The 144179-nt window shown below is 33.0% G+C and overlaps 11 protein-coding genes, 1 long non-coding RNA gene and 4 pseudogenes across 17 annotated transcripts in view; 10 read left to right on the forward strand and 6 right to left on the reverse strand.

The window, feature by feature from the left end:
- Window positions 1–5962: 5962 nt before the first annotated feature.
- LOC108460702 (calcineurin B-like protein 10) lies at window positions 5963–8837 on the reverse strand. 3 transcript variants are annotated; one of them, XM_017760416.2, is made up of 9 exons: window positions 8537–8837; window positions 8178–8352; window positions 7712–7794; window positions 7470–7529; window positions 7126–7234; window positions 6983–7035; window positions 6793–6873; window positions 6562–6698; window positions 5963–6461 (listed from the first exon to the last, which is right to left on the reverse strand). In XM_017760416.2, the coding sequence occupies exons 1-9, from the start codon at window positions 8564–8566 to the stop codon at window positions 6404–6406; spliced, it is 786 nt and encodes a 261-aa protein (XP_017615905.1). In that variant the 5' UTR covers window positions 8567–8837; the 3' UTR covers window positions 5963–6403. The 3 variants fall into 3 exon arrangements, 2 of the variants coding, with proteins under 2 accessions (XP_017615905.1, XP_017615980.1); XM_017760491.2 differs by having other exon boundaries at window positions 6586–6698; window positions 8537–8836; XR_008283372.1 differs by lacking the exon at window positions 5963–6461 and having other exon boundaries at window positions 6670–6698; window positions 6979–7035.
- A 6031-nt stretch (window positions 8838–14868) lies between these two features.
- On the forward strand, window positions 14869–15693 carry LOC108486738 (abscisic acid receptor PYL2-like). The gene has a single exon (XM_017790946.2). The coding sequence runs from the start codon at window positions 14947–14949 to the stop codon at window positions 15526–15528; it is 582 nt and encodes a 193-aa protein (XP_017646435.1). The 5' UTR covers window positions 14869–14946; the 3' UTR covers window positions 15529–15693.
- A 2615-nt stretch (window positions 15694–18308) lies between these two features.
- LOC108466112 (protein NDL2-like) lies at window positions 18309–22727 on the reverse strand. Its single transcript, XM_017766476.2, has 11 exons — window positions 22519–22727; window positions 21647–21746; window positions 21172–21269; window positions 20967–21055; window positions 20613–20673; window positions 20405–20491; window positions 20228–20305; window positions 20083–20139; window positions 19910–19965; window positions 19587–19722; window positions 18309–18887 (listed from the first exon to the last, which is right to left on the reverse strand). Exons 1-11 carry the CDS (start codon window positions 22576–22578, stop codon window positions 18669–18671), a joined length of 1041 nt encoding a protein of 346 aa, XP_017621965.1. The 5' UTR covers window positions 22579–22727; the 3' UTR covers window positions 18309–18668.
- A 3968-nt stretch (window positions 22728–26695) lies between these two features.
- LOC108461207 (uncharacterized) lies at window positions 26696–31331 on the reverse strand. Its single transcript, XM_017760997.2, has 5 exons — window positions 30361–31331; window positions 29453–29505; window positions 28162–28328; window positions 27913–28064; window positions 26696–27634 (listed from the first exon to the last, which is right to left on the reverse strand). Exons 1-5 carry the CDS (start codon window positions 31127–31129, stop codon window positions 27174–27176), a joined length of 1602 nt encoding a protein of 533 aa, XP_017616486.1. The 5' UTR covers window positions 31130–31331; the 3' UTR covers window positions 26696–27173.
- A 5873-nt stretch (window positions 31332–37204) lies between these two features.
- LOC128293050 (uncharacterized) lies at window positions 37205–38767 on the forward strand. Its single transcript, XR_008283076.1, has 3 exons — window positions 37205–37317; window positions 37919–38004; window positions 38741–38767. It is a non-coding gene; the product is annotated as an uncharacterized LOC128293050 (long non-coding RNA).
- An 11685-nt stretch (window positions 38768–50452) lies between these two features.
- Window positions 50453–56088, forward strand: LOC108457470 (serine/threonine protein phosphatase 2A 55 kDa regulatory subunit B beta isoform-like). 2 transcript variants are annotated; one of them, XM_017756551.2, is made up of 14 exons: window positions 50453–51058; window positions 52022–52125; window positions 52251–52349; window positions 52446–52565; window positions 52754–52939; window positions 53093–53184; window positions 53405–53523; window positions 53921–54044; window positions 54170–54293; window positions 54450–54518; window positions 54619–54710; window positions 54819–54896; window positions 55114–55181; window positions 55431–56088. In XM_017756551.2, exons 1-14 carry the CDS (start codon window positions 50944–50946, stop codon window positions 55571–55573), a joined length of 1533 nt encoding a protein of 510 aa, XP_017612040.1. In that variant the 5' UTR covers window positions 50453–50943; the 3' UTR covers window positions 55574–56088. The 2 variants fall into 2 exon arrangements, with proteins under 2 accessions (XP_017612040.1, XP_052884605.1); XM_053028645.1 differs by having other exon boundaries at window positions 50938–51058; window positions 52053–52125.
- Window positions 56089–60095: 4007 nt separating this feature from the next.
- Window positions 60096–65161, forward strand: LOC108456689 (uncharacterized). The gene is made up of 6 exons (XM_017755283.2): window positions 60096–60476; window positions 60688–60971; window positions 61066–61155; window positions 61237–61308; window positions 61520–61636; window positions 63876–65161. The coding sequence occupies exons 1-6, from the start codon at window positions 60164–60166 to the stop codon at window positions 64995–64997; spliced, it is 1998 nt and encodes a 665-aa protein (XP_017610772.1). The 5' UTR covers window positions 60096–60163; the 3' UTR covers window positions 64998–65161.
- Window positions 65162–65272: 111 nt separating this feature from the next.
- On the forward strand, window positions 65273–67565 carry LOC108456690 (uncharacterized). 2 transcript variants are annotated; one of them, XM_017755284.2, is made up of 3 exons: window positions 65273–66012; window positions 66537–66727; window positions 67249–67565. In XM_017755284.2, exons 1-3 carry the CDS (start codon window positions 65962–65964, stop codon window positions 67433–67435), a joined length of 429 nt encoding a protein of 142 aa, XP_017610773.1. In that variant the 5' UTR covers window positions 65273–65961; the 3' UTR covers window positions 67436–67565. The 2 variants fall into 2 exon arrangements, with proteins under 2 accessions (XP_017610773.1, XP_017610774.1); XM_017755285.2 differs by having other exon boundaries at window positions 65987–66101.
- A 2-nt stretch (window positions 67566–67567) lies between these two features.
- On the reverse strand, window positions 67568–88364 carry LOC108455390 (ferrochelatase-2, chloroplastic-like; annotated as a pseudogene).
- Window positions 88365–92161: 3797 nt separating this feature from the next.
- On the reverse strand, window positions 92162–96046 carry LOC108455901 (serine hydroxymethyltransferase 3, chloroplastic-like; annotated as a pseudogene).
- A 1085-nt stretch (window positions 96047–97131) lies between these two features.
- On the forward strand, window positions 97132–98841 carry LOC108454533 (uncharacterized). Its single transcript, XM_017753026.2, has 3 exons — window positions 97132–97708; window positions 97845–98006; window positions 98294–98841. The coding sequence occupies exons 1-3, from the start codon at window positions 97409–97411 to the stop codon at window positions 98648–98650; spliced, it is 819 nt and encodes a 272-aa protein (XP_017608515.1). The 5' UTR covers window positions 97132–97408; the 3' UTR covers window positions 98651–98841.
- Window positions 98842–103082: 4241 nt separating this feature from the next.
- LOC108457448 (probable protein phosphatase 2C 72) lies at window positions 103083–104936 on the forward strand. The gene is made up of 5 exons (XM_017756518.2): window positions 103083–103468; window positions 103613–103942; window positions 104051–104165; window positions 104253–104476; window positions 104574–104936. Exons 1-5 carry the CDS (start codon window positions 103292–103294, stop codon window positions 104757–104759), a joined length of 1032 nt encoding a protein of 343 aa, XP_017612007.1. The 5' UTR covers window positions 103083–103291; the 3' UTR covers window positions 104760–104936.
- On the reverse strand, window positions 104686–107630 carry LOC108457449 (uncharacterized). 2 transcript variants are annotated; one of them, XM_017756519.2, is made up of 5 exons: window positions 107228–107630; window positions 107002–107107; window positions 106557–106628; window positions 105919–106062; window positions 104686–105479 (listed from the first exon to the last, which is right to left on the reverse strand). In XM_017756519.2, the coding sequence occupies exons 1-5, from the start codon at window positions 107476–107478 to the stop codon at window positions 105243–105245; spliced, it is 810 nt and encodes a 269-aa protein (XP_017612008.1). In that variant the 5' UTR covers window positions 107479–107630; the 3' UTR covers window positions 104686–105242. The 2 variants fall into 2 exon arrangements, with proteins under 2 accessions (XP_017612008.1, XP_017612009.1); XM_017756520.2 differs by lacking the exon at window positions 106557–106628.
- A 22194-nt stretch (window positions 107631–129824) lies between these two features.
- LOC108456212 (vacuolar-processing enzyme-like) lies at window positions 129825–132316 on the forward strand (annotated as a pseudogene).
- Window positions 132317–136579: 4263 nt separating this feature from the next.
- On the forward strand, window positions 136580–139243 carry LOC108455389 (vacuolar-processing enzyme-like; annotated as a pseudogene).
- Window positions 139244–141826: 2583 nt separating this feature from the next.
- LOC108457158 (uncharacterized) overlaps window positions 141827–144179 on the forward strand; it is a 5551-nt gene continuing 3198 nt past the window's right edge. The window contains exons 1-2 of the mRNA XM_053028101.1: window positions 141827–141915; window positions 142430–142807. Of these exons, the coding sequence (XP_052884061.1) occupies window positions 142440–142807 (368 nt within the window). The 5' untranslated portion in view covers window positions 141827–141915; window positions 142430–142439. The remainder of the gene's footprint in view (window positions 141916–142429; window positions 142808–144179) is intronic.

Raw genomic sequence — 144179 nt, forward strand, 5'->3', positions numbered from 1 at the left:
AGCTAGGACTAAAGTGGAATTATCTAGATTTCTCTTTATTTTTCTGCATTCTCATCAGCAAAAACACCATGGAAGAGTTCCCTTAATCTGGTTTTTTCATATTTTTACTGCAAGTAAGTTCAATTCTTGATTATTTCTTGAAATTTTTGTGTTTTTGTGACTTTTACAACTAGGTCCATTTGTTGAATTCATTAGTTCTTAATTCTATGAAAGAAATTCAAAGTTTCTATGAATATGTGCTGGAAGTATATGATGATTTGATATAGAATTAGAGCTTTAAATTGTTTATATGTTGATTTTATTGAAAGAATTGAATAGAAAGTGAATGTTTGGGACCTAAATTGTAAAAGAGTTTGAAGTTAGAGTTTTATGTGGAAATTCTGAATTTCAATAGTTATGAAATAACTTATAATGTCTAGGAAAAGTATTAATTGAGAAAATTAGTTTAGTTGAGGGGTTAATTAAGTAAGGACTGAATTGTATGAACTGTGAGATTTGGGGCAAAATGAAAATCAACATTTTGCACTAAAACATTTTTGGACAGCAGCAATAGTCTAGCTTTGAAAAATATCCAAAAATTGTAGAAATCTAATTAGAAGATGAATAAAACATGAAATTAAAGCTTATTGAGTCTAGTTTCTTATAGAAGAAATGGTGTAAGCAATGGAATTCTAAATCATGAGATATAATAAGTTTTGTGAGACAATGTCAGAATGATTTCAGGTTCCCCTGTTCTGACTTTGGAAAATCATAAAAAATTGAAGAAAAATAATTAAGGGATTAAATTTATATGTTTAAAATCCTTAAAGAGTCTATTTTCAATAGAAATAAGCAGGAACATCATCCGAATCTCGTACGATGAGATAATTAATTCTTAGTGAAGAAGGGTTGGAACTGTCAGACAGCAGAATAGGGGCAACTTTAAAGAATAAACTGTACTTATTGGCTAAACCAAAAATTCTGAAAATTTTATGGTAATAAGATAAGTAAGTATAGTTTCAGGGAAAATTAGCGGATCTTAATTTCGAGTTCTGTAGCTTAAGAAATAAATAATTTAGTGACTATGATGCAAATAGACAGTTTTGAATATACATAAGTAAATAGTGAAATTATTGATAATGTTACTTGTTGCATGTTATATAAATTAAGGATGTGGAATGGAGAGGAGGAGGAGGAAAATATGTATGAATATTCAGCTAGCATGGCTGATTTGTATGTTTTAGGCTCATGTACTAAATTGAATAAAAGTAAAAATTTTATGGGCAATTTTGTAAAAAAAGTTAAAATGACCAATTTGCATGAAATGGATTATTTTATTATTTAAATTACAAAATTGAATGAAATTATTAATTTAGCTCAAGATCAGGGAAAACATGTTTTAAGGATTAAATTGAAAAGTGTTGAAATTATGGAAAATTCTGACATTTTATAGAATTCATAGGTTGTTATCAATTTGTGTGAGAATAACGGCTGGAAATAAGGATTAAATTGCAATAATTTTATTTTATTTTAACCTAAGGATGAAATCGTCATTAATTAAAAGTTTAGGGGTAAAATGATAATTTTGTTTAGAGCATTAGTTGAATGTGTTATAACATGAAATAAATGAAAATGACGATCAAATTTCTTTATAAAGATCCGGATGACTTGAATACGAGACTTGAACGTGGAAAAGAAAAGATATCAGATTAATGAAATATCTGATAAATGAATCGGTAACTCCGGTAATGCTCCGTAACTCTATTTCGATGACGGATTCGGGTTAGGGGCGTTACAGCGGGAGTGTGCTCTCTGATATGAAATGTGTAAGACCATGGTTGAAAGATACCATGGCAACCTGATATGAAATGTGTAAGACCATAGTTGAAAGATACCATGGCAACGTGATATGAAATGAATAAGACCATGGTTGAAAGATACCATGGCAACATGACGAGAAATGAATAAGACCATGGTTGAAAGATACCATGGCAACGTGATATGAAATGAATAAGACCATGGTTGAAAGATACCATGGCAACATGACAGAAAATGAGTAAGACCATAGTTGAAAGACACTATGGCATCATGTCAAAGATAAATAAGACCGTGGATGGGAGACGCGATGACATTGTAACGTCCTCCTACCCAAGACCGTCGCCGGAGTCGAGCACGAGACATTACAAAACTTATCTTAGCACTTAAACAGTTTTCGTAGTAAACTATCCATCTGCGTCACGGTCGCTAAAAAAATCATATCTCGAGTTACAAAACTCGAAATACAATTTCGTAAATTTTCCCTAAAAATAGACTCATATATCTACTTACTAATTTTTTTCTAGAATTTTTGGTCAGGCCAATTAGTACAGTTTATTAGAAAAAGTCTCCCCTGTTTCAGGGTTTGGCTACTCTGACCCTTGTGCACTACGAATCAAATTTCTTCCTGTACAGAAATCCAATGACTAAGCCATTTGTTTCAATTAAAAATGGACTCAATAAGTAATCCATACATATAAAGTGTGAGTCCTAATTCTTAATACACAATTTATGGTGAATTTCTAAATTCAGAATAGGGAATCCAGAAATTGTTCTAACCCTGTTTCACCAAAACGTAAATATCTCATAAAATACAACTCTTTTACCTATTTTATTTCTTCCATATTAAAATAGATTCATTAATATTCAATTACAAATTTTATTCATTATCTAATTCACTTTATACTATTTTTGGTATATTTTCAAAGTTGGACTATTGCTACTGTTCAAATCTGTTTTAGTATAAAATGTTGATAACTAAGTTTATAACATCTTCATTTCTTCTCTCTACAATATTTACCAACACTTCCTCTTATTACTCTTCACTAACATATCAAAACATACCATACTTAAGGTTTTGGTAACATTTACAAAACATACCCAAAATATCACTTAACAACTTAGATACTTTCAAAATGATCAAAAGACATCCTAGGTACAATGCCATTTTCCAAAAAGATAGAAACTTCACCAATTTAAGTTTGGGGATCGGCTTGTATGTCTTTGAGTCCTTATACTTTCAGACCTAGCCTCATGACGGAAACAAACCGTGACGCTGAGAATACTCTCAGTGGTATTTCTATAAACAATAGCTTAATCAACTTTAAAACATGGTAATTCAAACACATTATTGCTATTATTCAATATCAATCAAGACTTTAATAATCTTTACTTTATTTACCCTTATTAACATAACTTGGACACCGACGGATACACGGATCCAACCCACACTCGGGATAAGCACATAGTGCTTCATCGAACAAATCCGAACTTTAACATTATAGTACACAAAGTACTTCATTGGAACAAATCCGAACTTTAACAAAGAGTCGACACATAGTGTCTCATCGACTCAATGTCGGAATATCCCAATACTTCCAATTCCTATGACATGTCAACTATATCCGACTAGCCCGACAATCGTTAATAGGGTATTCAAAATCACATTCATTTCAATATGGTAAAAATACTTACCTCATTCACATTTTCATACAATATAAATATCAAATATAGCAATAACGATTAAGCTCGGTTTATAGAAATACAAACCACTATTTATCGAATTTAATCGATATCTTCGTTCACTTTCTATTTTCCCTTCTTTGATGATGTATCCGGTGCTACGTTTGCTACTAACAATCATACAATTAAAAATCATCAATATATTAATTCATAAAACACATTTTCACTTTCTACCAAACTTTTACAAAAATTCCAATTTCGTCCTTTTTCCATTACTAATCTTTTTTTCTTTAACTTAAGCTTCATATTCTCTTTTAATCAACTCATTAACAATTTCTAACTCATAAAATTCATTATAAAACATAAATTTTGAGCTCTATTCAACTTAGTCCCTATTTAAACCTAACTTAGAAATTCCTTTAACTAATCACTTCTAACTTCAATTTCTATCAATTTAACCCATAAAACCTCAATTTATTCAACTAAATCAATATCTAAAAATTCTCTATTTTTCTTCATTTTAACCTCATACATGTAGAACTTTGAATTAGGCATCCATAAACATAAAAATCATAGGAAAATGAGCTAAAACAACTTACCAATCAAACTTTAGGGCCTTAATCCTAAATTTCCCTTTTTTATTTCTTTCTTTCTTTCCTTCTTTCTTTCTCACGTTTGCTCTCTGTTAGTCTTTCTATATTTCTTTCTTTCTTTCTTTCTCACGTTTGCTCTCTTTCTATTCTTTACTCATTATTCTTTATTCATTATACTATATTATATTATTATTAACCTATAATAAATATAAAATTAACATGTGTAATAGCTATAACATAAAATATCTTATAGCTATTACACATATATACCAACTATTACACATGTTATATCATACATTCACACACATGGCACTTAGGGTCTAATTGCTAGATTAGTCCCTTTTACTTCTTTAATCTATAATTAAACTTTTATTCCTTATGCAATTTAGCCCTTCAAACTAAATTCAAGCTACTTCACTTAATTAAACACTAAATAACCATTCAACTATAATTCATAAATATTTCTAATAAATATTCATGAATAAATTTCATCAAATAAAGACTCAAGACTCAATTTTCGATACCGTAACTTTCGGTTCATTACGACATCTATTGAACAATTGATATTCGTGTAATATGCATCAGATGACGAATGGTTATATAAAATGGTTGTGTGAAATGTTTACAAGAACTGGTCATATGGAAATATATATACAAAATAGTTGTATGAAATAATTATGAAGATAGATAAACGAAATAAGAATAAGTACATGGAATATAATTTATGTTAAGTTTGATATAAACTTTACCGAATAAATATACATAAAATATATGGAAATGATGGAGCATGAAATATTGATATAATGAAATGATTGATATATACTTATGAAGAAACAGAAGAGAATGATATGTTTCATGACATGTACATATATGATTATCTTTGATATGTTGATACAAGGAAATTATGTAAGTAAAGACAAATATTAAACTCAAGTGTGACATGTCGAGAAAATAAGTATATCAATGTTGAATTTATATGAAATATGTGCAAGTATACTAACAATGATGTGGCTTAACGCTTAGACAAGTGTCAAGCTATTGATTGAATGGTAACATGTTTAATTATAAGAAGCATTGAAATAGTAAGTACTTGATGAAAATAAAATTTAAGATTTTACGAAATTTTTTTTATGATCCCGATTTAATTCCGGTTGATTTTAATGTATGTTTGGGGCTTCGAGGGCCCAATAAAGAGACGTTATGATTATTTTCAAAATATGAATAATAAATGACTCGTAATTATCTGAAAATATTCAAGAACTCAGAATGCCTCGTACCTATTCCGCAATAGATACGGGTAGGGGTGTTACAGAGGGGAAAGGAGAGGGTCAGGTGTGGGGTGTTGGGGGGATTTTATTTTATTTAATATTAAATTTAAATTATATATTTTAAAAATATTTATGTATTTTTATATTTTTTGAATTTTTAGATTTAGAATCAAATTAAGAGTATTTGTAAATTTTGAAAGTTATTTTTAAAACTTATGACTAAATTGATATATTATATAAAAGGTGAAGGTTAAATTTGTTATTATACTGATTTTAACAAAATGACCAAAATAACTTAATTGTGAATGCTTAAATTGCAGACATTTTATTTTTAGTACCTAAAATAAAAAAATAATTTATAGTAAGGTGACTGTTTGTATAATTTACCTTATTTTTGAAAAATTTCTATAAATTTCTTACATTTTTATATTTCAGAATTTTTAATAAGTTTTAAAATATATACGGTTTTATTTTTTAATTTTTATAAATTTTATATTATATACCGATAAATAATATCATGTCAACATAAAATATATTTGGATTGCTACACTATTTAATTTTTTTAAATGATAACGATTAAATTTTCCTTAAAAAAATTAGGCTATAAAAATTGAGAGATGAAAGTTTATAATTAACAAAATCACAAAATCAAGCATAAATAAATTCCGAAAATTCTACAATACGCTAAAGCGCACACTAAAATTTTTAACTTTTACTAAAGTTGAGTAAACCCTAGTCGAGATAACAGTAGTGAATGCACTCAATTTCAAATATTTGTACTGTACTTCAAAATTATAATATGATTATGGGATATAAGCCTTCAAAATTAGCTCCGGATAACATAGACACATATACAGTTGGAGAGCTTAATCAAAATGATTTGGTTGCTGTCACTGTCAAGCAGTGTTCGCACGGACCGGACACACTATATTCACTTCATCGCCCGCAATGGGACCTGAATCAAAGCACCCTTGAAACCAGGATGATCTACCCTTGAAATCATTGACTTTTACCCTTGAATCGCATCGTATCTTTGTGGCATTTTTAGCCTAACATCACTTGGGGTTAGAAGTCTTCAACTCCAGTGTTGTAAACGAAACTGGGAAAGAAGGTAGTAATGCACCTGAAGATCGATAATAACATAAACCAGAGAGACGATAAATTACCGGAGATAGGAAAGGGCCAAGGGGTCAATCAAAAAGACTAGATTGGGAGTGCAATACTGGAAATAGTAGTTCATCACGGACTTTAAATGCGGAAGAGTCATGTTCCTCAAGAGGTTGGGATTACGAAGCACAAATGCTTTCCATTCTTCTTTGTTTATTTTACCATCCTTGTCCGCGTCTGCATCATCAAATGTCTGCAGAAATATGAAAATCCTGTAAGCCATTGAACGCTTTACAAAAAGAAATTACAACAGTAAAAGCAAAGAATTTAAACGTCAGGGAGCTCACTTTGTCAATGATTTCCTCGAGAAGGTCATCGGACAAATTCATTTCAGATTCCATCAAAATGGCAATCACCATTTGCTTAACCTGGCATTCAACCAAAAAGTTAATTAGCTAAAATGTGAAAACTGCAGGAAGGCCATTGTCTCAGAGCCATTTATAGGACACTGAACTCAGGTTAGAACTGCTTACTCACTTCTTCTCGCTCAATAAAACCTGTTTGTCTCAGGTCATACAATCTAAATGCAACTGCAAGACATTAACAAGGATGCAGATGAGACAAAGCTATAAATCAACACTTAAATGGTACAAAGCAAATGATTTCCTAAGAACCCTTACAATCAACTTTATCTTCTAAAGGGGCACATGGATGAAACACGTTCAGTGCATGGACAAATTCCTCAAATTCGATGACACCATTTCTCTTTTCATCAAAAAGATCAAAAACCTGCAATAGAAAGGATTAACAAAGGTAGGAAATTCTAGGTAATTGATCAGTCATTAATTACATCACACATCAAGACAAAAAACGAACTCAACTTAGTAAATTACAACAATAACAATTCCCCAAATTCTAGCTGAACAATTCATCTTGTTTTCAAACTTGGTTCCAATATCAATCATGGTATATAGAAGAAACTGGTATTTTTCAAGGAAAAGAAAAAAGAGAGAGAAACTCTTACCCTGTCAAGAAAGAGATTGCTGCCTATGGGTGTCTGGAACAAGGCTAACTGAAGCTCTTCCTATAACACAAAGAAAGAAATTGGAACTTCATTAATATTTTTGACATTTAATTTATGGCATTGCAAACAAATTCTGCTGAAACCTCAACTTGAAGCAATGCATTCATATAAAATTAAGCTATGAAAAAGGAAAAATCATAACAAAGTTTATGACACCAAATTGCCTCTGAATCTCTATTTACCTTGTGAATTAATCCATCATCGATTATTGAGCTACTCAGCTTCTTGAAGAGTTCGTACAATGCCTCTATTTCATTCACCGAAACTGAATCACGAATTCAAAGGAACCAATCAACTATGTTAATTTTCTGGGAAAAAAAAAGCTGGGGAAAAAATGTAAAAGTAAGAATATACTCTCCAGGTTTTAATTTAACAATAGATAAAACCTATGTTACAAAAGTTTGAGTTGAATATTGGATCTGGGTATGCATGATGCATCCAGTGTAAAGTATACTCAATTGTTCAAAAAGATTTTTTATATATTTGTAGAATCAGAATCGTATAAGGCATAAAATTTGATCCAATACCCGTCAAATATACAATTTTACCCCCACTGTTGGAGCAATAAAGACATCGTAACTAAACCTCAATAATGAAAATCAAAAAAATTTTGAAGGAAAAAAAAAGAGGAAGGAAAATCAGAAATACATCGGGATTCATGAGCGAGCCGGGTAAGATCAGTGAACTCATAGATGCATTTCTTGGGTCGGGGCCGGTATCCAAAGCAATTAGACGTTGCATAAATCAAGAAATCGATCACTATAAGGACCGGTAAGAAAGCAGATGCACAGATCCGTTGTCCCGCCGTTAGGGAACTCGACCGCTGCTCATCATAATTAAAATGCAAAGACGAAAGGCACTAAATCAACCACTTGTCACAACTCATTCCAGCAAAAGAAAAAAAAAATCCATAATCTCTTATAACAACGAACAAAATAAAAACTCTGCAATTTAGGAAATTATTTAAATGGATAAACAAAGAAGAAAGATGGGTGATAAAGAAGTACAAAGAATTGGGTTTTGCTAGTTGAATCCATAGCTTCAAACAATCACACATCAGAGACGAAGATCCTTATGTCCTTGGACTCTCCTTTCCCAGTATTGTTGCTTCAACGTTAATATTTTGCTTAATCAACAGCTTGAGAACTCTTTATATCTCTCTCAACGAGATATTCTGATAGGCTTCATTAACTAAAAATTAGAAATAATGAGAAGACGAAACGCTTAAAGACTTGCTTTTCTTTTCTGGCTGACATTGATAAGCATTGACACGTGGCTTTCCAATCATATAATTTATAACATTTAAAAATGTTAAAAAAGTTTCGTTACGTTTTCGTTTTAAGGTATATCACCACAAGAATTGATGTTTGAATTTTCTTTTTTCGATGAAAGATATGACAAGTAATCCTTGTTGGGTTTTTTTTTCAGTTAATTAGATGAATATATTATTTTATTTTTTAACAATTTTATTATAGATTTTGATTATATATTTTAAATAATATTTAAAATTATTCATAATCTCTCACTAACTTATAAATAAGAGAATAATAAATAATGTAACGGAGCCAAAAATTATTTAGAGCGAAATTAAATTATATATTTTAATGTTAGTAAAATATAATTTTACTATTTTAATAATATATATATCTTTATAATTTTTAAAAGATTAAGTAAACAATTTATGATTGACATAAACCTTCTCAACCAATCATATTCCCTTTGCAAAGTTGAAAAGGGAATCAAAATAAACAAATTGTCTAAATACATATTTTATTAGCAATAATGCAACCATTCAATAATTACGTGGATTAGATTTAAAAAGTAAAAAGGTATAAAGCAATGTATGCATTGATTATTCGATCTCGTGGCTAATAATAATCTAGTATTTGTTTAATACTATCATTTGAACAATCTCACAACAGAATTAATAATATTGTAAATTTGTGGATCTACGAACTGGAAATGCATTTTCTATGCAATAACCTCAATGGCCCGACCGTCATTGGGCCAAAGCAGCCAAAAGTGTTGATAAATGACAATTATTAATAATATTCTCCTCATAAAATAAAATAAAAAGTTAGGTCCTTCTCTCAAATTGATTTCATAATTTAACTTTCCCTGTCAAACAAATCATATTCGAAAAAAACCTGATAATTGAGTCATCGGCCGGTCGAGACTTGGAAACTCGGCCCGCAGCAATTTTTTTAAAATTTCTTTTTTGAAAGAAAATCGTTGACTGTTTTCCACCCTTCTTTGGGTCGAGTGAGTAGTAAAATTTGATTTATTTTTGTATTTATATTTTATATAAGGGCTGGACTTAGTTATAAATATTTAAATGTATATCATTTATATTTTTTTATCCATTTTTATAATTTTAAAAAATTGAATTCATAAATTAATAAGCTGAAAGTTGTTAATTCCCATTTTCTTGTAAGGCATGATCAGCGGCGGAACAACGTTAAGGCACAGGGGGCCACTTAGTCCTTTGTAAATTTATAATACGACACTTCCAATAATATAAGTAGCCATTTTTTCCTTTATATATATATTTTAGCTTTCCTAAAAATATAAGTAGGTCCCTCCAAGATTTTTATAATATTAAAAAATTATTCTTGATAAAAATAAAGAGAAATTTTTTGAAGAAGCTAAATTGCTCATGATGATGTTTGAATGATATTTTTGTTAAATAATAATAAATTAATGTTTATTTAATAGTTTACTTAACATAATAATATTTTATAAGTAATATAGTAATATATAAAAAAGAAAATATGAAGAGACTTTTATCATCTTTCTTCTTCATATTGGAGCTTAGCAAGAAAATAAGAAGAAAAATTATCATTTTCCTCCAAATTTGAAGTATAAGGTATGTTTTTCTTCAAACTTTTCATAGATTTTGAATATTTGAAACTTGTTTTACATATATGTGCCATTAATTTTTGTTTTATCAAGTATATTAAAAGATGTCATTAAAGGATATTGATGGAACTTGGAAGCTTATAAAATTAAGTGGAAAGTGTATGTTTTTTATGGTAAATGATTAGGAGACAATTTCTAACTTATTAAAAGTATAAAATAAAACAAAAATAGTTAGATAATGTTATAGTAAGTTTCGGCCAAATTGAAGGGAAGAAAGAAAACCTTTGTCACTTTATTTAAAATTATGTCAAATGATAGTTTATGAAGTAATGAACATTCCTGTGAAAACGGAATAAAAAAATAGTTAATCGAGTCAAAAGATAGCTATATCGTCTTAATTGTTAGAATACTGCTTCTTTTGAATATATTTTTTTATATGTTTAAATCGATCGTCATGTTGGAATACTGTTTTTTTTAAACCGATTGCTTATATGTTTAAATAGACTGTTACATAGCACTTCTAATTTTAGTTAGGCCCCCCCAGGATTAATATCCTAGCTCCGCCACTGGGCATGATTACGTCTCAAAATCTCATTCCAAAGCTTCACTACAAATTTTATTATATGAGTGGAAATTATAAATTTAAAATATAAATATGGGTTTAAAATTAATTAATAATAAAATGAAAAAATTAAATTACAATTATGATACAAACTCAATCAAATACATTAATATATATACATACATAATTGATGGAGGTGATAAAGTATGCATAATAAATATTGAAATGTATAAAATATCAAAATAAAGCTTTAGTTGAGTTGAGTGATAAAGTAAAAAGCTTTGGTAATGCAATTGGTTCTGGTTTAAATCTCACTATATGAAAATTTTTATTGATTTTTCAAATAAAAATCAAATTATCCTCGAATAATATAATTTATTTTAATTACGGAAAAGTATCTAGGTAATTGTCTAACCGAGTTAATGTCTTGATTGAGAGTGACTCAAACTCAATAAATACTTAATAAACAATATAGATATAATATATAATATTTGTACCAAATATGAAAGGTCTAAGATCAGTGACTGAGTCGAAAAAAAAATTTGGAGAGAGTCGAATTAAATTATATATTTTTACGATAGTGAAAATATAATTTTACCATTTTAATAGTCTATATCTTTATAATTTTTAAAAGATTAAATCAAAATTTTATCATTTTAAGGGACTAAAATATAATTTTATTATAATTAATTTAAAATTTTATAAATTATAAAAAGTCTAAAAAAAAATCCATTTTAAAAGAATTGGAGACCTTTCAGCCACTTAGCTCCGCGAATGTCTAAGATAAAAAATTGAATACCTTGTAATATATATTTTACTCTCTGGATGTTTCTGTATATGTACACAACTATAGTAAATCAACATCAGGAAAGGTTACAACTTGGGGTTGTTTCAAATCTACAATTATTTTTACCTTGAATTCCGTTCATCATATTTCTTTCTTTGCTTCAATTTACTGTACCCTACAGCGACAAAGAAAAAAAAAAGCTTGAAGTAATCAAGAATTCCCTGGTACAAGGGGAAAACCGAAAAAGGTCACATGATCACATGCTTACCAAATAATTGGTTTCTCTTATGACCAAACTGATTAGAGAAGTAATTAAGTACACTATACATAATCCAAATCTATACATGTTTATTAGCATTAGATTTCATCGTTATTTGTTTTATCATGTGGGCAAGTGAATGCTTCAGCTTCGCTGCCTACAGCCTTGGCAGCTACCATTTGCTAGCCTTTACGGTACCCTCTACTTGTCCTTTTTTAATATATATATATATATATATATATATATATATTAATCACCTATTCGTTTTCAGTTTGTTACATTACATGCATGCATGCATATGAAATTGTTACGGCTCCATGCCGAGCATATGAAATTGTTACGGCTCCATGCCGAACCCATAAATGGCCCCTACAATTTTATCATAAAGATTGTTGCATATATAGGGTATTAATTTCAAAGTCACCATATGCCCTATTTCTGGGTAAAAATTTATAGAAGCCTTTATATTAAGAGTTAATTTACATCTTATCCATTCTTTTAAAAAAATAGATATATTAATTTATATATATTAGATTAAAGAGTAAAGTAGTTTTTTCTTTTCAAAATTTCATTTATTTGTACTGTTAAAAACTAGCGTACTTGATGGAATAACCAAACTATGACATGTGGTGTGCCACGTATACATCATGTTGGCGTAAAGGGACTGATTTGTAATAGTAGAAATGGATAGAATTCTTAACAAAATAGTTTCTAATTTAACGTATAGGTATTGTCCATTTTTTGAATAAAAGGAACAAAATACAATCTGAATCCTACTTCTAAACCTTCATGGTACTTTCAGACCCGACCCTGGGGGTAGTTTGGGAAGGGCCCAAAAATACTTTTTCTTGAACTTTTAATGTGGGGGAAAAATCTTCAGCCTTTTATGTTTTTTGATCGACGCTTCACTGCAAGCATGAAAAAGAAAAGGACAAAAAAGAAAATGAGCCTTTAATTCTAGTTCCCAAATTCCAACTCTTGCCATTAAAACTAATGGAGAATTTCAATTTTCCCCAAAAAAATCACGAGTTACTAACATTCAACTTTCTCTATTTTCCCATAACCATGGCAACGGGAGAAATTTTCGAGAAATTAAATAGGACCAAATTTCATTTGAGTAATACATTATTCATCAGTAATTATTAGTATCAATCAATTGAAGTTATTAATTTTTATTTTATATATGATAGATTGAGAGTTTGAAATTCTAAAATAATTTTACTGGCAGTAGATGGTGGCTTTGACGTAATAGTTCTTCTCTCTTGAGTTTGTCAAATCAGCAGGTTACTATCTGAATGTTATAATCGCTTATAATTTTTTTTAACGATCCCTATGACTATGGTATCATCTGAAAGAATTTTTTCAAAGCTAAAGTTAATCAAAACCTACTTGAGATTATCAATGTCACAAGAACAGTTGAATGGTCTAGCAATTTTATCAATTAAGAATGATTTTTTTAGAAAATATTGAAGTTGATGTTACCATTAATGATTTTGCATATCGGAATGCTCGTAGAATCTATTTTTATAAATTTTTTAGTTTTTTAGTTTATGACATAGGAGTAGATTGAATGAAAATTATATATTTTTAATTTTATTAGAAATATATTACTTGTTTAATGTAAAAAAGGTATTATTTCAATAAAATTATTAATATATATTTGTTTTATTATATTACCTTTTATAAATTTTTTTAATGGAATCCAATTTATTATTTCTTCCCCTGAGTGCTTTTACTCCTAACTCTAGATACAGCATGCATGCGGTAGGAGCTAGCTGTCGTCCCTAATGGATCTGCTTCTTTCTCAAACGAAGTTTGTGATGAAACTAAAACAATATAATATAATATAAGACGTGACAAATTAATCACGAGCTTTGCTTATTTCAACCATTATCAGCAAAAGAACGATTACACAGCTTAAAGAGAAGGGAAAAAAAAAAAAAAGGTGGCGATGGGGGGGGGGTCCAGCAAACTGCAAAGTGGAGTTATAGATCACACGAGACCGGTTTGTTAGAATTGTCACATGATGCTCGAATCTCCTGCTTTCTTTTTCTTTAACTCCCTTACCTCAGAGATGCTTCAAGAACAATCTCATCTTGTGTTTTGTGTGTTTATGTTTTTTTTAAGGGCAATGAGCTAAAATTTGTTGTTCCCAATCCCAATCCTAATCCCAACTTTGTCTTTGTTTTTGTCAACTTGTTGCTTAGTAACGTTGTGTTTATATAAAGAGTTCAAATTATGATTATTTTAAATTCGTCTCTAAATTATTAACCACGGCTTATTTTGCCTCTTTCCTTTTTTTTTTTTTTCAAAAGTAATACAAAGGGATCCATGCATTAAAATGGAAATAAAATTATTAATAATCATTATAGTTGATACAAATAGACTAAGCCAATGGAAACCTTAAATAAAATATATTAATCATAAAAAACACCAAAATTCAATCTGAATGTGAACAACTTTCCAACATTTTATATGAATTGTTCATGAAAATAGACTTCACTTCAAAGCAAGAAAATGTTAATGTTTTAGATATGATTGCCAAACTAAGTTTTAGCTGACTAAAAAATGTAGAGTAGCACGCATAATAATAAGTTATAATATAGTTTCCATGCAAATGTCGCTTCAATACACATTTCATCATAGGAAGCAAATATAAAAGTAAAGCTAAAGACAAAGTACATTCCCAAAATAGCCATTTTATAATGGTCCCTAACTCCAACCAATAAATCTCTTAATTTAGAAGTAAACACACTTTTAGAGAAAAGACAAACAAACACAAACCAAAGTGCACTGCCAAAGGGCATATATGTCTAATAACAACAACGACCAACGATTTTATTATAAACCCGGTCTTTTTGCCTTTAATGAACTCAAAACTCAAAAGCCTTGATTTTTCTTTATTAGCTTCGTCTTGCTCCGATCCGAGCAACCGTGACAGGTGCTGCCCATGGATAACTCAAGCGAGCAACCGCCCCCTCATTTGGGTCTGACCCGAGAAGAGTATGCTGAGCTGAAGCCTCTCATTGACGCATACCATAATTTTGAGCCGACGCCGAACACATGCACATCGCTGGTAACTCAGCGCATCGATGCTCCAGCTGAAGTCGTTTGGCCTTTCGTTCGAAGCTTTGAAAATCCACAAAAATACAAACACTTCATCAAGGGTTGTAACATAAGGAGCGGCGACGGTAGCGTTGGGAGCGTTAGAGAAGTCACCGTGGTTTCGGGCTTGCCAGCTTCGACAAGTACGGAGAGGCTGGAGTTTTTGGATGATGAAAAGCAAGTGTTAAGCTTTAGGGTGGTGGGAGGTGAGCATAGGCTGAGAAACTACAGGTCGGTGACATCGGTGAATGAGTTTCATAAGGAAGGGAAAGTTTACACCATTGTTTTAGAGTCTTATATAGTGGATATACCAGAGGGGAACTCTGGGGAAGATACAAAGATGTTTGTGGATACAGTCGTGAAGTTGAATCTACAAAAGCTCGGGATTGTGGCAATGGGTTCTCTTCATGAACCGAGACATGATTGACTACAACAAGATTGAAATAAGTTTGCTTAGGGTAAGATTCTCTCTGAATGAAAGTCTAGTTTATTAGTGGGGATTTGACAGTTTGCGAATTGGTTTGTATATCTTAGATTTTGTTGGGTGATAAACTCAGTTATATTATTTTAATCTAGGATTAAATATTTATGATTTTCTGATTCTCTTAAATAAATGATTAAAATTAAGCATTCATTTTCATGATAAATTGTAATTAATATTTACAAGAATAAAATATAAGTTTAAATCGATATTGTGAAAAAAAAAAAAGCAATCATAAGCTTCGACCATGGAATGAAGATGAAGGATAAGAAAATTGTTATATTTATTATTATGGCGTAGCCTTCAGTATTAAACATCAAAACAGTTTTATATATCTATTCCTTTTAACTCTCTCCTTTCACAGATTAAACAGACGTGAAATTTTCTCCTATAATGTTCAGACAGCTTCCTCTCTATTTGAGTTATTTCTGATGATGGATTTGATCATGAAAATTAAAGTGCCAAGTTGCTATAGATATATTTATATATATTAGTCTGATAGTTTGATATTTGATGCTAGAAAGGGTTTTTTCCTGATATTGTTGTTCAAAGATGCTGGAAAGAGTTGACCAATGAATTTTTCTGAGGGATTACGAAGCTTCAACTACATTGGTGATAGAATTGTTAAGAGGGAAATTGGGAACTGTAAGATTTACGTATGTGCCTATACATATATATATATATAAAAGTATCCCGCTGAGTTAGCGTAACCAGTTAGTGACGAAATTGGCAGGGGCGAAAACGACCAGGGGGGCGGCGGCGGCCCAAAATTGGAAACATTTTTATTTGGGTCCTTTGAAATTTTTAAAATTTTAAATTAGTAAAGATAAAATTGTATTTTAACCTCTAAAATGATAAAAATTTAATTTAATTCTTTAAAAATTATAAAGACAGAGACTATTAAAATGGTGAAATTGTACTTTTACTATTATAAAAGTTATAATTTAATTTCGGCCTCCTGACTTCGCCCTTGGAAATTGGTGATTAAAATTTGAGAGAGTTTGTTTAAAATTTCAAAAATTTAGAAGTCTAATAAGAAGTTTTAAAAATTTTGGGAGTATAATTATTTTTTTAATTTTTGAAAGGATTAATCAGTATTTTATTAAAAAATTATAGGATCAAATTAAAATTTTTAAAAATAAAAGTTATAATGATAATTTTCAAAAATTTGCCGTCTCTGAACAATGTTTCACTCCTGCACGAGTCAATTTAAAGGAAATATCAGAAAAGCCAAATTAGATATACGATATCAAATGCAATTATGGATAGTTATGTCATTTATTATAAAATATTATCCACTAAATTATTTTTATTTTATCTAAACTAATAAATAGCTACCCAAACAATAACAAAATATTTTAAATTTTAATTAATGTTTTATTTTGAAATATATTGATTAAAGGATAGCAAAAATACTAATAATTCAAACATAAAAAGATAATAGTAACCACAAACCTCGAATATGTATCATAAATAAATATTAAAGATATAAAAGAAAAAGAAAAAGAATAAGGCAAATCATCAATTAAAGGATTATCTGCCACCATATTGGCGGTATGGCCGCAAAGCTTCGATGGATGGCTAAAGACAAATAGTATTAGGGGCCAGTCACATATTTTCGATTCAGTACATAAAAAGGAGATACCAGGGAAGCCTTGGCCCTTGCAAGAAGATTTAAGAGGTCACATTGAGATGAAGCCACACCTTGAAACTGTAATAAAGCATGGCAGCTGCAAGCAGATTAATATGGTTCCAAAGGCATTGTTTTTCAAGGAAGTGTAGAATAAATTTAGAGGCAATCCAAGTGAGAAGGGAATTTTAGATCTATTTTGTAAGTATTTAGCTTTCAGGATTTCTGGGTAAAGGGAGTTTTGATAATGAATAAGTCTCCAATAACGAAAAGGAATCAAGGCACGTAGGGTTAAACAAGGCTCGCAAACAGAGACAGACAACATGAAAATGACCATATCAAGTTAAAAGGAAAACTACCAGAGGAGCGAAATTTTATTAACAAGCCACAATTTCTAGTATGACAGCACGTAATGGATGGTTGCTTGTTCAAAAGAGCACCAGTTATTAGTTTGAATCAAGCTCCCCTTAAATGCGAATATTCATCGTAACTCTCAAGTAGGAACCCAAGTCAGAACTTGCACCAAAACATCCTTAAGTTACAGACCAGCAGGAGCGGAGGGGGCACACGGCTGCCGACAAAAAGGTCAGCCAGCCACACAACGGGGAGACAAGGCAAACCATTAAAGTTTTGGGCTTCCATTCGATGAATGTCCGGTCCTCTCATCTTTGGTTTAGTGACATGATCTATATATATAGTAGGAGAAATCAAAACTAGTTTCCTTACATCGTTTCAGGTATGATTTGATTGTGGATATCAGATAGGTTTTTTTTTTTTTTTGGCTGTGGTTAGCTTGATGATTTTTTTAAAAGTTTAATTTAAGGTCATTATGATTTTTCTTCCACATCAAATTGAGTGTTTAATTTAGTTGACTTAGACCACACTTCAAAGTCGACATCAATTTTTTCAATACCTTGATACTTCATATTATATAAAATTTGTAATTTGTAGGCATATAGTGTTTCTAAAACTATGAAGCTTAAATTACAATGGTAGGGTAATTTTAGAAATACTTAATCAATGGGAATCAACTAATTTTGACGAACCAATAGTCCAAAATAGATCTATGTCCTCTGCACTTGTTTCAGCTATCTAATTTAATAAAAATGGGGATGTCATCATCATAAGCTCAAATACTAAATATTACAAATAGAAAATGGAAAGCTTAAATTCACTACGCACCCTTTGTTTATCATTATATTATTGGCGGTTTCTCTAGTAAATAATTATTCAATGATTTACATAACTTCACCTTAGCTAAACGTCTTATGATTATAAATAAAAGAATTGGCAATATCTCTTCTTCTTCTTTTCTGTCTCTATTGCTTCTCTATCTACAACCCTAATGCCTTTCTCTTTTCCTTCACCAACATGTCAAAACATGTTACAAAATCACCTTATATAGATTACAAAATGCTGTTGATTTGCCCCCTTTTTTTCCCGTTTCATCTTCCTATCAAACTTCCAAAGAAATCCGGGTTTTAATCGGTTTCAACTTCAACCCCATGCTTTCCGGTGAAAGAAGCTCCGGAGAGATGCAAGATGGACTCAATGGGCTTCTAGGACTAACACTTAGGGTCGCTCTGTATAAACCGTATCCCGTAAGAAAGTACTCTATTGGTATCAACATGGCATGGGGTTGCTCCTCCGTCACCATTGACCCACATGCCTGTACCTGCAGGTTCCACCATTTCCAGGTTGTCAGGTTGTGCTAGCTCAATTTTGATTTAAAAAATTAAATTCTTTTTCGAATTTTAAATTAAACAAATTTAATTATTTGATTTTTTTTAAATTCAACTCAAATAAATAATTCGAGTTCGAGTTGTTTTATAAATTGAATAACTAGAATAAATACTTCTTTGGTCCTTGTAAATTTTAAAAATAAACAAATTGACTTCTTAACAATAATTCAAAATAATTTTAAAATTCAAATATTTCTAAAAATTCCATAATTTATATTTTTAAAATATATATAAAATTAAATATTCTAAAAAAATCTAATGAATATATAAAAAGTTAAAAATTTTAAAAGAAATTCTAAAGTAATAATAATAGAACCTAAATAAGATAACCATTCAAGTTTCAAGCGAATATGCATTAACATGAAATTAATTATATTGTAATAAGATTTTAATTTGACATATATTTAAATCAAACAATTTCACTCAATTCGAATCGAATTTCATTTCACCCGACTCGATTCGAAAAATTTCCAAAGAAATCTAAAATGATAAAATGGAACTCTCAACTTGATTAATTTAAACTCTTTCATTCGATTCAATCGAACACTCACCCCTATCACCATATATGTGTTTGCAAGCTATATAAATGAAAGATATTATAACATGGTTAGGCAATAAACTGTTTTGCGTACCTCCACTAAGGCACTATATCTTCTATCTAGTTTCGATGTCATGTGAAGAGCCTCGGAATGGAAAGGAGAGTTTTCGCCAACAAATATTAATGAACGGCAATGCAGTTTCCTTAACCCTTCGCTAAGGTCAGGTCTCCTGAAAGACAGTGAATAAATGTTTCATGTTGGACCAAAAGTGGTAACGACATTTATGAATCGAAAAAATTCTTTCCATTTCCCCTGGTAAAGGAGAAAAGATGATCAAACAAGCCATGTGAAACCCGTTTGAAAAGCACTTTCAGAAAGGAACATGGTTCTACTATTTATGATGGGGACAGGCTTACCCGTTCATTGCTTCTAGGAATTGCCAAATATTTATACTCTGCCTTTCATCTAGCAACTGTGGAAAACGAAAAAAATTCCGATTAGTCAGAAAAATGCCATGAGCAAAACAACCTTACTTCATTGTCAATCGAAAAGTAAATAAGAGACAAACACGAGAAGTTCAAGAACTAACTCTTCTGCATGCCTGAACTATATCTGATTCTGGTACTTGAACATTACCACGAACTTCCTGCCATAGTCATTCAGAACCTCATCACTCAACTAGTCTGATTCTAGAACAAAGCAAAACGGCATATGTTTTTGGAGCTGAAAACTACCTTACTAAAGTACCGCTTAAGCAACAACTCCTTCACCACTCCACACATGCCATAGAAATATAGTAAATTTGACATCACCTGAAATAATATGACAATCCATCTAAGCACTAAACTATTTAACCCCTCTCCCCCCAAAAAAAAAAAAGAGAAAAAAATTAAAAAGCCCGGAAGAGGAACCTTATTTAACAACCACTCTGTCCATGAGGGTGCTCTGCATAGGGGCGAAATAAGTATTAACCCAAGGACACGTTGCCGGTATTTCATCTATTAAGCCAATGCAGAATAATCATTTCCAAGAATACAACAGAATATTTAGTTATTTATCTGGAAAATGGGGAAAGGGAAAAAAGGAAAAATTTTACATATGCCTAGCTACTTGACTTACAGCAAATAGGGTAAGAATATATGCTCCAGCTGTAACCCCCATACACATTACAGCACCAAGCCTGGAGTAAAGAGAAGAAAAAAAAGAGTTAAATAATTAAATAAAGCTTGCTTGCCTTCATTCTTTTCCATGTAAATATTTTAATGATAATAACGTATTGATGAAAACGACAGCTTAAGAACCTATAAGTGGGTAGTAGGTGCATCAATTTACATCATTTTCAGACAACTACTGCAATAATTACCCCCCAACATAATAAACTATGGAGCAGAAGGGATTACAGTAAAGTAAAATTCTAACCAGCTGACGCTTAGAAAGAGAGAAAATAAAGTAACTATGAAACTATATAATTACCCAAAAAAGTTGAGAACCTCAACAATTTGATCTGCCAAGTCATCAACGGAAGGCATAAAACCATCGGGACAGATTGGTGGAGCTCCGAACTGCAATATTTCTTGAACAAAGTCCCGGATAAGAAAGGTGTGAATTATGAGATAAAACCACCAAAAGAAATTGATTAGAACAGCAAATAAATGATTAAAACATGAGCAGAACTGACCTCATGCCCTGGAGGACTTATATGATATATGCAAAAGTTGTGGAGGAGTAACGAACTAGCTTCCGGACAAAAGAACAAGCCTTGAAAACAGGATATATCTGCAAGATCTCACACGATCAAAGGTTTAGGTAAGAAACATGAAGAATCATTGGATAAATGGTTTTGCTCATCGTGGAAATCCAACAAATTATGATGTTATGAACTTCAAACATATTATATTGACATTGAAAACTTTAGCTCAAAGCATTCAAGCCTCAAAGTCTCGTGTGTTATGATGAAAACACAAAAGATCTCACTTTTAAAATAATGTCTATGTTTAGGGAGAAAATTCATAATTCCAAAAAAAAAAAAAAAAAGAGCAACCCTTTTTAACCAAAACTGTTGGCAAACTTATACACACACGTATCAATTATCATAGGCGAGACACACAGATAAGGAAACAAAGCAGTACAATGAAGTTTCTTGCATTACTTACGATTTAGAGCTAAATCGGGATAGGTAATAAGAGCCGGCTTATCTTGGTCTCCAAACACAGCAACTGAAACTGTACCATGGTGAGTTTTTACTAGGTACTCCTGCATATAGATTTTACAATGAATTGTTATTCATTTAACAAACCTTCTGGAAAGCAACCAAAGTAATCAAATCAAATTACCATCTACGGAACAGCCTGAGAGAGACTTTCAACAAATAATCAATGCGGAGAACCTATAACATATGATCTTGCCAGGCAATAAGAGTCTAACCAACTTGGGTTTCATTTACTTTGAAATGAGAAGTATTCCAAGCATAGCCCAAGCTAAGTATATTCTAGCTAGAGAGAGTTAGCATGTGCAACAGAACTTTTTAAAGAGACCTAACTGTTTTGCACATTTAGGCATATTCTGCATCATCCAAACTCCTAAATTGACAAGCCATTGACATAACACTAATGAAAATTAACAGTCTAAGATTATTTTTTCTTTCCCAGCACAGAAAGCAAATAAGTGAAAATAAATAAAGAAACATGTACTATAAGTTTCAAAATCATTGAATTAAAATGAGAAATAATTAAAGCTCAGAAGTCATTAATTGAATGGACCATGAAGAACAAAATATGTTATCATTCAAAACTAATTATAACATAAACGTAAATAAACTAGACTGTTACAAGAAGAAGAATGAAAGAATAATTTCAATATATGCTTTAAGCTGTACTAGAAATAAACCAAAAAAAAAAAATCCAGCCTATCTAAGCATAAGACAGATAGGTGCATTGTATAGCATTTTTTTCCCATTTCTTTTCCTCCTCCATTCTCTCATTTTTCCGGTAACCAAACAAGAAGATAAATGGAAAATGCAGGTTACCTTGCCGCCAAGAGAGATCGATTCCATATCAATGGAAACCGAATCGCTAGAATCTGCCATTTCCCCCCCTCTTTCTCTCTCGAAATGAAGACGTATTTTAAGAGTTGGCTTCCATGCCTTATATACCAAATCTTCCACTCTGTCCCTCCTTTTAGAATTTAGATTTTCTCTCTTTTTTAAATTAAATTAAAAAATATTCAAAATCTTTTTTATATAAATATTTTAAAAATTCATTATCTTTTAAACTGAAAGTTTTAACTCGGACCGAGTCACCGACGCTTCACAAGGGTCCCGTACCAGGGGACCTTAACCTGGGACTCGGGTTTACTTAACCCCAGTTAAGAGACCGACAGTTTCTTTAAAGTTACAACATTACCCCCTTTCTCTTTCTCAAATCACTTATTTACCATAGGGATTTATGACAGTTCGTGTATATTTCGTGTCCCGAGCGTGATCAATAATTTCTTTTATAAAATGTATTTTATATTATTATTTGTTATTTTCTAAATATAATAATTTATTGATTTTTAATTGAGTTTTATATTTAATTGAGCTATGATATTAATTTAATTAAATAATAATTTTAATGAAATTTATATGTATATTCATATATATATATATATATATATATATATATATTCAGGAGAAAAAAAAGAAATATTATTATTATTATTATTATTATTATTATTAGAAGGAGGCTAAAAAACAATGGGGCCATAACTAAATTGCATCTAATGTCCTTTGTCTGTCATGCAGATACAAAATCGCCATCGCATTTAAATTTGCTAAAGATATTTATATTTATTTTGCTATTGAAGTAATGAGTGAGCTAAAGAACATTGTCACCAAGAGTATGACATTTTCTTCTTTGTCTTCCAAGCCATGTAATAGTTAGTATTATTTATATGTATAAAGCTTAAATTTTATTATCATTTTACTTGGCACCAATATAAAAATAAAACAGCCTGCATTTTTACATTACATATATATATATATATCGTTAATGATCATCACATTAATTATTCTAATTTTTTTATATTAAAAGTTCAAAATTGAGATCTTCTTTATTTAACCTCACCTATAAACATATTCCTGGTAATAATGATGTTAAGGAAAATAATTTATGAGCTCAGATCTCGAAAGCTACTGTATATTAAATTCAACCCAAACATTAATATCATGATTTTAAATATAACTCAAATAAAATTAGCAATTTTTTTATTTGACATGTATAAGTCTGTTTCATGCAGGTTATTATAAAATTATATCCATTTAATGTCAATGAATAGAGAAACTCGACGTACATAACTTAATGAAAACTTTATTTTTATTTATCAAATAAATTCATTTATGAAAAATGATTTTCTTAGGAGTTTAAAAGGTGTATTCTCTTTTTTACGATGAATAATAAAAAGTTTTATTTTTTTTAGTAATAAAAGTGTTTTGTTGAGAAGAAATCAAGTAAATTATGTTGGTTTTTAACATGTACATTTGAATTGAACAATAAATTTGGTGTCTTGTTAAGTAATTCAAAATCAGTCCACATGCTAAATTTATAAGAGCTAAAAATTAATGAAGGAAATGATCTATTTTTTTAAATATGGTGACCATTTATCATCTTACAAGCGAGACTTTTTTAGGAAAACAACTTATAAATCACAAGTTGATCGATTTTTTATTTGTTTTCGTCTTTAATCGAGAGAATTGACTTGGAGAAGATGATATCATGCTAAATATTTAATAATTATCATTTTTCCCAAATTAATTTTTATAACAGAATAATATTTAAAAATATATATCCGTAATTTGAAAACAAATTCCACACGTTAACTTTCTCATAATATATATAAAATTCGCAGGTTGTATGAGAAAATCAAATTAGGTGAAGGGTATATTTCAGCCATAATATTGTTGGTTGATGATAGAACTTAATCTCGAATCTTTGACTAAAAAAACGGCAAAGCAGATACCTGTAAGTTCTAATGTCCTTTTATCTTTTTAACCCAACAACCTCGTTTGTTTAATTTTACAAAACATACTCAAATTATATCTTATTTCAAAATTATTCCAAAATATTAGACAGTAGTGTTTTTCTTTGATACGATTAATGTTGTTGGGTTTCTAATTTTCGTGGCCTTTCAATTTCATGCTTTGTTGTGTGGTTTCTTCAATTTGGTATTGCTTCAAGGCATGGGTATTGTAGTTTTAATTAAGCTTTAAAAAAATAAAGCAAATGTTTTTTCAAGGGTGTTTAAGTAATTTCATCAAAATGCTTCAATTTCTCAATCAAATCTAGAAGCTTAATAGATATTTCTTTTATATATAAAATAAATATTAGGAAGAACATAGAGTTAAATAATTTTAAAAATCTGAATTTAGATATGCTTTTTATCTTTCACTTCTTATTTAATTTGTTTTCCACCTAACATTGATATAAATTTAAATTTAACAATTTATCTAAATATAACTTACCAAAATAATTATCTAAATACAAAATTAAATGTTAAAATTCATATCTAAGTGTGTTAAAAGTTTAATTAAAATTTCCAAATTCATTTTTTATTATTTTAATCGAAATGAAATATGCAAGTTGTTTTTCTTTTCTTTTAATTTGTTTTGTTGCAAAATGTGATTACTTTTTACACGAGATGAAAGTCATGAAAATCTATGAATTACCCTTTTACTTTCTTTGTTTTTGAAATGTAAAGTGAAAGAAATTATTAATTTATTTATAGTAATTAATATGGTAAATTATACCCAAAGATATCAAATTGTTAGTAAGTTTATATTTCAATCATTTAAATTTAAAAGTTACAAAATAGTCACTAAACTATTCAAAAAATTTTATTTAAGTCGTTAGATTGTTAATTTTTTTTTTAAAAGTTCGACTAATGAACTCCAAATGACGATTCAACAATCAGTATGGTAGATTAGTACCTATCGTTAAGTAGAAGAATATACCTTAGATCTAAATCAATCTGATGGTTAGTGTCAAATATTAAAGAAGAATGCTATTTGAATTTTGGTTCATAAAATCATGACATTCAATGGCATTTCATGGAGAAAAAAATGAATTGTAAATGAAAAAGGGAAATAAAGCTTTTGTTTGGGGCAAAATGCAAACAATGATGATTATACATCATTTATTTTAATAGTTCAATGATTTAAATAAAATTTTTAAATAATTTAATAATTTTTGAAGTTTAATAATAAAAATAAATTTATTAATAATTTAATGACAGCCATGATTAATTTTAAGTAAGATAATATTTAAAAACTTTATATAAGTAATAAAATTTTGTTAGTTGAATACGTAATATTTCTCTCTAGGTAAAATTATCAAAAGTAAATAATAACAAATTAGCCATGAGATTTTGTCGGCCAAATGATAAGCGGAATGACATTGTAAGCAGTATTAGGATGTTGACCGGAGCAAAAGTTTACAAAAAAGTATAAGAGTTTTCATACTACGTGGCACCTTCCTAATGAAAAAGAGTTAGGTGATAATTGTTACTTTTTTTTTCTTTTCCTTTTTATGGTTTAAAGTTCTAGAGCCCTCACCGTTAAGAACAGATCGCATCACGGGTTGGTAAGCCACGTGTTAACTTCTCAAGACATATAGATTTTTTTTTCCTTGTATTGCGTTACACGCTATTGAAACACGATGAAATTGAGTGAGATGTTTCATGTGCTGCTTTTACTTCTTCTTCCTTTTTTCCTTCATGTACTGTTTTTACACTAGACAATAATCTGCATAGATCGATTTTTCTCAATAATTTATTTCATAATTTTCACAAAAATATTAGAAGGAATTGGGCCTTGTTTTTGTAGAATACATATATTTTCATGGATGGAGAACGTTTTTGGGTTGGGACCTACAATGAATTACACGTGATGAATTAAAATAAGTCTTCTTTTATGGCCCCCCATGCCCTACCCTACCAAATTTATGAATAATTCAGCGTCGGTGAGATTTGGTTTTAGAGGTCATAAGCTAAATGCCTAGTCTTACCGAGCTATATGGTTTTTCAGTTCATGGCTATTACCAATTAGTCTCAAGATTAGTAGGCTATTGGCAGGCCCAGCCCAAAAGCCCCAAAACAAGGGACTTGCGTCCTGTTTCCAGTGGCCGAACCCGGCACTCAAAATTCAAAACTCAACAGCTTGCACTCCATGCTTTATCTAATTGTGTAATACTAATATAAGAGGAAATATATATTTATATATATATTGGCTGTTCACTTTAATTACTACATGATTACTATGTATAGATCATACTACAAAGAAATCAGATAATTCTTCTACAGTGCCAATAATATGAAGAATTCAAGTGATAAGTTAGGGAGCCAATGCTGAAATGAGAAGCCATCATCCAATGGTAAAATACTTACTTCTTCAGCCACAAAAGCCTTCCAATATACATAAAACTAACACAAACATCATCTGTGTGATTAGGCTGAAATAGTAAACTATGTCCGCAAATTGAAAGGCAGGCCACAAGGCACTTCTCTATGACCATCCGCATGCTACCTACTTCAAAATATGTTATGCATTAGTCAAATGCAGTTGCATAGTCTTCTCATCCACCCTTCAGTCGAAATTGATGAGACAGCAGTCAACATAAACTGTGATGAAGTTGCTGGTCTAGTAAAAAATTATTGTTCCATCTCTCTCATATATTCATCCAAAATCGGACTGTTAACGTCATTCCCACAACTCAAACCATCATCATTAGCCAAAGACAAAAGCTTATCCGTTACCGAGTTTTCACATAAGTGATACTTGATAAACTTAACAGGTATTTCCTCTTCGATGTTGCTCCCTTCTTTGCGTTTTCTTACACCATCAGCTGCTGCTGTTGATTTCATCAAGCAAGGAGCAGACAAGCGAACCGTATCCATTGAATCAATCATCTCTAGATCATTATCAGCTGTTTTGTCTTCTTTCCTCTCATGAACCATGCAAGCAGGATTCTCAGCTGAATATTTGCCACTTATCTTATCAACTGGGATTTCATATTCAACTCTTGACTTGCAAAGTACAGCCTTGGCATAAACCTTGGAGATGTCACATTCAAATATTCTCACCCCTTGATCCTCAACGATGAGTAGCCACTCTGAAAATGAGACCACTTAATCAGACATTTAAGAAAAGAAAGCCAAAAATAGTATCAGAAAGAGGGAAGAATTACAAATCATGAGCGACACATCCAATGCAGTGGTTGCCGGTCTAGTGATTACATATGCTCCACTTTGGACAATGGTAAGAACTAAATATCTTCATATCATCACATAGCATGTTGACATTCTTAACTGGACCATCCATTGAAACAAGTGCTCAAGTCCCGACAAGTGAGAACAAATGACAAGCGCATAGAGATAGCAAGCAACTCACTGATAAGAGCTACAGGAGTAGAAACATTCGGGCTCGTTGCTTTGTCCACCATCCCAGTCTGACTGGTAACCCACTTGATCAACTGAGAGAGTAGCCAAGATTCGGAGAAAGCATTTATGTAAGAGATAGCTTTGGTCTGGTTACCATTCTCCCTGTGGCATTAGATCATGGCTCGTGAAAATTGCTGGATGGGATATTCTAATATAAAACAATTGCATCGAGCCACGATCTCCACATTCATAATCATACCTCACTGACCGTATGGCATTGTCAGCAACAAAGGACCATGTCAATGCGAGATCTTTTACTTGTCTGCCAGGTAGCAGAATTCCTCCCTCTGGACCAAGGAATGCATGGTCCATCTTTATAACCGCATCATACAAAGTCTCTCTTAAAATAACTTCATTTCCATGGCCCTACAATAAAATGAAGATTTACTAATGTATATTAGGGGCTATCACAATCAAACATTCTTCAAGCATACTAGGTAACCGGAAAAGTTCAGGGTGCAAATAGATAGTTTGAACATTTCAAATGTCTAAGGATTTAAAGCCACAGAGAAAGATAAGTTGCTAGGAAGGTTTTGTTTGGTATTAAAACTAATCTTGAGGGAACTTTTTTAAAGAAAATTATGTTCAAAACAATATATTTTCGGTATTAAATAAAATTCTATTCTAAAGAACCACTCATAGGCACAAATAATGCTGGGTCATGATGTCAACAGATATTTAATGCCCACAAATGATTATCAGTTCATCACTGGTGCTTACCAGCATGTCTACTGGTGGTCACATTGCCAAAGTCAATGCCTTGCTGGTTCTCAGCATCCACAGCCAGTCACCAAGTGGCGGTGGTCATGAAAATAGGCAAATATTTTTGGCTTGAGCCTCTTACATAAAATATGCATCTCGTTCCATTAAATCGAAGCTCATGTATAAAACATGGATTTAGCAAAGTAACCAGAAGTGAAGATCACAATGGTAATTAATGATAAATGCAGCGCAAATAACTATCATATTGTCAAGAAGTTGTTCCTTGAGTGATGACAAATAGCTATAGATCTTTCCAGATTTATTTCAACATTTTGCCAGTGGAGTTTCGATAGTTTAATCTTCTACTATTTTATCTTCATTCAAAAATGAGAATATTTCCTATTTCATGATTTGAGACCAAGAAGCTGCCTTGTTGAGTAACCACAGCTCTGTCTGAAGCTAAATTTTGAATGGTAATTAGTGACAAGAGCAGACCAAATACTTATCATATTGACAAGAAGTTGTTCCTCGAGTGATGACAAATAGCTATAGATCTTTCCAGTTTTATTTCAACATTTTGCCAGTGGAGTTTCTATAGTTTAATCTTCTACTATTTTATCTTCATTCAAAAAGGACATTATTGCCTATTTCTATGATTTGAGACCAAGAAGCTGCCTTGTTGAGTAACCACAGCTCTGTCCGAAGCTAAATTTTGAATAGTAAGCATGGATTCATTAAAATGTAAATAAATAAAAAATAAATAAAAGAGGGGGTGGGGGGAAGCTGACCAGTGGAGAAGTGACAGGTAAAACCGGTTCCAATAGCATCCTGAGAAAGATATCTGTTACACAACAACAATGAATTAGAACTACTAGCATCGGCAAACCGAAGGATAAACAAGGAAACTTATCACAAAAAGGAATACCATGCCATTGCTGGCACTAAGCTAGGAATAAAAGCCTTGCCAAACAGAAGAAGAAATCAGATTCCCAGTAGTGGCTTTATATAAACATGTCAATCAAATGTTTGTCCACGATGGAACAGGAAAAAAATGGATGACACCCATTCTTGATTACAATGTTCTTTAAGGATAATTCGACAAACAACAGGAAAAAATGATTGACACCCATTCTTGATTGCAATGTTCTTTTAAGGATAATTCGACAAACAAGGAGGAAATTGATTGATTTGAACTACACTAGCTTTGGAGCCTAACTTTTTGTGCACGTGAGCCCTCACTTATTACTAGCTCTTACAAGCCAATAACTCATTATGGCTTACAAAAAAGTTAAAAAGCTTATTTAAGTGATGTGAAATTTGAAATACCCTTTATTTCCAACTGTTATGCTAATTAGACGAGCATATATCCACCATGTTTGGGTCACTGTTATTTATCTGCTTAATTACTCAAAGGTTTAATTAAATGAGATTTTGTTATTTACTTTATAAAGAAACAAGGAAAGAGAAAAAGTAAGTAATATCACGATAATGATACAAGTTGATATCAAAGTCAAAATCGGTGACTCGACAAATTATACGAGAAAAACAAGCCAATTCATCCCTATCAAACTTAGCATTAATAGAAGTAAATGAAGTTTAAACAATTTCAGAACAATTAAGAAGGAAAAGCTTCAACGATACAAATTTTTAAATAAAACTTTTCCACAGAAAATGTTTAGAGAGAAGGGGAAAATACCCAGAAAGTGAAAACTCCGAAACCCAGTTATCATTTGAACGGCGCAATCATGCAAATCGTTTTCCAACTCCAATTTCGGAATCCCATATCCAAATTTCAAGCACAATCTCAGCAGAAAAGCCTGACACATGACAACACCAGCCAAATACCGAACCCTGCATCCTCCTCTGATCACTCTTCGAGATTCTTCACTAACAAGTGGGAAAAACACCTTCAAGTCATCTCTTTTTTCACCTTCCATCCCAACTCTATCTACCATCCAAACGCGCAATAAATCACCAAAACGCGAACTCAAGTCGTCGTTTCCGTCGTCTTCCATACCGCAACATATGCTAATGTAACTCATAATCCCGTCTAACAAACTCTCAACTTCCCTTTTTAACTCTTTTCGGTAGAAAACTAAAGGGTACAGGTCGTAAATTACGGGAGCGAGTACGGATATTCTTTTACCGGCGTTGCAGGAAGTGGAGCAAGAAACCAGGAGCTGGAAAAGGTCTTTGGAACTGGAGACTGGATTTGGGGAGTTAAATTTATTAGTGGAGTGGAACGTTACTGCGGAGTAAAACCAAACGAATTCGAGTGGTGGATCGGGTAGATTCTGTAGCAAGCGAGAGAAAATGGAGGTAAAATGGGAGAAATCGGTTGAACCGCTGCGGTATTCGGTGAAAAACCGGTGGATAGATTCTGATAGCATGAGCTGAAAGGTGTCCGCTGGTTTAGAGTGGTGGATGGTGGTGGCGGAATTTGAATTCAAATCGAATTGCACCATTATTTTTGGAGGGGTGAGACTGAGAAAGAACTGTGGAGGGAAAATGAAGGGAGTTAGAAAATGGTGAAATTGCAGGGTAAGATTGAAGAAACCCTAGTTATTCGGGGGGGACGAATGCTGTTGTCAGTGGAAATGGCGAGGGATGTTGTGGATATTTTCGTAAAGTTACCCGTTTGAATTGGAGCCAATAGCATTTCAAATAGATAACCAAGTTGGAATTTTGAAATTAAAGGTTTAAATCTCATTGTCTATATTCTATAAACTTGACGGTTTGGCTCGAATTATTTATTTAAATTAATCTATAAATTTAATCTGGATTGACTCGAATTATTTACTTAAACTAATCTATAAACTTAATTCAGTTTGACTCGAATTATTTATTTAAATTAACCGTTGAGTCAAACTAAATCAATTGTAATTCCATAAAAATATAAATATACTTTAAATATATTGAATAGAAATATGATAGATGTTTTGATGTGATATTTTTATTCATATTTATTTTTAATTTATATTCAATAGTCATGATTCTGTTTTAATAATAGGATTTTTAAGATATGATAATTTTGTATTATGTGGCATCTAATGTGGAATAAATACAAAAAGAATATTCCAATTTCAATGTTTTGGGTTTATTGTGTTTTTTATTTTTCAATATAAATATGTTTTAAAATTATTTTAAATATATGTTTTAATGACTTTAAAATTCACACATGTTAACTTCTATGTGGACTTTTTTTTTTAACTCTAACATTAATTATTAATATTTTAGGAATTTTATTCACATCATTAAAACGTGATGATATATTATTTTAACTTTAAATTTATAGGTGTCGAGATCTTTTTCAAAGACTTTTTATAAAATATTGTACAAACTAACTTTAATCTATAAATACATTCATAACTCAAACCCTTTTTCAAAACTACACTAACTCTAAACCAACAATACTTAATCTTAACCTACATCCCTAAACTTTCAACAGTGGATTGAAATGTTTGACAATCACTGTCATCATCCAACTTATTCAAGCTACAATCTTAGTTAATCATAATTGTTCTATTTCATATGCTTTTTTGTGAGCGGCCTTTTGCAAGTGTTTATATTTTTTTATAGGGAAATTTATTCTAGCTAGCCGTAAATAAAGTTTTATCATAAATCCTAAGTTGTATGTAGGATTAGTCAAAAGGATATTCTTATGTTTGAACAATGCTTAAATACTTGTGAAAAGTAATACTTGCTAACAACATTTAACTCGAGAGAGTTAAGGTTGGCACAAAATTTTAGACCTAACAACGTTAAAAGTTAATGCTCAATGGGTCAAGTAAGTTTTAAAGTTTATGATTTGAAGGAATGAACGATTACCTTTTTATTTTTACAAAAGTTGAAAATGTGAGTTTTTTTTTTTTTTATCGCGACACATGCAAGTTTCTTAGTTTTTATGCATGCTACCTGGAACAATAAAAGTTGCTCAAGCTCATGTTTAAGGTAGGCCAAGAAACATGGTTAGTCCATGCAAGACCCAGAGTGATGTTGTTGACGAATTTGAGACACTCATACGACATGGTTGAAGAGAATTGGTGGAGCATGTTTATTTGTGCCATTCTCAGTGGGAATACAAACTTGAGTGAATAATTGATTCAGTATAGACCTTATTAGTTAGTAAAACTATGAAAATAAAATAAAATAAAATAATAAAAATAAAGAACACGCAGATTTTACGTAGAAACCCTTCCGGGAAAAAATCACGGGTAAAGGAGAAGAAAATTCACTATGTCGAATTCGAATGATTATAAGAGAAATAGACTATGTCTATTTATAGGCTTGTAAAGCCATATTCTAATAGGAGTGTAGTAAGATTGAAACACCTTATTCTAATTAATATAAAATAGATGAAATTTAATAAGGTTTAAAAACTTTATCTTAAAAGAAAATAAAAAGAAGTATAGTTATATATGGATTTTACTTTTATTTTATTTTACCTATATTTTATTTAAATAAGTATTCGGTCACTTAATTCTAACAATAACGATGTATAATGTATTACAAATGTTACGTAAGTAATTTTTCTAATGTTAAAATTTGTTTTCTATAAAATGTAAAACGATATTATGATTTGCTATATGCAAAATGGAATGTGACTTAAACTAAATGTTTGTTATTTTTATATAATTTCTTACAATGTTCACAGTTTAGGAAACAATAAAATAGAAGTAGTAAAGTGGTATTATGTCAAACAAGTGATAAGAAATTTACCTCATCTCGACATCTGTAAACATTTGTAAATATTGAGGTCAGTAATAATTTATACAAGATTATTGATAGTAAATCTTAACCCAATCTTCCAACATTATAAAAACTCTTAAACCCTTAACATCTTCAATTAAACCTTAATCATGTTTAATATTATCTAAAATATTGCAAATGTAAGCACTTGTTTACATTTATCTATTGTATACTAGATGCTTTAGTTTTTTAGTTTTTCTTTTTTTACATGTATAGGCTAATTAAGACAAATTGTAATAGGTATTTGATGGTGCGATATTAGTATTAGGATCCCTTGTTGTCAATGACATGCTGACAACGAACATCCTATGGTGCCAAAGGTTAACTCATTTACATTGAATACTTGGGTGTTCTGCCATAAATATTGGATTAATGAATTTAGTTTGATCTTAATATTCATCTGTGTCAAAGTTAAACTAAACACATTAATTTAAATAATTTACAGAAATTAAATCATGTGAGAATATCAGTGGCACCCATGACAATAAAACTTTTAAACTTTTTATATCTTAAAGAGCTTGAAATTCATGAGAAATTAAATGCCAAAAGGATCTTAACATGGATGCCAAGGTCGATAAAAAACATATTTCGGTATAAAAATTTTAAAATTTTATATTTAAATAAAATTGTTGCTTTTCATTTTCAATAGGAAGAATTACCAACGACTTTAGTGTATTATAGCATCAAAATAATATAGTCTCTCTCAACATAAATTGAGCAATTTACTATTTATAGAATTTGAATAATGAGACAATTGATGTTGATGTCAACTATTTCCGTTAATAAACTATAGAAGGAAAGTAATTTAGTTCCTATCAAAACAAATGAAGTATTTTAGTCTCTATATTTAGGGGTGTTTAAAATTCGGTTAAAATCGAATTATTCGATTGAATTGATCTAATTCTGTTAACTGATCTAATTCGGTCGAGGGTTGATTAATGATTTTTTAGAAGTTCAGTTAATTCAGTTCAAAATCAATTAATTTACCGACTTAATTGAACTTATGTAGTGTTTCAAGACTTATAATTTGGTTGATTCGGTTAATTTGGATAATTCGGTCAAATGTATATTATCAATTTGTTTTTTTATATGTTTTATACTTATTTTAATCAAAAAATAAAAACATATAAATTTCAGTTAATTCAGTTAACCGGTCGAATAAATGGGAATATTTCGGTTCGGTTAATTTAAAAAATAATTAATTCGGTTAACGGTTAAAAGATTAAATAGTTTGGTTAATTCAATTAATACTAATTGATTTGATTAATCATTTAAATACCACTATTTTTATTATTTAAAATTGAGCAAATAAGAACAATTAAAGCAGCGATAATCATTTTTATTAATAAAAGTTAATTTAGACAAAAAAAAATACAGTTATAAATAAATTATAGTCAGTTGTAAATACAATGTTGATTTGAGTTTAAAATAACATTGAAATTTATAAATTAAAATTGTATATAAATATTATAATAAAAATTCAAAATTTTGAAAATAGAGGACGTATATATTGAAATACTTTCACAATTGCATTTATCTGTTTATAATCCAATCTCTAATTATAAAAACTCAACAATGATACAAATCTAAATTAACTCGAAAAGATCTAAATTTGAGATTTAAAATTTAATTTATCAATTGAAATAACAAGAGTTTGACTCAAAATTAAAATTATTCAAATTCAAAATAATTTAAAAAATTTATAATTCGTATTAACTCGACTCAACTAACTCGGTTTGTTCAAAATCGTAAAAACCTAAAATTTATATCACATTTGACTTGTAAACTTAAAAAACTTTTGAACCCAAAATGACTCGATTTTGATAAAAAATCAATTTGGGTGTCATTTAAATTATAGGAATTCAAAATAACCCCAAAAGATCTAGATCCATCATTTGACTTGCAGGAACTACTCAAATGATTTAAATTCAAAGTAGCACAAGCTTGAAACGATACTAACTCAAAATAATTCAAACCCAAAATGACCTTTAACTCGAATATAAAATTATTCAAATTCGAAATGACCCATATATTTTAAAATTCATTGACTCAATTAACCCAAAATCAAAAGAACCTAAATTCAACATAAATCGACTAAAAAATTCAAATAATTTAGAATAACTTGAGCCTAAAATAAATCGAAATCTAAATCATCTAAAACCGAAAAATCAAACCACAGCAATTATATATACTTAAAAAAGAGACCAAACTAAAATTGCTTCACTTCAAAGCAGTGGAACATCATTCATAGAGTGGAGATAAAACAGAGCTATTCATCAAAGTCTAAGCAAGTTATATTTTCTTCTTTTAAATTTTAAATTTTTAAAAAAATAAAAAGATCAAATTCTTAAAAATAAAAATACAGTAATTAAATTTTAAATTCACAAAATAATATAATAGCGTATTATCACTTTTTTTTTTTTTCCTTTTTGCTCCCATTCTACTTTCTTACTTATAAGTTTTAACACTGGTAATAACCAATAACCAATCCTCTTAATACCTTTTTGGAATCTTAATTTCTGTTTTTAATTACGCAACACTAGTATATTAAAAGTTGGTGGGGCTAACATTGCAACAACTCCTCCCCAGTAAACCCTAGATAAGTGCTTGTACACATTATTATATCATAATTTAAGTTTCTTAGATAAACAAATTAACAAACTTTGGTATAAGTCGTAAAAAATTCCTTATTTTAATTTTTATTTGGAATGTTGCGTGCCATTTTTTAAATAAAATCTTCGACAATAAAAAGAAAAGTGGGATTATTTTGTATGTACTTAAATATTTCATAGGATTATATTTTAATTTTTTTAATTTTTTAATTTTTATCTAACCAATAATTGAAATTTTTCATAAATTTCATATTAAAAAACGCAAAAGAAATATAGTCAAAGCTTATACATCATCCAATAATATGAAAAGTTAAACTGATACATAAATTCAATGTTTGTTACCATAAAACTCAATGTTTGGTTTTACTTTTTAAATGCTGCTCTTTTAATAAAAAGAATGAGTCATTTTATTTTTATTTATTGAAATGAGGTAAATTTTAAAAGAAAAATAAAAGTGGAATAAATAATAACATGGTAATCTGTGCCAAACATGGCCTTAACATCATTTCACGATAAAGTTGAGAAGGGTTGTGCATTAAAATTGAGATCACTTACATTCAACCTCATTAAACTATTATCTTTTATTGCGCACTTCAAAAAATTATAAAATAATCATTAAATCATTTGAAATTTTTTATTTAGGCCATTAAAGTATTTAATAGTTTTAATTTAAGTAACTAAATTGTTAAGTTTTTAAATTTTCGATAGTTCTACTAGTGAGTTCTAAGCTACGATTTGACGATCAATAAGGCGGAGTAGTATCCATATACGAGTAGAATAACATACTTTATGTGACAGTCCTAATTCGACCCTAGTCGGAATGTGGTTTCGAGGCCACAAGACCGAGTCCCAAAATTTATTTAAAAATTTGGTTGCATATCCTCTATGAGTATTAGTGCATGTGTGAAAATTTGATGTTTTAATTTAGACTTATGAATGTGAATTTCAAGTGATTGACTTAGTTGAGAACTTAAGAAAATATGATAGGGGGATATGTAAGGACCAAATAATGACAAAGTGAGGAAACTTGGGTTTGCATGTCAAATTGCCCAAAAACCCAAGTAGTGGCCGGCCAAGCCATGATGCCCATCCACTAAGTTGAATTTCAATGCAATTCTTTATTAGTTAGCAATTAAAATAAATTAAAGAAAGGAATTAAAAAGAAAAGATGAATAAAATAAGGAAGGAAGAGAGAGTATTCATTTCTTTCTTTTCTTGCAATTGCCGTGAGTTAAGAGAAGGAAAGAAGAAATGCTCTAGACATTCGGCCAACTCAAAAGGGGTTGATTAAGGTAGGATTTATGTTACTTTTACTAAATTCTTGTGAAAATCTAGTTAGTAGCCAATGTCTTATTACAACCCATATGTTAATTTTCTACCTAAAAGGGGTACTTAGATGGCATATGGTTAGGAAGAGGTAAATGCTAAGTGTATGGTGCTTTTGATGTTGTAAATGGAAGTAGTGGAAAAGTAAAAGAAAATTTATGTAGAAATGTGGTATATGTGGATTTATAGGATGTTACAAATAGATGTGAAGCCATGCTAGATTAGGAAAAATTCGGTCAAGTGTTCATGAGATGAAATTTTGTGTTTAGGTGAATTAAAGATGATAGTATAGTTGATATCATATATATATGTATGCATATTCGGCCATCAAATTAAGAGCATTGGTGATGTTGAGTCTAAGCTTTGCACATTCGGCCATATATATATATATGCATGTGTGATTGGATTATTGATAGTAGGGTGATAGCATATGGTTATTAGCGAATAGCTCAAAAACATATGGTAGGAAGATAAGAATTAGTCATGTATCTCCTACGATATGAAATCATTAATATTTTGATATAAATATTTAGCAAGACGGTTAAACTAGTTAATTTATTGATTAAGCTCAAGAAGTTAAAGGAGGAGAATCAAGCAAAGGCAAAGGAAAGAACATCGAGTAGCCGAGTTGGAACCGTTTTACCCAACACAAGGTAAGTTATTAAGCATATATTTTGTATTGATTTAAATAATCATAATACTTATGTACTTATGCGAATGGGATGATATATAAATGCATGTAGTGACAAAATTATCGATTGTAAAAAGAAGTGAGATGTATTGAGTTGTTGATTTCGGCACTAAGTGTGCGGGTATAAACATTTACGATAATGAGATTGGCACTAAGTGTGCGAGTTTAATTGTATAGCACTAAGTGTGCGAGTTGACTATTAAGCACTAAGTGTGCGGACTTACTATATATTTTCGAATAATTATTAACGTTAAGTGTGCGACTTCATCGAGTAAATCATGGACAGCGGAATGAGTAGATATTTGAGTTCATAAGGAATAGATGATATGTTTATACTTGGAACTGAGCTTGGTAAGTCTCGAACCTATGTGGTGATTATATTTGAAGTTAGGAACATGAGATTATTGTGGAGTAGATGAAATGCTATTATTAGTATAATCTAAATGAAAATAAAATGATGTGTTGAGATGCATCAAATATCATATCGAATATCATACGAGATGTCAATGGAGGCTTGGCTAGTTGAGAGCATGTAATGCTAAATGTACGTGAAGTTATAGCATAGTCGGTATGGATGGAGTACCTAATCTTGCATTATTTGTCTTCTTTTATGATATTTTATAAATGGACAGCAGTGTAATGCTTATGACTTACTGAGTTATATACTCATTCGGTGTGTTTATTTGTCACTTATTTAGGTTCCTTTGATCCATTTTTGTGTGCTCGGGACCATCGTCGAAGTCATCACACCAGCTTGCAACTTTTGGTATCTTCTTCTTAGGTGGTCTAAGAGAACATTTCGGCATGTATAGGCTATTATGTTTTGTTTGAACTTTGGTATGTAAAACTTTGGATAGCCATGCGAAAATGGCTTATATACGTTTTGAGCATAATGTTATAGTCATCTTGAATGTATATGTTCATTAAGAGGCATGGAAATGTTTGGCAACGATTAGCCATTAGAATGGTTCATCATGATCATATTTTGTGCTATATATGCTAAAGGGCTAGTTGAATCATAGAAACTATGTAATAGGTAAAGTCTACCTTAAAAATAGATGCTGATAGCAGCAGTGACGTGAATGTGAAAAATCACTAAAAATAGTAGGAATGGAATTAAATAGTGAATAAATTATGTAATCGAACCTTGATGAATCTATTTTCATAGGAAAGTAACGAAATGATCATATGAACAGTATATTATGAGATATTTAAGTTTTAAAAACAGGGCCAGGACGGTTTCTGGATTCCCTGTTCCGACTTTGGAAATTCATTATAAATAAACCAGAGATAATTAGAAGTTATTCCATATATGTACAGATTCCTTTTCGAGTCTAGTTTCTATAGAAATAAACGGCATCAGTATTGAAGCCTTGTACAGGGAGATATCCAAGTTGTAATGCCTGAAGGTCAGTGTAGTCGAACCCTGAAACAGGGGAGACTTTAACTAATAAACTGTACTAATTGGCTCGACCAAAATTCTAGAAAAAATTTGTAGATGGATATATGAGTCTAGTTGCAGGAAAAATTTACGGAACTGGTTTTCGAGTTTTGGAACTCGAGATATGATTTTTAAGGTGACAGTGACGCAGTTAGCCAGCTCGTCTGGAAATTTAAAATGGACTGTACAATAAGTGATTTAAGTCTGCGAACCCCTCGTGTCTGACTCCGGCAACGGTCTCGGGTACGGGGTGTTACAATTTTATTGGTATCAGAGTTATGGTTTAGTCGGTTCTATGACTACCATAGCGTATGAGTCTAGCTATACATGCCTTAATGTTAGTGTTTAATAGTGTGATGACTTCTGACGGCTAAAATTTTTGTTTTGATTAGTAAATGGATCCCGGCTTAGAGAGAACCTTAGCGGATGACGTTGAAAGTGTAGCGGCTGCTCCTGCGCAAGGGACACCGCCTGTTGAACCTCAGTCATCTGCGAATAATCAAGATGAGGGGGCAAAACAAGCCTTCTTTACTATGATGAATGAGTGGGTCGCACAATATGCCCGCACTAATCCGGCTGCCCAACCATTCTCGAATTTCAATAATCCACCCCAGGAGCCTATAATGCCATCGACTACTGATCCTGTAAGGCCAATTAAACCACCTGTAGACTTGATTAGGAAGCGAGGCCGAGGAATTGAGCCGTGAATTCTTGATGATCTTTGAAAGGCCGAGTTCGCTTGATAACACCATCCGAATTTTTGATGAACTCCCCACACACGATGAGTGTTTAAAGTGTGCTATATCTTTGTTGCGAGACTCAGCCTACTATTGGTGGAGGACCTTGATTTCCATATTCCCGAAGGAACGAGTTACTTGGGATTTCTTTCAAACAGAGTTTCAAAAAAAAAAATATTAGCCAACGGTTCATCGATCAAAAGTGTAAGGAATTCTTGGAACTTAAGCAAGGCCGCATGACAAGATCTCTGAATCTGACGTGAGTTCGTAAGACTCGATCGATATGCTCGGGAGTGTGTAGCCGATGAAATTGCTATGTGCAAAAGATTTGAGGAAGGATTGAATGAAGATTTAAAGCTACTAGTGGGTATTTTAGAGATAAAAGAATTTGTAACACTAGTTGAACGAGCTTGCAAGGCGGAAGAACTTGGAAAGGAGAAAAAAGGCGAATCTGAAGCTAGAGACTTTCGTAAAAGATCAACGAGTAGAACTCCGTTCTCACTATAAAGAAGTTCGGGAGGACACTCACAAACCAAGACGCATCAAGGAATTTCTATTAGGACACAACCATTAATGACTCATGAGCTACTTCGGTTGCTAGTGTGGGTAACAATCACCAAGAAAAACCTGAATGCCCACAATGTGGAAGACGACACATAGGTGAATGTTGGGGTAAGTCCACTAACAGGGCCTGTTACAGATGCGGTTCGAAGGATCACTTCATTAGAGATTGCACGAATTCGATGAGAGAAATAAGATGCAAGGTGCAAGACCTAGTGGAACAACGGTTAGGGGTAGACCACCGAGAATTTCAGGAGGCAGGGGTGGTGGTCAGAGAGGGACTTTTGATACTGGCTGTTCGATCCGAGACCAGTACTCTGCTAAGGCATATGCCATCCGTGCACGAGAGGAAGCATACTCCCGATGTTATCAACGGTACTTTCACTCTTTTGATACTAATGTAATTGCATTAATCGACCCTGGCTCTACTCATTCTTATGTATATGAGACTTTAGCATCCAGTAAGACTCTGCCTATTGAGTCTATTGAGTTCGTAATTCGAGTGTCAAATCCCTTGGGTCAATATGCGCTTGTCGACAAAGTGTGTAAGAGATGCCCTCTAATGATCCGAGAATCCTGTTTTCCGGTCGATTTGATGCTTTTACCATTTGATGAATTTGATGTTATTCTTGGTATGGTCTGGTTGACCCTATATGACGCAGTGGTGAGTTGCAAAAGAAAAACCATTGATTTAAGGTGCACAAATAACGAGATAATCCGAGTTGAGTCTACGGACTTAAAGGGGTTGCCAGTTGTAATATCATCAATGTTGGCTCAGAAATATGTAAGAAAGGGGTGCGAAGCATACCTTGCGTATGTACTTGATGACAAAGAGTTAGAAAAGAAACCCGAATCTGTGCCAGTGGTTTGTGAATACCCGAACGTTTTTCCCGAAGAATTACCGAGTTTACCACCTGTTCGGGAGGTAGAGTTTGGTATTGAGCTTGTACCTGGGACTACGCCGATTTCGATAGCTCCGTATCTTATGGCACCAACCGAGTTAAAAGAGTTGAAAGCTCAGTTGCAAGAATTGACGGATAGAGGTTTCGCTCGACCAAGTTTCTCACCTTGGGGTGCACCAATATTGTTTGTGAAAAAGAATGACGGAACCATGAGGTTGTGCATCGACTATCGTCAGCTGAATAAAGTGACAATAAAGAATAAATATCCGTTACAGCGTATTGATGATTTGTTTGATCAACTAAAGGAGCCTCGGTGTTTTCAAAGATAGATTTGAGATCGAGCTATTATCGATTCTTGGATTCGAGATTCGGATATACCCAAAGCGCTTTCGAGCGAGATACGGCCACTCTGAGTTCTTAGTGATGCCGTTTGGGCTCACTAATGCCCTGCGGTATTTATGGATTTGATGAATCGGATCTTGAGACGATGATTTGGACCGGTTCGTAGTTGTGTTCATTGATGACATCTTGGTCTATTCAAGAGATGAGACCGAACATCTTGAGCACACGAGATTAGTGTTGCAAATTTTACGGGATAAGCGGTTATATACTAAGTTCGATGAAGTGTGAGTTACGGTTAAGAGGTTAGCTTCTTGGGTCATGTGGTATCCGCGACGGGTATTCGAGTTGACCGAGCAAAATTTCAGCCATACTTAACTAGAAGCCTCAGAAATATTCTTGAGGTTCGGAGCTTTTGGGACTTACCGGTTACTACCGACGGTTTGTAAAAGGTTTCTCGATGATAGCCACACCAATGACGAAGCTACTTCAAAAAGATGTTAAGTTCGAATGGACGGAAAAATGTCAGAAAAGTTTTGATCAACTGAAAACTTATTTGACTGAAGCTCTAATTCTAGTGCAGCCCGAATCAGGCAAGGAATTTGTCATTTATAGTGATGCCTCCCTACTTGGGTTGGGTTGCGTATTGATGCAAGAAGGTCGAGTTGTGGCCTATGCGTCGAGACAATTAAAGCCACATGAGAAAAATTATCCGACCCATGATCTCGAATTAGCTGCCATCGTATTCGCTTTGAAAATATGGCGACATTACTTATTTGGTGAGAAGTGCCATGTATTTTCGGATCACAAAAGTCTCAAATATTTGATGACTCAAAGAGACTTAAATCTGCGACAAAGACGTTGGCTCGAGTTGTTCAAAGATTATGAGCTTGTCATTGACTATCACCCGGAAAGGCTAATGTGGTTGCGGATGCCTTAAGTCGTAAATCACTTTGTTTGCTTTACTGACGATGAATGTACACTTGTGCATTCTATCCGACAATGTGTTAGTGGCGGAATTAAAGGCCAAACCATTGTTGATTCATCAAATTCGTGAAGCTCGAAAAGTCGATGATGAATTGGTTGCAAAGCGGGTGAATGTGTTCGAATATGGAATCGAGTTTCAAATTGATGGTGACGATTGTTTGAGGTTCAAAAGTCGGTTGTGTGTTCCAAGAAATTCGAACTCATTTCGATGATTACGAGCGAAGCTCATTGTAGCCGAATGTCAATTCACCCGGGGAGTACGAAAATGTACAACGATCTGAGATGTCAGTTTTGGTGGCATGGTATGAAAAGAGACATTTCCGATTTTGTTTATAAGTGTTTAATATGTCAGCAAGTAAAGGCGGAACATCAAGTGCCTACGAGTTTACTTGATAGATCATGATACTTGAATGGAAATGGGACCGAGTCACGATGGATTTTGTGTGCAGGTTGCCATTGTCGACAAGTAAGAAAGATGCGATTTGGGTTGTTGTTGATAGATGACTAAGTCGGCTCATTTTATCCCGTCGTCACGGATTTTTCATTGGATAAACTAAATGAATTGTATGTTTTCATATTGTGAGATTACACGGGGTACCGATTTCTATTGTGTCGGATAGAGATCCGAGATTCACCTCACGATTTTGGAAGAAATTTCAAGAAGCCTTGGGTACCAAGTTGCATTTTAGCACCGCTTTTCACCCCCAAACCGATGGTCAATCCGAGCGGATAATTCAGATACTTGAGGATATGTTGAGATGTTGCATCCTCGAGTTTAGTGGTTCATGGGAACGGTATTTACCTTTGATTGAATTCGCTTACAACAATAGTTTTCAGTCAAGCATTAAGATGGCGCCTTACGAGGCTTTGTACGGTCGAAAATATCGTACACCATTGTTTTGGACCGAGCTCGGTGAAAGTAAAATTTTCGGAGTGGATTTGATTAAAGATCTTGAACGAAAGTAAAAATAATTCGTGAAAGTCTGAAGCGACCCATGAATCGCCGTCGAAATCGTATGCGGATTTAAAACGAAAAGATATTGAGTATCAGGTGGGAGACAAAGTGTTTCTTAAGGTCTCACCTTGGAAAAAGATACTCAGATTTGGCCGTAAGGGCAAACTAAGTCCGAGGTTCATTGGGCGTCATTGAAATCTCCGAACGAATTGGTCCATTCGTATAGATTGATTTTACCCCGAACTTGAAAAGATTCATAACGTTTTCATGTCTCGATGCTTGACGATATAGGTCCGATCCATCACACATAATTACCCCATCCGAGATCGAAATTCAATCGGATTTGAGTTACGAGGAAAAAGCGGTTTGCATTCTAACACGTGAAGTAAAAGAATTGCGAAATAAGAAGATCCCATTAGTGAAGGTCTTGTGGCATAAACATGGGGTCGAAGAAGCTACTTGGGAGCTCGAGGATTCGGTGAAAGAACGTTATCCAAATTTATTCATTGGTAAGATTTTCGGGACGAAAATTTTTGAGTGAGGGAGAGTTGTGACAGTCCTAATTTGACCCTAGTCGGAATGTGGTTTTGAGGCCACAAGACCGAGTCCCAAAATTTATTTAAAAATTTGGTTGCATATCCTCTATGAGTATTAGTGCATGTGTGAAAATTTGATGTTTTAATTTAGACTTATGAATGTGAATTTCAAGTGATTGACTTAGTTGAGAACTTAAGAAAATATGATAGGGGGATATGTAAGGACCAAATAATAACAAAGTGAGGAAACTTGGGTTTGCATGTCAAATTGCCCAAAAACCCAAGTAGTGGCCGGCCAAGCCATGATGCCCATCCACTAGGTTGAATTTCAATGCAATTCTTTATTAGTTAGCAATTAAAATAAATTAAATAAAGGAATTAAAAAGAAAAGATGAATAAAATAAGGAAGGAAGAGGGAGTATTCATCTTCTTTCTTTTCTTACAATTGTCGTGAGTTAGGAGAAGGAAAGAAGAAATGCTCTAGACATTCGCCAACTCAAAAGGGTTGATTAAGGTAGGATTTATGTTACTTTTACTAAATTCTTGTGAAAATCTAGTTAGTAGCCAATGTCTTATTACAACCCATATGTTAATTTTCTACCTAAAAGGGTACTTAGATGGCATATGGTTAGGAAGAGGTAAATGCTAAGTGTATGGTGCTTTTGATGTTGTAAATAGAAGTAGTGGAAAAGTAAAAGAAAATTTATGTAGAAATGTGGTATATGTGGATTTATAGGATGTTACAAATAGATGTGAAGCCATGCTAGATTAGGAAAAATTCGGTCAAGTGTTCATGAGATGAAATTTTGTGTTTAGGTGAATTAAAGATGATAGTATAGTTGATATCATATATATATGTATGCATATTCGGCCATTAAATTAAGAGCATAAGTGATGTTGAGTCTAAGCTTTGCACATTCAGCCATATATATATATATGCATGTGTGATTGGATTATTGATAGTAGGGTGATAGCATATGGTTATTAGCCGAATAGCTCAAAAACATATGGTAGGAAGATAAGAATTAGTCATGTATCTCCTATGATATGAAATCATTAATATTTTGATATAAATATTTAGCAAGACGGTTAAACTAGTTAATTTATTGATTAAGCTCAAGAAGTTAAAGGAGGAGAATCAAGCAAAGGCAAAGGAAATAACATCGAGTAGCCGAGTTGGAACCGTTTTACCCAACACAAGGTAAGTTATTAAGCATATATTTTGTATTGATTTAAATAATCATAATACTTATGTACTTATGTCGAATGGGATGATATATAAATGCATGTAGTGACAAAATTATCGATTGTAAAAAGAAGTGAGATGTATTGAGTTGTTGATTTCGGCACTAAGTGTGCGGGTATAAACATTTACGATAATGAGATTGGCACTAAGTGTGCGAGTTTAATTGTATAGCACTAAGTGTGCGAGTTGACTATTAAGCACTAAGTGTGCGGACTTACTATATATTTTCGAATAATTATTAACGTTAAGTGTGCGACTTCATCGAGTAAATCATGGACAATGGAATGAGTAGATATTTGAGTTCATAAGGAATAGATGTTATGTTTATACTTGGAACTGAGCTTGGTAAGTCTCGAACCTATGTGGTGATTATATTTGAAGTTAGGAACATGAGATTATTGTGGAGTAGATGAAATGCTATTATTAGTATAATCTAAATGAAAATAAAATAATGTGTGGAGATGCATCAAATATCATATCGAATATCATACGAGATGTCAATGGAGGCTTGGCTAGTTGAGAGCATGTAATGCTAAATGTACGTGAAGTTATAGCATAGTCGGTATGGATGGAGTACCTAATCTTGCATTATTTGTCTTCTTTTATGATATTTTATAAATGGACAGCAGTGTAATGCTTATGACTTACTGAGTTATATACTCATTCGGTGTGTTTATTTGTCACTTATTTAGGTTCCTTTGATCCATTTTTGTGTGCTCGAGACCATCGTCGAAGTCATCACACCAGCTTGCAACTTTTGGTATCTTCTTCTTAGGTGGTCTAAGAGAACATTTCGGCATGTATAGGCTAGTATGTTTTGTTTGAACTTTGGTATGTAAAACTTTGGATAGCCATGCGAAAATGGCTTATATACGTTTTGAGCATAATGTTATAGTCATCTTGAATGTATATGTTCATTAAGAGGCATGGAAATGTTTGGCAACGATTAGCCATTAGAATGGTTCATCATGATCATATTTTGTGCTATATATGCTAAAGGGCTAGTTGAATCATAGAAACTATGTAATAAGTAAAGTCTACCTTAAAAATAGATGCTGATAGCAGCAGTGACGTGAATGTGAAAAATCACTAAAAATAGTAGGAATGGAATTAAATAGTGAATAAATTATGTAATCGAACCTTGATGACTCTATTTTCATAGGAAAGTAACGAAATGATCATATGAACAGTATATTATGAGATATTTAAGTTTTCGCAAAACAGGGCCAGGACGGTTTTTGGATTCCCTGTTCCGACTTTGGAAATTCATTATAAATAAACCAGAGATAATTAGAAGTTATGCCATATATGTACAGATTCCTTTTCGAGTCTAGTTTCTATAGAAACAAACGGCATCAGTATTGAAGCCCTGTACAGGGAGATATCCAAGTCGTAATGCCTGAAGGTCAGTTTAGTCGAACCCTGAAACAGGGGAGACTTTAACTAATAAACTGTACTAATTGGCTCGACCAAAAATTCTAGAAAAAAATTGTAGATGGATATATGAGTCTAGTTGCAGGAAAAATTTACGGAACTGGTTTTCGAGTTTTGGAACTCGAGATATGATTTTAAGGTGACAAGGACGCAGTTAGCCACTTCGTCTGAAATTTAAAATGGACTGTACAATAAGTGATTTAAGTCTGCGAACCCCTCGTGTCTGACTCCGGCAACGGTCTCGGGTACGGGGTGTTACACTTTAGATCCAAGTTGATTTGATGGTCAGTGTCAAAAATCAAAAAAGAAAGTTGTTTAGATTTTGGTTCGCAAAGATTTAACATTCAAAGTTATTTTATAAAAAAAAAATCAATTGTAGAATAGAATAGGAAGAGAGCTTTTAATTGGTATGTTCGATTTATACTATTAATGATTAATTTCAACCAATATAATCATACAATACAATATAAAGTCGTTTTTGGGTTTTATACAAGTTTACGAATGCTCCAAAGCTAAGCTAAGGTCAACTTGGGATCAATTTGTAAAGTTTTCAAAGCACCGGGTTGACGCTAGTGCCATGACGTCGAGAGTCCTCGTCACGACGTAACATATTTAGTAGGTTTTGTCATGACCTTAAGCACACGTTGTCACAGTGTGATTTCTAAGTTGCTCCTCGTCACAACATTGGGGTACATTGTCATAACGTGACCACTGAATTCCAACAATGTCCAATTGGTACCTATTCAAACATCCCAAGCATACAACTTATACAAAATTATTGGTCTTAAGATCTCGGTTCAACCATTTACACACACAACATGGTCAACATAAGGATCGTATGCCATTAACAACTCTTATATGCATAAACATTAACCATTTTATTAAATTTACAACATTATAGCCTAACATAGCCATGTGTACACTTGAACAACTAATTTCTAAGTACATGCCTTTTAACAAAGAGAAGAGAACTATACATACCATATTGAGTCATTGGATATAGTCTGGATGTTGACTTCACTTTTCCAAGACTTCAAGGATACTTGAATTTGCACATGAAATAAACAAATTGTACACTGAACAATAGGGCTCAATGGTACTTCCATTACTTAAATAAAATAAATAACATATCCATTAGTGAATTATTACGAGGTATATAATGTCAATGACTATTCTAAACATGTTTTATGATGCCAACTAATTCTACTAACATATTCATATTCGAACATACTATAGCAATAGTAAAATCAATTCAACTTTTTTATCCACTACCTAACTTTAATAGGTGCACATATATTATTTCATCTACCATCATCAGCTTGTATATATATATATTAAATTCCACGGCAACATTTCAACCAATTTTGAGCCTATTGGTTCACTATTATTCAATCGGCTCTCGGGGCTCGTTCTCAACTAATACATATAGTAGCTTACATACTTTATCTAGCATAACACACATATAAGCATATTATACCAATTCATTAACATTTCATAACTTCTATACTACTATTGTTATCCCAGGTTGCCCGAAAACGATGACTTTTGCTATCAAGACTCATTATACCATCTCGAGTGGTCCTGAAATAATGGGTTATTCAAATTCAACATTCTACCATCTTGGATAGCCTGACAACAATGGCTTTCACCATACTTATATTTTACTATCCCAAATGGCTCAATAACAATGGTTCTCACAGCTTACCTAACCTACCATCCTGTACGGCCCGACAACAATGACATTTAATATCTAAATATTTTAATATCCCGAATAGTTTGGCAACGATGGTTTTCTACCTAGGGCATGCCAACTAGTTTAAAGATACTCGAGTTTAGCAAGGTAACATTGAATTAATAAACATCATAACCATGTGTCGTGCTTTAATCTCATCACTAATTCACCATTTCATTGCATCATATAGTATATTTCAAGACATTTTCATACTAAAAAATACGTATCAATCAAATCATATAAATTTTTATTCTATTCAATTTAGTCAATGTCTCAAAAATTTCAATCTCGATCATAACAATTCAGTTCAAATAGCCATTGATAACTCATCTCAATGTCATGTAATGCAAAACATCATAAACATGCAATAATTAAATTGATCCTGAGTCATATAAAAATACAAATCGGGGTCCTGTGTCATTCCTCAACAACTCTCGCTTTTGCTTTCCCTCTTGATGGCCTAACGTCGACATTAGCTACGTACAATCATATAACATATATCAATATTTTACAATTTATTCAATTTAGTCCCCAGACCTGAGATAAGCATAACTTTCAATTCCTAGCTTTGGATTGAAATTCGATTTCACATATATTCATCAAGGACCCTCTACTTCCTATTCCTATGTAAATTTTATGAATTTTTTATATTTTATTCAATTTGATCCCCAATGTACGAAATAAACAATTAAGCTTTACAATTTAATCTTTTTCATAAATTAAGCTTAATTTCTATCAATTTCACACCTAATTATTCAAGAAACCCATAATGCAACTTTCTAAAACTTTAACAGTTTTAAAATTTGGTACATGGGCTAGCTAAATTAAGCTCTCATGAGTTCAAATTCATAAAAATTATAATAAAAAAAAAGACTTGAATTCACTTACCAATTTAAGGCTGTATGTTACAATTTTTTTTTTCTTTGGCAAAGACAAGGATGAATGAAGAAGATTACTTCTCATCCATTGATTTTATTATACATAGTAGGATCAAAGTTTAATTAATTTAGCTTAATTAACTTAAACTTAGTTTAATTAAATTAAGCTAACCTTTAAGCTTATCTAGTGGATATGTGGTTATCATCCACTAGTTTCTATTGTAAAATGGTTCGATTGTCATTTAGGACATTTGTATAATTACTGTTTTAATCCTCAAGCATTTCGTTAAATAAAAATTTATAGCGATTGGACTTTTATAATTTAGTCTATGGGTCCTAATTAATTATAATTTTGGCCAAATTATTTAACTAAATTTCAATTCATCAATATAATAACTCCATAAGTATCCCTATTTCATATTTAATGACTCGGTTATAACAATGACTTAAATGAAAACTTTTGAATAATTCAATAACTATTTTTTAACCTTTTGAAGTTGAGTGACCAAAATATAAATTTATTAATAGTTAATGGCATTGTGGCAGTTTACCCTTAAAATTGAAAGAGAGGATAGTCGACGTTGTTTAGTATCGTACAGCGGACCTATGGTGGCCCACATGAGTTAATATTTTTTCATCTTATACGTCCCTAAGTTGCAAAAATAAACCAAAAAAGAAAAAGGCAGAAAATAAAAGAAGAGAGAATAGAGAGGAAGCGAAAGAGAGATATATATCCCACAATCCGCCAAAAAGCTACGTCGCATTTCCTGCTCCGTCATTTTTCTATTCTCTCAAACTGAAAAAAAAAAAACTGTGGAAGTTTCAATCTATGGAGAGAGATGAAGGCAATCTACAGTAAAATCTCGTCGCTGTTCATTTTTCTTTAAAAATTTATCTGATCGATGTTCATTACCTGTAAAAAGAAAAAAAAGGCGCGGATAATTTATCATTGTGGAAGCTGTTTTCTTATCTATACGATCGATTGACAGCTTGCATTTATGAAATGGAGATTGCTTCGAATCAATGAAGTGTTTCGATTTTGTTGTAAATCTGAGTGCCAGATCGGCTCGTTGACGCATTGAGTTCGCTTTTATTTCATTTCTTGAGGTGGAATCTGTTAAATTTCTTCGCTCTTTTTTCTGGGGGGAAAGCAATGAGCAACGGCGGTGCCAAAGCAGCTGTGGCTTCGGTGGGAGCACCACAACCGCTGGACTGGAAGTTCTCGCAGGTGTTTGGAGAACGGACGGCCGGAGAGGAAGTACAGGAAGGTGTAATATTTGGAATTTTGGATTTATTCAATTCGATTCTTCTTAGGGTTTAATTACGTCTAACTGTTTATCAATCATCCAATTGTAGTTAATTTTTATCATATAATCGTTTTTCCTCATTGCTATATCCTTTTTCCATTGTTTAAGTTGTTATACGTGAGTTCAATTTGATATATATTCGATTGGATACAAGTACAATGTTAGGATCTAGTTGTTGCTTCATCACTCAATAGCTTCTTAAAGTGTGATGCGAAACAATGACGTGTAAATTGTGGTTTAACAATCTGTTCATGTTCTATAATTACTGGTTCATTTTGAGATGAGATTAATTGTTATTAACGGAATTGTAGAAATTATTAATCTATAAACTGTTATTCATACATGCCTTGCTGTTTAATTTTGCTAGTTGATCTAATTATACTAGGGTATTGGAGACTGGTGCACCATGTAAAAAGGTATTAAACAAGTCTTTGCTGGTAAGTGTCTCAGTTTGCAAGCGTCATTGATGCTTTTGACTAACATGACCAATATTGAAGTATACTTTCTTCATGTATGAAATTACTGTAGTAGTTTCTTTTGCATTGGAGGTGTTATAGAAAATAGAAAAAAGGTCCAAGTGAACTAATCAAATCATTTGACTTGGAATCCAGTCATGTGAGTGACTAGATCTACAAGCTACTGTTGTTTTGAGCCAGTGGGAAGTATATTGGTTATGTGAGCTGATTTTGACTGAGCTTTATTAGCTTTTCTCTCCATGATGCTTTCCTTTCATTGTCTTCAATGATAAGAGGAATTAATTAGAACTTTTTAACGACATATTATTCTCCATAATGCCTTTTTCTTGACAATTCTGTTTGTATGAAGAAACCAGTCGTGGGTATGAAGTGTTGGTTCTTGTTTGTCCTTCATGTTCTGCTTCATCTGCTCACTTCATTTACGTCCTTTTTTCATTTTCCTTTTCAGTTGATATCATATCTGCTATTGAATTTGATAGAACTGGTGATCACCTTGCCACTGGAGATCGCGGGGGTCGGGTGGTTTTGTTTGAAAGGACTGACACTCGAGATGTATGTCTTCTGACTGTTTTCCTGTTTATATTTCTGAAAGTATCTTGTTTCAGTCACTGTCTTGCTCCATGTTATGTTGCCACACTTTACAATAAAGTTCTCTGACAAAAAAGTATAATATGTAGTATGCTGGACGTCGGAGAGATCTGGAGAAGATGAATTATCCAATGAATAGGCACCCTGAGTTTCGATATAAAACTGAGTTTCAGAGCCATGAACCTGAGGTATTTATTACGCAAAGTTTTAGATTGTTCTAGTTTACTAAACATTTCTGGACTTGAATTTTAATTATAGTGATAAACTTTATTGGTTTGATACAGTTTGACTATCTCAAGAGCTTGGAAATTGAGGAGAAGATCAACAAAATTAGGTGGTGCCAGTCAGCTAATGGTGCTCTATTTCTTTTGTCTACAAATGACAAAACAATAAAGTTCTGGAAGGTAGGTAACGGCATCTTTTTATTCTGGATTTTACCATCATGAATTTGTACTCAGACTAGTACCGCGATAATCTCTCTATTTTGTTTTTCCAAGGAACACCAATTTCCCACAAGCAGCAGCACAGAAAATCTAAAAATCAAACCCTGCCGCTATGTTAGTTTTTCTAATGTGATGTCAAATTTGGACAGGTACAAGAGAAGAAGGTCAAAAAAGTATGTGACATGAATGTGGACTCCAGCAAAGCCATGGGAAATGGTCCTATTGTTGATTCAAGTATATCAACAAGCTCCAAACAATTCATTGAGAATGGAGGATGCATAAGAAATGACTTTTCATTCCCAACTGGGGGTTTCCCATCTTTGCGTTTGCCAGTGGTAGTTTCCAATCCAGAATGCTTATTTCTAAGAATAACAATTAAACATATTTTGTTTATTTTTGTTATGCTTAAATGGTTTAGGAAATGTTTGATATGTGAATGTTATTGTATATATGATTTGCTAGTCTAACATTTAATACTATATAATCAGGTAACCAGTCTTGAGACGAATCTTATGGCTAGATGTCGAAGGATATATGCTCATGCCCATGACTATCATATTAATTCCATTTCCAGCAACAGGTCCATATCCTTATTTGATTTAATTTAGCTTCAACCTTTCCTCGCCCTCTCAATCCTTATGGTACATCTGCTTAGTTTCCATTGAGTTTCAACTTTCTTGGGGCTGAATCTTTTTTATTGTTGTGGTTTGAGGATGGTGCTTGACTTTTGAAGTTGAAAACTCTTAGTTTGGTCATGATTTTACCAAATACTTAATTATTCCTTTCTTTTTGATTTGTAGTGATGGTGAAACTTTTATTTCGGCTGATGATCTGCGAATTAATCTCTGGAACATGGAAATTAGCGACCAAAGTTTTAACATTGTCGATGTGAAACCTGCAAACATGGAGGATTTGACTGGTGGGAATCCCTTTTTTGATTGGCAATTTTGGATCCATTTGGATTTTCTTATTCTTTTTTCTTCTATTGCATATGGTTGACTGGTAAAAGAAACTATTCTTTCTGGTATCGCCATCCCTCTTTGCCTTCCTTTCTGTTTTTTGTAATTTGTCTGGAAGTTTTTCTTCCTCTTTTCAGTTCACCACCCTCCTTCCTCTTTCTTTCTCTTCTTTTCATATTTTTTTCTTTTTCTTTTGAGAGCGTAGGAGTTGGGGTTGAAGGGAGGCAGGGCCCTATCTCACTCTTTGGGTTTTGCAAACATCATTCCTGTCAGCTTATATTATGATCCCCTGTAAACATACTACTATATGTATATGTCATGTTCGCATAATTTATTTGCTTCAGTTAATACTTGCAGAGGTGATAACTTCAGCAGAATTTCATCCTAAGCACTGTAATATGTTAGCTTATAGTAGTTCGAAGGGTTCAATTCGTCTTATTGATATGCGACAGTCTGCACTATGTGATACTCACAGCAAATTGTAAGTGGCCTGGGGTATTTCTGTTTTTATTGGTTTATTTGTTTTTGTGGTTTGAAAAATCGTCATTAGATTTAGCCACTTATACTGTATTTTCCTTCTGATTTTAAGATTCTTTTATGCTACAGGTTTGAGGAACAAGATGCTCCCGGCACCATGTCTTTTTTCACAGAGATCATAGCATCAATCTCAGACATTAAGTTTGCTAAGGATGGGAGACATATTCTAAGTCGTGACTACATGAACCTTAAGGTTGATAAGTTTCTATATGAAATTAATTTTTCTCTTTCAAGCAACCTTTGTCATGCCTTCCGGATATGATGCTAGTATAATAGCTGAATCTCTAGATTTATATACTCTTTTCTCTTCTATTGTTCTGTAACAAGGTCTTCATTTTTCGGCTGACAGTTGTGGGACATAAATATGGATTCTGGTCCAGTTGCTACTTTCCAGGTTCATGAACATCTTAGACCTAAGGTAACATATTTGTTTAAGATTCTTCTGATGGGTTTAGATAATATTTAGAAAGGGACACTAAGTTTGTCTCCACACGGTGGATTTTTTTTTTGGGGTGCAGCTTTGTGATCTCTATGAAAATGATTCCATCTTTGACAAATTTGAGTGTTGTCTTAGTGGAGATGGACTTCGAGTGGCTACTGGTTCATATAGGTATGGTTTATATATCTTAACGGCTCTCTTTATCCTTTTAAATTAAACATCCACTATATGCCAGGACCTGGACATTATTATACTGTAGTGTCTTTTTTGTGATTTCAGCAATCTGTTCCGGGTATTTGGTTGTTCTGAAGGTAGTACAGAAGCAACAACACTGGAAGCCAGCAAAAACCCCACGAGGTAATCTTTTGATGTTTTTGGCTACTTTTTAATCCAAAAAAAATGAAAAGAAAAGAAAAAGGGAATATATTATTGGCTACTTGACTATCATAAACATGATAACGTGAGTAGCTTCTAAGGTATTTGTTTGACCTTTTATTGTTTTCAAAAGTCCTCAATCAATGTCTTATTGGTTGTCAGAAATTATTCCCCTTTTAAGTTATTATTGAATTTCCAGGAGACAAGGACAGACTTCATCAAGGCCTTGCAGATCCCTTGGTAGTCTCTCTGGTGTTGTCAGACGAGGTGTTCTTAAACATCCTTTGTACAGAGTGAAAATTTTGATATGTCCTGATTTGTGTTCCGTCAGTTTAATATTCTTTTCTTGCATAAGAAATTCATTTAATCACTGATTTGTGATTGGTGAATTAGGATTATAACTTTTGCTAACTAGTTCTCGAACTATTACTGATTCATGGATAACATTTTATATATTGTATACATGTCTGAGGGTTATTTATCTATATATCTCTTTCTCTTTGACTCCATTTTCAGTGAAAGGAGCAGATAACTTGGGAGTCGATGCTAATGGAAACACTTCTGATTTCACAACAAAGTTGCTACACCTAGCATGGCATCCGACTGAAAACTCTATTGCTTGTGCTGCATCAAACAGTCTTTACATGTATTATGCATGAAGCTGACCCAACAAAGCTCGAGATTATTTTGCTAGAGATATCGCTACAAATTCTTCCCTAATTAATTATGGGGAAGAAGCTGCAGCCGATGTTATCAGACAATCTTGGTGATTCATGGAAATTCCCGATCATGTCTTTCACACCAGAGTTCAATGTAGCTGTTGTTGATCTGTTGCCCACTGATTTAAATATTCTTTGTAGGGTTAGACACAGTGTATATCCCTACTATGTTTTGTTTAGGTGGAAGAAAATGAGCACTTCTCCGCAACTTCTGAACTGAAGTCTGAATCAAAAGCTTCTCTAGCTGGGGCTGCAATGCAACGTTGCCTTGCTGGGTTTGAGAGACTCATGGTGTCTTTAACCCCCAACATCAAAGGAAAAAGAAAAGAAGCTATATATATAGATATATATACACATATATATATACTGTTGGATCAATTCGCATTGATATTATTATGTGCTTAAAATCCTGTACCATTTTAACTTTAATTTTTCTTTTTTAGAATTTTTCATAATTATGATTGCTGCTATTTAATTTCTATCCATTCTTTACATCAAATACAAAGAAATGCTAGTTCGCCACTTCCATGTTTCAGTTGTATGTAACAGGTTAATCAAGATATAAAATGTTTATCATGTTAGTCCCTTCAGAATTTATTAGTCATAATACTTAAATAACTCTTTCAGCTACGATCAATTAAATTAATATTAGATATAATTATAAAATAATGACCAGGTTATAAATGTTTCGAAGTCTATTTAATATGAAATTTTAATGCATTGAAATTTGTCAGTAATTTTAAACGTTAAATTATGTTATATAATTTAAACAGTTTTAATGTTGTTAATGATCGGAAAGTATAGAAACTTAATTTACGTGAATGAACGACAATAAAGTAAGTAAATTCAGCAGATGGTAGAGGGCTCTTTTGGATAAGAAAAGTAAAAGTTACTGTGCTTGTAGGTGATTGTTTAGAGATATTAGTATTTAAAATAATGATAATTTTATCAACTTCTTTTTATAAATAGAGGGGTATTAGCATGTTTAGATGCAAGTGTGCTTCCTATTTAATTAGAGGGATCTTTCGAGAAAGATTGAGAAGTATGCTTATATTCTAAAGCTCCAAACAATTCTTAAATTATTCCAATAGTGGAATAATTTAAGAATTCAAACAATTTTCAGAATTCCTTTTAATATTTTTTATTAAGTTGAATATATCCTTCTAATTTCTAATTTCATTTTTTAAGTAATTCAAAATATTATGTCAAGAAATATTTCATAAATAATGATGAATAAATAATTCATAAACAATAACAAATAACTCGAAATTATAATTGAAAGTTGTTTTCAAATCCAAACTTTTAAATTTGTCTTACACATAAAAATCAGAAAATTGTGATGTTAATCAACCGAAACACCGCCAATCACTCACCTAACCTCCTCTCCGCACCACTCTCCATTCTCTCTCCTCTTCTTCTTCCTCTCTGACCACATATGCTCTCGCCTTTTTTCTCCCTCAACCCTCATTCCTTTGGTTGGCCTCTCCAAGATTATTGAGTGCATAATCTCTAAAGTCAATGACTTTGAATTTTAAAAACTAGGTTTCCATTATTGACATTGTTGACTATATGTCACGTGTTATTTGAAAATTAAATTTATGTAATTTTAATTTTCTTTGCAAGTTTTAATCATGTTCTTTACATTTTAAAGGATGTTAAAATCTTTTTTTGGGAGCATGAACAAATTATTATCCAAGTAACATTGACACTTTTATTTTTTATTTTTTATATAGCATGTATAATTATGTGTAAATATAAATTTTGAAATTATAATTATCAAATAAATAAAGTAATTGTTAGTAGTAAACTATTATTAATTGGAGCGACATGATGTTGTTGCTTTATTGATTAATTTAAAGCTTATGTTTATGTGTATGCAATGATACCCATTGTAAAGTCTCATTGTTTAATATTTTTAAGTACTAACTATTGTACTTTGAAGATATTATATTTTCTCATAAAAGATATTACATTTTAAATTTACTTGAATCCTTAAATAAAAAAAATGTAAACTTAATTTAAATTTGTAATTTCTCAAAATTTACAATACTAAATATGATAAATAACACTAATAATTGGTAATTTCATAATGGTACCTATTTATATGACAAAATACTATATATTTTTAACAAGGACTATAAATATTTACTGCAGTAAATATAAATATTTTTCATGACAACTGATTCATTTATTTTAATTTAAATATAATATTGTATTACTAATAGTGAGAGTAGTAATAACAATAATAAATTATATTAACTTGTGCAGGAAAAAAACTTCATGAGCGACAACTTGTCCAACAATCCAAAAGAAGAGTCAATTTATAAATTAAAAATAGAAATAAATGATATATGAAAATTAAAAAAACACGATTGGTCGCGCACATTGAATCAATACCTACAGTGGATTTTTTATTGGGTAAACTGCAAAAATAGTCACTTTTGTTTGCCTCATGTTACATTTTAGTCACTTATGTTTTAAATGTTACGTTTTAGTCACTTATGTTATTATTTTGTTACGAAGTGATCACTCTTCCGTTAAGTTCTGTTATCTCCCTAACGGTAATCCTACATGGCAGTCCAACTAGATATTACTGAATCTGCTAATACATACTTCATCCGGATAAAGTATGCATTATTAAATTTAAATTAAAATATTAAATAAGAAATAAAATTATAAAATAATATGTTATTTGGAAAATAACTATTATTGTAATGAGATACATGTTTTATTAAGCATAAGTATTTAAAATTTTGTTTTTGTAATGTGATACATGCGTAAATATATATATATATATATATATATATATATATAATCATATTAGTGAATCTGCTAATACATACTTCATCTGGATGAAGTACGTATTAGCAGATTTAGTAATATCTAGTTAGACTGCCACGTAGAATTACCGTTAGGGAGATAACAGAACTTAACGGAAGAGTGATCACTTCGTAACAAAATAATAATATAAGTGACTAAAACGTAACATTTCAATCATGAATGACTAAAATGTAACATGAGTCAAACAAAAGTGACTATTTTTGAGTTTACCCTTTTTTATTTTGTACATACAGAAAAAATGAAAAATCCAATTCACGCGCACAAGTGACAAGAGGAAAAAATATCCAAATCTAGGATTAATATATAGATAATAAAAGTTTTAATTGTTATATTTTCCCGGGTTTTTTACCCCAATATTATAAAAAAAAAAATTTATACACCAAAATAGGTTGTCAGTCAGATTAATTACGAAAATGGTATACTTTTTGGGGTTGTGCCTACCTGACAGGCACAACCTATTATTTTATTATTATTATTTTTTTTGTTTTAAAAAATTATTATTATATTATTTTTAATATTTATATTAATATATAGATAAAAATACGGGTTTTACGGATAAAAATACCAAAAGCGATCGAGCATCGTGTAGGCACGACTAGTCGTGTCTGACAATTAAGCACAACACCTTGCACATTTCCTTTTCTTTCTTTGCATTTTAAAAAATTAGTCTTATATCACTTTTGGTCCTCTACTAGGCCTAAAATTAAAATTCAATCTTTATACTTGAATTTCTACAATAATATTTGGTTCTATTTTTATAATTTTTCCAAATAATTAATATTGTTAATTACTCGATAAAATTTTTACGTGTTTTTAAAAAAAAATTAGTTTAACAAAATAATGATATGTTAAGTTAGAATAAGTTTTAAATAATAAAATTTCTAACAAACTTGTATTAAAATTTTTGTTAATTACTCTATAAAATTTTGATTAGTTTAACAAAACAATGATATGTTAAGTTGGAATAAGTTTTAAATAATAAAATTTCTAACAAAATTGTATTAAAATTTTTGTTAATTACTTCGATAAAATTTTGGCGTGTTTTTTAAACAAAATATTAATTTAACAAAACAATGATATGTTAAGTTGGAATACATTTTTGTTAGAAATTTTATTATTTAAAACTTATTCTAACTTAACATATCATTATTTTGTTAAACTAATTTTTGTTTAAAAACACGCCAAAATTTTATCGAGTAATTAACAATATTAATTATTTGGAAAAAATTATAAAAATAGAACCAAATATTATTGTAGAAATTCAAGTATAAAGATTGAATTTTAATTTTAGGCCTAGTAGAGGGACCAAAAGTGATATAAGACCAATTTTTGTAAAATACAAAGAAAGAAAAGGAATGTGTAAGGTGTTAGCCTATCAGTGCACGATTAGTCGTGCCTACCGATGTGCTCAACTCGCTTTATTTTTATCCGATAAAACTCGATTTTTATCTATATATTAATATAAATATTAAAAATAATATAATAATAATTTTTAAAATAAAAAATAATAATAAATAATAATTTGTCTGTCAGTAAGACAACCCCAAAAAGTATACCATTTTCGTAATTAATCTGACAATCTATTTTGGTGTATAAATTTTTTTTTTATAATATTAGGGTAAAAAACCCTATTTTCCCCACTCACACTCGCGCTATCCCTCTAGGGTTTCTCTCTCTCTCTCTCAAACTATGGCAGACGAAGGCCAATACTCTTCAGGCCCCGACTCAGGTAGCCACAAGCGCAAATACGATGACCAGGGGCCGCCGTCTTCCGTTGGCCGGAGGTCCACAGGGTTCTCGTCTCCAGATTCCGCTCCTCCTCCTTCCTATAACAGCGTCCCGCCACCGCTTGACGGCATCGAGATGGCCAAGCAGCGAGCTCAGGAGATTGCTGCTCGCCTTACGGCGGCCTCCGCTGGCTCTGAAGCCAAGCGCCCTCGTGTCGAGAACGGTTCTGGCGGTGGTTTTGATAACGAGAAGGGATTTATGTCCGGTCCTTCTGGTATAGCTTCCCCATTGTCTCTGTTTCTTGCCCATAACACGGTTTCTTGAATGGTAGAAACTTCATTATTTGAGGGGATTATTGCATCTAGGGTTTTGTATTTAGGGTTTCGAACTTTTAACTGTATATTGACTTTTTTCAGCTGGTAATAGTATAGATCTGATTTTTGAAAGTTGATGCAAAGCGTAATGAAGAGCTCTAATAAATGCAGATATAAAGCATATGTCAAGCTCTGCTCCTTCGGCAATACCTGTTTCATATGGTAGCTACCATGGTACTAGCAAAAAGATTGACATTCCACAAAATAGGGTTGGTGTTATAATTGGCAAAGCTGGAGAAACCATTAAATATCTTCAACTGCAATCTGGCGCAAAGATTCAGGTCCAGCGAGATATGGATTCAGATCCTAATTCCGTGACTAGGCCTGTGGAGCTCATGGGTACTGCTGAACAAATAGCTAAGGCTGAGCAGTTGATAAATGATGTTCTGGCGGAGGTTATTCATCCTTTATTTTTTATCCATGCGAAATTGTTGTATTGACCTGTTGCAGAATTTGAGTGTAGTAATATCTTTTTAATGCTTTGTCCAGGCTGAAGCAGGAGGTTCTGGCATAGTTTCTCGAAGATTGACAGGACATGCTGGAAGTGAGCACTTTGAAATGAAGATACCAAATAACAAGGTATCCAATTTTAAAGTGTTACTCAGCTTTGTTCATTGACTTTATTGTTTCAAGATAATATGTTATTCTGCTTGATCTCAGGTTGGCCTGGTGATTGGTAAAGGTGGTGAAACAATTAAAAATATGCAAGCTAGAACTGGAGCTCGTATTCAGGTTTGAGTCATAATAGTCATCTTTATGTGGAAGTTCTCTGTTGTTGCTTAGCTTCAGATCCATGGATGTGTATTTATTTGAATTATATTCAGCTAACTTTGGACCAGCTTTTATTTATTCTTAAGCAGTTCTGAACTATGCTCTTTTGAACCAGTCATAATTGCACCTGCAAATATGGTTTGACAGCAGTTCATATGCTATTCTTGTGCAGGTGATCCCGTTGCACTTGCCCCCGGGTGATACATCTACAGAAAGGACATTACACATAGATGGGACTAGTGAACAGATTAAAACTGCTAGAGAATTGGTTGATGAGGTCATAAGTGAGGTATGCTTGGATGTGATTCTAGGAGGAAATGTTTTCCTTGAGTTAAAATATTCCGCCCCTCTTCTTTTACCTGGATCGCTTGTGCTTGTTTTGCACGTACATTATGCATGTCACTCCTGTAGTTCTATCCATAAATGTTCTTATTTGAGTGTTGATTTTCTGTGATTTTGGAAGCATCATGCTTTTTCAGTTTGCTGTCGTCATATTCCTTATATTATTAATTGCAGGGTAAAACCATCGTTGTCCATTTGGGTAAAGTAGGGACTAAATTCTTACTCCATATGTTCATTTTTTCCTAAATAGACTGTTATTATGATCTGTTAATCATTGCCTCTGGTCAATGTTTTGAAAATCTTCCCTTTGTTTTTTCAAATTTTTACATTTCCTCGTACTTGTATGTACCAATTGAGAAAGTATATGGTTCTCCCACACAGGTTTTACCGTTTCTTCCAAGTATTCTGATGAATAATTTTAGGTGCTTTTATATCCCCATTTCTGGATGTAGTTATTCAGCCACTTTGAGATATAGATTGGATTTACATTATCATCAATATCTTTCTTCCCTTTGTTCCACTTGTTAAATCTTGAGAGTTGCAGACATCTTTTGCTGGTGATCCTTGTTGCTATGACAGCTGATTGAGAAATTGTCATATTTTTCAAGATGACTAGTGGGAGATGAGCAGATCCTCTACTTTGTAAGAGATTCGACGACTGTTTTGTATCAAAATTTTATGGTTCTAGTTTTATGTTAGGAGCTAACATATGGTAGTCTGAACTGGTTGGTATCCTTCTTGAAATCTTATCCGTGGATTTATAGTATTACATGCCAAATTCAAACTGTCAAGGTCTTATCTGCAGTTGGTTTCTTATATATTATTAAAGTAAATTGTGTGTTAAGGATTCAAACAGCTGTGAGTCACAGATGGTTACTGTTCTTTAGTTCTACTTCAGTTTTGTGCTGATGTTTTATGTTTAGTTTGCAAGGCAGGTCTTGCCCCCTCAGATGTTAGGATATAGTGCTATAAACAAGGACTTCATTCTGGCGATAGAACTCCAATATTTTCGTCATCCTTTGGTTTAGTATGTATTGGCCAATTGATAACACCAGCATTTGTTTCTGTCTTGGCGTTTCCTCTGCATTGTGTGCTATGGTTTGAGATCCTAGCTTAATATTTAGTAATCTTTTATTTTGAGAGAGGCTTGAAGTTGTTGGATATTAAGGTTGCTAAATATTAGACTCTTATATTAAATAATGTTCCCATTTCTGTTAGTCTTTCCACTTGTTAAATAGTTAACGTGGATGCTATAGTTTTTTTGTACTTAATGTAGTGCTTAATTTGGCTTATTCTTTGAATATTTAATCTTTTCAATCTTATTTACTTATTTGAGTGTACCTGGTTTCTTCTCCGTTATCAACAGTGTTGGCTGGGGATTACAAGTTCTCATAACCTTGAATTTTCTACTCTGAAAATTTAAATTACACTCTCTACCTGCTAAAAGATTGTTTTCTCTAACTAAAAGATGTTCTTTAACCCTAATTGTCGGGTTTATTTGCATTGGATTTCTCCTTGTTCATCATTTGGGTTGGATTTTTTTTCATCAGAAAATTCTGACTTTGAGGTGGTATATATGAAGAAAATTTGATGATAAAGGTTCATTATCCAATCTAAATGCAGATAATAATCCTTAAGTGTTTGATCTATATTGCATTTTTCTTTCCTTTTTGGTATATAAAATTTTAGGGTCTGTTTTAAGAGATAATTTGCTTAATTCGTGTTGATTGATCTTTTCTAGGACTGTTAAATAAGATGATATGTAGTGTACTTTTAACTGTGAGTTTCTTGCCTGTATATGGCAATGTAGTACATAGTTATTTTGTCTTTAATATGAAAGCTTCTATTAGTGTTTCTGGGTTTTTTCTCTTTGCACCCATTCACTTCAATTAAGGAGAGGATGGGCTTCTGCTGGAGTAAAACACAATATTCCTTCCGACCATACGGTATGTAGGCATTTTAAACCCTTCGTACTATTGTACAAACTCCATTAAATCCACTGTGGACATATTTTGTGTATTTTTGCAGTTTTATGCTGATTTTAATACTTGCTATTTAGTTGTTTTTTTTGGTATATCCCTATTTGTTTATAGATGCATATTCTGTTTCGCTGTATATCTTTATGTGCCACTGTGCCTGCATCAAATAAAAGTGAACTTGTTATTTGAGGAAATAATTTTGTGCAGAATCGTATGAGAAATCCAGCAATGGCTGGAGGTTATCAACAGCAAGGATATCAAGCACGACCACCTGCAAACTGGGGCCAAGGGGCTCCTCAAATGCAGCAACCTGGCTATGGTTATATGCAACCTGGAGCTTATCCTGGCCCTTCACCACAGTATAACATGTCTCAGCCACCTTATGGGGGCTATCCTTCCCAACCTTCATCTGGTGGATATGCCTCTGGTTGGGACCAGTCAGCTATACCACCAAACCAGCAAAGTTCTTCTGCAGGTGGTTATGATTACTATAATCAACAGCAGCCTTCACAGCAGCAGCAAACGCCTGGTGGTTCAGCAGCTCCAACTGATAATAGTGGTTACCATTACAGTCAGCCACCAGCTTCTGGCTACATGCAACCAGGACAAGGTTATGCTCAGGATGGCTATGGTGGATACCATGCACCTCCACAATCAGGTTATGGACAACCAGCATCATATGAACAACAAGGTTATGGCTCGGCACAAAGCTATGGCAGTGCAACGAACCCTACTCAAGAGGGTCACACTCCCTCCTATGGTGGTCAAGGAGATGCTGGTCAAGCACCTACTTCTACCCAACCTTCTGCGGTGGGTCAGCAAGGGTACAATACAAGTCAGGTGCCTAGCCCAAATCCTGGCAGTTATCCACCTCAAGGAAGTACTCAACCTAGTTACAGTCAGAGTGGCTATGGGAGTCAACCACCAGCTCAGTCGGGCTATGGACCTGGGTATGGACCACCACAAGGGCAGAAACCACTGGTCAATCACCCTGCCTATGGGCAGACACAGCAGTCTCCTACCACCCCAGGAAGCTATGGCCAGGCAGGATATCTATCGCAGCCTCCATCTTCTGGCTATGGACAAGCAGAATCAGGTTTGCAACGGCCTCAATCATCTACTTATGGTGGTGCTGCAGCTGCGCAGCCGGGATATGGTGCCCCACCCTATGCAGCACAATATAACGCCTCTTATAGCAGTTATTCACAGCCTCCAGCATATCCTTCTGACAGCAATGCAAGTGGGGGCACTCGTGGGACTTATGAGGCAGCGCCAGCTGCTCAAACCGGGCAGCAAGGTGGAGCTGGAAATGCATCACCGCGAACTTGATTAGGGGTAAGTTTGTTTTAAGACGATTAAATATTTTGGTACTTGATGCAAATGGTTTTATTGTACTCCAGGTAGATCTAGCTATAGTTTTTGCAATGTGATTTAAAGTAATGCTAGTGTTTACTTCGATATTTTGATGCTGCAAATGGTTTTGGATGGTTTAATTGTCTTGCACTTTTATGCTTGTGTTTTAATCTGAGGACTATAATTGCTTGTTTTAAGTAGTCATTTTGTTCATCTTATAAATTGATATTCTTGAGGAATATCTTTATCCTGTGGAGGTTGGTTATAATGTTATACAAGGCAGATGCTGCAGCATTCCTATCAATGATCGACGAGGGAGCAAGCAATTGCCATCTGGGCCAAACAAACTGAAAATAATAATACCCAAAAAAGTGAAATTTACTGAAATACCCCCTGTTAAATTGGTAAACCGACGTTACCATTTATTATTCCGTTAATCTTACAATTTTCATCTTGTGATTTTCGGTCTCTGACGTTCCAATATTTGCCATTTTTTTTCTCATGTGCTTTCGCCTTTTATTTTTCCAAACCTAAAATCCTATCGGTGTGAGACCATGGCTGAATCGAAAGGAATGAGGGGAAAAAAAAAAGATAGAATTTCTCGCTGCTCAGCTCTCTGTGTGCCGAAAATTTCGCTTCATTTTCGAGCCTAAATATAATGAATTATAGTGGGAGTATTCGATTATTTTTCTTGACAATAATGGTGCCATAATTTAATTCAACATATGATATCTTTCTGGCAAAATCGTCACAATGAACAAAAAAATGGGGATCACTTTAGAGAGTATGGCCAAAAACAGGAGGAAAATGAGGAGATTGTAGACTAACCAGGTTGTATTCAAAGTTAATTCTTCGCTGCCATGTGTTAAAACTTGAAACTGAAAATTGTATCGTGTTCTTCGGCGACGGGGAGACTGGGTCTCTGACAGATGGCGTAATAATGAACGTTCAAGCTAGTAAAACTCACCAGGAAGGAATTTATATTAATAGGGTAAGTTATATTCTCGGTTCTCAATTTGCTCTCTCTCATCCCCCACGCACATATCGGAAAAAAACTATTCATTTTTTTTCTCTTCACAGGTTCGCACGCTTCACTCTTATTTGCTTCTTAATATTTCCTTATTCAACTTTTATACTGTTGTCTCTTTCTTTAATCTTCATTGTTTACCGACCGAGTTCTATGGAGGGTTTATAGGTTTTTTATGGAACATGTTCATATTTCCCGTCTTTTTCATTTCCTTGTTTTAATTAGTTTAATGCTGCTTAAGAAATTACGTCTCCTCTCTTGTTTCAAATTGATTTGTTGATTTGATCTTTAGAATTTGGATATATGTATCGTGTGGTAATTACGTCACGGTATGATGAATTTAAGACGCGCAATTCTGGAATGATTTGATGGAGAATGTTCAAATTTTACGAACGACGACGCTGAGTTGAATATCTTTTGGTGCAAATCGAACGCTTTATCGTAAAATTATACGGATTCAATCATGATATTTGGTTTTATTTGTGAAGCTAATGGCGTTGACATTGAAGTTGGCTCAGTTGCAGTCCAAGGCAACTCGAGCATCCCAGTTGGTATCAAAGCACGCTCCTCTGTACTACAAGCAGCTACTTGAGCAGAATAAACACTACATTCAGGACCCACCCACTGTTGAGAAATGTAACCTTTTATCAAAGCAATTATTTTACACTCGTCTAGCCAGGTTATCTCCTATGACCAAACCACTGCATTGTAATTTTGGGTGATATCTTTCCCTTTTTTTTGAGATTCTTTGCATATAGATTGATAGACGCTGCAAATGACGGTCGAATGTTAAAGGTCTGAGCTGAAAGCTTATGCTGGTAGTTGATCTTGGTGTCAACGGTAAAAGGGCAACGGAGAGGGTTCTTGTCCTTGTTTCGAGTTATTGCTTCGACTTTTGTCTCTCCTATAACAAACAATGCCATGCAAAGCATGGCAACGGGTTGAAACAAAAGGCGTGGCTGCATTTTAGTGTTAAACGTTAGCCTAGACTTCTCCCAATATCGTATATTCGTTTTTCACTTTTTCCTTGAGCCTCTATCGATTGCCCTATGCTTCCCTGCATTGATCAAACCGTCATGCTGATCCATTGGATATTGCTTTGTTTACAGACAAGTTTCCCTTCTTGTATCGTCACTGCTTAGTGTTGTTTGATTGTGATTTTCTGTGCTTGTGATGATATGTACATGTGATTCGATGCAGCATTCCTAGCCGATACGAGGCATTCCAGAAGGAGATGGATTATGTGAAGCTAATGTGGAAGAAAAGGAATGAATGGAAGATTGAAGATGCAGGAATTGCTACACTGTTCGGGTTAGAATGTTTTGCTTGGTATTGTACAGGAGAGATTGTTGGTCGAGGTTTCACCTTCACCGGCTATTACATCTAATTGAGTCACCAATAACGGCTTCTGAAGATGAGCTGGTCTAGCTTTTTACTATATTCGTTTTCTTGAATGTTTCCGTCAAAACATACGGTTTTGCCGTTCTATAAGAAAAATCAGACTGAGCTAGCGATAACCTTTTCTGTTTCAATAATTTTCTTATCTCATCTTCATTCTTGCATAAATATGATCAATCTCATAACAAGATGCATAACCAAACGCTGTGCAGTCAATATGCACAGATATTTCTTAAGGATAGCGGCAGATATACAAAGAACATGTGGTCATAAGCAGCTTTCTGCACCTCTTTGAACATGGAAATTATGAAAGACCAAAAGTGAATGAAAATAAAATCTCAAAATGCCCTCCCTCAATCCTCTTGTTGGTTTTGGTAGGTTAATTCCATTTTCCTTTTGATTCATGCACTTGTATTATTCTCAATTTTAAGATCGCTATCATTTTCACGTTTTCCTATCTCAAGCTCCAGAGAAAAGGGATTTCGGGAATTCAACGGCAGTCGGATTCTTTGGCAGTTTCCCTTAAGATTGATAGGGCTTTTGCAGATGGTAGAGCTTCAACCACAGCATCAGCTAGATCTGTGATGAATGAAGAGGTGCAACCTAGAGCAGGCACCCGACCCCAATTCTTTATACCGGATTTAAGAGCTAAGTCCTTGTATCCCATGTCTATCTCTTCAAGAGTCTCTATGTGCTCACTTACAAAGCTGAAATTTGTGATGGAAATTGAATTAATCTACCACCACATAACCTAAGCATTTCGGTCCACATGATAACAAGCCATGTACCTTATCGGAACAGCTAGAAGACTCTTCACACCTTTCCGGCCAAGCTCAACGAGAACTTCATTAGTGTAGGGCTTCAGCCATTGCACCGGACCAACTCGACTCTGTAAGGCAAGCATGGATAAGTTGTCGTTATTATTCCAAGTGAAAGCAGATACTCGGGTTCTAAAACTAACCTGATATGCAAGAGTATGATCGTTTCTGGCTCCTCTAGCTTTCAGCTCTCGCATAATTAAGTATATGCACTCCTCGATTTGATTCTTGTACGGATCTCCAGCATTCTCAACGTAGCTAACGGGCACACCATGGGCACTAAAGAATATAAGGACCTCTTCAGGCTTTTCAAATTTGCTCAACTGTGTCACAATTGAATCAGCTATAGACCTAATATAACCCTGTTGCCGGTACCAAAAGCGGATGATCGAAACAGGTAATCTTGATAAATATGCATCGTCCCTGAAACATAACTTGCATTCAGAGCCGAACGGCGAACAACAATGGAGGGTTTCAAGCTGGAATAGGCTTAATAAAAATGATCTAACACCTACATGAATATTCGCTGCAAAACTCGTATGCTTGACCCAGTTGTTGTGATTGAGAACTGAGGAAACAATGGCAGTACAACAAGCTTCGTTATCCTGTCCCGCTTAATCTGCTGCATAAAATAAATAATGCTTAGAAATATAGAAAAAAAAATGCATTTGAAGACTGAAAAGACCATCAAAAGATATGATTACGAACCTGCTGAATTGCCTCTTCCATGAAAGGGTACCAATATCGCATTCCCACATATACATTGGCATGTAAATTCTTAGCTTCCAAAGCCGTTCTAAGAGCATCTGCCTGCGTGCAACAAAATTTTCGGGCCCCGGCACAAAGTAACCGTCTCAAATTTTTAGAATTAAGGGATTTTCATTTTTACCTATTCTTCAGTTATTCTACGCAAAGGTGAGCCATCACCAATGGCAGCATACCGTTGTTTGGTTTTGGGAGCCGTCGATTCTACCAATATAAACCTACACCTAGTTTGCAAATTAAAGCAGTATAGGGAGTAGGGTCGATCCCACAGAGACTGAAATTACTGAAAATTGTTTGTTTCTTGACCAGATTAGTGTCTGGGCAGTTGTCGTGCCCGCGACGTTTGGGGGGGAAATAAAATATGAAACCTGAAATAAACACAAGAAAACGTAAAAAGTAAAAAGTAAAAGATGAAATAAAAATAAATAACGAAATAATTTAAAGGAAAATCAATAAAACTTAGCTCAGCCTTAAGCACGGGTTTTCCCGTCTTTGACCCGTTCCTCGAAATTAGGTGAACTCCTCTTTTCCGATAAGCTAGTTATAGCTACCAAGGACGCCTCGGACACCAACTCTTCCTTGTGTAAATTAGTTATGGAACGTCCTATAACTAACCCTTACCGATTGAACCACACTAACTCAAACGACGTCTTTTTTGACTTAGTATTGACTTGATTTTGTGAGTTGACGAAGTCATACTCTTAATCCGGAGAAATAATAAATATCGAAAGTTGGGAGTTAAACAGCTCGGGTTCGTAACTCACGGGTATTTTGACGGGGTTAACACCAGCTTAAAGCTGAAAGGGGTTTAGTGTGGCATGAATTTAATCATGCTTGAAGGTTATGGAAATGATAGAAATTATATGAAAAAGGTAGTGGAGATGGATAGGAAAAATAATCTAATGCTCAATTGAATTAAGAAAAAGAAAAAACAAGGTGGATAATGAAATTCCAAAATGAAATAGGAATCTAAAGACAATTGATTAATGGATCATTTTCTAAGAACTAAAACCCCATATTTATATAGATAGGGTTTACTAAAAATAGCTTAAGAAAATTAATATAAAATCTAAAATAATAATAATTAAAAATAAATAAAATTAAAATAAACTTAAAATATAATTTCTTATTTTTGGCTTTTTACAAAGTCAAATTTATGACTAGTCCTTGGCTTGCTCCATCTTTTCGCTTTGGCCCATTCCAATAATTTCCTTCTAATTTGGCCCCTTTTCAGCTTGTTTTAATCAATTGCATCCCTTGACAAGAATTAAATCATAAAAACACTTAATTAGCAGGGTTCAGTTCATCAATAAACCAAATTAAGCACAAAAAATATGCAATTTGACATGTTTATCAAATCCCCCTACTTAGCTCATGCTTGCCCTCAAGCATGTTGTTCTTTCAAACATTAGAATTAATTCCACAATTTATTAAAAGTCGAGCCCCTTTTCCATATCCTCAATCAATGCAAACAACATAGGCAAAAAGAAATAAATGTTCAAAATATACATTTTAATCAACAAGTGTCATAAAATTGAAATATGTCAACTAAACAATTTCGCTAAATAGAGATTGAATCCCATAATTTGCATGGCATTATTAATTAACTATGCATCAGAAAATTAATAGACAAGATCAAACCTTTTTACGTGAACTAGGATGACAACCCAAGCACCCTATCCCGGTTACTCAGTTCAAACAGTCTTTATTTATTATGTATTATTTTTTCTCTTTTTTTTTTTAATTTTATGGGGTGTTCAGCTAGCGGAATGTTTGTAAGTTATCGACTTGTCACTCGAACCTTTTTACGCGAGACAAGATGACAAGCCAAGCACCCTGCGCCGGTTACTCAATTCGGTCACGTTTGCAAAACTTCATTCATAGCCTGAACCTTTATTAATTTATTTATGCACAAGCAAACATATTTTATTCAATCAATCAATTCATGCGAAAAAAATTCTAGCTACATATACCAATTTTAAAACCTAAATGTCGACCAATCTATATACTTAAACATTTAATTCGAAATTTGCCCAATTGCTTAAATCGACTAAGTATGAGGTTTTAAGGCTCAAATGTTGAATAAATTGTCGAAAGAATTTATCGTAAGATTGAACACATGCAAAAGAGAAAGACATGCAGCAAAAATTAACATATCAATCCAACCCCCCCACTTAAACTATGCTTGTCCTCAAGCATGTAAAATAAAGTCAGCAGCTCAAAATAAATTAAAAATGAAAAAGTTCAGAACACTCCCCGTGTATTTTAATGACATCATTGGTGTTGAGAGTCGCGACTTTGCAGGATATTGAGGATGGTGGTGACTTGTGTTTCCATTGTTTCAAGTCTAGCTTCGATTCGACTTAAACGGGCCTCCATAGTCAAAGGGTGTTCTTCTTGCTCTCTCGTATTAGTGTGTGGATGTTTACGAAAAACTCTATTTTCCCGAGCAGCCCGTGTACCTGGAGGAACAAAATAACACAAAGTAGGGGTGCCGGCAAGCAATCCCATAGAATCCAAACAATGTACATCTAGGTGGTCCATACGATATGCACATGTGAAGGTTGCGAAATCAATTTCAGATTCAAAAAGTCGAGAGGCTAAATTTGAAATAAATGATCCAAGTATAAGTGGACGGTTGTAACTCAAAACAGCATGAAAATTTCGTGCAAACCAATATCCTAAATTAACTTTAATACCCGAATGCATACACCACAAAAAGAACAGTTCAGTTTTAGTCAAAGCAGCTTATGCGTCATTTCTACCTGAAAAACAAAATGCTAAAAATCGGTGTATGTATTTTAAAGTAGGCTCATGCACCCATAAATCTTTTATGGTCTTTGGATTATAAAGTTGGTCAGAATTAGTTAAAACACGATAAACATGCTGAGCATCGAAGTCATTGGGAACATCTAAAAGAGCAGAATGATAGGCATCGGATTGAATGTCATTAGGGTGGATGAAACCCATGGCAATGTTAAATTCTGAAACAGACATACGAAAGTCTTTTCCAAGCAAACGAAAGCAAACTATATTTTGTGTTTCAACAGTTTGCAATGCATTTATATTGAAACTAAATGTGGTATAAAACTCATATACTAATTCATAATATGCATCACAAGTAATATTAGCAAATAGAGTCCAACCAATAGCATCAAAATAATGGAGCACTGCATCATGAATATCTAGAAGTTCAAAAGTAGGGAAATCGATTTGCTTACAGACCGGAAGCGAGCGTTGTCGGTTAGCGTTGTATCGTGTTTGCTGTTCCGATGTCAAAAACTCTAGAAATCCTCGCAAACGACTATCGGTAGGAATAACATTTGCTCGATTACGTCTGTTGCGTTGATTTGCTCGGGGTGGTCGAACGTGCTCGTTAGGCGAGTCGGGTGGGGGATTTCGTTCAGCAGCTTCAGTACTGCTGTGCGGGGGCGTCAATGGCTCACGTGTCAACCGTCAATGACTTCGGGTTTGGTGTTGAGAGACTTGTTCAACAACGGTGGGTGTAGGCTCGACATGGATGTTAGAAGTTTCGACTTCCTCTGGGCTGCCTGAAGTGCTTGTGTCGGCCGGGGTTAGACTTCGTCGTCAGCGGGCTCTTGGTTGCGCGGCCGTTCGTCTCGGAAGAGGTGAAAGAGGTTCATCGTCGGTGATATCGATGACAGGAGGCGCGGATGTAACGTCCCCTAACCCTATACCGTCAATGGAACAGGGTTACGAGACATTACCAGTCAGTACAGTCCAATTTCGATCATTAATTAAAATAAATATTCACACATATCCTAGTTTTAAGATGTCATCCCTTTAATGGGCCCTCGCGGTCCAATATGAACAGTAAATTTCAAAATTCATACTACATACCGTTGCCAACCATAATTTACTCATTTCATCAATACTTCTACAACCTAAATGAGTCTCCTTAAACATCCTGGGTACATGCCACTATCAATACTCAACATACTTTACCTTAATGAATTCGGGATCGTCCTGGGATGCTGATTCAATGTACTATCTTTACTTAACCTGCGCACGGAAACAAACCGTACGCTGAGTATGGTATACTCAGTGGTATTTCTAAAATCCGAACATTTAATAATATAACAAATACTTAAGATCATAATAACAATTACAATTATGCAATTATTTATCCATAGATAAATTTCAACTACTTACCATATAAATTTTATACAAATCATATAATAAACACAAGAACATAATTGTTCAATTCTTAACTAAATCCATTATTATTTACTCCATTCTTTCACTTACCACTCGGTATAGCTTTCCTTAATTTACTCACAATTCAATATCATTAAACTATATTCAACTATACACTTATCAATCATATTCCATTTTAATTCATTTCAATAACTGTCAATTTCATTTATATCATATCAACTTACTATCCCTGGTAGCTTTCAGTATATACATACGATTCATATATCTCAAATCACATTTCAATTCATCAAGTGGCATCGTATATCATCAATTCGAACTCCAATCATTTCATGAACCTTTGGTTCATATTTTCAATTTCATATCTAAATTTTCAATTCTCAATTCAATTTCTCGTTTCATTTCAATAGCTTGATCAATCAAATTTATTCGATTTATCTTTCACTTATTTACCCCTATTAACAAACCCGAACTTTGACAGATACACGGATTCCAACCCAAACACACCAGTACGGCACATTGTGCCTAAAACGGTACATAGTACCTGATCAGTATACTACACATAAAGTGCCTAAAATGACACGAGGTGCCTAATACGACACACGAGGTGCCTGAAATACGACACATAAAGTGCCTGATCGATAAAGCCGACAAATCCCGTACACTTCCAGATCCTATGGCATGCCAATTATATCCGACTCAGCCCGACTAGTTAATAGGGTATTTCATTCACTATCTCAATTTAATAATTCTTTCATCAATATACCATTCTGATAATCACATATATTCACCCATTTTCACAATTCATACAATTATTCACATTAATTATCACAATTATTTCACATTAATTATTCAATTCAACAATATATTTCAATTATTCACATTAATTCATAATTCAATACAATTCAATTCACTTTTCAATATCAAATATTCAATTATCACAATCTTATATATTCATATCAATTTCCTCATATTTCCAATCAATATATTTTTCAATATAATATTCATTCAATATTCAAATTTCTACATAAATCATATATATTATATAATTCAATAAATATAAATTCAATAAATTCATCGCATACCAAAATCAATCCATTCCAATTGTAAAACATCATAATTCTAACACTAAAAATTGCCATATGTATATAAATATAACAAATAATAACTACGTTCGGATTATAGAAATACAAACCCTAATTTTCAAGCTAACTCCCGTTGACTTTGTCTTGTCCTTTCTTAGCCGAGATTTCTGGTACCACATTGACTACGAAATTAATACAATTCATAATCATTAATACATTACTAATTCATATCTTGAGTTACAGAATTCTAAATTAAGATCCGCTAATTTTTCCTGAAACTAGACTCACAAATCTTCTTACAATAAAATTTTCAGAATATTTGGTTTAGCCATTAAGTACAGTTTATTCTTTAAATTCACCCCTATTCTGCTGTCTAACAGTTTCGTCCCTTCTTCACTAAAAATTAATTATCTCACAGTACAAAACTCGGATAATATTCCCGTTGATTTCTCCTGAAAATAGACTCATTAGGGATTCTAAACATATAACTTTAAGCCTCTAATTATTTTTATTCAATTTTTGGTAATTTTCCAAAGTCAGAATAGGGGAACCCAAATTCATTCTGACCTTGTCTCACAAAATTCATTATATCTCATAATTTACAATTCAATTGCTTATATTGTTTCTTCTATAAGAAACTAGACTCAATAATATTTAATTCCATATTTTATTCATTCTCTAATTCAATTTCTAAAATTTTTGGTGATTTTTCAAACTTAGACTACTGCTGCTGTCCAAAATAGTCTTAGTACAAAATGTTGATTTATTTTAATTTCAATTTAATTCTAACTAAATTCACTTACTTTTCTATCTTAATTCATACTTTATTTCTACTCAATTTTTAACCAAACTTAGACATAATTATCTATTTTTCATCATAAAACCATAATTTCGAAATTCTTTCAATTTAGTCCTTAAAGCATAAAACTTATAAATCACTTTACAATTCAATCATTGTATCATTTTTAACTTGAATTTCTATCAATTTAGCCCTTAATTCATCATTTTATTTAACATGGACAATATCTATAAATCTAATAACTATCAAAATATCAACTTAATTTCATCAAAACTTTATTCTAAAACTTCTAAAACATCAAAATTAAGTAAAAAGGGCTTGATTGACTTACCTATTAGAGCTTAAAGCTTCAAACCTTCAATTTTTCCTTTTCTCTCCTTCTTTATTTCTTTTTCTCCCCTGCTCTCTGTTTCGTTTCATTCTGTTTCTATTTCCTTTTTAGTCCTTTTTATTTTCTTTTAATCTATAATTCAACTTTTACCCCTTATTCAATTTAGTCCATTTTCTTAATTACTCTTAATTAAATTAAATTTACTTAATTAAACTCTAATTAACCACTTATTTTACTTCGTAAATATTTTTAATAAATATTTACGAATCCGTTTTTCAGAAACGGAGACCCGAAAATACACTTTTTCTGTAACGGTAAAATTCGGGTCGTTACAGCGGAGAACCGATGTCGATTTCGATCGAGTGAAATCGGGATATTGTCTGTCGCTTGGTTCCGAGTTTGGACCATGGTCCCGGTTGTAGCTCCAAAAATAGATGTTTCAGATAGTCTCGGCGATGACGGGTTACGGCGGCGCACGGCGGCAGTAACGGCAGCGACGGCGGTGGTGAAGACGAGTGGTGCGTTTTTGGTCGATTTTTTAGATGGTGATGTTGGGGGTGTCGGCGTTGGCGTCGGTTAATGTGGGAGGTGGGAGTTGGGTGGTGGTTTTGTGAGGTTTAAAGGAGAAGGAGATGGAAGAAAATGGGGGGTGGTTGGCTCTGTTCGGCGACGTGAATGCGAGATCGGCGATGGAGAACGACGGCTTTTGGCGTGGCAAAGAGGGGAAAACGAAATAAGAATGGAGGTGGAGGGTGATTTGTCGGCGGTGGCACGGTTGGAGACCGGTTACGGGTTGCGACAACGGCTTGAGGACACATTTTTCGGTGTATCGACGGTGAAAGGTGCCAGCGAATGGTGGTGTTGGGTTGGGGTGAAGGCTATGAAAAAGCAAAAAAAATGGGGAGTGGTGTGTTGGTGCTTTTGACAACGGTGGACGATTCAATCGGTGAAGGCGTGGCGTGCGACGGCTAGGGGGGGCGACGGTGGTGACCGGCGATGAGGGGTGTGATGGTGGCGACGTTGTAGCTTGCTTGGGTTAGGGTTTCTTTTGGTATTTGAAAAGGTTGAAGATGAAGAAGATGAGAGGATTTGGGAATTTAGGGATTTTGGGTGTTTGAATTTATTTTTTTGTTTAATTTTTATTTGGGATATTGGGTAGGTAATTGGGTTAAGTGTAGGTTGGGCCAACTTTGAGTATTGGGTTTTGTGGGTGTTGAGTGTGTATGGGTATTGGGTTTAGATTTATGTGGGTTTAATGGAAATGGGTAGTTTTGTATTTGGGTTTGGGTTATTTTAGCTTGTGGGTAAATGGGTTTGGATTTGGGTATTGGGTTAATTTTGGGTTTTGGTTTATGTGGGCAATTTGGTTTTTAGGTTTTAAGTATTTAGGTATGTGGGTAAATGGGTTTGGGTAGGAATTTTAATGGATGATGGTTTTTTTTTTACTATCACCACATTAGCAAGTCGTGCCCACGTCACCTTCATTACTCGTCTTTTTGAAAATTAATTACTTCCACAGTATTCCTGAAAACATCAAATTGACTAAGTTAAATAAGAATTTATCTATTTACATCCTAATTTACTTAAACTAAAACTAAATGAAAATAAATTTGGGTTGCCTCCCAAAAAGTGTTTTTTTAACGTCGTTAGCTCGACGACCTGTTATTCAAACTTTTGGCTCATCGACAACAATCTCCTCAACTGTGTGTATTTGAAAATTCTCGAAAAAGGGTTTTAGTCGTTGACCATTCACTTTAAAGCGCTTTCGTGTCTCTTCACTTTGAATTTCCACTGCACCATTCGCAAATAAATTAGTAATAATAAACGGTCCTATCCATTTGGATCGAAGCTTACCAGCGAAGATTTTTAAAGTGGAGTCGTATAGGAGCACTTTTTGTCCTATTGAGAACTGCTTCCTAGTGATGAACTTGTCATGAAATGCCTTCGTCTTTTCTTTATAAACTCGAGCATTTTCATATGCATCATTTCTGATTTCTTCGAGTTCCTGGATGTCTAATTTCCGAGATTTTCTCGCAGACTCTATTTCCATATTACATTGCTTAACTGCCCAAAAAGCCTTATGCTCTAACTCGACCGGGAGGTGGCACGGTTTACCAAAAACGAGTCGATAAGGTGACATGCCTATTTGTCCCTTGTAAGCTGTTCTATAGGCCCAAAGTACGTCATTCAGTCTTAAACTCCAATCCTTCCTATTAGGTTTAACCGTCTTTTCCAGAATAGACTTGATCTCTCGATTTGACAATTCAGCTTGCCCGTTTGTTTGTGGATGGTAAGCTGTGGCAATTCGTTGAGTCACTTCATATTTCTCCATAAGTGCACTTACGAGCATATTGCAAAAATGTGTTCCTCTGTCACTGATTAATGCTCGTGGAGTGCCATACCTGGAAAAAATAAAACTTTTAAGAAAATCAACTACGGTCTTAGCACTATCATTGCGAGTGGCCTTCGCCTCTATCCACTTAGAGACATAATCAACAGCTAAGAGTATATAGAAATTACTGAAAGAAGAAACGAAGGGATCCATATAGTCGATGCCCCACACATCAAAAATTTCACAAATATGAATAGGAGTAAGAGGCATCTCATTTCGACGACTAAGGTTGCCAACTCTTTGGCATTTTTCACAAGTTTTGCAGAAATAAAAGGCATCACGAAATATGTTTGGCCAAAATAATCCACATTCGAGAATTTTGTGTGCGGTGCGTTTAGGTCCAAAGTGCCCTCCGCATGCATAAGAATGACAAAAAGTTAAGATAGACTGTACCTCTGTTTCTGCTATACAATGTCGTATTACCTGATCCGAGCAATACTTCCAAAGGTAAGGATCGTCCCAAATGTAATATCGTGCATCCTTTCTTATCTTATCTTTTTTAGACCTTGGCAAATCTGAAGGAACAGTACCTGTGACGAGGTAATTCACTATGTCTGCATACCAAGGATGAACTGCATTTGCTGAAAACATATTTTCATCTGGGAAGTTGTCCTTCAATGGTGTGTCGTCTACTGGAATCGGTAATCGACTCAGATGGTCAGTTACTAGGTTTTCGCATCCCTTTTTATCCTTATTTCAAAATCGAACTCTTGTAGGAGTAGAATCCACCTGATCAGTCGGGGTTTTGCCTCCTTCTTACCTATTAAATATTTCAAAGCAGCATGATCAAAAAAGATAATTACCTTAGTTTCTAATAGGTAAGATCTGAATTTATCTAAAGCAAACACAACAGCTAATAATTTTTTCTCGGTCGTTGTGTAATTGCCTTGGGCAGCATCCAAAATTTTCGAAGCATAGTAGATAACATGAGGCTCTTTCCTTATTCTTTGGCAAAGAACAGCTCCCACACTTTGGTCACTCGCATCACACATAATTTCGAACGGGAAGGTCCAATTTGGTGGCTGCACTATGGGAGCGGAGACCAATTTATGCTTCAGCACATCAAGCGCGTCTTTACAAGTCTGGTCAAATTCAAATTCTTTATTCTTTTTGTAACAGACTACAAAGTGGTCGCTCGATTTTCGAGAAATCTTTCATGAATCGTCTGTAGAATCCTGCATGGCCAAGAAACGAACGAACTTCCTACACTGATGAGGGGTAAGGTAACGAGTTAATAATATCCGTTTTTGCCTTATCGACCTCGATTCCTTTCGAGGAAACTATATGACCCAAAATTAATCCTTTGTCAACCATGAAATGGCATTTCTCATAATTTAAAACAAGATTAAATTCTAGGCATCTTTGTAATATCTTAGCAATATTATTGAGACATTCGTTAAAAGAGTTACCGTATACCATGAAGTCATCCATAAAGACTTCGATGATTTTCTCGACGTAATCAGAGAATACTCACTATGCATCTTTGGAAGGTGGCCGGAGCATTGTAGAGTCCAAACGGCATCCGTCTATACGCAAATGTTCCGAAGGGACATGTGAAAGTTGTTTTGTCTTGATCCTCCGGAGCCACTGGAATCTGGAAAAATCCTGAGTACCCATCGAGACAACAATAATGGGACTTACCAGCTAATCGCTCAAGCATTTGATCGATGAAGGGGAGTGGAAAATGGTCTTTTCGGGTAGCTGCATTCAACTTCCTGTAATCGATGCAAACCCTCCATCCATTCTGTACTCATGTAGGGACCAGCTCACCTAACTGATTTTTCACAACTGTCACGTTAGTTTTCTTGGGCACGACATGAACCGGGCTAACCCAATTACTGTCAGAAATCGGATATATCATTCCAGCATCTAACAGTTTTTGGATCTCCTTCTTTACTACCTCCATCATGGGTGGATTAAGGCACCGTTGAGCATCCCTCTTTGGTTTCGTGTTGTCTTCAATGGAAATTTTGTGCATACAGGTGGATGGACTTAGCCCTTTTATGTCGGCTATCGTCCAACCAATAGCTTCCGTATAATCTCTCAGAACTCGAACTAGACTTTCCTCCTCGTCTTTGGTTAACTTGTTTGACACTATTACTGGTAAGGTGTCTTTCTCTCCCAAAAAGACGTACTCAAGATGGTCCGGTAATGCTTAAGCTCCAAGATCGGTGGCTGCAAAACCGAGGGTAACATTTTAGTTTGGGAAGGTAATAGTTCAAATTGGTTACCTCGGTTTGTCAACGAAGGTTGCATATCCAAGTGATTGATGATTTCTTGCAACGGATCTTTAATGACTGCGAATTCCTCGAGATGATGTAAAACTTCCATGTCAATGTTTTTGTAAAGGACAGTTTCCAACTCATCAAAGTCATGATATTCAAAATAAGATTGAGTTAAACAATCTAAAATATCAATGCTAGAAATATTTAATAGTAAGTTAGGATGACCTATGGCCTCGTAGACATTGAATTTCACAATTTCGCCATCAAACTCCATGGTCAGCGTCCCACTTCGAACATCTATTTTTGCGCTTGCGGTACTTAGAAATGGCATTCCAAGCAAAATGTCAGACGAATTAGTTGAATTATCATCTTCCATACTAATAATGTAAAAATCTGCAGGGAAAACTAATTCGTTAACTTTAACAAAGATGTCTTCAAGCAGCCCTTCGGGATAGACGACTGACCTGTCCGCCAACTGGATTATTACTCCTGTTTCTTTTAAAGGACCCGCGTTAATCAGCTTATAAATAGAATAAGGCATAACATTAATAAAAGCCTCTAAATCACACACGGCTTTCTTAATGCCTACATTACCTATCTCATAGGAAATAGCAAACATACCTTGGTCCTTGTATTTGGGCGGAACTTTCTTTTGCAGTACTGCGGAGACATTTTCTCCTACATTTACTATTTCGTTACCTATTAACCTCCTCTTGCTAGTACACAACTCATTGAGGAATTTTGCATAACGAGGGATTTGTTTGATAGCGTCGAGTAAAGGAATATTTACCTCCACCTTCCTGAATGTCTCGAGGATTTCTTTTTCCTCATTCTCTTTCTTATCCCTTACAAGCCTCCCTAGAAAAGGAGGCGGCATTACAACTGGTCTCTGAATTTCTGACTCTGGCCTGGTTGTTAGATCGGAGATCTGCATTTCCTTTTCCTTTTCTTGCCCATGACTTTTAGTTGGTACTGTTTCCAGAACCTTTCCGCTGCGAAGAGTGATTGCACTGACATTCTGCCGAGGGTTCAGCTCTGTCTGGGAAGGTAATTTACCTTGAGACTCCAAGCGATTAACTGCCATCGAGAGTTTACTAACTTGATTAGTTAACTCTTGTATTGATGCGTCTGTCCTCTGTTGATATTTTGCAGCATCGGCGGCAAGTCTTTCCACAACAGCTTCTAGAGATGTGCTCGGCTTGTGTTGTTGTTGTGGTGGTTGCAGAGGTCTCGGTTGGTATGGTGGATTATATCAGGGATTAGCTCCGTAATTAAAGTTGGGATGATCCTTCCACCCAGGATTATAGGTGTTGGAGAAAGGATCATAGCGTCTTTGTGGAGGTCCTGGAAAACCTCCGACAGCATCAACATGTGTTGTTGAATTGTCGTTAAGGATTGGGCACAAATCTGTCGGGTGTTCAGACGTAGTACAAATTCCACAAAGTGGGGTCAAACTCTTCTTTTCTGTAAGCAAAGATTGAACAACATTCGTAAGCTTATCCAATTTATCTTCTAAAGTTGAAACGTTTACCCCATTAACCCGTCTTATCAGTTCCGAATTTGGCCGATATTGTTGAGAATTTGCCGTCATGGTGGATATTAGCTCTCTTTCCCTTTGAGGGGTCATATTGACAAGTGTTCCTCTGCTAGCAGCGTCGATCATCTTCATTTCCATAGAAAGCAAACCCTCGTAGAAATATTGAAGAAGTGATTGTTCGGTCAACCCATGTTGAGGACAACTCGCACACAGTTTTTTGTACCGCTCTCAGTAGTCGTAGAGCGATTCACTCTCCAATTGGCGAATTTCCACTATGTCCCTCCGAAGCTCGGCTGCTCGTGACGCTGGGAAGAACCTGTCAAGAAATACACGAGATAAGTCATCCTACGTTGTGATAGAACCGGGAGGTAAGTAAGATAACCATTCTTTTGTTGTATCAACTAAAGAAAAAGGAAAGGCCCGAAGTTTGATCTCATCTTCGGGTACTCCCTGGGGTTTCATGCTTGAGCAGACCATGTGGAATTCTCTCAAGTGAGTGTGTGGATTTTCGTTCTTCAGGCCTCTAAAAGTGGGCAAAAGGTGAATCAAGCCCGTTTTCAATTCGAAAGGAGTTCCTCCGGTTGGATAGTTAATGCATACTGGTGTTTGCTCGTTGGGAGCAGCGGCTAGTTGACGAATGGTTCGGTTGGCCATCCTTTCTAGTTCATCGAGGTTGCCTTTTGTTTCAAAGAGTGGTTCGGTCTCAGGTTCAACCTCTTCTACTTGTTTCCCACGTCGAATTGCTTCCGCGCGAATTACTTCGCTTAACTTTTCAACGTCGGATTCTAGGATCCCTTGTCCTAGCTCAACTCTTGTTTTACTTGTACGTTTAAGAGTTTCTGTCTCTTTTCGTTATGCTCGCACTGATTTCTCGATCTCTGGGTCGTATCCGAGATCTCCGGATGAAGATCTGGTCATGAAGACAATTTAAACAATTGAAAGTTTTGCCAGTCCCCGGCAACGGCGCCAAAACTGATGGCTGTCGATTCCACCAATATAAACCTACACCTAGTTTGCAAATTAAAGCAGTATAGGGAGTAGGGTCGATCCCACAGAGACTGGAATTACTGAAAATTGTTTGTTTCTTGACCAGATTAGTGTCTGGGCAGTTGTCGTGCCCGCGACGTTTAGGGGGGGAAATAAAATATAAAACCTGAAATAAACACAAGAAAACGTAAAAAGTAAAAAGTAAAAGATGAAATAAAAATAAATAACGAAATAATTTAAAGGAAAATCAATAAAACTTAGCTTAGCCTTAAGCACGGGTTTTCCCGTCTTTGACCCGTTCCTCGAAATTAGGTGAACTCTTCTTTTCCGATAAGCTAGTTATAGCTACCAAGGACGCCTCGGACACCAACTCTTTCTTGTGTAAATTAGTTATGGAACATCCTATAACTAACCCTTACCGATCGAACAACCTATGAAACGTCGGTGATTTAGAACTCCGGCAGCTTTGTGTTCTAGAAGTGTAACACCCTAATTTTCAGTGGTGTCGGAACAGTGATTCGAGATCACTAAATCCGACAAATGAGTAGGAAATATTATTAATTTAGTGAGTATAAGTTAAATGTGAAGTTAGGAAAAATTTTGAAATAGTGAAATGTACTAAAATATATATATATTAAAATAATTAAAATTGAAAACGAGGTATCGAGACCTTGGGAATTTTAAATCGAGCCATAAACATTTTTATAAATATTTATGGAGTGTTAATAAGTTAGTATTAAAGTTTTGTCAAGAAATTTTAAAGTACTGATAGCTAATTGAACAAAAAGGACTAAATTGTATCAAATGCAAAATTATGGGAAATGATTAAATAGCTTAAATGATAAAAGAAAGAGGGTTTAAAAGGAAAATGGACCCAAGGTCTATTTGGGCTGGACGGCAAGAGCATGAAATCACCAAGAAAATAAGGGGAATTAAGGGCAAAATTGGAAAATTGCAAAATTTACTTAATAAAGCTAGGACTAAAGTGGAATTATCTAGATTTCTCTTTATTTTTCTGCATTCTCATCAGAAAAAACACCATGGAAGAGTTCCCTTAAGCTGGTTTTTCATATTTTTACTGCAATTAAGTTCAATTCTTGATTATTTCTTGAAATTTTTGTGTTTTTGTGACTTTTACAACTAGGTCCATTTGTTGAATTCATTAGTTATTGATTCTATGAAAGAAATTGAAAGTTTCTATGAATATTTGCTAGAAGTATATGATGATTTGACATAGAATTAGAGCTTTAAATTGTTTATATGCTGATTTTATTGAAAGAATTGAATAGAAAGTGAATGTTTGGGACCTAAATTGTAAAAGAGTTTGAAGTTAGAGTTTTATGTGGAAATTCTGAATTTCAATAGTTATGACATAACTTATAATGTCTAGGAAAAGTATTAATTGGGGCAAAATGAAAATCAACATTTTGCACTAAAACAGTTTTGGACAGTTTTGAATATACATAAGTAAATAGTGAAATTATTGATAATGTTACTTGTTGCATGTTATATAAATTAAGGATGTGGAATGGAGAGGAGGAGGAGGAAAATATGTATGAATATTCAGCTAGCATGGCTAATTTGTATGTTTTAGGCTCATAGACTAAATTGAATAAAAGTAAAATTTTATGGGCAATTTTGTAAAAAAAAATGTTAGAAATGACCAATTTGAATGAAATGGATTATTTTATTATTTAAATTACAAAATTGAATGAAGTTATTAATTTAGCTCAAGATCGGGGAAAAACATGTTTTAAGGATTAAATTGAAAAGTGTTGAAATTATGGAAAATTCTGACATTTTATAGAATTCATAGGTTGTTATCAAATTGTGTGAGAATAACGGCTGGAAATAAGGATTAAATTGCAATAATTTTATTTTATTTTAACCTAATGATGAAATCATCATTAATTAAAAGTTTAGGGGTAAAATGATAATTTTGTTTAGAGCATTAGTTGAATGTATTATAACATGAAATAAATGAAAACGACGATCAAATTTCTTTATAAAGATCTGGATGACTTGAATACGAGACTTGAACGTGGAGAAGAAAAGATATCGGATTAATGAAATATCTGATAAATGAATCGGTAACTCCGGTAATGCTCCGTAACTCTATTCCGGTGACGGATTCGGGTTAGGGGCGTTACAAGAAAAGCCTAGCTCGAACCAATGCCCTCAAGCGTTGGGACATTTAAATCCGGTTACTACTTCCCTTGACGGAACCAAATAGCAATCCCCACTTGGCACGCCAATGTGTTCACGGAAGACCAATTAGACAATCGATCCTTTCGGAATTCCAACTGTACGTCTAGCCACACTAACTCAAACGACGTCTTTTTTGACTTAGTATTGACTTGACTTTGTGAGTTGACGAAGTCATACTCTTAATCCGGAGAAATAATAAATATCGAAAGTTAGGAGTTAAACAGCTCGGGTTCGTACCTCACGGGTATTTTGACGGGGTTAACACCGGCTTAAAGCTGAAAGGGGTTTAGTGTGGCATGAATTTAATCATGCTTGAAGGTTATGGAAATGATAGAAATTATATGAAAAAGGTAGTGGAGATGGATAGGAAAAATAATCTAATGCTCAATTGAATTAAGAAAAAGAAAAAACAAGGTGGATAATGGAATTCCAAAATGAAATAGGAATGTAAAGACAATTGATTAATGGATCATTTCCTAAGAACTAAAACCCCCTATTTATATAGATAGGGTTTACTAAAAATAGCTTAAGAAAATTAATATAAAATCTAAAATAATAATAATTAAAAATAAATAAAATTAAAATAAACTTAAAATATAATTTCTTATTTTTGGCTTTTTACAAAGTCAAATTTATGACTAGTCCTTGGCTTGCTCCACCTTTTCGCTTTGGCCCATTCCAATAATTTTCTTCTAATTTGGCCCCTTTTCAGCTTGCTTTTGATCAATTGCATCCCTTGACAAGAATTAAATCATAAAAACACTTAATTAGCAGGGTTCAGTTCATCAATAAACCAAATTAAGCACAAAAAATATGCAATTTGACATGTTTATCAATTAACTTTGCCAATGGTCGTTGAAGGAACTTAAACAGCTTAGGCAGCCGTATTACATCCTGCATGAGGAAACGATATCACCATTAGTAGATTTTAAAAAACCCACAAATGGATATAAAAAAAAGGCTATACGTACAGGATCAGCAAACAAGTTACACAGAAAGGGTTGAACATCATTAAGATTCTCTGGTCCTCCAATATTCACAAGTAGGACACCAAGCTTCTCAATGGCGGCATGTGTGTAACGGCATTCTTGTACGAATTTTTCACTGGATGTGCAAATCCCCATGGTGCTGTTCGCTTGAAAGTTGAGATTTCTCTATTGAATTAGGCCACCAATGAGACGGCTATGATATTGTGTAACGCCCCTAACCCGAATCCGTCACCGGAATAGAGTTACGGAGCATTACCGGAGTTACCGATTCATTTATCAAATATTTCATTAATCCGATATCTTTTCTTTTCCACGTTCAAGTCTCATATTCAAGTCATCCGGATCTTTATAAAGAAATTTGATCGTCGTTTTCATTTATTTCATGTTATAATACATTCAACTAATGCTCTAAACAAAATTATCATTTTACCCCTAAACTTTTAATTAATGACGATTTCATCCTTAGGTTAAAATAAAATAAAATTATTGCAATTTAATCCTTATTTCCAGCCGTTATTCTCACACAAATTGATAACAACCTATGAATTCTATAAAATGTCAGAATTTTCCATAATTTCAACACTTTTCAATTTAATTCTTAAAACATGTTTTTCCCTGATTTTGAGCTAAATTAATAATTTCATTCAATTTTGTAATTTAAATAATAAAATAATCCATTTCATGCAAATTGGTCATTTTTAACTTTTTTTACAAAATTGCCCATAAAATTTTTACTTTTATTCAATTTAGTCCATGAGCCTAAAACATACAAATTAGCCATGCTAGCTGAATATTCATACATATTTTCCTCCTCCTCCTCTCCATTCCACATCCTTAATTTATATAACATGCAACAAGTAACATTATCAATAATTTCACTATTTACTTATGTATATTCAAAACTGTCCATTTGCATCATAGTCACTAAATTATTTATTTCTTAAGCTACAGAACTCGAAATTAAGATCCGCTAATTTTCCTGAAACTATACTTACTTATCTTATTACCATAAAATTTTCAGAATTTTGGTTTAGCCAATAAGTACAGTTTATTCTTTAAAGTTGCCCCTATTCTGCTGTCGACAGTTCCAACCCTTCTTCACTAAGAATTAATTATCTCATCGTATTTGAGATTCGGATGATGTTCCTGCTTATTTCTATTGAAAATAGACTCTTTAAGGATTTTAAACATATAAATTTAATCCCTTAATTATTTTTCTCCAATTTTTGATGATTTTCCAAAGTCAGAACAGGGGAATCCAAAATCATTCTGACATTGTCTCACAAAACTTATTATATCTCATGATTTAGAATTCCATTGCTTACACCATTTCTTCTATAAGAAACTAGACTCAATAAGTTTTAATTTCATATTTTATTCAACAATTTTTGGATATTTTTCAAAGTTAGACTATTGCTGCTGTCCAAAAATGTTTTAGTGCAAAATGTTGATTTTCATTTTGCCCCAAATCTCACAGATTCATACAATTCAGTCCTTACTTAATTAACCCTCAATTAAACTAATTTTCTCAATTAATACTTTTCCTAGACATTATAAGTTATTTCATAACTATTGAAATTCAGAATTTCCACATAAAACTCTAACTTCAAACTCTTTTACAATTTAGGTCCCAAACATTCACTTTCTATTCAATTCTTTCAATAAAATCAGCATATAAACAATTTAAAGCTCTAATTCTATATCAAATCATCATATACTTCCAGCACATATTCATAGAAACTTTCAATTTCTTTCATAGAATCAAGAACTAATGAATTCAACAAATGGACCTAGTTGTAAAAGTTACAAAAACACAAAAATTTCAAGAAATAATCAAGAATTGAACTTACTTGCAGTAAAAATATGAAAAACCAGCTTAAGGGAACTCTTCCATGGTGTTTTTGCTGATGAGAATGCAGAAAAATAAAGAGAAATCTAGATAATTCCACTTTAGTCCTAGCTTTATTAAGTAAATTTTGCAATTTTCCAATTTTACCCTTAATTCCCCTTATTTTCTTGGTGATTTCATGCTCTTGCCGTCCAGCCCAAATAGACCTTGGGTCTATTTTCCTTTTAAACCCTTTTTCTTTTATCATTTAAGCTATTTAATCATTTCCTATAATTTTGCATTTGATACAATTTAGTCATTTTTGTTCAATTAGCTATCAGTACTTTAAAATTTCTAGCTCGATTTAAAATTCTCGAGGTCTCGATACCTCGTTTTCAATTCTAATTATTTTAATATATATATATATATATATATATATATATATATATTTGTACATTTCACTATTTTAAAATTTTTCCTAACTTCACATTTAACTTATACTCACTAAATTAATAATATTTCCTACTCATTTGTCGGATTTAGTGATCTCGAATCACTGTTCCGACACCACTGAAAATTAGGCTGTTACATATTGGGTATTCGAGTATGAACTTGAGACGACCGAAGGATTATATATTCTGTTCACGAAAACAAGAAATTTGAAAAATGTAGAAAAGAAAATATTAGGTCTAAAAACCAAATAAATAAAAAAAACCAGTATGAACCTTTTGATTAAAACCCAAAGCTTTGATCTGCCGGATAATGATATGGCCACCATAGTTTGGAATCTGAACTGAATTGAAATGTGTGTGTTTATGTGAGATTATTAAAAATGGAAAGTCGAAGAAAAACTGAGTTGGCTCTCAAGAGGAGAGTAAACGTATTGTTAAAACTAAAGAAACATTTTAGTTCACATTAACGAATTAAAGGCGCCTTGATATTAAACCTCTTTACAAACTTTCAAAGTCGGTATGGTGTTTGAATTCAGAATTATGATGTTATTATGTCATGAAATTGAACTGATAAATTAAAAAAGTTGGTATTAAACCTCTACTTAGCTGATAAATAGAAACAATTTCAAGAATCTTTGTAAATCATTTCAAAAATAAGCTTTTTATTGGATTTTCATCTATTTTTTATTTTTCTAAACTGACCGATTAGCTTCTGATAGTGGGGGAGTGAATAGTTTCATTTCATCTTTTAATTTTACTTGGGACAGATGCCAACATTTATGGCACCTGGTGTTTTTATCTTCTTTTATTTAATGCCAACGTTCTTTCCATAAGAAGAGCTCCAAACACCGTTGCTTTTTTATAAGCCCTACAAGGATGATTTGTTCGTAAAGTTATGGAATGTCATGTTTTTAGCTCCAAAGATAACAGAATTTCCTATCTTTCACTCGTTTAGGGTGATAGATGGCTTTATAAAAATTTAAGTGCTATTTCGTGATTATTGTAAAAAAATTTTGATTCATCGATGATACTATCATTATGGTAGCTGAACTATGTACATTAAGAGGACTTTCTTTTACTACGCAAATCAAAATTGCGATTATTATTTGTTCAACTCACTGCCTTTTATGATATTATTATTATTAATTCTTTTATTTATAAAATAGAAAATTTTAAAATAATATATTTATTAATTAAAAATAATTTTTTTGAAATAACATGAAGTAAAAGATACATTAATATGTTTAGAAAAATAATAGAACCTCATACTCAATGATGTAATTGTAATTATCTAACTATCTAACGAAATGAGCTAATATGTTAAAAACTTAACTAGAAATAATTAAAAATTAAAGCAACATGAAATAAAAAATAAAATGTAAGTAGGAAATGAATTGAACCCAAGCTCAATAATAAAACACTAATATTTAACCATCTAACTAAAATTAAAAATAGATTTAATTTGAAGCTTTTTCTGTAAAATTCGCTGAAGTTGATTCTTTTTTAATTTTCACACACTATCTTTAAAATTGATCTAGTTCGATAATTAAAAAAAAAAAACCTAATCGCACAATTTCCCAATAAAAGGGCATATTTAAGGAATTCACCGGGGGATTTTAATGTTGTTTTTTAAAAAAAAAATTCAAAATTTATGGTTTTTTTTTTTGGTAGGACAAAATTTATGTTTTTGTTTGTTAAAGTAGGTCGTGTTGGCTGTCTTGTGTATCCAACCATCTCTCAAGTAAATGCCACACTTTTAATGAAAAAAATATATATATATATTCTAAATTTTTTTTTTTCAGGATTTAAATTTTTTTTCCAAAAATTAATAAAATTATCAACATTTAAAAAGCCAATGTCTAATCTAGTAATTTCAACACAACCTGTACTTTAGGGTTTTGGAGAAACCACTATATAAAAGCAAGCAAGCACTGATTATATTTCGTAAGCAGCCATCCAATCTCATCTTCCGCTCCTCTTTCCAGTTCATTCTTTTCTACTATGCATTTCATTTTAGAATTTATATGGTTATTAGAAATGGTGAGTCAGATAGTTGCCAAATTGAGCGGCTCCATAACAGAGTCAACAGCAGGTGCCAATCCATGGCGTCCTGACTGCCGCTTGGAGCCCAGATTTAGTTAAACGGGAGAAGACCCATGAAACTCACCGTTGTTTCATGACACAATAACCCGTTTATATTTATTTTTTGTCTTATTTCCTCGCCGTTTTTTTGGAGAATCAAAAATGTTAAGCAAACGGTAAGACTTTTAAAGCTAACAGTTGAAAGTGGGCATCCAGTCAGACACGGGTGTTTGTTGTTTTACAATAGCAATCCACCTTTTGCATGGTGCCCAAAGCTAGCTGCTTACACGATTGGAGGCCGCCTTTCTTTCTTCATGGTTTCCTTCAAATTTAAAGCAGCTAAATATGTATGTATATATAAATATGTAACTTTTGTATTATTGGTATTGAGTAATTTGTATCAATGGCTCCACAATCGAGTCAGCAGTGAGAGCCTTTTTCGAGGCGCCTTGTCTGCCGCTTGGAGCCAAGAGAAATTTACTGGAAGACTATTGCTCGAAATATTTTCTAATTTTATGTAAGAAATTTTACAAATTTCAGCCTACATTTCACCATCAATTCATTTTACTTTTGTACCCTTCATCGGCTTGGGTTTTTCAGTTTTTTTTTTCTTTTTAATATCTCGTCAGTTTCATTAGCAGCCATTTTTGGAGTTGAAGTTGTCTTCTGTTCCACCACAGCATTTTCCCCTTATTTTTTTGTCTTGCTGAAGAACTCTTATCGGACATTTTTTGAATCTTGTAAAGTCTGATTAAACATACACAAGCAAACAAGAAATCTAATACGAGAGTTGTCAGAGGACAAATTAACTGTTATAATATTAATCATCTCAACATATTATTTAACCTCGAAAGGAAAATGAAACCAAAGATGGAACTTCCACCTATCAATCTTAAAACTCAGAATCAATTAATCATTGCCTTGTCTCACCTAACAGAGAATATCAGCAGATTGGTATTTGCTGTGGTGTAATGATGTTGCGTCGATTAATTCGATGAAGCGGTCCCGTCTGTCACTGCGAAAGACCTTAAGGAAGAAGAGATGAGTGAACTGAATTGGAACGGAGCGATTTGAGAATTTTTAACGGAAATTTTACAAAAAAAAAAGAAAAGAATAAAACTGGCTCTTTTTGGTGGAAGAAATAGAACGTTGTTGGAAGTAAATAATTTTATGTTGAGAAAACAATATAATTATTATATTATAAAAATATTAGGTTAAAATAGGTGGATAGTTGATCTACAAAATTTAAGATTTTGTTGTTATATTTTAAGAATACAATTCTTTTACTTTTTCAATTCAAAAATCCTAGTCGACGATTATCACATGTTAGTAGTTTCTATTAAAACTTATTAATTTAATATATTTATTTTATTTTGACAATTATATGCTATCTCATTACAATCTAATCAAAATTTTAATTATTGGATTCAAATAATAGGATATCTAATAAAAATTTAAAGTTACATCATATGAGGATAAATTTTGATAGACAATTTTAATAATTGGATTAAAATTTTAAATAGAAAATATGAGTATAAAAATTAAATCTTAAATTTTAATTATATTTTTAAAATTAATTGCGTTGGTTTTATTAATCTTTTAAATAATTTATTATTTAACAAATAATAATTAAAATTATTTATAATAGTATGTAATACATGGTTAAAACATTTCCATTGAAGGAATAATTATCAATATTATATCATTTTCTTCAGTGGTTCTAAAATGTTGGTACCATTAATGAATATTTGTTAATCACTCCTAAAATTTGAATTGTGATAAAAAATTTCTAAATTAAAAATATAGTATTAAAAGAAGTTGATTGCAATACTAAATAATAATTATAAATTACTCAAAAGTTTGCAGTTTAAATTAAAGGATTCACTGACACATCTATTTAGCTTTTATATTTTACTTTTCAATTCATTGCCTTTTAACTTATTAAAAGTTTAGCATCTATGCTAGTACATCCTCATCCTCAAAGAAAACTGCAAGTCCTTTGAAGTATAATCCTGGATTTGGGTGGAACTGAAGAACTTGCTTTACCTTGCTATAATACCAGATTTAAATCTCAATAACAGTTGAAAATTTTCATAAATCTGTGAATACATTCAATTATTCAAATATAAACCCTGGAATCTGTGTTGGAGATTTCACCTTGTTCTGACGTTTCTTCTCAGCCTCTAATAACTCAAAAATTACTTTGTGTATCTGTGTTGTTCACACACCAGGAATGGGAAATTGGGTTGTAAGTGCTTCGACTCTACTGCGGAGACTCGACACCTTATCTGTCAACAGAAAATCGGAAGACACCGCAAACTTTAAGAATTCTTGAAGCTTTGATGACCCGGAAACTAATCCTTTAGCATCTATAGTTATTTGCACACCCTCGTGGATGAAATCCCCAATAGCTATGAATTCCTTTTCTTTAAATCCTCGAGTGGTCATAGCGGGTGATCCGATGCGAATGCCACCTGGAACAAGTGCGCTCTTATCCCCTACAAGGCAAAATTTTGAGATGTGTAAGCACTGGTCATATATATATATTTTGTGCGCGTGTATGTAAATGCAAATAAAGCAGAACATACCAGGCACTGAATTTTTGTTCAAGGTGATAGAGGCCATATCAAGTATTTTCTTGACCCGAGCCCCATCAATACCCTATTGAAAGAGAAGTTAATACAAGTGAAGAGGCAAAGGAAGCTTAGGCTGTCTTAAAAGAAAGAAAGATGGTTCCTGAAGCTATTCAAGTTTTCAAGAATCAGAAAAGATATAGTTACTTACCAATGGCCTCAGATCCACAAGCACAAGATGATTGTCGGTGCCACCAGAAACCACTGTATAGCCAAGTTCAACCAATCGGTTTGCAAGGGCTCTACAATTAGACACTACCTGCAGGATGAAGTACCCACATTAGTCTTGATCAACAGGACATAGGTTTGACCGAATTTTTTGTACCTTTGACGGACAGTACCTGATTCTGGTAAGCCTTGAACTCGGGTGACCGTGCATGTTTCAAGCAAACTGCTAGTCCGCCAATTGTGTGGTTATGAGGGCCACCCTGCATAGACAACATTAGGCTTCTCATGACATAGCCAGTTCATAACTTGAAAACCTTAGCTTGATGTTTGAAAGCCAGCAGGAGGTTGGAATAGGGAATTCAGATAGTAAAAGAAGCAAATGAGGCAAACTAACCTGTAAACCTGGAAAAACAGCATTATTGATGGCAGATTCTAAATCAACTCCAAGAACAGGATCCTTTTTGAAGAAGATCATACCACCTCTTGGACCTCTCAAAGACTAAATGGGTGAGAAAATTAATTAGGTTGTTCACATGAAGATCAAGTATGCTTAATATATATTTAAACAACCAGAACAAGTAGTATGTCAAGCGAATTTAACATGCATAGAGTTCCACACAACAATTGAATATATTAATCCCGAACCTTGTGTGTAGTTGTTGTCACAATATCACAATATTCAAAGTGGTTAGCAACTACAGAAGCAGCAACTAGTCCACTTATATGAGCCATATCCATCATGAGGAATGCACCGACAGCATCTGCAATCTTCCAAAAGGTATCAATCCGATAAGTTATATGCTAAAAGAAGGAAAATATGCAACACACATAGAAAAAGCTTTCATTAAATGAAAGCTAAACTAGGGTAGGCATTATATCATACCCAGCAACAAACAACTTACTTTCCTCATGCGAGGATAATCGAAATCACGAGGATATGCACTGGCACCAGCGATTATGAGCCTTGGTCGAAAGAGGGTAGCTGTTTTCTCAAGCATGTCATAATCAACAAGGCCTGTTCCATATTTCTATCAGATTGAATCAACCACCAAGCGAACATACCAACCACTAAAACTCAGTAAGTCAAACAACGAGGAATAACCCGTGGATTCATCAAGTCGATAAGGCATTGACTCGAAATAGATTGATGTGCCAGATACTCGTCTTTTAGGAGTCATAAATCCATGTGACAAATGTCCTCCATGAGGTAAGTCCAGACCCTATACCAGTTATATTAAGAAATCATTGATTTGAGTATCATCTAGCAGAAAAACACTAATTTACGGTAGCTAAAACAGGCAGAAGAATATTACCATTATTCGATCATGTGGATTAAGAATTGCTGTATAAACCTCAAAGTTTGCCGGAGAACCAGACAACGGTTGAACATTAATGCCCCACTTCTTTTCATCCAAATGAAATGCTGCCAAAGCCCTCTTCTGGCAAAGTATTTCAAGTTCATCAATGTACTCGTTGCCACCATAGTACCTGCAATAAACAAAAAGATCATTGGCTGCAATCAATTAAATCAAAACCAAAAACAGAATTAAATCTCTTTTCACTTTGCTCGATTATATATAGTATATACCTTTTACCAGGTAGTCCTTCGGAATAACTTGTTTGTGAGGCATGACCCAACTGCCTGCATCACAGCACGGGATGTAAAATTCTCAGAGGCTATAAGCTCAAGGCTTTTAAACTGCCTCTCCTTCTCCTTTTTAATAATAGAACTTACCTCAGGATCAGCTTCACTGAGGCCATGGTCCACTAAGCTGTTTTCGAGAACAGGGGCAGAGACTGAAGAGCTAGGCCTCCCAGTAACTAAGCTGCGTTCAACTTGAGCTCTACAGGGCTTCACTGTTAAGCATAACCTGGTGTGGGAATCCAACAAAACGAGACCCTTTTAAAGGAAAAGCTGGTTTATTAACTCTCATAGGCTGTTGCAAAGAACCCATCATTGCAGTTCCACCACAAGCCTGCATTCTGGCTTTCCACTAGTATTCCCCACAAATGTCCTGCGAATTTACAAGGGAACATAACATAGAATTAAAATGAAATATTCATTTCAACATCTTTTTTTTTTTCTTTTCTTAAAGCACAAAAAAAAAATTAAAATCCTAAAAGTAATCCCATATGAAAAGGAAAAAAAATGGATTTTTTCTTTGAAAGTGAAGTTAGCACGAGGCTAATGAAAAGCTGACACTTAAAGAAAATTCTTAACTTCACCCTAAAACATGTATTAACTAAAGACAAACAGAAAATCTTAAAAGTTAAAACACACACAAAAAACGAGAAAATTTTTAAGTCTCTAGAATCGGATAGCATAGTACAAATACCGCACCAATAAAATATAAAACGATAAATATAAGGCTAAGAAAAAGACCTGGCAGAAACCAGGAAGTAGAATTCAATATGAAAAATAAACAATTAAACGGAAATAAAAAAAGGGAATAATTCAAAAGAATAAATGGCGAGGAGAGCCTACTTTTGTGAAGAGCTCTGTTCTTTCCTCTTGGATTCTCGCGTTTTAGTTTTGGAGTGCAATGGGTTCAAGTGAAGTAAAGGGCTAATAGTTTAAACCCTACAACTCTATTGACATAATAGAGCCGTAAAGCCAAGTCGCTGGACTGGAGATATTTGTTAATTTCCCTGCCTCACGAGCTCAACTCGTAAAATGCAAGCAGAATCTTTGTTTGTTAAGAGGAGAAATAAATTCGCGGGTTGGTGTATTATGTCTGTTCCTGGAATGCGCTCTGATATTGCCACTTGGCATATCAAGTCCTGATCATGTGATCAGAATGGTCGAACAAATAGAAGGAAAAAAAAAATCAGTGACATGCATTGAATTTAGGCAAGGAAGCTATCATTTTGGCAGAAAAAGAAAGAAGGAATAAAATGAGGGGCAAATATACTCTGCGATTGTAATTACTCTCCAAAAAGCAGTGTGAGCCGCTTGTTTCTCTCTTTCTCAAGCGGGTTGGTCTACTGTGCTGTCCTTTCAAGCGGCCTCCCCATGAGGGTGCCATTAGGTCCTTTTTTACGAATGTCTCGCTTTCTCAAATTGAATCGGTTTGTTTTTTCGAGTCATCGGTGGCTTGTTTGTCTCCGATCTTTGGGGAATTTTTTCTTATATACACGATTTAACGGGCTAAAATTCATGAAGTTACACAAGTTTAGTTAGTAATATTCTGACCATCAGCAGCTCATGAGTTTTTTGATTTGGTGGCTAAAACTATACAACGTGGCTTGTTTTTGTGATGTTAGTGATTTCATTGGGTTTTTTCCCTTTGTTGTAAAACTTTGGGATAAGTGTTTATTAAGTTGAAAACAGAACCAATATGAGAAATAAATTTTTAAACATTTAAAAAAAAAATGTTATGTACCAAAAGCATGAACGATCAGACATAAAAATTCAAGATTTAAGAGAAATGTAGGGTGTAGGCTCACCCAAATTCCGAGGCCCAAAACAACCCCAATTCATAGCCATTTAGACTGACGAAAAACTTACTTGTGACGAGAAGGATTAGGCGTAAGTTCATAACAATCATTGCAACAATATTTTTATTCAATTGTCAATTAAAATCAGTAAATATATATGATTCGAAGCATTGAAATTTCAAAAGCAAAACAGATGGGAGAAATCAATACTATCAGTAAATTGGAGATGTCCAAGAACGTACGTTATTTGGCTTCCCCTTTAAAACCAATGTAGTGAATAAATATATATCAATTGGTTCATCACCAAAACTCTTTATGAAAATGCAAAATATCACTTGGTAATTTTTTTTTAAACATATCATTTGCTAAGCTTTGAAATTTTGAATACTTAAACATAAAATGTTAGTATAGCATCGAAAATTAGAAAACAGACAAAATCAAATAACTCATTACTCTTTTACTAGCATCTATTCAATATTAACGTTGTCGTATCAAATAAATTTTTTTAATAGCTCAAGTTTTAGGTAAGTACCTACTTTATCCGTGATATTGTAATTTGTAATAAATTTTCAACTAAATACACTCCTCCAAATAAAACTTACGTGATTTAGACAAACTTTGTTGAATTTAACCGTATATTCCATGGCACTAGGAGATAAGCAAATACCTGAAGGTTGCATGCTTTGAAATTGAGCATCAGAGAAATCGATGCCATCTCCATATATAACACTAATCAAGACAAATTAAATCTTCAAAATTTCCCCCAAAAGGAGAACAAAGACCTAGGTCGATGTGCTTTGTCAAGAGACCAATTAGGAGAACAATCACTATCTTCGCTGCTGTGGACATGCGTACGCGCCATTTTCGCTGCCAAACGAGCTAAGTAGCCAAGAACGAAGGGAAAAGAAAACCAAAACGTAGCGTTTTATCGGACTTTCTTAAGCATTGTTTGCAAGATCAAAACGCATCGTTTTACTCTTCTGTTTGGCACTTTCCTTTCCGCCGCCCCCCCCCCCCTTTCTCTCTCTCCCCCTTTTGTTTGGTTGCGAATGTCTTCCTCTTCTCTCCCGAAGGAAGGAAATCGGGGAAAAATGAAAATGGAAGGAATCGAAGGCGACGCCTCGGTGGGAGGAGCAGGGCGTTACATTTTGAATCCGACGCGAATAAACAGCGAGGACATAATATTTTGCGTTGATGTGGACGCAGAGTCGCTTGTTGAAATGAAAACAGCAGGAGTCACCAGATTGGATTCCATAAAGCAAGCTATCCTTCTCTTTGTCAATTCCAAGCTCTCTATCAACCCCGACCACCGCTTCGCTTTCGCCACTCTCTCCAAAACCGCCTCTTGGGTACTTTTCGCTTTTCTTTTCTTTTTCTTTTAGATTTGATTATAATCTATGCTTTCAATGATTTGAAAATTAGGGTTTTGAATCTTTTTAATTTAGGCATTTAATTTAATTTCCATTTTTTTTTTGTTTTTTATAGCTTAGAAAAGAGTTTAGTAGTGATGTTGAGTCTACCATTGGTGCTGTTCGAGCACTCTCGGCTACCACTGTCTCTACTGGGCAAGCAGACCTCACCAATTTATTCCGCTTAGCTGCTCATGAAGCCAAGAAATCTCGTGCCAAGAACCGCATTTTAAGAGTGGTCCGTATCTATTTCTTTTCTTCTTCTAAACAATTGTTATCATTGGTTAAGTAGGGGAAAAGATTCAAACTCAGCAGCCCTTTTGTAAGCGTGTACCTACCAATTAGTATGTCTTATACACAAGCTCGGACGATTTTGTTTATAAATGATTCTGTTCATAGGAATGGTTAAATCTCTTCCATTTGTAATAATGATTAAAGTAATTTGTGGTTTGCATATAAATGATTCTGTTTTCTTCCTGTTGCTCGGAAACCTTACAAGTGGTGTTATATTTTGTTGTCTTTTAGATTCTTATATACTGCAGATCATCAATACGACCCCATCATCAATGGCCTGTAAACCAGAAGCTCTTCACTCTGGATGTGATGTACCTCCATGACAAGCCTGGACCTGATAATTGTCCCCAGGCAGTTTACGATGCACTGGTTGATGCACTTGAACATGTTAGCGAGTACGAAGGATACATCCATGAGAGTGGACATGGGCTACCTCGTACCCTCTTCCGCTTCATGTCCATGTTGTTGTCTCATCCTCAACAACGTTGCCCTCAAGATGACTGTGATATTCCCAAGCCCCTTATGAAGAAGTCAGCTGAATCAGCAAATGGTGAAGATAATAATGTTCATGTATCCACCAGTCGGTGAGAACATCGAGGACCAGAAATTCATGTGGCTTCAATCAATGGGTACTGTTATCATCAGTATGGTTTCTGGATGTGTACTGAAATTAAGATGTATCTGCAAACATTCTGTACATATCAAACAAACCTTTTCTTTTGTGTTTGTCAAACTGTTTCTTTTATATGAGATGCAATCTTTTCATCATTAGCTTTTAACTTTTAAATGTTCAGGTCCTTGTGAGAAGGTTTTGTGGAGTAGCATCCCTTTTAGCAATAATTTAATAATGAAATCTCTTTGATCGTTTTACTTAGGCAGGCATACCAGACAAGGCATGCCAAAAGTGTACCAGATACAGAAACCTTAGATCCAAGCCAACATTTTGCCACACCCAGCAGCGACATTAACCACATTCCACATGAGGTGCATATTTAAGCTTTTATACCCCATTGATTTGATCCATACAAAGTCCATGGATGGTGATGATGGTGTTTTCCATGATTCTACCATGCTTTATTAATACATCGGTTCTTGATTGTGTAATGGATTCGAACTTATCCCTAAAACTATTCAATTTGAGAGTCTTATCTCCCCAAAGTCAAGATTTCCAAGCATTTCATATCCATTAAAGGATTATATGCATGCATGTATTACAGAAGTTAAGGTCCCTGATAAGATGTATGGGTTATCCAAACAACTAAAATCTGACATAAAGAAACAATCAAGCGTGCTTATAAAAAAGTGTATTGCAGTGTTGAAAAATGTTGGGATTACGTTCGTCCTTGTCATCATTAACGCGTGTTTATACTTTATAGGCTTCTTCTAGCCTGGAAAAAAAAATGGGCACGTTTGGCAATCAGCTTATAGCATTAGAGATAAGACGGCCAACAAAGAAGAACTCAAAAGTACAAATCGATTGCATTGACAAAGAAAAAATACAAATCGCTTTGTTTTGGTTTCGAATATTAGTTTGGAGTCAATTGTTGATCTTAAAGAATAAGAATGATATAGATTCAATGCTCCATTATCAAGTATTGAAAAACATTATCTTAATGAAAAATTGTTAAAAATGTAGTCAATGGTTCCGAGGCTGGCAAGTTGGCATTATCCGTATTGACTATTTGTGTAATCACTCTAACTTGTCACTTATAGGGTTAAAACAGTATATTACTAAGTTGATTTGAGCTAAATCGAACTCAATTTTAATTATATGTTTTTTAAATTAATATCAAAATAAAATGAATTTCATTTGATTATTAACATTATTAAATTAAGTATAAGACAAATAAAAGGTATGTTTTTTTCTAGTACTTTATTTTAAAGTTACAAACTTAAATCTCTGAATCATGGCATCTCAAGTATAATCATTTTAATGAATAACGAAAAGGTTGAAAATAAAACTTACATAAGACCAAAAATTTTAATTTGACTAAAAGATAGATATATACATTCTTGTGAAATTCAGATCAACCTTTCTCGCTACCACATAATAGTAATAATACTAATCAACCTGTAAGAATATTTGTTGTGTCTATTGAGCAAATTATATATAATGCTATTTATTCCTCTAATATGACTTTCTTAAATTTTTTAACATAAATTCTTAATACTTTAATATATAAAGTCATTTTAGCTGAATTTTTAATGTTTGGGCTTAGATTCTTGACACCTGCACTTTTTTTATTCTTCGTTTTGGGGTTTCGAGACGTGTGGTGAGGGAAGAGAGAAGAAAAGAGAGAATGAAATATAATGTAGGAAAGAGAAAAAAAAAAAGGAAAAGGAAAGAGACGAAAGGGCAAAATTAAGGAATTTTGTATTTTAAAATATTATTATAAATTTAAATGAACTTTTAGGTGTTAACGTTTTCATAGATATTCGTTCATTTTATTTTTATCTTGTATATTAATTTTATATAATAATTTATTTAATGTTGTATTAATTTGAAGAGATTAATTTATATTATTTAAAAATTTTACAATAATTATATATTATATCGATGGTGAAAGTCTTAAATCGTTATTTAAATTTTAATTTTATTATGCACAATTATGGTGTATGAATTTTCATAGTTTATTCCAATACATAGAGGGCCTTGGTCCCTAAAAATAAAAATTTAATTTAATCCTCTTATAAATAGAAAATTTATAAATATATATATAGTGAAATTGTACTTTAACCTCCTAAAATAAAAATTTTTAATTTAGTCTTCTTATAAATAAAAATTATAAATTAATATATAATAAAATTACAATTTAACCCCTAAAATAAAAATATTTTTGTTTAATCCTTTAAAAAATGATGAAATTATAAATTATACAAAATAATTTTATATTTGATCTATGAAAAAATTATAATTAAATTTCTATCCCTACTAAAAGACTTTTTTGGATTTACCCTACATGTACATATGCCATGAACGAGTTTCTTTGATTTTTTGGTCCTTCATTAGTTGTGCTTTATATTATAGTTGACCATACATCAATTTGTACTTGAATTGCATTTGTTAGTATGTTAAATTTATAATAATAAAATTTTAGAAAGAAAAAGAAAACATATATACGTATCATTTCATGCTTTTATTTATTTATTTATAAGAGTTCTTTCATTTTATTTTTTATATTATATTATATTATGATATTTTTATGTTTCGATTTTATATCGCATGTGCATATTTTATATAAATTTACCATGATTATATGAGATTAGTTTTAAATTTTATTTACTTAAAATATTAAAATAATAATAATTTGATAGACTTTTTTTAAATAATTATTTGATATACTTAAAATAAAAAAAATTACAATATAATTTATTTGAATTTACATAAACGGTAAAAATCTAGTTATATTTTTGATATACAATAATAGGTATTTTTGTTCGTTTACGATTTAAATCTAATTCTATTCAAGCTGGAGATATTTAAGTAAAATTCTCCCAATTTCAAATTTTAAACTTGGTTCAAAATTAATTATATTAATTTTGATTAAACAGTATAAACAAAATTTGACCAATTGAGGTGACTCGATTTATCAATTTATTTATTTATTTGAAATAAGTATATTTGTTTAAAATAATTTAACATAAACAAAGAAAAAAAGTCAACATGTAAAACCCACCCAACAGCAGGCGTAGCTAGGGTGGCTGGCATGGGCCCCGCCCCTTAAAATGTAAAATTATATTTTTGGCCTTTAAATTTTTTAAAAATTTTAAATTAGTAAAGGTAAAATTGTACTTTACCCCCCTTAAAATTATAAAAATTTAATTTAATCATTTACAAATTATAAAGATATAAACTTTAAAAAATTAAAATTTCATCCGACCCCCTAAAAAAATTTTTCTGACTTCGCCTCTGGCACCTAATTTGCTCTAGAAATTTAATGGTCACAAAGAAAGTCTACGACATATACGGTAAAGATGGACTTGATAAAATTTATATAAGATTAAGCTAATAGCACATAGTGACATACTCAAACCCAGCCATTTGTCCACTAGTGCATGCTTGGTAGACTATGATTAACCATGATTACGCTGTCTTAACTCTTTAAAGGGTAGGATTAAACCTTTTTAATAGCTATAATTATTATTTGTTTTTTCCCTCCAAGACTTGACCAACATTTTGATGCATCTTTCCATAATTTTGTCTTAAACTTAATTTTTATAATTTATAATTTTTATAATAGTTGGTGATTTAGTATGTCAAAGTTTTAATAATGTTTTAAAATAATATATCACAATATAATTGTATAGATAGATGTGTCATGTTCATTTTTTAAAAATAATTTATTTAATTAATTCCATTGGCCTTGTATGCGGCTGTTTTTTCTTCTTCTCTGTAAAGTGCATATATATTTGTTCAAGTATCTACCGCCCTTCCCTTATATTTATTTGTAGGGACCAATAGTCTACCTTTAAGTTCACAAATAAACATACGCTTTTATAACCCTCAGGGTCACACAATTGGGATTTTATGAGATTTTCATATGAAATAATATAAGTTTTAATTCGATTTGTATTGATATTATTGGCAGTACAGGAATATTTGGATTTGAGTATGCTGAAACATATTATCCTCCTATTTAAAGATTAGGAAAAAATTCAGATAGTTCTGTAGATCATTGTATCAAAAACAAAAATAAAAAATCATGGTGTTATAGTCATATAAAAGAAAATAAATAAAAAATATAACCCAAAAATAATAACTTATAAATAACGTAATATGCAAATTTATGGTTAATAATATGAAATTTTTATCATAAATAATGGGCTTTACTAGTTTTATATTATTGTTATATTATGTCAAAAAGAATAATAATTATGTTTATAATAATATAATATTTGATAATTGTATTTATGATTAATCGTTGCAAAAGAGAAGAAAAAGTACACCTCATATGGCTTTTGAAGTGAATCTTGGGGTAGCCAATAATAATACTCAACAATATATTTATTTAGATAGAAACAGGTGAATTTATTAATGGAATTGGAGTGTGGCCTCAGGTCATTGGGAACCACTTATGCTATAATACTAATAATTATTAATTTGGTATCTCGCTAACATGCGCGTTACGGAGTCTTTAAATACATGATTGAGGAGACTATTTCACAAAGCCATTGGAAATTAATTTTTTTTTTTTTTTTTTTTTGTGTGTGTGTGTTAATTTAGTTGAGATGGGAATCTGCATATCCGTTGTATCTTCAGAGATTCACGAGGCCGATGACTGTCATCACGAAAACGTTGTCTTCTTGGCTGAAAACATTTCTTCCCTTGGAATTCAAGGACTTGGCTCTCTTTATACTAAACAAGGAAGCAAAGGGCTAAACCAGGATGCTGCCATCCTTTATCAGGTTTGTCACTGCAACTCTTTGGTTTTTATATATATATATATCTATGGCTGTTTAAAAGGGTAAATCCTCTTCAAGAAGAAAAGTTTGACCAAATACTGGATTTTTTTGTTAATCAAAGCTTTGGGGTTTTTTTTTTTTTTGAAGGACTATGGAATAGAAGGTGGAGCATTTTGTGGAGTTTTTGATGGTCATGGGAAGAATGGTCACTTAGTGAGCAATATGGTGAGAAATAGGTTGCCATCACTTTTGTTAAACCAAAAGAATGCTCTGGAAAAGATTAGAACAGCAGCAGATGACAAGAGTTTTCAACATCAAGTCGCAAAAACAGACATCAAATCGATACCAAACAAGGATTTTCTTAATTGGCAAGAAGCTTGTATCGGTGCTTTCAAGGTGCTGGACAAGGAGATAATGCTTCAAGAGAATTTGGATTGTTCCACCAGTGGAACCACCGCAGTTGTTGTTGTCAGACAGGTAAAAAACTCTTTTAGTTCAAGTTCATAATTTGATTTGACAAAAATTATGTGTGTACCATGTTAAAGTTTCTATCACCTTTTTTTTTTTTTTTTCTTTCATTCAAAGAGTGAAGATCTTGTTATTGCAAACCTTGGCGATTCAAGAGCAGTGCTAGGAACAATGACCGAGAATGGGATCAAGGCTGTTCAATTAACCACTGATTTGAAGCCTGGTTTACCAAGTAAGAACAGATCATCCAATTAACGAACATTGACCATATATTGATGAAATATTTTGATTGAGTGGGTGATGAAATATATTGATGCAGATGAAGCAGAAAGAATAAGAAATTGCAACGGAAGGGTCCTTGCTTTAAAGGGAGAACCACATATCCAGCGTGTATGGCTGCCCCATGAAGATTCTCCAGGCTTAGCCATGTCTCGAGCTTTTGGTGATTTCCTACTCAAGAACCACGGAATAATTGCAGTCCCTGACGTCTTCCATCATCACTTAACCCCAGATGACCAGTTCATTGTTCTCGCAACAGATGGGGTAAGCCAGTCCATTTTCAATGGAATAATAATGCTGTTATTTCTAGATAAAGAATGAAACCTAAAAAACTCTTTTTCTGGGGGGGCCTGTTTATTAGGTATGGGACGTGCTCAACAACAACCAAGTTGCCTCCATAGTGATGGAAGCAGGAAGTGAGCAGGAGGCGGCAAAGGCGGTGGTGGAAGCGGCTACTGCCTCATGGAAAAAGAAGTTCCCATCTTCAAAAGTAGATGACTGCACCGTGGTTTGCCTCTTCTTCCACAAGAAGCAAAAGCCAAGCTAAATAGTTGTGTGGTAGAGAGGAACATATGTTTTCAAACACCCGTTTGTGAGCTGTGACTAATTTGTTAACCAGCGTTAACTATTCTAAAGATTGAGATGCTTTTTGGTCCAGTGGATTGTAGCCATGTTGTATCCATTACGTTGGCATGATAACGAATTCGGAACAGTCAGTTTCCAACTATTCTTCCATGATGAGTCATGCAATTGATTAATGACCAAAAAAAGTAGGCTCCAATAATGTAGTAGGTTGTAAGAATGAAAGATCCCTCTATGGAAGTATACAGCTTAACGCATAATATACTCAAAAAGTGGTAAAAAAAACAAGGGACTTTTTTTTTAATCAAATTTAAACTTGATAATTCTTTCATTAATGAAAACGATCTCATCTGTATCGTTGCAAATACTGTAAAACCCCTTTTTATCAACAAATCTATACATGCAAAATTGATGCCAAGCAAAGTTTCATAATTTGAAAATGCTGAAATTAATCGTCTTTTGAATCCTCTCCTAGAAGGTCTTCATATGAAACAGGGACCCTAATTCTATCATGAACAGATTTGCGTGCTCCTTCGGCACTGAACTCTTCTGTCGGGTCATTAGGAATAAGTCCAGCACCTTGTGGAACACTTGCTGCAGTTCCATTCGAGAGTGTAGTTTCTTGAGAAGAGATCTCTTTGCTCTGTGCTGGTGCTTGTCTGACATTTTGTTGCTTAAATTGCTTCTGCAAGATTATAAATACCAATTAGGCATCTGTTCTATATTAGTATTTGAAGAACAAAAAGTATACACCACATGATACATGAGCCAAAGGCCCGTGAATTGCGCTGCGATTCCATCTCAAGTCAAGTTCAAAGGCTATTTTATGAAAAACAGAGTTGCTTGAATCATAATACTAATGTTAACAACACTTGTCACTGCTGCAATTAGATAACGAAGCCGGAAAACCAAAATCTACAAAAGTTTTGCAGAATATTGGAAGTTAATATAAGAAAACAAGCAGAGCATACACACAACCAGGCAAGGCTACTGTTTCCTAATGATTGTTATTTAGACATCCAATTGACAAATGAACTTGGAAGTTTTCATGCACACATGTTTATATTCAGCGGACAAAAAGAAAAAAAAAAAGAATAGAACTTTATGTGCAAATAAGTACACACCTCAAATTCCTTGGCCTTTTTCATTATTTCTCGATAAGCAGCAGGTTCTCGTGCTTTTATGATATTCCATAATATGCCACCACCTGTCCGACATCGTCTGCCATCAGCAGTCATCTGACCTCCACAAGATTGAATTGCATCCACCTGAGAACTTTAGGTTTCATCATACATCCCAATATGAATAACGGCAGGGAAAAGAGTGTAAAAGGTCTTGAGTGTGGAAAGAAAAACATCGAAGGGAGTGATATTGCAGCGAAATACAAATAATTGTCAACCACTTATCAGCAAAACGGTACAAGTGATTCTTAAATTAGCAACTTCTTTCAAGTTCACACTTCATACCACTGAACTTTATGTTTTAGAAATTCTTGAATTAAAAAAAAAAAACAAGGGTATATACAATCACAAACCCATCTCCTGTTACCAGCAAACTTGATGGTATCCATTCAAAAAGAGGCTTACATCATTTGCCGTTATCCTATCATCCAAATAAATACATGCGAATGATTGTCTTATAACTTTTAACATATTCATTCTTAGTTTCTGATAAGTAGCTTCTGATATGTGACAATCTAATTGATAACATACTCTACATCACCGCAGAGTGGCTCACATCTAGGAAAGAAAAAGGTAATAACCTCTATCAAAAGGCAACTAATGAAGTCAGTCATCTCAGCTAAGGGCACAGGATTTGAAGTCGCAAATGGAATCTGCAATGGTAGAGGAAACAATGTAGATCATAAGATGCTAAGAGTTGAGTTGTTTTCAACCCAAATTCTGACCTTTCCTTTAAGAACAAAATGAATGGAGGTTGTGGATTAAACTGTAAAAGGGATAACCCCTAAACTCTAAACCCCAACACAGTATAGGGAAGAAATGCTACCAAGTGACAAACTTCGTTAGAAGGTATTAATACATCATAAATCCCAACCAGACAAGGTGAGCTTGTAAGAGAGCATCCCAGCTAGAACAGGCAACACTAGGTACAGGATATCCAAAAAAACTATCCGCTAATTAATTAACTTATTTCTGGTAAACTCAACATTGAATTTCATATCTTGCAAGGTATTAAGTTAAAAATACCTCTTTAACAAGATCACTCAGTGCAGAAATCCCCAAACATCCCACAGCAGTGTACACCATGTATGACTTCTTCTCTTTTAACCGTCTACAAGTATCTAACACGAACCTGCCAAAACCCGAATTTAGCGAAGTTTCATAAACCAAATTTCACCTTAAAAAATAAAAAAAAGTTCGTGTTCATTTATTTGTTGATGAAAAGAAATTTCAATTTCCACACAAAATTAACCTGTTTATATCCAAAGGTTTAGGTCCTGAACCACTCTTTTTTTTCTTGTTCTTCTTCTTATTACCTCCCCGCTTCTTATTTTTACTTTGGGACCCTTGATTTTCACCATTAACATCTGCGAAGCCGCGTTTGTCTGGATCATTTACGGAGTTACTATCCACAAGCTCCCCTTCTTCTACATCAAGCATCTCCACATCTCCTAAATCATCCTCTTCGTAGATCGCTTCCAATATGCTCTCGCCTTTCTCCATAAAATTTTCAAGCCAAAAAAAAAGAAGACCCAAAATTTTACTTTATAACCCTCTTTGAATTGAGAGCTGATTGAAACACTATGAAGTTCGTCGGCGGAGATGGTCCATTCATTCGAGTTTAAGAGTAGGGCGTAGGATGTGAGAATTGAGAGAGAGTTCAAGAAGCGGTCACTTCGGGTGGGCTGAAAGCCTTGCAAAGCCCATGTTTTGTCGTAATATGATGGATTTAGCCCAAATTATTTAACAATATATTAGAGAAAAGTTATGGGTCACTTTTGGGCCAAGTATTCATCTTAGAAAAACCTTGTCCCTTTGAATTTTGATCTCAATGGCTCGATTTAAGATTGAATTTCTTCTCTAGAGCACCGGGATTCTTTTATTTTATTTTTATAGTGGGTAGAGGAAGTGGTTATCTAGTTTTGAACATTGGATTTATGTCAACAAGTACTTAATCAAACCTTGCATTACATTTGTCATTAGTGACTAGTTGACAAAATTATTTATTTACTTGCGAAAATATGTTTAATGAGATAAAATTTTAAAATATATAATATAATATGTTTATTTATTTAAAATAAGAGAAGAGTTTAACAAGTTCTTAGTAAAATGTGTTAGAAAATATGGACATCACATATATAATAAGGTTAATTACAAGTTATTATTTACTATCATGATAGGTTAGCCCAAATTAAAAATGATTTAATTTAGTTAAAGTTTATTGGGCTTTAATTATTAAATAAAGTATATATTAGATATGTGTAGATACTCTAGTAATTGAGTTCTAATTAATTTTTAATTAATGATGGCTAATTAGGAATTAGGGCTAATATGCCAAAGTTATATATATTAAATTAATGATGACATGCCCATGTCTCAGGCCGTGTGGGCATTTGATATGAGGCACACGCCCATGTCCTTACCCGTGTAACTCTCTGACTTGTGCCACATGGCCTGCCACATGCCAGTGTGTTAGGCCGTGTGGTCAATTTAATTTTCACAAAATAAGTGCAGTTTTCACACAGTCAAGACACACGCCCGTGTTCTAGGCTGTGTATCACACACGGCTGAGACACATGCCCGTGTCTTTGCTTGTGTGCCCAATATTGAGCATTCTGTTTCTAAATTTTAAGATGCAGGGGACACACGACCAAACCACATGCCCATGTGCCAGGTCGTGTGTCACACACAGTCAAGACACACGCCCGTGTGCCTATCCGTGTGGACAAAATAAAACCATTTCCTAGCTTTATTTCTCACCCAAACTTGCCAATAACCTATACCAAAACTTACAGGTATATACCAACCAATCCAAGCATTATAACCAAGCCAATTTTTAACATCTAACATGATATATCATTACATACCTTCATGTTTATAATCTTACTTTTTTTATGAGCATGCATTTTAAACATAACTTAAACAACCATATTTAACACATAGGTATTTATCATGATAAAACCTTATAAATATACCAAAACATAACCATCACTAGCCATTCCAATGGCTAGATTACAAACATCCATTTACAAGCCATCCATTGGCCAAGTTAACCTATACATGCCATTATACCAAAACAAGCTTACTAATTATACCAAAACAAGCTTGAGGGTAGTGCAATGTTGCTCCGACCGACCTCCAACCTTCGCGAGCTTTTGAGCACTATAAAACAGAGAAAGTAAAACCTAGTAAGCACTTAATGCTTAGTAAGTTCGTATAACAGTATTTAAACTTACCAATCGCATTCATTCTTATTAAAAATACAATAACATGTTCTCCATCAATTTGGAAAATTTTCCTAAACACATACACTAAATCAAGCAAGTTAGTCATAATATACATGTACATCAAATAAGCATAAATGAGCTCATCATGTTACAAACTTTCACGTATTTCAGAAGCATTCGAGACATAATTCTATTTATCTCATTATTTTCTCATATCGGAAGTTTTATCAGTTGGATTATTGAAATATTGATGGATACTCAAGTAGTACACTCAAGATGTACAAACTGTAAACAGTCAATTCATAATCAGGAATACCCAATAGGGCACATACTGAAGGAGCACACTCTCGAACTACATATCAGGATGCTCAGATGAGCCGTGTAATCATGTAACATGACACTTATCCGGGCTAATCAGGAAACTCATAAGAGTTTTACTCAGGAAGCTCATAAAGCTTATCAGATATCTCCAAAGTGATAATATCAGAGAGCACCGGAAAAGGTAATAGAGAGTTCAAGCGAGCCATGTCAGGAAACTCATAAGAGTTTATATCAGGACACTCACGTAAAGTTGCGTTTGTTTTCGCATTATATGCTGGATCAAACTGATCGAATCATGTAACAGAAGGCTCACAAAGAGCTGCGATAGTGTTCAAAACATGCTAAATCATTACCGATCAAGATGCTCGCATGAACTATATATATATCAGGATGCTTGAGAGGGCTATATTAGGATTACTCGTCCGAGCTAAATCTTGTTTGTAACATATGCAGAATCACATTCACATAGGGGAAAATCACACGTATCCATCGATTTTCTTTATTCACACAGAACTTAACATCTTAATAACATTTCCAATCATATGATCATTTTATATATTTATAACATTCATATAATTCACATAAATACACACCACATTCAATCCAAATACAACATTCAATTCAAGCATATCAACATGTATAATTAAGTTACACGAACTTACTTTGATAATCGTTCGTATTGAAAATTCTACTAATCCAAAACTTTTTGTCTTCCTCGATCTAATTTCGTATTTGGTCTTTCCGGATCTATATAAATGAATTTACTCATCAATTTATCATATCTCATATTCAATTGGATTCAACTTACATCCTAGGCAAAATTACCATTTTGCCCCTATACTTTTCACAAATGACAATTTCGTCCCTAGGCTCAGAAAATGAATTTCATACAATTTAATCCTTTTTCCAAGCCTAACCAAAATTTTAATATTACTTTTACAGTACATGTATTTTATAAAATTCAGAAATTTCTACAACTTTTACATCTTTACAATTTAGTCCTAAATCATGTTTTTATCAAAATTCTCTTTGTAAAAGTCATTTATCTATCTACAACCTTTTATTTTTTACCATAAATTTCAAATTTTTCAGCATATTCATCCATGGAAAAATTTCTATACTTTGATAACTTTTCAAGTTAATCCCCAAAATAGATAAATTAAACTATCTCGATATCAAAAATATAAAAATTTCTAAAAACAAGACTTGCATACTTACCCAATTAAGCCAAGAAAGCTTGTTTTCTCTTTCATAGGGTTTCTATGGAATTTGAGGATGAAGATGATATAAAATAAGATGATATTTTCTGATGCGGTCGTTGAGAGCACCAAAAATATCCTATTCCCTGTAAAATAATGAAAAAGAAATAGTAAAGGGGAAGTAGGGTCGAATCCTCAGGGATCGGATTATACGAATGCTTGTCTCTCGAAATCTCAAGCGAATCGTGCCCAAGAAAACCTGCGTTCTGGAAAAAAATAAAAAGAATTTAAGAATTGATTTTGGAAGCAAAAATAAAATAAAAAGCAAATTTAAAGTTTATTGAAATTATGATTACGAAAATAATAAAAATAATAAAGAGAGTTTTAAGAGAAAAGAAATTCTTATTGGAAAGTTCCACCTCGGTTGTCTCATTCCGCCTTGGGCTCAAGCTTTTGGATGATCCTTCTCGACTCAAGTAAGCCGATTATAGTGGAAGAGGACGCCTCGACCACCAGCTCCAAAGATTAGATTTACGATTTTAAGGAACGACTCTAGCCAAGAATCTATGCTAGATCAACGCTTCTCAATGGCGAATCCCACGCCATTTTGTCTCTTTGGCTCGCCAACCTCTGACGCAGTAAATTAACGAACCGACTATGCAGTCCTTCCAAAACATACAAAGCGGTCGCCTTTGCATATGCTGAAAAGCTTACTTCTTAAGGGCCATGGACGAAAGCGTCAGCCCGTAGTGCGGAGAAACGATAAATACTTGGCGAGAAGCCTAAGTACGGATTCTAGGCCTCAATAACCCTTTTTGGGGAAATATTGACAACTTTTGGCTAGAAGGGTTTTTTAGTGGCTCATGATAATGGAGGGAAAGCAAATAAATAAAAATATGGAAAAATAAATTTTATTGAAAAGAAATATGAAAGAACAAAAGACTTTTGGGGGAGAATGTTTACAGAAAAAGATGCCCCCCAAATAGAGTCACTTTACCCCCTATTTATAGTGCTAGGGAGATAGTCTAATTGAACTTAAATTCTAAAAAGATAAATACATTTAATTAAAGATAAACAAAGATAATTAAAATAAAATCCTAAATTTGAATAATCCTAATAATTATCTTAATATTAATTATCCTAACAGAATAAAATAAAATAGAGTCTTCCAAAATAAAATCTCTTCTATTTGCTTTTAAGTCCTTGTGCCTTCCATGTTCGGACTTTTGGCACCATATTTGTCCCACGTTGCATATGGCCCATTTAATCTCCAAATTGACGCTTTTTCCCTTGAATTTACTTTTCGCCTCCAATTTAGTCCCTAACAGATAAAAAGACATAAATAGCTTAAATTAGTAGGCTCAAGCTCAAAATAAACACATGATTAATATATAAAAACACGTCATTTTAGAGTATTATCATTTTCTATATAATTATTTATCATCTTTTAATTATTTTGTTTTCCAATTTAGTCCTTAACCTTTTCTAATTTTCCATGGATGAATCACCAAAAATATCTACTAACTTTTCTTTAATGGTGTAATTGCCATATAAGTACCTCAAGTTTTGAATTTCATAGCTATTTAATCCTTATAGCTACAAGAATTCAACTTTTACATTTTATGCAATTTCGTCCTTTTCACAATTAAACACATAATCGATAAAATTTTCTTATTGGAATTTTCATATAATATTCCTATCATAATACGAACCATGCAATACTATTAAAATGAATTTTCTTTCCAATTTAGATTTGTAGTCTCAAAACCACTGTTCCGATTTCACTAAAAATAGGCTGTTACACTATTGCTATGCTTGATTTAAGAAAAATACCAATAAAGATTAAAGAAGGGACAAAGAAGATCATAAGAATTCTTTTGTTTTTGTCTTTATGACTTTTAAGGATTGGCGTGGTAATATGTAAAATACAATGCACTTGTGATATAAAACCATGAAGTCAATCTCATTGCACGCTGACTTATCGTGAAATATGTGTTTAACCATGTTTTTGAAATTAAATGATAGAATTTGACATTGTTTAATTGAAATTCAGGTTTTAGACTTTTAAAAAAATGATTATGGAGAGTGTTGCCCATGAATTTTGCTTTTTCTATTATTGCTTATATTTTATCTTTTCCTTTTAATATTGTTGTTGGCTGGCAATTTTTCCTTTATCTATCTTTTTGTCAAGGTTTTAGGGTTGGTGCCTTCAGTCTGGTTTATGTTATTTTTATTTGTTAGCGAGTGTTGAATCCGAAATTTTTTTGGTGTTTTGATATATAGTTGGTGGTTATGAAATTTTTATAATTATTAATGCAGATAAAGATTTTTTATGCTAATTCACTTAATTATAATGCAATTTTGAAATTATATGTAGATGTAAAGTAATTTGGTAATATTTTTATACATATCAATGAATTTAATGGAATAATGCATGAATTGAGATTGATTTTAATGGTACAAATATAAATTTTGGTTGAATTAATTTGATGGGCATTGTTTTGATGCAATTTGGTGTTAGTTTTAAAGAATTTGATTTACGTTTTGTTTTTTTTTTAATAATTCGATTTATGGATTAAGTTATGCTTCAACCTATTTTAGGCAATAAAGTAACAGATATGTCTATTGACTTCTTTAAATTCATTGTTAATCGACTATTTGAGAAAATAAACGAGAAAGTTATTCTTGGATTTTGTATAAAATCTATGCATAGTGTTGTTTTTAGTGATTTGGTTCAAAGGATTTTTATGTACCAGTCTATTTAGATTATTGTTTTGCATTGTTTTTTAAGGATGAATTCACATTATTTTCCTTTGAGTATTTGATATTGGCATATTATGATCTCAAATATTTAGTTAAGTTATGATGATATGATTTATAGTTTGAATTATGTGATATAGTAATTATTTTGATTTTGTTTTGAGATTTATTTGCTTGAAAATATTTTTCAAGTATTCATGCGAATATCTGTTTAATCATAAATACAATTTTGGATTTACATTGTATATGCAAGATAAGTTTTTCTATTTGATTATGAATACATGTATATACATTAACTGCTTTGGTGTTTTTATCTATCCCAAAATTATAATTACATGTGCTTGTTAATTATTTGGCTTTGAACCACTATATTATTTCTGCTTAGTTTTGATTTATATGGTTTTGGAAAAAAAATCTCAAAGATTAAGGTTTTCGATTTTTTTTATTGTATTATTAAGACAACCCTATTTTGGGTTATTTCAAAGTCTATAAAGCAATAAAAAAAATAGTTTTGATATCTGACTATTGGGTAAATTTTAAATTTGAATATATGTTTTTAAAGTAACTTAATTGAAGCAATAAGTCACCAAAGTGATTTTTTTTGTATAAATTATTTTGTTTTAAAATATAAAAGTTTGTGTGCATGTAACTTAAGTTATGTTGATATTGATCGGCCCAAATGAAGGTTAATAATATTACATGTGCAACTATGGTGATAATCATGTGACAATTATTCGGTTTTACACGTGAGTAATAAATCGGCCCAAAGGAAGATTTATTGTTCGACATATTCTTATTGTCAATGTTTGATTACTACTTTAAGATATCACTTACAAGTTAATATTTTGTCCAAAGATGAAATATTAATGGAGTGTCTGATATCTTAAGATGATGTTTCCCTTTATTCAAATTATTTTGGTTTAAATTTGAAGTCTTATGTGAAGTTGTTTATGGTTTATGATTTATTCAACTATTATTATATTTGCCAACATCACTGTATGTTGTTTTGGGATAACTATATATACATATATATACTAGTATCTTTTAATTTGATTGAACGATGAAATTAAAAGAAATATTTTGAAACAAATAAATTCAAATTTTGGCTTTGGGTTTTAATTAAGGATGTCTAATATTTTGAATAGATTAGTTGAAACAAAATGCTGCCAAAATGACCTCTTTTTGTGTAGATTAGTTTATTTGAAATATCAAGATGATTATATGTTTTTGTGATTCATACGTTTATTAATTGACCCAAAGGTAAGTTAATATTTGGCAGAATTTCAACGACATCTATGGTGATAAATGTGTGACAATTGTAAGGTATTTTATGTGAGCAATAACTTAGTCCAAAGATTAATTAATTGTTCGACATAATTTATTGTCAATGTTTGATTGCTACAACAAGAGTATCGCTTACTGTTAATGCTACTGTCCAAAGACTTGATATTAATGTTGTGTTTGGCATCTTGAGATAGGATTAGCCATCATCCTGAATTTATTGTTTACTTATGAATATTGATATGAGCTTATTTTTATTTATTTTTCGTTCTATATTCAGCTAATTCATATTCTACTGCCACAATATCTGCTAATATAAATTTTATACCCATGCTTAATGAGACTAATTTCAATGAATGGAAAATACACTTACTTATAGTGCTTGGCTATATGAACATAGACCTTATACTAAGGGAAAAACAACTCGCACCTTTCACTACGGAAAACACCCTTTACGTTAAAAGAGATTTTGAGAGGTGGGATTGCATGAGTCTAATGATCATGAAGCACAAAATTTCAGAAGCCTTTAGGGGTACAAAATCTGAAAAGATTACTTAGGCCAAGGTTTTCTTGACAAAACTGAGAAATGTTTTGCTAAAAATGTTAAGGTTGAAATGACATCACTTCTGACTTCTTTGATATCTATAAAGTATTAGGGTCAAGGAAATTCTAAGCGATCTAAAGGCTATGAGTTTTATTATCTCACAATTAGGAATATTTTTAAGATGAGAATTGCAACATACTTTGAGGATGTTGAGTTTGGAGGGAGAAATAAGGTTAGAGACATTGTTTTTAAGGAAGAATTGAATTCTCACTCAGTTCCTACTATCACTTTTGACGATGTTTATGTTCTCATACCGATCATTGATTAAGAAGTGAATCCAGAACCTCAATAAGACAACGTTGAACAATTCTCTAATTAAAATGAGGTAATTGTTCCAGAAGAACAAACTCAACAACCTCAAGAATGAATGTCATTAAAAAGATCCACTAGAGAAAGGGTTATAATAGCTTTAGTGGAATATTTTGACCTTAAGTTGTATCAGATGAATATTAAGTTAATAGTTTCTCAATGGTAACATTAATCATACATTTATATGGTGCAACTAGTAAACTTTATGTCTAATGATGCAAAGTTAATGATTTGCAAATTAAAGAACTTCATCTATGGGTTTAAGCATACTTTTCGTCAATAGTATTACAATTTTAACAAATGATTATCTCAATCGGTTTAGAGATGAATTTTGTCGATAATTGTATATACCATAAGTTTAGTGGGAGTAAGGTTCTATATTTAGTTTTATATGTTAATGACATATTGCTTGTCAATAATAAGTATAGCCTCAATCAATGCCCTAAGGATGATTTTGAGATTACAAAAATGTATAAGATTTTTTACATTATAGTAGTGGAAAGTCTAATGTACGTTCAGGTTTGTATACATTGGAATATTGTGTACACTATTGGGATGTTAGGCAGATATTTTAAGCAACCCTGGTTTGGACCATTGGATAGCATCCAAGAGGGTTATAAGGTATTTTTAGAGAACAAAATATTACATACTCACATATCGAAGGTCTAATCAGTTAGAGATCATCAGGTATATAGACTCTGTTTTTTATGAAATATGGATACAAGATTTTGTCACTAAGATGCAAATTGTGAAAATAAATTGCAACTTTTTATTCCAATAGCAACAGGAGCACATCAAAGTCAAAACACATAGACTTTAAGTTCCTGGTTGTTAAAGTAAAAGTTCAAAGTGGTTAGTTACCTATAAATATATTAGGACAAACTCCATGATTGCAGATTCGCTTACTAAAGAACTACACCTAAGGTTTTATAAGAGCACACTACTCATATGGGAGTAATGTCATTTAAAGGATATTTGGTTTTAGTGAGAGTTTTTATTTTTAAATGCTTTTATGTTATAGACACATTTTTAGTTATTTCAGTTTAAAGATATTAAGTTTATTTTTTGCAAAAATAAAGTTTATTTGGTTTATTCACACTCTGATTTTGGTAAGGTTTGATCTCACTAAGGAGGACCAGTTTGAAATAGACATTTTTAGATCATATTGCATATAATTTCCATACTACACATCTATACTTGATCTATGTCATTTGGTTGTTTTAATATACGTGATCATGGATGAATTTAGTTATGATATATGTAACGAAAGTTGCCCTGGTTCTATGTTAATATAATTAATGGACGAGATTGTTCGGAATACCTTTTGGATATGATAGTAAAATTTTGAGCTCATAAGGTTATATAATGACATGTAATTATAGAGTAATTAGTATATATATATGTGGTCCAAGTGGGAGATTGTTAGAAAATATGGATATCACATATATAATAAGGGTAATTACATGTTATTATTTACTATCATGATAGCTTAGCCTAAATTAAAAATGATCTAATTTAGTTAAGGTTTATTGGGCTTTAATTATTAAATAAAGTATGGATTAAATATGTGTAGATACTTTGGTAATTGAGTTCTAATTAATATCTAATTAATGATGGGCTAATGATAAACCATAAATTATACATATTTTTACCCCATGTTTAATGCATTTTATAGATGATTTCTCATTAGAATTGGTGAATTCGATGCTCATAATGCTTTAATTTCATGTTTTATACTTAGGAGAGCATAAGAGAGCGAAAGGAAGGAGAAACGGTCCAAAAACGGAGAAAATGGGCCAAAGTACAAACTCAACACGGCCTGGACTTCCTCACACGGGCAGCCCATACGGTTGTGTCAATCTGGCAGAATCGAAGCACGACTCACACGGGTATAGCACACGTCCGTGCCATTCTAACAGGCTCGAACACGGCCTGAAGTAATCGCACACGGGCATGTCCCTGCTGAGCCCAAGTTAAGTCCAATTCAGAAAAGGCCACTTTTGAGGGCTCATAGGCATTCCAAAGCTTATAAATATACCCTAGAAGAGGAGAAAAGGGGAGGCGGAGAATAGGGAGTAAGGAATTACTCCAAGAAAGTTGATTGATTCATCTCAGAAGCCGGATTCATCATCAAGACTGAAGATCTCTCCTCAATTCCCCTTCAGGAGTTTTGGGTTTTTTTTATGTTTTGTATTCTTTATTATTCTGAGATGTTTTCTTATTTGATTATGAACTAAATCCCCTAAATACCTAAGGGGAATGAAACCTAAGACGAATCTTGTTATTATTTTCTGAATCGTATGATAAATATATTTAACTTGTTCTTAATTATGTGTTCTTGATTCTTGTTTTGATATCCCAAGATACTGATTCAAGATAAGCTCTTATTCAGAGGAGGAATAGACCCTGACTAAGAGTATATTTATCATAATTAAGCGGAGTTGATTGCGCGCCTAGACATAGGGTGACAAGATTTTGCCAGATTAGGGCGAAACCTAATAAGGGGATCCATAGGTCGAGTTAATGCAACCCTATAGTGTTAATTAGAGAAAAGTCTCGATTATTCAATCTAGGGATTAGACGTTATTAGTCTTGAATAGGGATAATAACATATCTTAGGGATCTCTACGGAACAAGTTGAATGAATAAATCGTCCGATTCAGAGCTAGAATAACAAGTAAAGTCTAGGTGGATTTTTCCTTAGGTATTGTCTCAAGTCAATCGATTTTTCCCAAAAGCAATTCCCCAATTCTTTTCTCTGTGCGTTCTTAGTTTAGATAATTAGTCAATTAAAACAAAACCTCTTTATTCTTAGGCTAGATAATAAAAAGACAGTCATTACTAGTACTTTTAGTTCCTTTGGGTTCGACAATCCGGTCTTACTAAAACTATACTACTGTTCGATAGGTTCGTACACTTGCCTACATCGCGATAATAGTTAGTTCAAGAACGAGTAATTATAAATATTTAAAACCTATCACGAAATCACGCGATCAGTTAATTAGGAATTAGGGCTAATATGTCAAAGTTATATTTATTAGAGTTATAGTCCCTAAATTTCACACAATATATCTTTTCTAATATCCCATCCTTAGGAAAGAGCAAATATTCTCTGAATATCTTGTGTGCTAATTTGGAATATCAAATTTCCAAGAACCGAAAAAAATTCAAAGAATTCATGGATTCAGGTACGCATCCGAATCTAGTTTTGTTCTTAATTTATTCTTGATAATTTGACATAATAAATCCTGATTTAGTAAATTGTAACGCCCCCTTTACCCGAGACCGTCGCCGGAGTCGAGCACGAGGCATTACTAAACTTATTTGAGCACTTAAACAAATTCAAACAATTTATATCACACTTTCCAGACAAGCTGTCCAACTGTGTCATAGTTGCTAAATAATTCATATCTCGAGTTATAAAACTCGAAATCCAAATCCGTAAATTTTCTCTGAATTTATACTCATATATCTACTTACCGATTTTTTTCTAGAATTTTTGGTCAAGCCAATTAGTACAGTTTATTATTTAAAATATCCCCTATTTCAGGGTTTGACTACTCTGACATTTGTGTATTACGAATCAGATATCTCTCTATACAGAGCTTCAATGACTATGCCGTTTGTCTCTAATAAAACTAGACTCAATAAGGAATCTGTACATATAAAGTATGACTTCTAATTATCTTTGTAAACTTTATGGTGAATTTCCAAAGTCAGAACAGGGGATCCAGAAATCGCTCTGGCCCTGTTTCACAAAAATTTAAACATCTCATAAAATATAGCTCATATACCTATTTTGCTTCTTCCATATGAAAATAGACTCATCGAGATTCGATTCCATAATTTATTCATTATTTAATTCCATTTCTACTATTTTTAGTGATTTTCAAAGTCAAACTACTGCTACTTACGAAAACTATTTTAGTACAAATATTGTTAACTAGTTTATAACATCTTTACTTCAATTCATTCAAACTCTATACATGCCATATAAATCTTCAAACATAAAACAAAAGCTACGAATTGATCTGGATAGTGTGCTTTGTTGTGTTGATCCGATCTACCCACTTCACTTCAAGTCAATCTACATAAAAATATTAAACACACACAAGTAAGCTTATTGAAGCTTAGTAAGTTCATAGGTTAAAAGTAATGCTTACCAAACATAATATTTCCAAACAATACCAAAACATTTACTAAAGTTTCCTGCGATTCACAACCATTGTTATAATAATTCACATAGTTGAGCTCAACAAGAACAACTACTCAATCTCTTTCATTTGGATCACTTCTCTTTTATTTCTTATAATCAAATTAGGAAGCGGCTTACGAAATTGAGTACGTCGTTGCTCAATGCCACGATTCACAACTCAGTATGGTTTTCCTTATTGAAATACCATACCTACATTTTTAACTCGGTATGGGAAATGCCATACCTACATTTCTTAACTCGGTATGGATTTGATAATACCATACCTACATTTCACATTTCGGTATGGATAATACCATACCTACATTTCACAACTCAGTATGGATGATACCATACCTACATTTCACACTTTGCCATGGAACAACCATGGTCTTATCCGTCAATTCATCACACGTCACGATACTGAGCGTACTCAATCCTGCGTTTTCCTAATTTGCATTTCCACATTTATTCTTTCATTAACAAAATCTACACAATCCCACAACAAATTCGTATATAATAACACATTATATACTTCAATCATTCACAAATAAACATCTAATTCCAACCATATGAACTTACCTGGCTAATTTGTAGAAGATATTGAAATTTAGGGACTATTCCGCAACTTTTCTTTTCCTCGTTCTTCTTTGGATTCTTGATCTATAATATAAAATATTTCTACTCATTAGCATTTATTTGATTTCTATTTCACTTCACAATTTATGCTGTTCAAATTTCGAAATTGCACTTTTACCCCAAAATTTACAGTTTTCACAATTTAGTCCCTGCTCAATTCACCCATCAATTGAACTAATTTTTTCTCAATTAACACTTTATTTTATCATTATAAACTATTTCAAAACCTTTTATATTCTGAATTTCAACAGCAACCTTCAATTCACAACTTTTTCACAATTAGGTCCTAAATATCATTTCCTATCAAAATCACTTAATAAAACCACCTTAATATGAAATTAGAACTTAAATTTCATAATAATTCATCATAAAATTCCTTATCCATCCAGGGTAACTTCCAATTTCACCCATAAAATCAAAAACTAATGAATTCTACAAGTGGACCTAATTGTAAAAGTCATAAAAACATAAAATTATCAGGAAAAAGCAAGAATTAGACTCACATGATGTAAAAATATGAAAACCAGCTTTCTCCAGACCTTCTATGGCGTTTTGGCTGAGAAATTATGAAGAAAATGTCTAGATTTTTCAATTACATCATTATTTAACTATTAACTTTTATCTATTTCCAATTTTGCCCTTGTTCACATTGTTTTCTTGCTTATTTCATACCCAAACCGTCCAGCCATTAACCTTTGGGTCTAATTGCTCTTTAAATCCATCTTTTAAATACTTAAGCTATTTACTCAATTTAACAAATTTTGTGCTATTTTCAATTTAATCCTTTTCAATTAATTAGCCATCCAAGCGTTAAAATTTTCTAACGAAACTTTAATACTAACTCAATGACACTCCATAAATATTTATAAGAATATTTATAGCTCGATTTTCAACTTTGAGGTCTCGATACCTCATTTTTGACCCGTTGACCTAATAAATTCTTTTAATTCACTAATTTCACCATTTCACAAATTCTTCTAAATTCTTACTTGACTCATAAATATTAAATTACTATCTTGTTCAATCTTATTTGTCGAATTTAGTGATCTCAAATCACCATTTCCGACACCCTTTGAAAATTAGTAGTTACAACTCTCCCCTTTAAAAATTTCGTCCTCGAAATTTGTTACTGAAAATAGATTTGGATCTTGTGATCTTATTGACTCCTCTGTTTCCCAGGTTGCCTCCTCCATACCATGTCGATGCCATAATACTTTAACCAATGGTACTCTTTTGTTCGCAATTCCTTAACTTCACGAGCCAAAATCTTCACCGGTTCTTACGAATAAGTCATATCTGGTTGAAGCTCAATTTCGATATGGGGAATTACGTGTGAAGGATCGACCTATCTTGCCTTAGCATAGACACATGAAACACATTATGAATCTTCTCAAGTTAGGAGGTAAAGCCAAACGATAAGCCACAGGACCAACCCTTTCCACAATTTCATATGGCCCTATGAATCTCGGACTTAATTTTCCCTTTTACCAAATCGTAACACCCTTTTCCATGGTGAAACTTTTAAAATACTCGATCACCCACTGCATATTCTATGTCTCTTCGTTTTAAATCCGCATATGACTTCGACGATCTGAAGCGACTTTTAGACTATCTCGAATAATCCGGACTTTCTCTTGGTTTCTCGAATCAAATCAACCCCAACTATTTTTGATTCACTCAATTCGACCAACACAATGGAGTCTTGCATTTTCTACCATAAAGAGCCTCAAATGGTGTCATTTTTATACTAGACTGATAGCTATTGTTGTAAGCAAACTCGATAGCGGTAAATACCTTTCCCAACTGTCACCAAACTCGAGTATACAACATCTTAACATATCTTCTAAAATTTGAATCACTCGCTCTGACTGTCCATCTGTTTGAGGATGAAATGCTGTACTAAAATTCAATCTGGTACCTAAGGCTTCTTGCAATTTATTCCAAAATCTTGAAGTAAACCTCGGATCCCGGTCTGAAATGATAGATATTGGAACTCCATGTAGTCTCACAATCTCTGACACATACAATTCTGCTAACTTATTAAGTGAAAAATCTATTCTGACTGGAATAAAGTGTGCTGACTTTGTCAATCTATCAACAATCACCCATATCGAATCTTTCTTTCTCGGAGTCACAGGCAATCCTGACACAAAATCCATTGAAATATGCTCCCACTTCCATTCAGGAATCATAATGGGTTGTAATAAACCCGTTGGCACTTGATGCTCTGCTTTAACTTGCTGGCAAATCAAACATTTTGCAATAAATTCTGAAATTTCTCTTTTCATACCAGGCCACCAATATGTCTTTTTCAGATCACCATACATTTTTGTACTACCCGGATGAATAGAATACATACTATTATGTGCTTCAGAAAGAATATCATTCTTTAAATCAGAATTATTGGGAACACAAATCCTATTATGATAGCGCAATATACCTTCATCATCAATACTGAACTCTGAATCTAAATTATCCCGAACCATTTGTCGTTTCAGCACCAATTTTGGATCTTCATTCTGCAGCTTCTGAATTGTTGAAGAAACATTGGTTTTACCTTCAATTCTACTAATACAACACCTTCTTCATTAAGAGCCAAATGAGCATTCATTGCACGAAGTGCAAACAAGGATGACTTTCGACTCGATTGCATCGAGAACTACATTAGCTTTCCACGGATGATAGTCAATAACCAAATCATAGTCTTTCAAAGAACTCTAACCACCGTCTCTGTCTTAAGTTCGGTTCCTTCGAGTCATTAAGTATTTCAAACTTTTGTGATCCGTATACATATAACACTTCTCACCATATAAATAGTGTCTCCAAATTTTTAAGGCAAAAACAATTGCATTAACTCAAGATCATGTGTAGGGTAATTCTTTTCATGTGGTTTTAATTGCCGTGAAGCATAAGCCACTACCTTTCCCATTGCATTAACACACAACCCAAACCACTTAAAGATGCATCACTGTACACAACATACGGTATACCTGATTCTGGTTGAGTTAAGACTGGAGCTTCTGTTAACATTTTCTTTAACTGATCAAAGCTCTGCTGACATTCATCAGACCACATAAACTCAACATTCTTACGTAATAAACGAGTCATTGGTGAAGCAATCATGGAAAAATTCTTTACAAAACGGCGATAGTATCCTGCTAATCCCGAAAACTTCGCACTTCAGTTACATTCTTCGGTGTTTTCCAATTCACCACTGCCGAAACTTTACTTGGATCCACACGAATTCCTTCAGCTGATATAATATGACCCAGAAATCCAACCTCATGAAGCCAAAACTCACATTTACTAAATTTCGCATATAACTGTTTTTCTCTCAAAGTCTGCAGACAATTCTCAAGTCTTTGTGCATGTTCGGATTCGTCTTTGAATAGACCAATATGTCATCAATAAATACCACCACAAATCTATCCAAATAAGACTGAAAAATTTGATTCATTAAATCCATAAATGCAGCGAGGGCATTCGTTAAACCAAAAGGCATTACCAAAATTCGTAGTGACCATACCGAGTTCGAAAAGGTCTTTGGCACATCACACTCTTTAACCTTCGGTGATAATACCCGGATCTAAGGTCTATTTTTGAGAACGCTGCGGCACCTTTCGATTGATCAAACAAATCATCGATACGAGGTAATGGATATTTATTTTAATTGTTACCTTATTCAACCGCACGTAATCAATACACAATCGCAACGAACCATCTTTCTTTTTCACAAATAAGACAAAGTGCGCCCAAGGTGATGTACTCGGTCGATGAACCCTTTATCCAATAACTCTTGCAACTGTGTCTTCAACTCTTTTAACTCAATTGGTGCCATTCTATACGGTGTTATTGATATTGGAGCTGCATGCAGGAATTACATCAATTGTGAATTCAACCTCACGATCCGGGGTAAACCGGGTAATTCCTCGAAAACACATCAAGAAACTCATTAACAATCGACAATTGTTCCATCTTCAATTCGAACCCCGAGTATCAAGAATATAAGCTAGAAATGCTTTATTACCTTTCCGAATCAATTTTCGAGTGTAAAAGGTGAAATAATCGACATCATTCTTTTTATCCCCAAACTCATTGAAACTATTTCCCACATCGACATTTTAAATCAATCCGTTTTTCTCTACAATTCACTATGGCATCGTGTCCAATCAACCAATCCATTCCAAGAATAACATCAAATTCTGGAAGGTAACAACATTAAATCAACAGAGAATTCACACCTTGTATTTTCAGTGGACAATTCCGACATATTAAATTAACCAACACACTTTGCCCTAGTGGATTAGTGACTTGCAATTCAAGGTCGATGGACTCAACAGTCATTTTCTTTTTCGACACTAATGCGGTGCAAATATATGAATGTGTAGATCCGGGATCAATTAAAGCATACAGAATCATCAAAAGATAGAAATTACCAGCTATCACATCCGGAGCGAAGCTTCTTCCCTTGCGGATAGCATATGTACGTCAGCAGTACTCTTGTCTCGATCGGTCTGCAGATCTCTCGTTCCCGAATGAACAGTCCAGTAGCACTACTTTGACTGAACGTTTACCTTTACGAGGAGTATTTGCTTGCTTCTCCCTTGTTCTCTATCTTCTTTTAATAATTGAGGACATCCGAATAAAATGATCAGTTCCACCACATTTATAGCAAGCTCGGCTCTTCCCCAACACTCACCAATATGAAATCTACCACAATTTTACATCTAAGTCTCGGAATATTTTGCACACTACTAACACTAGCTGCTGGTTTCTTAGTTACTCAGACATCTTGTTGAGTCGTTTCTTGTTATTCGATCGTTCGGATTATAACAGTCGACCGAATCATTTCGAACTTTTTGGCGAAAAAGTCGAAGTTGGTCTAGAGAAACTTCTTTTGTATACCTCTTTACCTCTTCTTTCTCTTTGCATCTTTCTGTTATACACTTTTTCCATCTTTTGAGCTCGATCGACGAGAATCACAAATTCGAATCTCTGTACCTCCAATCATCATTCGATTTCATCATTAAGCCCTTCTTCAAATCTAATGCACATTTCTTCCTCTGTCGGTACAACATCCCGAGCATATCTCTTGAGATACACAAATTCTCTTTCATATTCGCCATTGTTTTATTCCCTTGTCGAAGATCAAGAAATTCTCTCTTCTTCTTATCTAAATATCTCTTTCCCACATACTTCTTCTTAAATTCGTTTTGGAAGAATTCCCAGGTAAGTTTATCTGCAGGTACCACTGCCTCAATGGTTTCCCACCAATTATCGCTTCTTCTTTCAATAGCGAAACGCACATCCCAAATAGTCCTCCGGAGAACACATCATCTATTTAAAAACTCTCTCCAAACTCTTTAACCAATACTCTGCTTTAACCGGATCATCGTCCGATCTCCCTCGAAATTCTTCAGCTCCAAACTTTACGAGTTTTTCAATTGGTGTTCTTTTGCTAGATTCATCTATTAAAGGAGGAGCAACCGGGTTGTAACGGTGGTACAAGAGGGGGAGGAGGAGGTTGTTGTGCTGACTTCTTCCTTGTATTGTTTCATGATACCACCGATTCATTAATCCGTAAATCATATTTTTAAGTTCTTCCTCTCTCATCAAAGAAATCAGGACATTACCACTTGTTCCCCTTCGAAGTCTGTATTCTACTATTAACTTCCTCTTCCGACTAGCACCATCGGTCTATCGGACATCTTTACAATCTATAACAAAAATTAGTAATTAGATCGGATCATTCACATCACACTATCACGATTTATATGGCATTTATTTTAAACACTTTACACATCAAATTAGTTCGAGAATCGACTAAACCAGGCTCGATACCAATAAATGTAACGCCCTTTACCCGAGACCGTCATGGGAGTCGAGCACGAGGCATTACTAAACTTATTTGAGCACTTAAACAAATTCAAACAATTTATATCACACTTTCCGGACAAGCTGTCCAACTGTGTCATAGTTGCTAAATAATTCATATCTCGAGTTATAAAACTCGAAATCCAAATCCGTAAATTTTCTCTGAATTTATACTCATATATCTACTTACCAATTTTTTCTAGAATTTTGGTCAAGCCAATTAGTACAGTTTATTATTTAAAATCTCCCTGTTTCAGGGTTTGACTACTCGACATTTGTGTATTACGAATCAGATATCTCTCTATACAGAGCTTCAATGACTATACCGTTTGTCTCTAATAAAACTAGACTCAATAAGGAATCTGTACATATAAAGTATGACTTCTAATTATCTTTGTAAAATTTATGGTGAATTTCAAAGTCAGAACAGGGGATCCAAAATCGCTCTGCCCTGTTTCACAAAAATTTAAACATCTCATAAAATATAGCTCATATACTGTTTTGCTTCTTCCATATATTGAGATTCGATTCCATAATTTATTCATTATTTAATTCCATTTCTACTATTTTAGTGATTTTTCAAAGTCAAACTACGCTACTTACAGAAAACTATTTTAGTACAAATATTGTTAACTAGTTTATAACATCTTTACTTCAATTCATTCAAACTCTATACATGCCATATAAATCTTCAAACATAAAACAAAAGCTACCGAATTGATCTGGATAGTGTGCTTTGTTGTGTTGATCCGATCTACCCACTTCACTTCAAGTCAATCTACATAAAATATTAAACACACACAAGTAAGCTTATTGAAGCTTAGTAAGTTCATAGGTTAAAAGTAATGCTTACCAAACATAATATTTCCAAACAATACCAAAACATTTACTAAAGTTTCCTGCGATTCACAACCATTGTTATAATAATTCACATAGTTGAGCTCAACAAGAATAACTACTCAATCTCTTTCATTTGGATCACTTCTCTTTATTTCTTATAATCAAATTAGGAAGCGGCTTACGAAATTGAGTACGTCGTTGCTCAATGCCACGATTCACAACTCAGTATGGTTTTCCTTATTGAAATACCATACCTACATTTTAACTTCGGTATGGGAAATGCCATACCTACATTTCTTAACTCAAGATGGATTTGATAATACCATACCTACATTTCACATTTCGGTATGGATAATACCATACCTACATTTCACAACTCAGTATGGATGATACCATACCTACATTTCACACTTTGCCATGGAACAACCATGGTCTTATCCGTCAATTCATCACACGTCACGATCTGAGCGTACTCAATCCTGCGTTTTTCCTAATTTGCATTTCCACATTTATTCTTTCATTAACAAAATCTACACAATCCCACAACAAATTAGTATATAATAACACATTATATACTTCAATCATTCACAAATAAACATCTAATTTCAACCATATGAACTTACCCGGCTAATTTGTAGAAGATATTGAAATTTAGGGACTATTCATAACTTTTTCTTTTCCTCGTTCTTCTTTGGATTCTTGATCTATAATATAAAATATTTCTACTCATTAGCATTTATTTGATTTCTATTTCACTTCACAATTTATGCTGTTCAAATTTCGAAATTGCACTTTTACCCCAAAATTTACAGTTTTCACAATTTAGTCCCTACTCAATTCACCCATCAATTGAACTAATTTTTCTCAATTAACACTTTATTTTATCATTATAAACTATTTCAAAACCTTTTATATTCTGAATTTCAACAGCAACCTTCAATTCACAACTTTTCACAATTAGGTCCTAAATATCATTTCCTATCAAAATCACTTAATAAAACCACCTTAATATGAAATTAGAACTTAAATTTCATAATAATTCATCATAAAATTCCCTTATCCATCCAGGGTAACTTCCAATTTCACCCATAAAATCAAAAACTAATGAATTCTACAAGTGGACCTAATTGTAAAAGTCATAAAAACATAAAAATTATCAAGAAAAAGCAAGAATTAGACTCACATGATGTAAAAATATGAAAAATCAGCTTTCTCCAGACCTTCTATGGCGTTTTGGCTGAGAAATTATGAAGAAAATGTCTAGATTTTTCAATTACATCATTATTTAACTATTAACTTTTATCTATTTCCAATTTTGCCCCTTGTTCACATTGTTTTCTTGCTTATTTCATACCCAAACCGTCCAGCCATTAACCTTTGGGTCTAATTGCTCTTTAAATCCATCTTTTTAAATACTTAAGCTATTTATTCACAATTTAACAAATTTTGTGCTATTTTCAATTTAATCCTTTTCAATTAATTAGCCATCCAAACGTTAAAATTTTCTAACGAAACTTTAATACTAACTCAATGACACTCCATAAATATTTATAAAAATATTTATAGCTCGATTTTCAACTTTGAGGTCTCGATACCTCATTTTTGACCCGTTTGACCTAATAAATTCTTTTAATTCACTAATTTCACCATTTCACAAATTCTTCTAAATTCTTACTTGACTCATAAATATTAAATTACTATCTTGTTCAATCTTATTTGTCGAATTTAGTGATCTCAAATCACCATTTCCGACACCACTGAAAATTAGGCCGTTACATAAATTTTATTTCAAATTTATTTTACAAATCTAACAAAATGAACTATTATCAATGGACAGCCTTGTGTACCATAGCATGAAGTAAACTAGCATCGTAGAAAATGACAGCCGTTGGTAATTGAATCAAGGTTTTTTCTTTTTTCAATTGGTAATTGAATCAAGTTATTAATTGTTTGTTGATATAAAACATTTTGATTATTAGTGTACAGCAAGTATATGTGACCAAAATAATATCATCTTCCTCATGCCAACAGTATACTCCAATTGAAATTTTTTTTTATGACAAATTTGGATTTGATTTATTACCGTGTTCTATATTAATCTCTTTTCAAAAAATATTTATTGTAAAAAACTATAGATAATATATGTTTGATCTCTTAATATCAGAATTTATTATTGCATATTGTTAAAAAATGTTCAATCACAAATCTAATCATTGTAATATTTGATTTCATCGTTAAACAAACTAATCCCACCCACTGTTATTTTTAACATTCGACGGAACCAAACTCATATTACATTCAAATGCCATGTCACTGAAAGCTTTGTTTCAATAAATAAGAAAAGGTTTGATTTCAAAAAATTCAAAGTCAATGTATTCATATTACGTAATGGACATATGGGACTGGGTTGATCCAAGAAAAAGCCAACGAAATTCAAGTGGACCACCACCCAAGGTTTTCCTCGAAATGCATCCCTACTTCTGCTTATGCATGCATGCATGCAACTATATATAAGCAGTGCAGAGCATTGATTTTTTGCATTATCATCAATATCATTTTGTTTTGTTTATCTAATTCAAGTTTGATCAAAGCTTGGGTAAATAATGGCTACTCTTGTGGCTGGTGTTCTTCTTCTTCTTTTATCCGTGACCGGAATCGTTACAGCCCATAGAGATGCCACCGGGGAACTCCTACGGTTAGTATCGCCCGAAGCTTATAAGTTCTTCCATCAAAGCGACGATAATAGAGTTGGTGGTACCAGATGGGCGGTCCTGATAGCTGGATCTCGTGGGTATGAGAATTACAGGCATCAGGTCATATATTTCCCCATGATATTTTTTAAAAATATATAGGATCACTTCAAAATATTATAATTTTGTTAACAAAGGTAAACTTATCCAGGCTGATGTTTGTCATGCTTATCAACTCCTGAGGAAGTGTGGTCTGAAAGATGAAAATATTATTGTCTTTATGTATGATGATATCGCTTACAATGAAAATAACCCCAGGCCAGGAATCATCATTAACAGTCCTAACGGCTCTGATGTTTATCATGGAGTTCCAAAGGTATGTTCTTCTTTCTTGGCTACTGCTTTATTTTTAAACGATGTACATTGATTAATAATTGTACAATTAATATGATTCTCATTATCCCATAATTGGTGTAATTATGTAGGATTATACAGGAGCCGATGTCACTGTTAACAACATTTTCAGTGTTATCCTCGGAAACAAATCTGCTATAACAGGCGGTAGTGGGAAGGTTGTTAATAGTGGCCCTAATGATCATATCTTCATATTCTACAGTGACCATGGGGCTTCCGGTGTGCTTGGTTAGTACTCTCTCCTTAATAATTCACCTTAGCCTTATAACTATGAAGGAGGATTATATGGTTTTTAGCTTGAAAATTGACACTAGTTTTTACAGTTACGTACTAACGTTCGTTTTTATGTTAATCCAGGGATGCCTGACGATAGTTATATTTATGCTAACGATCTTAACTGGGTTTTAAGGAAAAAGCATGCTTCAGGAACTTATAAAAGCTTGGGAAATTGTTGTTGTCAATAATTCACAGTTGTTGTACCCATCATCCATCACTTTCGTGCCATTTGAGTGTATTGTCTACATGTAACTTTGTAGGTATTCTATATTGAAGCTTGTGAGTCGGGAAGTATCTTCGACGGTCTTCTTGATCCCAAAGGTTTGAATATCTATGCGACCACAGCGTCGAATGTAACAGAGAGTAGCTTTGCAACCTATTGTCCTGGAGGCCAACTAAGTGCTCCCCCAGAGTACGATACCTGTTTGGGTGACTTATACAGTGTTGCTTGGATAGAAGACAGGTATGGATAAATATAATGGATCCATTCCAAGCATGTTCATCATTTACCTATATTTGTTTTCTCCATATCTCTTAATGTTGTATATTTAATCAGCATCTTCCATTGATTCCATAGCTTCACCTTGTTCTGAAATTAACAATTAATAATATATGGACAAATAGTCAAGGAGCAAAGTGGGTGACATACGAGCAATTTTGCTTCTATTAGTGTTTGGACTAAATTAGGAAGTTTTCTAATGTTGAGGGTTCTTTTGTGCAGTGAAGCACATGATCCGCGGACAGAGACTTTGCAGCAACAATATCAGAATGTATGGTTTTAGAAAATTGTGTATTTTGCCAATATTTTATTTATTTTAAATGTAAGAAATTATGAAATTATACCTAGAGGTCCGTCCAAATTTCTTTTGATATCAAATTTAAGTTTATATTGCTGTTGAGATCTATGATTATGTGCAATTTCATTTTCCCAACTTTTACAGGTAAAGAAAAGGACAACCCGCTCTTATGTCATGCAATACGGTGACATTGTGCTTAGCCTGGACAATCTCTCTGTATACTTTGGTGAAAATACTGCAAAATATAACTTGCAGCCACCAACAACAGCTATTAACCAGCGCGATGCCGATCTTGTCCATTTTTGGGAGAAGGTTTGTGCCTTGTGTCTTTTGAATTCTATAAATTAAACACGAGAATTTTTTGTCTCTTCAATTGGTCAGAATATAATTAGTTACCCATACACATAATATAAGACATTTAGCAATGGACATTACTTTGCAGTATCGCAAGGCACCTGAAGGCTCTGCTAAGAAGGCTGAAGCTCAAAAGCAGCTCGTTGAAATCATGTCTCATAGAATGCATATAGACACCAGTGTGAAACTCATCGGTAACCTTCTATTCGGAACCGAAATAGGCCCAGATGTTTTGAACGTCGTTCGACCAGCTGGACAACCTCTTGTCGATGATTGGAAATGCCTTAAGGAAATGGTAATATTCTTGATTCTCATTTTTTGTTGCCTTATATTTTGTATATTGCTACTTAAGAAGATACTTTGCTCGGTTCGGCTCCGCAGGTGAAAACTTTTGAAACACACTGTGGAAAGCTGGCCCAGTATGGGATGAAATACATGCGTTCCTTCGCAAACATCTGTAATGCTGGAATTCAGATCGAACAGATGGCTGAAGCATCGGCACAAGCCTGTGTCGGCATTCATACCGATCATTGAAGCTCTTTTTAGAAAGGGTTCAGTGCATAAAATATAGAATAAAGGTAAAAAATCTAGAAATTTTTGTTCATGAAGTTTAGTATTAGCACTGAACCTTGTTGCTTAGTTCTACATAAATATGCTTGTTGGGTGTAAACCAATAAATGAATAAAAGTCCGGATAAGATTGTATGAAATGTTTTAACACGTGTTGAATGATTCAGACAATGTCCCTATGTTATCTAATAACATTCTCTTTCCTTTCTCTTTTTCGTGAGATGGAATGTGAATAAATATTTATGCCATCCAATTAATTACTGGAGAGAGATCAAATTAATAATAGTTACGGTCCATAGAGATGCCACCGAAGACGTCCCACTGTTAGTATTGCCTGAATGATTCAGACATTGTTCCTTGCTATAACGATTGCAGCACATTCAAACCCATTTTACTTAAATCTCTCTTTGGTGGGCTCTCGCGTCGATTCTATATGAAAACTCTTCACCAAAGCTTTCGGAGATTATTTATTCACTCATTAGTTACATAATTTAAAGCATAAACAGATGAAGAATGACACCGGCATATCAAGCATAGTAAAACCATAACTAAAATATATTTATTATTTTCATTTTATAACTATTTTCATAAATAAATTATCCAATTTATTAGAAAATTAATCTTTAAAATTATTAAATAAACACGCGTTTAGGAATTCTTTTTCTTAAATTACAACTTACAACTGTATAATAATTAACCATAATCATAATTGTGCGCGTTACATATTTAAGAATTCAAAATTCCTAAAGTCATTTCTTTTAATTAAGCCAAAATTTTATTACAAATTTAAGAGAATGAGATGATAACAGCAATGTTTGAATCTTGTATTTCTTCAACTCTGATCTTTAATACGCCAACAATGATGTATATCTTGATAAAAATAATGTACATTTTCTCAAGCCACCATGGAGTAGTTTATAATATATATGAAACTAACTTGGACCAATGTCCATTTTATCAAGCCACGTTAGAGCTACATTTTATTGTTATCATTACAATATTAAGGGAAATTATAATATTGAAAGAGAAGTGTTAGATCATAGAATTACATTCACCCATTAATAGCAGGGTCTTTTGTCTCCAAATCAAACACCCTAAAGATTCCTACTACTTCATATAACCAATTTAGACAATTGATCAAAGGGATTTTTTTTTTTATGTGTATAAATTTGATTATTAAGTCTTATAAAACCCTGAATTTTGGATTTGACGTAGTCCAATCTGTTTTATTACTTTTAGAATGTATTTGATTTAAACTAAAATATATATAATACGTATTTAATTTCTTAATATTGAAATTTATTTGTATATATTATTTTAAAGTAATTACTTTGCATTTGTTTATATTTATATAAAGATAATTATTGTGTAGGTTGATAGTGAATTATTTTTTTTAAAATTTAGCAAGTGGGTTAAAAGAAATCAAATTATGATATTAGTATTTATAAATTGTGGGTTTAACATCAGACATTTTAATTTTTTATTTTTCTAATTTAAAATTTCAATCCTACTCAAATTATATTAGTTAAATCTTTTAAGTTATTATTATTTTTTAGAATTTTATGTGTAAACATATTATCATATGATATTAACTTGTTATTCTCACACAATATTCAAAAAAAAAAAAATTAGTTAATGAATTCAATTATTACCATTTGATTAAAATTGAAATTTCAAATTTCGAGAAGTTTAGGGACTAAAATAAATAAATTGGAGAATAAGAACTAAATTCATAACTTATACATAGTACAAGAATAAGAACAAAATTTGATCTAACAAATTTAAATGTTACCATTTAGATTGAGAATGACATTTTAAATTTTAAAAATTACAACGATAATAATTGACTGAATTATAGTAATCCATAACTTACATGCATGGTATAAGAACTACTAGAAATATTTGACCTTAAAAAACATAACACATTTCATTAGATTGTATTTAAAGGGCTAAATTATAAAATTAACCCTAAATTATATTATTTTCTCACTTAGGTAGTTAAATTTTTTTTTTTGTTGTTGTTGTTATTGTCAAAAGTGTACTTAAACTATTGATTTTGTCTTATTTTACCAAAACAGGTACACATGCCATCTTTTTATTGGTTGGTATCATGATTTAGGGGTAAAATGAGACAAAATGATCATTTAAGTAACTTTTGACCAAAAAAAATTTTAGGTATATAAGTGAGAAAAACAATATAATTTAGACAAATTTTGTATTTAAGCATATTTAAATAAATTCTCTAGCTTGTTTTAACGAAATTAAAAAATCAATATCAATCTACCAAATAATACTTTATATAAATGTTTATAATTTAATTAATTAAAATATACATTATATTATGAAGTAATATTTAATGTAATATTTTATTTATAATTTAACCCTTAAACTATATCTAATTTTTATATTAATATTTTTTTCTCGTATTAATACATTAACCTTACTTCTGACATTCGATTCCATCTATTTGAATTAACACAATTAAAAAAAACCAATTAACCATGTAGAGCCAATCAAAGCATCCCACGTGCCATTTTATACACATCATATTCATATGGAATTAATATATTATATATTAAACTTAAATTAAATTATTTTTTATTCTTCTTTCCCCACCCACGTTCTCTGTCTCTCTCCTCTTCTTCAAATCAAAAGCCATTTTCATCTTCTCTAGCAAAAGTCTAAATCTACTGTGGGAAATTCATCACTGTTGAGAAGAGAGCCATCAAAATTCGACCAATCAAATGAAAGCTTGGATTTTCCATGATTGAATAAAGAAATAATAAAAGAAAGAAAGAAAGAGTTTACTTGAATCAAGGATTTGAGTTTTTTTTTTTTCTTTTGACAAGCAGTGCTTGTGTTGAGATCTGAAGATTTGCTATTTTGGTGGATATTAACTATTAAAAGGATATGATATGAAAAATATTATTTATCAAATGTGGGAAGCAATATAATATGAAAATATTATTTATCAAATTATTATGACAATGAAAAATATTTTACATGTCTTGAAATTTATTGGGTCTTAGTTTTTTATTTAAAACCGTCATGAATAAAGCCTTGATGTAATGACAACCTATAATTTAATAGGCAGTCAAAATTTCAAAATAATTACACATTATCAAAAATAAAAATAAAAATAAAACTAAATGAATTTTTTATTTCAAATTTTATAATTTCAATACAATATTGAAGTGAATAAATAAATTTACTTCTCATCATTGTCAATTGATTCCAAAACATTCAATATTCATCCATACAATACGCAGACGTTGAATTAAAATCCCATACTAAATAATTATAAATGGTGAAATTCAAATCTGTATTTAAAAATTTTAAAGTCTGTCTTAAATAATTATACCGAAATTTTATTGATTGAGATTATTTTTAAATTTTCAAAATTTTAAGAAATTAGCAACCAATTAAAGATTAATAATAGATAGATGAGACTTCTTAATTTTTTTTAGGAGAAATGATTGAATCACTTATATAAATGATTTATGTTAAAATATTCAACTAAAATTAGATTATGATCGTTAAAAACAACTAAAACTAGATTATATAAGAGAAAATTTATATAAAATATCTACAATATCTATACTAACATTAAGAATCAAATCTCAACAAAAAGTCAATCATTATTCTTTTAAAAATCTAATTTATTTAATTTAAAATTAATTTTTTAATTGAATTAATATTCATTTAATTAAGTAACATTATGAGTGTAGTCAATAAATTTATTTAAGAGATTGAGATATAATTATAAAATTTAAAAAAATAAATTTTATATTAAAAAGAATTAAATTACATTATTAAATTTTGGATTAGCCAAAATACAAATTTTATTTATTTTAGAGTTGAAATGTTGAATTTAAATTATTTAAGTTCGAAAGAAAGCTATCTCATTTAACCAAGGGTGAAGACTTCTATTTGCTATTGGCTTAGCCACCGAACACGATAACTCAATTAAAATTTTCACGAATAACGCCTTATAGAAAAACCAGATGGGACTCGGTGGGTCCACGAAAAAGCCCACGCAACTCAACAATATCTCCACATGACTTTTTCATCATTATCATCATAACCGTCCATTACAAACGGGTTTGAACATCGACGTTCCAGATGCAATCGAACATTTCCATAATTTTTTTTCTAAAATATAGTAGTTCTACTTATACATGCTCTTTATTTTTTTTTCGGCCGTAAACTACTTATACATGCTGCTACTATATATATATCTGAGCTGAAGTGCCAGTGCCAGTGCCAGTGCGCAGAGTAATGACTTTTGCATTATCATCAAAACCAGTTTTTTATGTTTTTCTAATTTAAATTTTTGATCAAAGATTGGCCAAATTATGGCTCTTCTCGTGGCTGCTGTGATTCTTCTTCTACTATGGCTGATTGGATTCGTTTCCGCCGGTGGAGATGCCAACGGAGACGTCCTTTGGTTACCGTATGAAGCTTCGAGGTTCTTCCATCGAAGCGACGATGACGAATTTGATGGCACCAGATGGGCGGTCCTGAGAGCTGGATCTAAGACATATCAGAATTACAGGCATCAGGTCATAAATTCTTCTCCATATACGTATATATGCCGCTTCACTTCAAAAGGTTCTAATTTGTTAACAAAGTTTAAACTTCTTCAGGCTGATGTTTGTCATGCTTATCAACTCCTGAGAAAGGGTGGTCTGAAAGATGAAAATATAATAGTCTTCATGTATGATGATATCGCTTACAATGTACAAAACCCCAGGCCTGGAATCATCATTAACAATCCTAATGGTGCTTATGTTTATAAAGAAGTTCCAAAGGTCTGTTCTTTCCTAGCTACTGTTTTGTTTTTAAACAGCGTACGTTGACTAGTAATTGTACAATTTCTGATTTCATTGTTGCATAATTGGTGTTTTTATGCAGGATTATACTGGAGAAAATGTCGCTGTTAACAACTTTTTCAATGTTATCCTCGGAAACAAAGCTGCTCTCACCGGAGGTAGTGGGAAGGTTGTTGATAGTGGCCCCAGTGATCATATCTTCATATACTACACCGGCAATGGTGCTCTGGTATGCTTAGTGAGTACTATCTCATTAGCGGTTACTCTTTTATGGCTTTCGTATTGCGCCTTAGCTTTATAGTACAAGGTTTTTAGCTTGCAATTTAACACTAGCTTTACAGCTACTAAGATTCATTCTTGTGTTAATTCAGGTATGCCTGACGATAGTTTTATTTACGCTGACCAACTTATCGAGCTTTTAAAGAAAAAACATGCTTCAGGAACTTATAAAGGCTTGGTAAATTGTTGTGGTTAATAATTCCCGGTTGCTGGACCCATTATCCATCATTTTGGTGCCATTTTAGTGTGTTGTCTACATGTAACTTCGTAGGTATTCTACCTTGAAGCTTGTGATTCAGGAAGTATCTTTGAGGGTCTTCTTCCTGAAGGTTTGAATATCTATCCACGACAGCATCGAACGCAAGCGAGAATAGCTTTGCAGCCTATTGTCCTGGAGGTGACCCAAGTGCTCCACCAGAGTACCATCAGACCTGTTTGGGAGACTTATACAGTGTTGCTTGGATGGAAGACAGGTATGGATTCAACATCTTCAATTGATTTCATACCTCCATCTTTTCACAATCTAAATATTTGATGGACAAATATAAAAAGTCTAGAGGTTGGTGATATACGTTAACACTTTTAATATTCTGTTTCTGTTTCTTTTGAGCAGCGACGCACATAATTTGCGGGCAGAGACTTTGCAGAAGCAATATGAACTTGTAAGGTTTTTAAAATTGTATTCGGATGATCTCTTCCTTCCTCAGTGTGATATTTTTTGCTGATAGTAGTAATCATTTTATCCTTGTGTGGTTTAGATCTAAGAACGGTCCATCTAATTTTTTATCCTTGTGTGGTTTAGATCTAAGAACCGTCCATCTGGTTTTGCTGTTGAGATCTCTTATGCAATTTCATTTTGATGGCTTCGGCAGGTAAAAAAGCGGACTCCGAGGTCCCACGTTATGCAATACGGTGACATAGCGCTTAGCAAGGATGCTCACTTTGCATACTTTGGCACAAATCCTGCAAATGACAATTTCACATTCGTTGACGTCGACTCCTTGCAGCCACCAACAGCAGTTGTTAACCAGCGTGATGCTGATCTTGTGTATATTTTGGAGAAGGTTTGTCTCTAATGCCTTTTTTATTTTATTTTATGAAAATATAAATTAGTCGCGTATGCATATATCAGACATTCAGCAATGGACATGAATTTACTGTATCGCAAGGCACCTGAAGGCTCTGCTGAGAAGACTGAAGCTCAAAAGCAGCTTGTAGAAATCATGTCTTGCAGAATGCGCACAGACTACAGTGTGAAACTCATCGGCATGCTCTTATTCGAAAGAGGCCCAGAAGTACTGAGCACAGTTTGACCAGCTGGACAACCTCTTGTTTATGACTGGAAATGCCTTAAAGAAATGGTAATATTTTCGACCCTCAGCTTCTCGTTTCGTCACTTTATAGTTTGCCTGGCAACTTGAGAAGACACTTTGCTATGTTCACCTACACAGGTGAGAACTTTTGAGACACACTGTGGAAAGCTAACCCAGTATGGGATGAAACACACGCGTTCCTTTGCAAACATCTGTAATACCGGAATTCAGACCGAACAGGTGGTTGAGGCATCGGCACAAGCTTGTGCCAGCATTCCGATCGGCCATTGAAAGGGTTAAGTGCATAAATATAGAAATAAAAGGGGAAAATAACTGGAAGTGATTGTTTATATAATTTTGGTATATACTCTGGACCTTGCTGCTTAATTTTAAGTAAATATGCTTCAGGTATAAACATATATTTAAATGATCATGTCAAAAGAGAAAAGGTATGCATATAATTGTATGAAAACTATAGCACATAAGTTCAATGGTTAAGGCAATGTCCCTATGCTATCTAACGTTCTCTTTCCTTTCTCTTTTTCGTACTAAACAAGCCTGTGAAAATTATTCAATATGACAGACAAAAACAACGCAAAACCTGGGTTTCATTTTGAACTGATAACAAAATTTTTTAAGACGTTTAATTCGTGTAAGGTGTGTTTTGCATGTGTTTGTGTTTTGGTCTTGTACATATTAGCAATGACCTGCCAGCATACAAGGAAATACATCATAGCAGTTGCAGTATATCAAAGCATCAGTCAGGCAACAACATCAGTGACAGAACACACAACAACAGAAATAAAATTTAAAACCAAACTTTAAACATCTATTCTTTGACGATGCCCACTGAGAAAAAAATTTCTTAATCACAAAATAACGTCCATAGCATTGTATTGATACCTAAAAATCATATAATTTTATCTTTTATTTTTTTAAGTAAAACCATATCATTTTATTCAACATGGAAATACACTAATTTATATGTTTATATCACAAAATAATCAAGCATAAATATCAACTAAGCAAGTCTGACATATACATGAGAGATTAGTACTAATTAGGTAAAAGTACCTGAGTATTTTATATTAGGAGTTAAATCTTATTTTGTTCACTCTATTAAAAATGGACAAATTAGTCTCTCTATATTAGATTAAAGAGTAAATTGGTCGTTCAATTAACAATTTCATCCATTTCTATTATTAAAAACTGGTTTATTTATATCAAGATGAGGTACACATAGCATACCATATGTAATTATCTAGTTATTTTGTCATTATATCAATTTTTAACAATAAAATAGATAAAATTTTTAATAAAAGTAATGAATTTAATTTTTAATCTAATATATTTGAATTAATTTATCTATTTTTTAAGAAAAAATAATCTATAATTTAACTCCTAATATAAAAGTTTTTATGATACTTTGTTAATACAATATTTTGAGTTAGACAGACCAAACTTGATTAATTATATAAAATGTTAATGATATATATAGGTTTAGAATAAAATAAAATAAAAACTGAAAAGTAATTTAGAATATATATTTTTAATTCCAGCGTTTTTATGAAGATTCCGCTAATTATTAACGCCGTGAGTTATTGTTACGGGTAATAAGAAAGTCACGTAACGGGGATTGTAGATAAACGGAGTTAACGGTTCGAAAGAAAAGGCAATTGAAGCCGCTGGATTAATGATCAACGGTTAGAAATTCCCTGGTGCTGTACACTTGTGGTGTAACGGAGGGTAAGAGGAGGTATTGAAAATTGGTTTTGAAAGGGAGAGAGCGCATTTCGTTTTATCAGAAGAAGAGACAGCCTCCCTGTTACTCTTTATCTTTTGTTTTCTTTTTCAAATTTTCTTCTTCTCTGCTAATTTGCTTCTACTTTCTTCTCTTTCTCGAGAACCAAACAGAATACTCATAAGGAAAAACGAAAATCTATAGATAGTATGATTAATCAGATGTTGAGGATCTAAATTCAAACCAAGCCGTGCCATAAGAGGGAGGAGAAGAGAAGGATCTGAGACTTTGTGAGGTCCGTAATTGAGAGCAGAGATTGATTATATCTTGGTTTACTGTGATGGATTTCATTGTCTATTTTTCAATGGATAACTGTTAACGAGCAATCTGCAAAATGTTTTTTGAACTTTTCTTTTTCCTAGATTTTGCAGATACAATTGAAGAAACTTGAGGACCATTTTTGCTGGTTCTAACTGATCGTCAATATTTGTTTTCTTTTGCGGAAGTTTTGAGAATCGGGTAAACAAAGTTCAAGTTCAAGAGATTTGAAACACGGTTGAATGATTTTGTTCCTGATTTTTTTTTTCTTTTCTGACAGATACATTTGAACGACAGCATAGCTACTTTCTGAAGAATTCTCGACTGAATTAATCTTTAAAAAAGCAGATCAATTGCTTACGTATCAAAACCATAAGAATCTTACAACGAATGAAAGTCGGAAGAATAGGCTTCATATTTCGTTATTTTGTTGAAAATCCAGAACAAATTTTGTGTTTATAGCAAAGGACTTTGAAGAAAGGAAAGTTGTAACGGCAGAGCCTTTGCTATTCAGGTACGAGAGTCATTTTCTCGCCGATAAGATCAGGAGCCCGACAATCTGAGTATCGATTCTAAATCTACCTAAAATGATTACTCGCCATTGATACACCAGGGCCGGGCTGTGATTAAGAATCGGAGATTTCTTTGACAGAGTCGATTTTTAACGGGAATGTTGGATTTTCTTTCTCCTGAGACCTCCATTTAATTTCTATGGAGAGTCTGTGCTTCAGATTTTAATTTCGCTTTGCCCGTTTATTTGTTTTCTTTTTTCCTTTTTCCTCAAGTTCCAGTCACAAGTTTCTTCTTAATCCTTCAATGGTTTTTTTCCCCTTTCAAACAGCCTGAAGAAGAGTTTGACCGTTTCCGCTTAGATTTTTTCACCAGATTAGATCTTTAATTTTTTTTTTCGCTATATTCTGTCTCTATCTTAAATTTTCGCTTCCTTTAAATCTCCATTCAGAAGCGTCTTTCTTCTTTTGTTATGATGTTTTCATGGTTCGATTGCCTTTTCTTTTCATGTTCGTAAATTGAATTTTCTCGGTACTTTTAACATTCTAACTACGAGGAAAGGCAACTTCCGCTTGCTTTCTGTCTTCGTGTTCCAACTCTGGTCCTCTTCAACAGCTCTATAAACTATTTTGTCATTTTATTGCTGCTATTGTAGTCTTAATTTTCTCAACCCCACCAATAATTCTCATAATCTCCATTGTCCTCCTTTAATCCATTGATTATTTTATAAAAATCGCTTAATTTCATCTCCTGGTTGTCATCTTTTTTTCCCCTCAAGAAGATGCAAAGGCCGTTCGATGCTTGTATTTCTCCCCATCTTCTACTTTTCGTCACGCTTAAGGCTGCTTTCTTCTTCTTTATTTTTCCTCAGATTTTTTTTTCAAAGTTTCCGGGAAAATTCCTGGCCGTCCAATGCTCATATTCTAATGCTAAGCTGAGAAATTTTGGTTTCAAATTGTGTGGAAGTTTTAAGAGAAATCCTATTGAAATTCTCCCAATCGTATTTTCTTTTTTCCGTGTCCTTTCGGAGCTAGCACTTTAATTCTGAAGTTTTGAGATTAATTTAAAATTTTAATTTTTTAAAATTTTAACATTTTTGCTTCAACCATGGACAGTGTGCAGAAAATGATGGAGAAGGACTCTTTAAGGAGCAATAACAATGGTAATAGCGCGAATTACAACAGAGAGAGAACCGGAGGTGATGCGGGATTGTTAAGATCCAGCTCAGATCCGGCCAAACAAACGGCGTCGTCTTCTGATTTTGTTTTGCAGTGGGGAAACCGGAAGCGTCTCAGGTGTATGAAGATCCAGGTCAAAGACGACCAATCCGGCCCGGTTAACCGAACCACGGTTCGAGTCGATCGCCGTGTCGTGAGGGCCGATAAGGACTCTTCAAATCAGCCCAGCCATAATAACAATCACGGGACTGGATATTTTAACCTCCGTCAACGGCCTGCTTCTCCTCAGGCCCCGCCACCTCAGCGCGTTCTCAGGTACTGTATTATATTCACAAAGTACGCTCATCTATGAGTTCAGTTATTTACTCAAGATTCAGATTTACTATTTTCTCTTCGAGTGTTTGACACTTTGGCGCGTGTACTGTAAGCTCCGTTGAGATAGGGGGATCGGGTCAGGGTACTAGTACTATGGTATGTTGTTGGATAATTTGATGTCTCGTTTCTGTTATCACTTGGTTTTGCTTTTGCCTTTGCGTTTGGTTTTTCGTTCAAATTGGCGCGAGTAAAATGATTGTATAGATCCATCATTTCCGGGTCCCACTTCCTTGTCCTTTTCTTTTCTTTTTTTCTACTTTAAAAGCAGAAATTACTGATCTGCATTAACTTATTTGACATAACATTTGATGAAATAAGTTTTGCTCTAGGTAAAATATTTTCCTACTTGATTGTCCCTTTTCTATTTTTTTTTTTTGTTTTTTGTTCGAAATTTGGAGTTTTTTTCATACCTAAAAGAAATTCTTCTCAATCATGATACAAAGATCATCAATTTTCTGAGAGGCATAAGTTCTCGATTTTTTCACAGGTTCGATAATTTTTTTTTTGTTGACTGGTTTGGTTTTGATTGACAATTATGCTTTCTTTATCCCTACTACATTTTTTTCCATTGGTAGTAGAAAGGTATTTTGCGAGAATGGATAAGCTGCACAGTTGGCGTTATTGACACTCCTAAAAAAAATCTACCTAATTTGGATGGATATTTCCATGTAGGCCTTTTGACTTGGTGGTGATGGTATTTGTTTGGGTCTCATATTAAATAACATCTCGGCCTCCGATTTGCTATTTTTAGTGGGGATCCGGAATCATCAAAGGATTTTGGCTTTTTCTTTTTCACAAACTAATAGTTGTGCGAGGATATCTCAATTGTGCATTCTCTATTTCGTAAGGTAGGCGCCAGTGTAGGTTCGGGATATGGTCGTGGTGAGTTTGTGAATGGTGTTCATGCTAATTGAGAGATTATTTTCTTTAAATAGACATAAGATCAATTATGGGGGAAGCTTTAACTTTTTCCAAGAGGGTCATAGTAAGTACACTATTTGAAACATAATCTTAAACAAGTCTGTGCTTGATTTCAGGGAGGTTTCAGATTTTTAAACTGTTTTTTGTTTGAAACTATTTCCTTAGGTGCTGTTTGAATTATGAATTTTTCTAGATTTTCAGATCTGTCTTCATATCCTCTTTCTGATTGTTTCTTTTTTTTTTTTTTGTATTCTTTTTATTTTAATGGTTGGCCTAAAGAATAGTGGAGTAGGTCATGCCCTTTACTTAATCCTCAATCTTGGAAGAAAACCAATATTAAATTCCATGTAAAAATCGGTGTTTGATCTTTGTTTTCATTTTGGCTATTTGC

Source organism: Gossypium arboreum, chromosome 5 (assembly GCF_025698485.1).
Source record: "Gossypium arboreum isolate Shixiya-1 chromosome 5, ASM2569848v2, whole genome shotgun sequence".
NCBI lineage: Eukaryota > Viridiplantae > Streptophyta > Magnoliopsida > Malvales > Malvaceae > Gossypium > Gossypium arboreum.

What these genes read in the sequence shown, in the direction of transcription:
- LOC108460702 (XM_017760416.2), bottom strand. Translation starts at nt 8,566, where the DNA reads ATGGATTCAACTAGCAAAACCCAATTCTTT. An exon ending in GCTCGCTCATGAATCCCGAT is followed by an intron (nt 7,795 to 8,177) that starts GTATTTCTGATT and finishes TTCGTGATTCAG; the next exon opens with TTTCGGTGAATGAAATAGAG. An exon ending in GTGATGAACTACTATTTCCA is followed by an intron (nt 6,462 to 6,561) that starts GTATTGCACTCC and finishes ATCGATCTTCAG; the next exon opens with GTGCATTACTACCTTCTTTC.
- LOC108486738 (XM_017790946.2), top strand. Translation starts at nt 14,947, where the DNA reads ATGGATAACTCAAGCGAGCAACCGCCCCCTCATTTGGGTCTGACCCGA.
- LOC108466112 (XM_017766476.2), bottom strand. Translation starts at nt 22,578, where the DNA reads ATGGCAGATTCTAGCGATTCGGTTTCCATTGATATGGAATCGATCTCT. An exon ending in ATATTCTTACCCTATTTGCT is followed by an intron (nt 20,492 to 20,612) that starts GTAAGTCAAGTA and finishes TTGGCTTAATAG; the next exon opens with ATGAAATACCGGCAACGTGT. An exon ending in TTAAGCGGTACTTTAGTAAG is followed by an intron (nt 20,140 to 20,227) that starts GTAGTTTTCAGC and finishes TGACTATGGCAG; the next exon opens with GAAGTTCGTGGTAATGTTCA.
- LOC108461207 (XM_017760997.2), bottom strand. Translation starts at nt 31,129, where the DNA reads ATGGTGCAATTCGATTTGAATTCAAATTCCGCCACCACCATCCACCAC. An exon ending in TCGGAGTTTTCACTTTCTGG is followed by an intron (nt 29,506 to 30,360) that starts GTATTTTCCCCT and finishes GTTGTGTAACAG; the next exon opens with ATATCTTTCTCAGGATGCTA. An exon ending in TACCTGTCACTTCTCCACTG is followed by an intron (nt 28,329 to 29,452) that starts GTCAGCTTCCCC and finishes ATTTTATTGTAG; the next exon opens with GGCCATGGAAATGAAGTTAT.
- LOC108457470 (XM_017756551.2), top strand. Translation starts at nt 50,944, where the DNA reads ATGAGCAACGGCGGTGCCAAAGCAGCTGTGGCTTCGGTGGGAGCACCA. An exon ending in TTCAGAGCCATGAACCTGAG is followed by an intron (nt 52,350 to 52,445) that starts GTATTTATTACG and finishes GGTTTGATACAG; the next exon opens with TTTGACTATCTCAAGAGCTT. An exon ending in GCCAGCAAAAACCCCACGAG is followed by an intron (nt 54,897 to 55,113) that starts GTAATCTTTTGA and finishes TTGAATTTCCAG; the next exon opens with GAGACAAGGACAGACTTCAT.
- LOC108456689 (XM_017755283.2), top strand. Translation starts at nt 60,164, where the DNA reads ATGGCAGACGAAGGCCAATACTCTTCAGGCCCCGACTCAGGTAGCCAC. An exon ending in ATTTATGTCCGGTCCTTCTG is followed by an intron (nt 60,477 to 60,687) that starts GTATAGCTTCCC and finishes TAATAAATGCAG; the next exon opens with ATATAAAGCATATGTCAAGC. An exon ending in GAACTGGAGCTCGTATTCAG is followed by an intron (nt 61,309 to 61,519) that starts GTTTGAGTCATA and finishes ATTCTTGTGCAG; the next exon opens with GTGATCCCGTTGCACTTGCC.
- LOC108456690 (XM_017755284.2), top strand. Translation starts at nt 65,962, where the DNA reads ATGAACGTTCAAGCTAGTAAAACTCACCAGGAAGGAATTTATATTAAT. An exon ending in AAGGAATTTATATTAATAGG is followed by an intron (nt 66,013 to 66,536) that starts GTAAGTTATATT and finishes TTATTTGTGAAG; the next exon opens with CTAATGGCGTTGACATTGAA. An exon ending in TTTTACACTCGTCTAGCCAG is followed by an intron (nt 66,728 to 67,248) that starts GTTATCTCCTAT and finishes GATTCGATGCAG; the next exon opens with CATTCCTAGCCGATACGAGG.
- LOC108454533 (XM_017753026.2), top strand. Translation starts at nt 97,409, where the DNA reads ATGTCTTCCTCTTCTCTCCCGAAGGAAGGAAATCGGGGAAAAATGAAA. An exon ending in TCTCCAAAACCGCCTCTTGG is followed by an intron (nt 97,709 to 97,844) that starts GTACTTTTCGCT and finishes TGTTTTTTATAG; the next exon opens with CTTAGAAAAGAGTTTAGTAG. An exon ending in AGAACCGCATTTTAAGAGTG is followed by an intron (nt 98,007 to 98,293) that starts GTCCGTATCTAT and finishes GTTGTCTTTTAG; the next exon opens with ATTCTTATATACTGCAGATC.
- LOC108457448 (XM_017756518.2), top strand. Translation starts at nt 103,292, where the DNA reads ATGGGAATCTGCATATCCGTTGTATCTTCAGAGATTCACGAGGCCGAT. An exon ending in ATGCTGCCATCCTTTATCAG is followed by an intron (nt 103,469 to 103,612) that starts GTTTGTCACTGC and finishes TTTTTTTTGAAG; the next exon opens with GACTATGGAATAGAAGGTGG. An exon ending in TTTGAAGCCTGGTTTACCAA is followed by an intron (nt 104,166 to 104,252) that starts GTAAGAACAGAT and finishes ATATTGATGCAG; the next exon opens with ATGAAGCAGAAAGAATAAGA.
- LOC108457449 (XM_017756519.2), bottom strand. Translation starts at nt 107,478, where the DNA reads ATGGAGAAAGGCGAGAGCATATTGGAAGCGATCTACGAAGAGGATGAT. An exon ending in AAACCTTTGGATATAAACAG is followed by an intron (nt 107,108 to 107,227) that starts GTTAATTTTGTG and finishes GGGTTTTGGCAG; the next exon opens with GTTCGTGTTAGATACTTGTA. An exon ending in AAAAGGCCAAGGAATTTGAG is followed by an intron (nt 105,480 to 105,918) that starts GTGTGTACTTAT and finishes ATAATCTTGCAG; the next exon opens with AAGCAATTTAAGCAACAAAA.